The sequence below is a fragment of the Lutra lutra genome, chromosome 3 (assembly GCF_902655055.1).
Source record: "Lutra lutra chromosome 3, mLutLut1.2, whole genome shotgun sequence".
Taxonomy (NCBI): domain Eukaryota; kingdom Metazoa; phylum Chordata; class Mammalia; order Carnivora; family Mustelidae; genus Lutra; species Lutra lutra.
Window position 1 is genome coordinate 82,397,866 of NC_062280.1, and position 144,179 is coordinate 82,542,044.

Genomic DNA, 144,179 nt, shown 5'->3' on the forward strand with positions numbered 1-144,179 from the left:
CTCAATTTTGGTGGGCACATAGGTGTTGCCATTGCTTTGGATTCTTCCTTTTCCTGATGTTTTTCCTCCCTTCCCCTGATCTGTTGGATCTCTGTCCTGGATCAGAAGTTGGGGAGTGGGAGGGCTTACCCGTTCCAGCCAAGTTTAAACCTCCACACTCTTCTGCCTTTCCAGTCTGGATGGATTTCCAAGAGGATTGGTTATCAGGCTTTTAGGGAATAAAAACCCCTTTGAGTTTATGCCTCTTTGGTGCATCTGGAACACAGGAGAAAGGTGCATTTGTATTTTTGTGTATTTGTGTAGGATCATCTGTCTGACATGGTAATTTCCTTTAGACAATTGTGCTGGGCCATGGTCTGTGAAACATGGCCAAGGTTTTGCTGCATATTTTTTAGACAAATTTAAGAATCAATATTTATAAACCAATTAAGTATTATAAATTCAAACTAGCCATTTCATTTCTCCTTACATACATATTCCTTCACAGGATTAATTAAAAGCTATGAGACTAATGTGCATTGTGATTGAGTTTTTTTTTTTTTAAAGATTTTATTTATTTATTTGTTAGAGAGAGAGCATGAGCACAGGCAGACAGAGTGGGAGGCAGAGGCAGAGGGAGAAGCAGGCTCCCCGCTGAGCAAGGAGCCCGATGCCGGGACTCAATCCCAGGACGCTGGGATCATGACCTGAGCCGAAGGCAGCTGCTTAACCAACTGAGCCACCCAGGCGTCCCGTGATTGAGTTTTAATAGCTACTTTTGGAAAATGATCCAAAATTACTGTTGTAGTACTTGTAAGTTTTTAAAGTCTATACAATGCATTTATACTCTCTTGTGTTGTTCACCAAATTCTTCAGCACATGATACACAGTATAGGAGTCAGGTCCCTGGCCAAAGTTTACCCATCATTTCATGTCCATTCAAGTTTATTGATTGCTCACTCTCTGTTTGGCAAGGTGGTAGGACTACAGACTATAAAGACAGAGATCAGGGTTCCTGCCTTCGTCTCTCAATCCTACTGTCAGGAACCTGGACGCCGCGAAACACACCAAAAGCAACATGTCCAGAGAGGCCTTACTTCAAATGTGCACATTCCTTCCTCCAACTCTAAAATAGTATTTCTACTCAAATGTCTTAATTCAATGAGAGTTATTCTCACAACGTCAGCTAATAAACTTAGGGTTTCGACTAGTCCTACTTGATTTAAAACTGTTACTGCCAATTCTTTGCCTTGCCAATCCTTCCAGTTCAGCTTTAACACAATTCGCCTGAAGAGGCTGTGCTAGCATTCTGGAAGTTTATAATTAAGTTCAGTGTGTATGGGAGAGTGGGGGGAGGAAAACGACCGTTAATTATAGAGTTTCGTTTGTGAGAGCCTGCCAGGGTTTTAAGAAGCAGAAACAGAGAGGCGAATAAAGCTTTCCTCGTCTCTAAACAAAAGTCGCACGGAGTTCTCGGCGGGACCGGGGAGTGTGGGGTGCCCTTGGACGTGGGCGGGTTGGGATGCTCCGCCAGCCCTTCGTCCACCACTATCCCCTTTAAGCTGGGTCTGAGGCCCTCGTTCCACAGCGCTAGCGCCGCCGGGGACTCGGAGGGACCGGGGCTTCGGCGCAGGCACCTCACTCCCGGCACGGGAGGCGACAACGCGCACGGAAGTGCGCTCAGCTCTCCCCGGTCGCAGGACGACTCTCCTCCCCCACTTCCTCCAGCGCCGAGGCCCGTCCGGGGCCGGCCCCTCCCCCTTCCCCGCCTCCTCCCCCCGCCCGCCGCCGCGCTCCCCTTGGGGAGAGGCGCTCACCCGCGCAGTCCCCAGCGCGAACCGAGGCGCTGGGCGGCCGAGCTGAAGGGAGGCGAGGGGCCGCTGCCGCTGCTGTCCCCGCCCCGCGCGCCCTGCGCCCCACTTCCCGGGAGGCCGCTCGGCAGCTCGGCAGCTCAGCCCTCCTGCTTCCTCCAGCGGTGTCCGGGACTCGCCGCCGAGCGAGTGACGGGCAAGTTTCGGCGTGCGAAGGCGGCGGCGGGCCGCGGACACCGTGCGCTCCGGGAGGGGTGGCCGCGGCTCCGGCCTCGGCGCCCCGCGCGCACTTCGGCGATGCCTTCTCCGCCGCGGCAGCGACTGCGCCTTCGCCGCCTTCTGTTCTTTCTTCCCGGATTCCTGCTGCCTCTTTGCGGCGCCTTCAACCTCGACGTGGACAGTCCTGCCGAATACTCCGGCCCCGAGGGAAGTTACTTCGGCTTCGCGGTGGATTTCTTCGTGCCCAGCGCGTCTTCGTAAGTGGCCGCCCTGGGAAGGGGAATCAGCCCCCTCCCCCACCGCGCGCACCCACCCTGCGTTTCCCGAGGGAGAGTCTCCGGGAGGGATCCCGGCGTCTGTCTGTCTGTACCCCCCACCGGGGGGTTAGCTTCTGGGGGTATGAAATGTCCGGGGGACGTGAACCCCCGCGGCACCCACCCGTCTCCTCAGTTCCCCTCTCCTCTCCCCAGAGGAACAGCTTTGAGGTAGACTTGTGCTTAAAATTCGGGGGAGGTGGAAGGCAACAAAGGCTGGTCCCGCCGCACTCCGCGCCGCCTCTGCTGGTGTCCGGGGGACTCGGGACTCGGATGGTCCCATTTCCGAACTTCTTTTTCTCGGGTACCAGTTCGCCTTCCCCGTACTCTGTCCTCTTCACGGACTGGAACACCAGCCCCTTTCGCTCTCCCTGCGCAAGCCCTCCCCCACACTTTCCGCCTGTTTCTCATTTACTCCTTTTACAGACTTTCTGATGACTAAAATGACCAGACTGTCGAAGTAAATTCATTGTGTCTTATCTCCGGTACTGACAGACCTTTGCACATGTGAGACTGAACAGATGAATTGAATGTGTCCTGTGTTCTTTTTATAGTGATTCAGTATTTAGGTCATTGTTCAGAATGAACAAGGGTGTTTGCTGAGTTTTCATTCACTTGAGGTCATTTGAATACTGCAGTATTTAACAATTCAGTTATGTTTTCAAACTGCCAGTGTTTCGCGTTTCAGAGGCCCTCAGGATTTGTAACAAGAGTTAATGTCATTATTGGATTCAGAGTTGTCTCTGACTTTACCAAACGATGACCTCATTGTCACCACCTCACCCCCATATTAGTGTTAGAAGTACTTATTTAATAAACGTTCACTAGATGTCTTATGATGTTTAAATCTTGTTTTCAAGAAGCAAAACTATCCTTAGGACTCTTTGCAAGCTCTTAGCAATCGCAACATTTCCTTCCTTCTATAATGAAGATACTATTTTTGAGGTGGGGGGGGAGAGGGGATAATTTTGATGGTCAGTACTCGGATAGTACCATTTTTCCAACTCATTCATGCCTAATTTGAGTTTGTTCTAAATATTATTTCATGACTGTTATAACATTCAGTAGGACTTCTTCTTAATAGTGCGAGTGTTGATTATCATTCATTTTAGTGAAAACCTTTGCAGCAGTAAGTTGGTTGGAATCAGTTAGTGGAAACTAGACATTTTATGTCATGAACTCAGTTTTGTTTGTTGTCTCCAGTTTCAGTCCTTTTTGTTGAGCACAAATTTTCCAGAATGATAAAAAGTAATCGTTAACTTGGATAACGTTTTCTACCTTCTCATTTAATTTAATCATTTTGCCAGTCTTACCTGTTATTTAAAAGGTTTTTTGTTTTCCAGGTATTTTTAAGTGTGTGCCTTTATGGTACAGATTTTATTTTATTTTATTTTATTTAAGATTTTATTTATTTATTTGACAGAGAGATCACAAGTAGGCAGAGAGGCAGGCAGAGAGAAAGGAGGAAACAGGCTCCCTGCCAAGCAGAGAGCCCGATGCTGGACTCGATCCCAGAACCCTGAGATCATGACCTGAGCCAAAGGCAGAGGCTTAACCCACTCAGCCACCCAGGTGCCTTATGGTACAGATTTTAGTTCTTAGCGGTGCTCTTTTAGATTGAATTTGTGCAGAAATTCTAATAGTTTTGAAAAGACCTCTCAAGAGTTGATACTTTAAAATTAGCAAGAGTTAGCACTTAAATACTTCATAGTTGGAATGTTTTGCAGAAGGGAGTAATTTTCTGGCAACCCTCTGAGTTTAGTAGTGTAAAGAAAATGACAAGATGATAAACTTTAAGTGTTGTTGGAAGATGGAAAATGCAGTAATATTGAATGGTTGGCTTGAGTTGTGTACCATTTTTGATTACAAGGCTGGATGGCTAATCTTTGACTAATCATTATAGTCATTGAGTATATTATTAACCCACAAGTTACATGACTTCTCATGCCAGCCTACAATGAATGGTAAGGTAAAATTGCAGTCAAATGCTTTACCACTGAGCTATACCCCCTGGTAAGGTAAAATTGAACTTGGTTTGGTTTCATGTAATATTTTGAAGTGTTCATCAGTGACTTTATAACTGATAGACAGGTGAGGTCTAGATGTAGCCTACCTTAAAAAATAGACATCAAGGGACGCCTGGGTGGCTCAGTTGGTTAAGCGGCTGCCTTCGGCTCAGGTCATGATCCCAGCGTTCTGGGATCGAGTCCCGCATCGGGCTCCTTGCTCAGCGGGGAGCCTGCTTCTCCCTCTGCCTCTGCCTACCACTCTGTCTGCCTGTGCTCATGCTCTCTCTCTCTCTCTAACAAATAAATAAAATAAAAAAATCTTAAAAAAAAAATAGACATCAAGGGGCTCCTGGGTGGCTCAGTGGGTTAAGCCGCTGCCTTCAGCTCGGGTCTTGATCTCAGAGTCTTGGGATCAAGCCCTGCGTTGGGCTCTCTGCTCAGCGGGGAGCCTGCTTCCTCCTCTCTCTCTGCCTACCTCTCTGCCTGCTTGTGATCTCTTTCTGTCAAATAAATAAATAAAATCTTAAAAAAAAAAATAGACATCAATGGGGCGCCTGGGTGGCTCAGTGGGTTAAAGCCTCTGCCTTCGGCTCAGGTCATGATCCCAGGGTCCTGGGATCAAGCCCCGCATGGGGCTCTCTGCTCAGCGGGGGGCCTGCTTCCTCCTCTCTCTGCCTGCCTCTCTGCCTACTTGTGATTTCTGTCTGTCAAATAAATAAATAAAATCTTTAAAAAAAAATAGACATCAATCTTGAGATTAAAAAAAAAAAAAACAAAACCCAAAATACATAGAAACAGATTTCTAGTTACTGAGCTTTTCAGATTTAACAAAGATTAATGTAAAATTATGCTTAATTTTGTAAAAGATGCCTTTAAATTTAACAAGCATTTGAATCCAAGGTATATGAGGATGCCATTTGCATTAGCAGCTGCATTTATTGTTGTTGTTATTTGGTATGATTATAAACTTCTAAAAGAAAAAATATCCACATAATAAAAAAAATGTTTGCTAATTAAAGATTCCTTTCTTCTGAAGGAAGAATGCCTGGATTAATGAGGAAGCAACAGTAATGAAGTCTTCTCCTGTCCCTTCTGGTTTCTTTCCGTGTCTAAATACCTACAGCGGTGGGGGGGGAGGGGCTCCTGGGTGGCTCAATCAGTTGAGCACCCAAACTGTAGCTTTCTACTCCTGTAGTGATCCTCAGGGTCCTGAGATTGAGTCCTGTATCAGACTCTGCGCTGTTCCTCAACACCAGAGTCTGCTTGGATTCAGACTCTCCCTCTTTCCCTGGCGCTACTCCCTGCCCTCTCGAGTGCTCCCTCTGTCTCTCTCTAACATAAATAAAAATAAAATAAAATCTTAAAAAAAATAAGTACCCACAGCAATTATCTTAGGTTTCACTTTGTTGTTATAAAAAATTGGTATTAAATATTTCCGTATTTATGTGAAAAGTAATGAATCACTATTTATTAAAGAAAAGGAAAAATAAATTACTAAGGAAAAATATTAAGGGGACACCTCAAGAAAATCCCCCCAGTAATGAGTCCTAGGTTTAAAGTGAAAAGTCACAAGAACTGTTTTAAAAATTCTGAAAAATGAAGAGTTAGCATTCTATAACTTTTTTTCTTGTATGCATTAATTTACAGTGACTATATTGCCAAACTTACATAAAATTTAAGGATCATGTATAGGCCATGGTGTAAAGTCACATTTATCCTATGGGGAATAATTGGAAAAATTAAAAATTATACCCCAGGTTTAATTATAATAATGATCTTATGTTGGTAAGTCTATTTTATAAATTATAAAGCACTTCACTTACGTACATTTGATCTCTCACTTCACTCTATATAGCATAAGCCACCAAGGGAAATAGGGAAGTGGATAAACTCATTCTTACGAATGAGGACACTGAGGCCAGAAGGGTTTTCAGTCATTTTTTTTTTTTTTTAAGATTTTAAAATTCATTTACTTTAGAGAGAGTGTGGCAGGGGAGAAGAAGAATGCTCCCTGCCTCAGCATGGGGGGCTTGATCCCAGGAGCCTATGATCCTTTGTGACCTGAGCTGAAGGCAGGTGCTTAACTGGCTGAGCCACACAGGTACCTCCACTTTTCAGTCTTTATTTGTTAGGGTGGATTGGTGTGGGGAAGAGGGCAAGGTGGGATCAAAAGACGTGTATGAAATTCAAATTCCATTTAATTTTCCTATTCAAATTTAAATTTTTGAGAAGAAAGTAATTGGATGATTTTCTTTCTTATTCTTCAAATAGAAGTTATACAATTCTCATTTTACATCAGTATTTATTTTTATTTTTTTTTATTATTTTTTTTTTTTTAAGATTTTATTTATTTATTTGACAGAGAGAAATCACAAGTAGGCAGAGAGGCAGGCAGAGAGAGAGAGAGGAGGAAGCAGGCTTCCCTCCGAGCAGAAAGCCCGATGTGGGGCTCGAACCCAGGACCTGGGATCATGACCTGAGCCGAAGGCAGCAGCTTAACCCACTGAGCCACCCAGGCGCCCAGTATTTATTTTTAAATAATGCTATAATGAGCAACACTGGATTAGAATTCTTGCCCTTTTCTCTGTTTAACACTAACGAATCCTGGGGCCCCTGGGTAGCTCAGTCAGTTAAGTATCAGCATCTTGATTTCAGGTCATGGTCTCAGGGTGGTGAGATCTGAGATCCAGGCCCCAGTCAGTCTCCTGGCTCAGAGGGGAGTCTGCTTCTCGCCTCTACCTCCCACTGCCCCTCCATGCACTTGCACTCTGTCTTGAATAAATAAATAGATTTTAAAGAAAAAAAAAAACACTAACGAAGCATATTTACTGTTACTTCATGTTCCTATGACCCCAAGGACAAGGTGAGGGTGAGTATGCCCTCAGCACAGGTCTTGCAGAACATTCTGTAGTTCTCCATCTAACTTCCTGTTTGTAGCACCTGGAGAGCTTTTAAAATAAAACTGCTACTCTGGCAGCATCTTGGACTTAAAAATAGAGCTCCACCTTCATATTCCAAAAGCTTGTGGATCATTTCTCCTTGACTAGCCCATCTTACCTCAACTAAAAATTATCCCTTTCACCAAATGGGGTCAGTTGCACCTTTGTTTCTATTAATGGTGCCATCATCTTCTCTTGTTGCCCTGGAAATAATTTCATATTCCTCCCTCTCTTTTTCTATTTTTCTTTGTCTCTCTTCTTGTACTCCCCTAATATTAGTCAGTGATTAGTCACCAGACGGAAGGTCCTAGAAATTCTTGGTTGTTAATGTTTCTTGCATTCATCTCTGCCTTCCATTTCGACTTCAGCCTCCTTATTTCAGCACAGTCCAAAGTGTGGTCTATGGCACTCAGATCCTTATCACTTTGCCCATCATTTGGCTCTTAGATCTTACTTTTTCCTAATAGTTTTACCTTTCTGAAGTGTCTTTTTGATCTGGTATTATTCTACTAAAATTTCCTCAGCAGTGGAAGTCCAGACTGCTTTACTTGGATGAAAACCCTTTCAGTCTGTCACAGTCCACATGTCCTTTTCAATGTTCATGCACCATTTCTCCCCCTCACCATTGTAACCATCTTCATAACCCTTTACAAGGTGATGCCTGCTCATTTTTGTGAACTTAGTATGGATCTGGCTATTTTGGTTCTTGATTCTTTTTTTTTCTTTAAGATTTTATTTATTTATTTGACAGAGATCACAAGTAGGCAGAGAGAGAGGGGGAAGCAGGCTCCCTGCCAAGCAGAGAGCCCGATGCGGGGCTCGATCCCAGGACCCTGGGATCATGACCCGAGCCCAAGGCAGAGGCTTTAACCCACTGAGCCACCCAGGCGCCCCCGTTCTTTATTCTTATCATAAATAATATATAGACTACAGCCTTGTTATTTAAAAACCAAACTCTGTGTTGATTTCTCTTGATTAAGACCCTGGATTTATAAGACCTTATAAGAGAAAATGGAAAGTGCATAGAATTTACAGTTACTGTGCTGTTTTACATCATATAAATGTTGACTCTGTAGCATTTTTTTAATGAAAAGTGAATCTGAGACAAATTACAGCTCTGAAAAAATATTCATGCTATTTTATACATATTTTTCTATATATGCAGATGATAATTTTTATAAAGTTGCTTTTGTTGAAGCGTCATTCATTGGTCAGCCCAGAGTCAGCCAACTATATTAAACATGCTTTATCTTGGAGAAGTCAGTGCTGAAAGCAGCCAAATAACTTAGTGCATTTGGAGGGTTTAAAAAAATGTACTTGTCATTGTTTGGCTGGTTGCCTCTCACTGGTACTGAAGGTCACATTCCCTGAAGCAGCTGCCCTTAAAGTACATTTTGGATAGGAAGTGCATCCCAAGGGCATCCTCCTGGCTGGTTTCTCTCACCCTCTTGTTTCTCTCACTTCCTCTTCCTTCTCCCTCCCCATCTCCCCTTTTTTTCTTCTCCCCACCTCTTCTCTACCTTTCTTACCTCTTTTTCTTTTCCATCCTCTGCCCCGCCACCTCTCCCTCACTTTCTCCCCACTCCCTCTACCTCTTTCTTCTACTCCTCCTCCTTCCTTCCCCAGCACACACTCTGCCCTTTATCTTTTAGAATTCATTGGCATGATTTTAATTAATAGTGTGCTCAGGTATGTAAACTGTAATGTATAAATCATATAATGGAAATGTCTCAAGTCATTTGAGAAGAATGGTGAGGATGAGGATCCTGATATTGTTCTTGGGTAAACTTTTTGGAGGGAATGAAGTCCAGGAGAAGGCTGCAGGCATATGAAACTAAGTTGTTTAGCTTCAGATTTTTGCTGCTAAGCAGTGAAATCTCTTGTTAGCCTCAACTAACCCCTGGTATCTTCCCCAACTCATCACCATTGTGAGGAAATGTTGCAAGTACCCTCTTTGGTACTCTACTTCCTTTTCTTCTATTGAGATCTTACATTTAAGTTAATTACTGGTTCTTTGAGGAAATGGGGAAAAAAAGTCCTTTTGAAAACAGATTTTAACTATTATATTTCTTATTTTATTAGAGAGTGTTTTATTAATTGTTTTTAATGCCAGTGCCATCATTTTGTACTTTTATGATGCTTTCACATTTTTCTGTTGTCTACTATCCACATTCAGAAATTTTTTGAAAGTACTTATAGTGGGCATTGTTACATAGAAGAAGAAACTGAGGCTCAGAGATTTAGAAGTGACTTTCTAATTTATATTGGGTGATATAACCTATAGTATCAAACTATCAAACAGTGTTGCTTATATTGCAAAATTTTCTCAGTGCTGTCGCTTCCCTTATCCTAACTAAGCTGTTGTAGACATTAATTCTTAGATACACTTAAAGTGATGATTACTTATTTTTAGAAAGCATTTCATTAACAGGCTATTCCACTATTGTGGCAGAAAAATACGTATGACATAAAATTTACCCTCCAAATACACATCAACAGGCTTTTGTTTTCTGTAATATGTGTTGCTTTTATATTCCTTAATTTTCTCAAATATCCTTTTTTGAAAAATTATCCTATACCCTATTCTCTACAAATATTTAATTTTTCTTCTATACAACCCCCTCTTAGGACTTAACATTTGTCTAAGGTGGTTTACTTTTTCCATCTTTTCATTTTCCATTTATTACAGAAAGTTTGTGAACTTTCTGTAATACTCTTTAAAAGTAACTTAAATATCATGTTGACACTTTGGACAAAGCACTTTTATTCCTCAGCTTTTTCCCCCCATTAACACAGCATTTGTAAATTGACAGTGCTCACACATTCCTTTTATATTATCCTACCATTTCTGTGGCATTTCACCAATGCGCAAGACTGCACATGAAGGTAAGCTTAGGAAAACCTGGTGAACCGCCATTTAGTACATCTAATTACTATCATTTCATGCTTTCAATGTGCAAATGGTCTGATGAAAAGCAGCAACCTTGTTCCTCATCTTATTCAAGGAAGCTGAGCTTTGTGCTGCCAATGGAGAGCAGTTTTCATTCAGAACTCTCCTACTGTTTCCCTTTTCTGTCTTTGCTGAAGTCCACGTCCACTAGTAACTTCTCAGCCCTCTTTCTGTCTTACAGTGCCCAAGTAAAGAAAGTATCTGAAATCCAAGATGAAGAAGAGATATGTTATATAAATTATTTTAAGGGTAATTTAAATAATTGGATGTTTAATAGAGGATGATTTCTGCATTCTAAAGGGGTTGGTGAGAGTGGAAATGGCCTGTTTATACGTGGCTATTTTAAGATTGAGACCTGTAACTCTCCAATTTACTTGCTACTTACCTGTCAATTTAAAAAAACTTTTCTTGGGGCACCTGGGTGACTCATTTGGTTAAGCATCTACCTTCACCTCAGATCATGATCTCAGGGTCCTGGCATTGAGCCCTGTATCAGTCTCGCTGCTCAGCGGGGAGCCTGGTTCTCCCTCTCCCTCAGTGCCTCCCCCCCCCATCATGCTCTCTGTCTCAAATAAATAAAATCTTCCAAAAAATTTTAAAAAGTCAAAAACTTTTCTTAAGTGCTGGTTATGTGGCAGATGCATAGATAAATTAGAGCCTCCTACTTTCAAGGAAGTGATTTATTATAAAGTAGGAAGAATAGCTTTGAAAAAAAATTACAGAAGATTCTGTAACATGCACTATGATGGTGGTCCAGAAATGAGTTTTGCTTGTAGATTGCTGGGCGGATTCTGAGAGCAACTTTTCTGTCCTCTTCTGGAACCTGGCTATTATCCGCAGCACTGAAATCATGTGCATACCTGTGCTTGTACTATGCTTATTAGAACTCTTGCAGGAGTTGATCCTATGTCTTTTCAAGTATAGATCTTGAAAAGTACACTTGTATGAGATATTCTTTTTCCCTGTCATGCACTCAAAAATCATTTCATCCAGATGAATGGGGGAAGTTTTATGATTTTTGTGGCCAAATTTTTGACCTGTTGAAATAGAAAATTTCATAAGTATATATGTAATTTATCTGTTAACCAGCTCTGCTGCAGTAAAGGAGGGTATGGCGATGCTTAGTGCTCTCTTATTCATGGGGGGTAAGGGCTCTCTTACGCATAGCCTTATTTTTTTTTTTTTTCCTGTTGAATGAAAACTCAGTTGGCTCTGATGAGAAGGAGCCAACATTGATGTTTTACTGATGCCAAATATGACTGCATAAAGCTTTATTAAACAGGGTGTGGTACGGTTGGGAGTTTTGCCTTTATTTTGAGTATGGAGTTTTAAGATAAATATCAGAAAGCAGGATTTCTGTAACCCATCCATTCATGCAGCCAGCTCTTGACTAGTTTAAGTAAGATTTAGCAAATGCCACCCACAAGAAATGAAATTGAAATTTGTAAATAAAAGTTAAAATGAGTGCATTCCATATTAAAATGTAGGTTTGTTCATAACTTTACAAAAAAGTGAAAGGCATTTAAATATTTTCTTCGCTAGAAGTTAAGTGTTTAATAAGGAAATGAAATAATGGTGATAGCATTTATTTAGGGCCTTCTGTGTATAACTATATCCTGTTTTCTTTTCTATTTCAATCAATTTCTTTTCATTCTCTTTTACTTTTTGCTCTTTTTCTACCTGACTCCTAAATGCCCATGCTCCTCAGAGCTTGCTCTTTGGTCCGCTTCTCTCTAAATCTCCTCTCTTCGTGAACCTGTCTATTCTAAGTTGACATTCTTAGTACATTAACTCTAAGGCAAAACTCCATTCAGAGCTTCTGACTAGCAGTTAGGTGCCTCACAGATGTTTCAGACTAACATTGACAACTGAATTCTTGGTTTTCCTGTGAATACTTAATCTGCCTTTTGCTTCCCTAATCTTGAAGCTTTTTTTGTGTGCAGTAAATGGTTCTCCCGTTCATGCAGTCCTGAAGGAAACCTAAGTGACTTTTTAAAAATTTCTCTTTCCCCATATTCAAGCCACCAGCCATCCCTGTTCATTCTGCCCTCAGATATTTCCCAAGTCTGCCCACCCATCTCTTTCTCTACCAGCCCTTCCAATCTAGGTCACTATCATCTCTCAGCTGCTAAAAGTCTCTTGCTTTCCTTGTTCCATTTTGCTCCCCTCCCTTCTTACTCCTATCCCCAGAAGGTGCCAGATTTAGTTTTCTTTATTAGATTGTGTCATTCTTTTGCTTAAAAAAAAATTCCAAGTCTTCACATGGACCGTATGATAAAATCCAAAGTTTTACCCTGGCTGAATAGGGCTGCTTGGTTTAGCTCGGGCTCCCTGCCTTTATCTTCTGTCACTCTTAGCTTGCTATCTTGCCTCAGCCATACCTCTTTTTTTGAAACTCTTGGAGACTAAGCTCTTTCTAGCCTATGGTCTTTGTCCCCTGCGGGGTGGGGAGGTGGAGGGGGTTGCTGCCATCTACCACTTCACTTCCTTAATTCTACTTCATTCACCACTTCAATTTACCACTCCATTCCCTAATTCTCCCTTTCTCCCCCTGCCCCCCCCCCAACAAACACTACTTGGTGACCTTCTAATCTCGATTTATTTAGAAATAAGTTTCCTTGCTAAGTGAGGTTCTTGCATATCTAAATGAGGTCTCTCTTCATTCTTTACAGAAACTTCCTTAGACTTCATTATCTAAAGGAAGTCTTTCTCTCTCATTCCTCAAAGATAATCACTTTCCTTTATCTAAAGAAGGTTTCCTCTCCTTGTTTCCAAATAATCTGTCTCAGCCAACTGTTGGTTTCCTTCACAGCACTTGTAACCATGACTAATTTTTTTGGTTAAGTTCTCTGTGTCTCTGAAAAGGGAATGTAAACCACACCGAGAGCAGGAACCAAGGTTGTGTTTTTCATCTTGGTGCCTCCAGTGCCCAGCACTGTGCTTTGTGTAGAACAGACACCCAGGCCATTTCTTTTTCTGAATGAAACTGAAAAAAAACTGAAGAAAAAGTCTCTTTTGCTTAAAAACTTAACTCCTGATTATTTTGTCTTCTGCTCATTTTATCCAGATGACTACTGATCCTATTCTTTGGCCAGGGATTGATTAGATCAGTCCTCTGAAAAGAGGAATCTGTTTGGCACTTAAAATACAACAGTTCTGAAACAAGTTTTCCATAAAGGAAAATATTAATAATATTCAGAATTGCCATACTTTTTAAAAGATTTTATGTATTTATTTGACAGAAAGAGAGAGCCCAAGCAGGGGGAGTTGTAGACAGAGGGAGAGGGAGAAACAGGCTTCCGCTGAGCAGAGGGCCCAATGAATGTGGGGCTCATTCCAGGACCCTGGGATCATGATGTGAGCCGAAGGCAGAGGCTTAACTGACTGACCCACCCAGGCGCCCCATAGAACTACCATACTTTAGAATAATTTATATATATATATATTTTTGTTTGGCATTCAGTATACAGAAAGTCTGTAGCTGACCACGAGCACAGACAAACAAAACCCTCCCAAAAGACAAAATATAATACCAAAAAATCAAGATGAAACATCCAGACTCTAGCTAGCATACATTTTTCACAGTGTTTTTGACATGTAATTGACATATGATAAATTTTCTATATTTAAAGGTAAAGTTTGAGCAACACACATTTTTAAATGAGATGTAACCCTGAAACTGCCTTATAATGTGTTATTAGGATGAGTAAGCTATGTTAAATAATATATGTATATAAGAACACCAAATGAATCTAGAAGATTGATTATGTTCTCAGTGAATGCTTTTTAAAAAATTGGGATAATAGCAAGAGAATGATTTTTCTTCCTAAATTATAAGTTATTGTTTATGCTTTGTTCCATTTAAATCCTATCTTCCCTTTTGTATTTTTGCAGGATGTTTCTTCTGGTGGGAGCACCCAAAGCAAACACTACCCAGCCTGGGATTGTGGAAGGAGGACAAGTCCTGAAGTGTGACTGGTCTTCTCACCGAGGGTGCCAACCAATTGAATTTGATGCAACAGGTAAAGGTTGAAGCGGTCCCTTTTCTTATTATTTGATATTTTTCCCCCTCTTCCCTTCCCTCCTGTTGGGGAACAAGAATGCTTGTTTCCTCTAAAGGCCCTTTTAGCTGGACTAAGAATCGAATTGATATGAGACAGATTAACAGGAGAGAATGAGAAGTACCAGGAAACCATGGAGACATGGAAATTCCAAAGATAGGCAAAATGAGGTATATATGTCATTCTGAACTAAGGAGAGAGGGAGTAGGGGGCTAGGATTTCAGAGGAAAGGAATGCATTCATGGAGTGGTAAGAAAAGCAGATGTTTGGGGCACCTGGGTGGCTCAGTCAGTTAAGCTCTGCCTTTGGCTCAGGTCATGATCTCAGGGTCCTGGGATCTAGCCCTGTTTGGGCTCCCTGCTGAGTGGGGAGTCTGCTTTCCCCTCTCCTTCATCCCTTCCCCCCTGCTTATGCTCATGCTCTCTCCTTCTCTCAAATAAATAAATAAAATCTAAAAAAAAAAAAGAGCAGATGTTTGATAATTAGATGTTTGCCCTACCATACAGATGGGTCACTGAGCTAAAATTTATCTCTGTTAGTAACTACTCTGGGAAAGACCCTCAATTTAGCTTCTTCTCTGTGGTAAAGGGGACAAAAGTAGTCTTTTGAGCGGGCAGGATCTCAATTGTCTTCAGCTCAAAATAATCCATATGCCAAAGTGGTGCATTCGGGAATAGGGGGACAGCAGTCCTGAATCCCTTCATTCCACCTATTTGGTATGTTTTAATATTATTTAATTTTTGAAAGAATTTACTTTAAGTGTAACTACTTAATAAAACAATGTATATAAGCAACTCAACATCCCCAGAGAAAGTTACATGAACACTAAAGACGTATTATTTTTTCTTATAATTTTGTGGTATATAAAAGCCTTAACAATACATGGTATTTTCAGTATTTTGGATGTCTTCAATTTCAAACTGATAGTCTGTAGAAATCTGGGGAAAATCTATTAAAATGTTTTTGTACCTCTTCTAAGAAGAGGGAGCAAAGCTTTCTGTCCTTTTTTCTGTCAGCAGAATTGAAGAATGCCTCACTGACAATTGTAGATCAACTCCCTAATCTTGAAATAATTTAAGCCTTGAGTTGTACTACCAAAACCAGTTGTGAAATCTTTTATATTCAAGTAGATTTGGTTGACTTAAAAAAAATTCTTACCCCAAATTTACTGGGGGAATTATACATTATGGTTTGGATAACATTAAAATCTTATCTACAGGGATAAATTTCTGTATCAGTCAGGATTGTGGTGGAGAGGAGAAAAATCACATAAGGAAGATGAGAAGAAATAAGTTGAGTTTTAATTTATATCTATGAAAGAAAATATATATAATCCTGTACACATATGTATTAGTATATTTATCTACATTTGTGAAAACTTAGAGAATCTTCAAAGAAGTAATATGACATCATTCTGGTAAAATAGTTTTATAGAATTTTTTTAGCACTTTGGACTTGCTGGGGTTTGATAGAGTATTTTAAGGTAAGCCTGAAGATAAATGATTTTTTTCTTTTCCATATCGTTGTTTCCTGCTAGTTCTAAAATATAGTAGTTCTGGGAATTATATTAGTGAAACAGGAGTCATGATGTAGATTGTTCCATTTGACATCCTGATCAGTGCCAAAATGAGTGTCAGTCATTAAACTAGCTTTTAATGGAAATCAGGTCACGTTTGTTTTTTTCCACTTGAAATCATCTACATTAAACCCTGTTGTTTTTTCCGTATATGGCTGACATTGGAAAAACCCCAAGAGTATGTAAATAGGCTCAATTTTACCACAAATGGAGAAATACCAGTGATTCAAAATATTAATGGTCAGGGCATTTATATTTTCTAACAAAACAGAAATGATAATAGAATGAAACTGGTTCAGTTTTGATAGGTGGTACTGTTGATATATTTCTGTATTCAGCACTATTTTTATGCAGTATAAGATAATTTATTATTTTTTTGAAATTTGGCTTTATATACTATTTTGTTTATTCAAAAAATAATATATGTACTTGGTCAAAAATTTCAAACAGTCTACAGAGGGTATACGATGAAAAATAGGAGTCTCTAACATCAGCCTGCTTAAAGGCAATTGCGCTAAACAATTTCTTTGATCTTTCTAGAATTTTCTTACTCCTACGTATGTGTATATCCTTCAGAAAAAAAAAAAAACTCACAAATAAGAATATACTAAATATTTCTGTTAGGTGCCTGACTCCTCCACGCCCCCTCCAGCAATATAAATCCTTTGTAGATCTTTCTTTTCCATAATTTATATATATTGATATATGTATGGATTTACTTCATTCTTTGCAAATCACTGATAGTATTTTATTCTTTAGTATATATAACCTAATTTATTTAACTCGTATTTCCTGTTGCTGGACATTTAGGTTGTTTCTAGTCTTTTGTAATTATAAACACTCCTGTAGTCAAAAAAATCTTGTACTCATGATTTGTGCAAATATGTGAGTATGTTTATAGGATAAAGTCCTAGTAGGGGATTTTAAAATATATATATTTTAAGTTTTGGTAGATATTTCAGATTACTCTTCACAGAGGTTTAGGCTCCTTCCATTATGTTTTCTGACATCCATGACAGTACCACTTATCACTGTATATTTATCTCTGTCAATTTTATATGGGATATTATTTCATATATTATGTATTATATATTATATATGTTTTTTTTTTTTAAAGATTTTATTTATTTATTTGACAGAGAGAAATCACAAGTAGGCAGAGAGGCAGGCAGAGAGAGAGGAGGAAGCAGGCTCCCTGCTGAGCAGTAAGCCCGATGTGGGGCTCGAACCCAGGACCTGGGATCATGACCTGAGCCGAAGGCAGCGGCTTAACCCACTGAGCCACCCAGGCACCCCTATTATATATGTTTTATTGTTTTATATGGTTATATTAATTTGCATTCCTTTAAGGGTAAGAGAAGCATCTTTTCATTTGTTTGTAAGCCATAGTATTCCTTTTTCTGTATGCCAGTTTTAATATATTTGCACATATTTTCTGTTGATTTGTGATTTTAAGAAATGAATCTCAGTTGATGGCATTCCATTCTTTTGGTTGCTTAGGCCCAAATCTGGAGTTACGCTTGACATTGTATCTGTCAGCAAATCAAGATCTAACTGCTTCTTGACATTCTGCTGCTAACATCCTGGTCCAAGCTACCATTGTCTTCCACCCGGACTGTTGCCCTGGGCTGCTGAATTAGTCAGGGTGCTGCCAGGAAGGAGATGCTACATTAAATTGGGACGGTTTGAGGAGCTTTTAGTAAAAAGACTGTTTACAAAAAGTACTGTGCAAGGTCTCATTAAAATTGGGCCTCTAGGCCTGAAGGGAGGTAGGAAAGACCAGTTAAGGGAAGGGAGCAGTTACCAGAATCCAGAGGATTCGGTGGAGAGAGCCCCAAGACAGGGGCTGCTGCATTTGTCAGAGGGTGTAGCCAGCCCAGAGTAACTGGAAGGGAGGAGCCAGGGAATAAAACCTGACCTCACCCTTCTTCCTCCCTGTAATCCTGTGTGTGCTCCCCACTGCTGGAATCCTTCTGGCAGCCAGCAGGCGGGGCATCCGGGGCAAAGATCAGGGTGCATAGGAAACCTGGAGGGGCAGTTGGAAGAGAGCTAGCACATCTCACTGTTCTCTCTACTTCTGCCTTGGTCGCCTCTGGACTGTTCTCTACAGCAACCAGAGTGATTCTTTTAAAACATTCAGATGATAGTACTCCTGCTTGTATTCCACTAATATCTTCCCATCTGTCTCACAGTAGCTGAGAGGTCCCTGAGTATTCCAGTCCACTATTTGTATCTTTACCTCCATCTTCTGTTCTTCCCTCCATTTTCTTTCAGCCTCACTTGGCAGGGGCTCATAAACAAAGGACACAGTCCCACCTCATCCTTGCATGGGCTTTTTCCTCTGCCTGGAACATTGTTTGCTCAAATATCAGGTGCCCCCTCCACCTCTAGCTTCAAGAATTGCTCAAATACCATCTTCTCAGTAATTCTCTGACCATCTTATTTAAAACTGCAGTTACCTTTTCCCACTTTGTACTCGGTCCTCTTTTTGCTTTATTTTCCCCCGGAATATTCACATTGCTACATAAGGTATTTAACGTCTCCTTCTCTGGATTAGTTTATATGTTCCATGAGGATAGGGTTTTTTTGTTTGTTTTTGTTTGTTTTCTTTGTTTTTATCTGTTTTATTCACTGCTGAAACCCTAAAGCCTACTAGAATAATATGTGTTGCCTAGCACAAGTTGGGACTTCTGAGACTTCCCTCTTGAAAAGAATATACAAATTAAGATTTCATTTTTTTACATTGGAATACATTCATTTTTTATGTTAGAATTTTTGTCCACATCGTGTTCATTTGAATTTAAGAAAGAGGACAATATAGACTGCAAAAATCTATTCAAGATAATATGTATCTGGAAAATAGACTGTGTCTTGACTGTGGAAGAACTGCTTATAATTTAAGCATCCCCTCAACTTGCCTTACACTTCTCTCCTGAGGAGCTCTCACTCTATCCAAGCCCAAACACATAAAGCTTCTCCACACCGCAGATGCCTTTTATCTTTTCCAGCATCTCAAGGGAGATAGTGGCTTTTCTGTCTTTCTGTCATCTCAGTCACATTTCAAGGGAGAGAGTAGCTAAGGGGATGAGTGTGGTTTCTGGAGGCTACCGGCCTGGGCTCAAACGCTGGTCCTGCCATTTATAGTGGTTTAACTTGCACAGTAACTGTCTTTTTCCTCCTGCTGTGTCCTCCTCAAACCTGCTCCTGGGTATGCATTAAACTGAATGAGTTAAAAATGTGTGAGTTCAGCCAGGTAAGGTGCTTGGGAGTGGCACATCACAGTGGCTCAGTCAATACAGGCTGCTTTGTATTGTTATCACCTGCTCCCTCAGCCTTCTCATGGACCCTGCCTGTTCCTTCATTTATCTCTCTGTCTCTGTTCTGCATTTGCCCTTTTTTTTCCCCTTTTAACTTGCAAATATGTTTAAATTGTTTCTACCTGAAAAACTAATCAAAACAGCGTCCCTGTGAACATCATTATTTCCTTTTAGTCATTTTCCTTTCTCCTTTTATCACATTCAGGAAATTGAATCCTCTTCATCACTTCCCATGTCCAGCCACTTCAGTCCGGCAACCCAACAGTGGCTCTGACTGAAATCATTATTGGCTGCCTACTCAGTGGTCCCTTGGGGTCCCTCATCTTGTTGGACCTCTCACAGTTTGCCTCGCTGGCCATTCCTTCCTTGTTTTAAAGTCTTTGCTCTTTGTCTGGAACTATCGTGTCTCCTTATTATTCCTTACCTTCTTGATTCTGTAGTTGAGTTTGCCCTGTGACTCTTCTTTCTTCACTTAGTCTATATTTGTTGTACGTTGTAGTGTCTTGAAAAGAGAATAGGCCTTTCTGGTGCTGGTTGGAAAAATTACCTCCCTTTCTATATTCTGTAGTTCATTTGCGGGGTGATCCTGAAGAATTTAAATTAGGTAGTTATCTGCTACTTTATTGTGTTTCTGGGTGCAGAAGAGACTTAAAAGGGCTCCATCTTCATGTTTTTAATATTTTGAAAATAAAATTCCCAGAATCATTTAAATAAGCTCTGGTTTATATGATGTGGTAGACAATACAACTGTTCCTCAGTATCATGTTTCTAAAACTCTGGAGAAAACCTTTGAGTTTAGGTACACTCATATGACTTCTTCTAGCCAATAAAACATGAGTAGAAGTGTATCATTTGTGGGTAGAAGGGTTTAGGAGTTGGGGTGTTATTCTGCCTCTCCTCTTACCAAATGCTGTAATGAGTAGTGATAGTTTAATGATAGAGCCTCCATCAGCCTGGGTCCCCCGAGCGAGGAAGACATGAAGCTTAGATGCTCACTAACCTACAGTGTACATGTACAGAATAATTCTTGGTTGTTTTCAACTAAGATTTTAGTGATGCTTGTTATTATAGCATAATGCAGCCTAACTGAATAATACATGGAGGTACAGTAAAATTGAATATTCTGTTGAAAAATGGTTGTTGAAACCCTTCCTGTTCTACATGCTGACTTGATATTATTAAGTTTTTTGCTCTGTTTTACTGGATCCTGAGTGGTTAAGTGACTAGGTATCATTGCTTATCCTGAAAATGGTCCCTGGTTGGTAAATTGCATTTAGACTGGTTGCAATTATAAACAGACTGAAATTCATGATGGGGATGCTGTACCTAGCTTTGGGGTTCCCTGAGTACAGTTAACAATAGATGGCATGTCCTCTGTGGGCACTCTGGAACCTCTGGCTGTGGACTCATTACGAGAGAGGCTTTGAAGCGAGGGTAGCTCCTATACCCACATGTCTGGTTTCTTCCTGTGTGAGCTGTCACTTGGTGAGGCCAAGAGAAGAGCTCTGGACAGCTGTATGTAGATACTGCTGCACAGGCAAGTTCACGTAAGCACTCTGATTTGGGAGGTATGCCTGATTCTGTCCAGTGTCCTCTAAAGAGACTGCTGGTATGTGTGGCAGTAGTTTTTTGAGTCTGAAAGTTCACTCGAACCTTGAGAAGTCTCCCTCGTGCTTTTTGCTGCAACATTTGATGTTTGTAACTGCGTGAAGTACTTTAGGCTCCTTTGTTTCCTATGCTGTTTGTCCTTAAAAAAAACAGAATAATGACTTTATCCCTTCCTATAAAAAGAACAAACCTCAGCTAGCTCCAGAATCACTATAAAAATTTTTATAGTAAGGTGCTTTTTGGAGATATATAAATGCTTGCTGTTAAATCGTATATTTTGAACAGCCTTTGCCAAGTTTCCCTCCTCTTCCTTTCTGTCAAGTTCTGCTATACAGGCAGTCTTAGTGCACTAAACACAGCTCTTTTTCTTTATTAAGGTAAAATTTACATTGATTTTCTTTTCTTTTTCCATTTTTTTTTTTTCCTTTTCCTAGTTACGTTATGATGTATTTGTTTTCCTGGCTAGACTAAGCTCTCCAAACCAGGGAACAAACTTATTTCTACTTACTGTTGTATGCTAGTGTATGGAGAGGTATCTAGCATTAGGATAGAATGCATAGGTGTGTATTATGCATATAGGTGTTGGGTTCTTTGTGAAAAGCAATAAAAATTGACTTTAGCTACATTTAACTGAACAGAAATTTATTAGAAGGATATTGGTAACTCACTAGTTTTCTGAAAAATGGGCAAGAGAAGCTAGCAGAGGAACTATTGATACCATGTTTTATTACTGCTGGAATTGCTGTCGTTGGCCAGGGACACCATGAGAATGATTTCTGATCTCCCTCTGCCTCTTTGCATCACTTGCTAGAGATTTAGAGCTTTTGTGGTAGTGTTTGATGGTCTGAGTCTAAGTCTCATGCCTGTGAAAGTCAGGAAAAGCCTGGCTTATCTAGCACAACTAAGAAATGATAGGTTATCAGCTTGTAGAAATAAAAGTGTCCTTCAAAAGAAGAAAAAGTATAGAAACAAGAGGGTGCATTTTTCTCTTTTTTGGCTGGAAAAAAAGGTAATGGAAAGAAAACATTCTATACAAATACAAGGTGTATATATTACTGATCAAAAACAATTCAGGGGCTTATTTTACTTTTAGTGTTTACGAAAGATGTCCCTGGATATTTAGGGAGTGTGTAATTTATTAGAAGTCAGTTTCACTGTAGCTGGTCATCTGCATTAAGACCTGTAGTAGCTAAAGGAAGGAAGTCTAGATTTTGATTTTAAGATGGCGTAATGCTTAGTTAAAGAAACTAAGGAAGCTCTTACAGAAGAAAGATATGCTTACTGTACTTTTTTTTCTACCCAAGTGCATGATTTTGGGTAGTGGGGGCAGAGGAAGGCCAGTCTACATTTATTTCACTTTAATTTTGAGTAGTAGACAAATACATTTATACTGAAATAAAGAAAGCATAAGTGGGAAGTCAAACTCTGCTGGCATCTTTGAAGAAGGCTTTAAAGCAGTTGGTGACATTTGAGCTAGCTAATGGAAAAGGAGATGGAATTCACCAGACGTAGAAGAGGGTTCCATGTAGAGCAAACAGTATGTGCATAGATTGGTAAAAAGATGTTTATAATGAAATGTCATTCTGTGTGACCCACGTACGTGGAATCTATGTGAGTATCAAGTTTCTATGTATAGTGTGAGAGCAGTAAGTCCTCATTAAGGACATGAGAGAAATGAAGTTGAAAGTAATTTGAAGAAACATCTAAATGAATTTAAAAAGTTCTCTAAACCGGCAGCCTAACGAAATCCAGCGACCATAAAACCTAACACATGCAGAGCACGGTATTAAAAATAAGAGGATCTAGGGGCGCCTGGGTGGCTCAGTGGGTTAAGCCGCTGCCTTCGGCTCAGGTCGTGATCTCGGAGTCCTGGGATTGAGCCCCACATCGGGCTCTCTGCTCAGCGGGGAGCTGCTTCCTCCTCTCTCTCTGCCTGCCTCTGATCTCTGTCAAATAAATAAAATCTTTAAAAAAAAAAAAATAAGAGGATCTAGAGCTCAGCGGATAGATCTTGGCTCTTTGTCCTACTATGTCGATTTGATGTGAACATTACAGAGAAAATAACACTTTCAGTACCCAAATTATTAATTTTATTAGTCATTATTTTTGTAGAATTATATATAGGTTATATGAAGTGATGGATATTATCATGGATATCCTCAAAATATTGTACATAATGCCTTTTAAACAGTAAGGGAAAATATAAGGTTCCATGACTGAAAGTTTCAGTAGAAAATTCAGTGCAAGATGTCACACGTAATTGCTGCTTTGATTTTTGAATGATATTTATGTATGACCGAGCCTGCAGGAGCAAAAGGAAACCTCAGCCTAAAATTTCTTATCTCTTGGATTTGTGAAATTTAGCTCTCAAACACGTTGTGTTATTTTTCTTTCAATCTACTGACTTTTTTTTTTTTTTTTTAGACTTGGAGGAGTCTTTTTTTTTTTTAAAGATTTTATTTATTTATTTGACAGAGAGAAATCACAAGTAGGCAGAGAGGCAGACAGAGAGAGAGGAGGAAGCAGGCTCCCCGCTGAGCAGAAAGCCCAATGCGGGGCTCGAACCCAGGACCTGGGATCATGACTTGAGCTGAAGGCAGCGGCTTAACCCACTGAGCCACCCAGGCGGCCCTCAATCTACTGACTTTTGCTTGCCATTTTTTATTGTTGTTAACTTCTAAACATAACCTTTATTGCATTCCTAGTTGTGTCCTTTTGTGTGACTTCTTTGTTCTTCTTTTCCTGCTGATTTTCTTGATACTATATGTAAACAGTCACGACTAGGATGTAAAAAGGAGAATCTAATGTCTTATTTTACAAATATTTGGATAGTGATTAAAATAGTACAACTTGGGATGCCTGGGTGGCTCAGTCGGTTGAGCTGCTGCCTTCGGCTCAGGTCATGATTCCAGGGTCCTGGGATCAAGTCCCCAATCGGATTCCTTGCTCGGCAGGGAGCCTGCTTCTCTCTCAGTCTCTGCCTGCCACTCAGCCTGCTTGTGTGGGCACCTGCTCTCTCTCGTTCTCTCTCTCTCAAAATAAATAAATAAATAGATAAATAAATAAATAAAATCTTAAAAAAGAAAGGAAGAAATAGTACAACTTGCTTTAAAATAGTAGCCCTCTTGGATTTTTAAACCCATTGATCTAATGACTGCACACCATTTGTAGGTGTTTTTTTTGTTTGTTTATTTTTTAAGATTTTATTTATTTATTTGACAGAGAGAGCTCACAAGTAGACAGAAAGGGAGGCAGAGAGAAAGGGGGAAAAGCAGGCTCCCCACTGAGCAGAGAGCCTGATGTGGGGGCTCGATCCCAGGATCCTGGGATCATGACCTGAGCCAAAGGCAGAGAGGCTTAACCCACTGAGCCACCCAGGTGCCCCCCATTTGTAGGTTTTAACCAAGATCTGCATAATGGCTGAAATGGGTTTTTCCCTAAATTGACAGAATAATATGAACTTTGAACCATTGTAGAATTAGTAAAAATGAAAACAACATTTTGGTGACTTGTCTTACGTGAAGATGATTAATAGTAGAAAACACAGTTAATCTATCTGAATGTGGATGTGAAAAAGTAGGACTTAAGGAAAGCTTAACATATGCTTTAAGATTAATGTGTTTTAGGAAATAAAAATATTCTAAAATATATTATATTGGGTTGTAAAACAATATTAAGAGTATTCTTGTAGTCCACTAGATCTAATCCATTTCCTCAATTTTGTCTTAATGCCCAAATTAGTTTCTTATTGTTGTTGTAACAAGTTACTTTAAACTTGGTGGCTTTTAAAAAAAAAATTACTTATTTGAGAGAGAGAGCATGAGAGGGAGAGAGCACAAGCAAAGGGGAAGAGGAGAGGGAGAGGGAGAAGCAGGCTTCCAGCTGAGCAGGTTGCCAGATGTGGGACCTGATCCCAGGACCCTAGGATCATTACCTGAGCTGAAGGCAGATGCTTAATGACTGAGCCACCCAGGGGCCCCTAAACTTGGTGGCTTAAAAATAGAACAAATTTATTATCTTCAGTTTTGGAGGTCAGATGTCCAAAATGCCAATTGGACTAAAGTTAGGGTTTTGGCAATACTGCCTTCCTCCTAGAGGCTCGAGGGAAGAATCTGTTTTCATACCTTTTCCAGCTTCTAGAAATCACCCACATCCCAGCAAGGGCTAATCTGGTCTTTTTCAGGCTACATCATCTGACACTAACTCTTCTGCCCCCTCTTGTGATTACATTGGGCCTGCTCGAATACAGAGAAAAGTCTTCCACTTCAAGATTCATAATTTAATCACATCTGGAAAGTTTCTTTTGCCATTTGAAGACACATTGACATGTAAAGTTCTGGAGATTAGGACGGGGAGCTCTTTGGGCATAGGGGCATTTTTCTATTACCCTTTTTTATATTTTGTTGTTGGATACTGGTTATACTGTAAGCTACTTCAGGGCAAGAGCCTTGCTTGTCAAAGTCAGCATTATTCCCTCTCTAGTTCTTTTTGCTTTGAGTCTGGGAGTATGAAGAGTGCAAATTTGGCTTAGAAGAGGTAGGCTCACACTCTTTAGATGTGACCTTGGGCAAGTGACTTGTTTGCCAGCCTTCGTTTTTCCCATTTGTTAAATAAACATAATATCTTCCCCCAAGTGTCATGGGGCAGGGGGTATCAAATGAGATGATGTCTGAAGGAAGGTGTTTTGTAAACAATGAAGAGGTATACAAGTGAAGAAAGGGTTGTTTATGTCATGCCCATAAAACAGCTGTGGGGAAGTGAGTAATCATTGAAAATGGAAGAAATAAAGATAATTATAGATATTCTTAAATGGATTATATTTGGGTTCACATTTGACCCATTACAGTGACATTTGGGAAAAATCCTCTCCCTGAAACATGATTTCCTCTTCTATAAAGCAGATGTTGTGAACAGACTGACTACTGCCTAGTTTTCTCTGTGGTGAGTCTTTTCCAAAAAGATTAGACTGGTGATCTTCACTGAGGGAGGAGAACATATAGTACCTGGCCAAAGTCTCCATTTAGAAATACGGGCTTTCATTAAGGAGGGCACGTATTGCATGGAGCCCTGGGTGTGGTGCATAAACAATGAATCTTGGAACACTGAAAAAAATAAATATGTTAAAAAAAATATGGGCCTGGGGTGCCTGGGTGGCTCAGTGGGTTAAAGCCTCTGCCTTGGGCTCAGGTCATGATCTCAGGGTCCTGGGATCAAGCCCCGCATAAGGGTCTCTGCTCAGCAGGGAGCCTGCTTCCTCCTCTCTGTCTGCCTGCTTCTCTGCCTACTTGGGATCTCTGTCTGTTAAATAAATAAATAAAATCTTTAAAAAAAAAATTTGTTAAAAAAAAAAAAAAATGGGCCTTCCCTCATGATTTTTAAATATGTCCTTTAAGGGGTGCCTGGGTGGCTCAGTTGGTTAAGTGGCTGCCTTCGGCTCAGGTCATGATCCCAGAGTCCTGGGATCAAGCCCTGCATCAGGCTCCCTGCTCATTGGGAAGCCTGCTTCTCCCTCTGTCCCTCTCCCTGCTTGTTTTCACTCTCTTGTTGTGTGTCTCTCTTTCAGATAAATACATAAAATCTTTTTAAAAAAGTCCCTTAAAAGAAGGAGAAGCTCCTATGTTTGTATTCCAAATTCAGTGAATGAATGTCACCTCTCACTAACCATATCTGTCTTAGAGAAGGTCAGAAGTCAGTTCACTCCCTTGCCTGCCCATAACAGCTTGTTGGAGGAACACTTAAACCACTTATTCCCAGAAGGGCTTGGCTGTAGGCTGTGGGCAAACCCACAAACTGGCTCTGCCAGTTCTCTGGTCAAGAAAAACACTGTGGAGTATTTTCTGGATATTACTACACTTTGTATTTAATAGAAAATAGAAAACTTTTAGCTGCTCTCTGACCTTTGTGCCATGCAATTTGTAATTCATTGCACTTAAAATAATCAGGAACAGCCTAAGTTTGTTTTTGTTGTCTTTGTGCATTTTCTTTCAGAGTTCTGTCTCAGTGTCTCTACAGCTGTGACAGGACTGAGAATTAGAAAGTCAAGACACACAAAAAATAGTTTCCCTTCCTTGTTTAATACAAAACACATACATTAAAAAAAATTTTTTTTAAAGTAAGCTCACGGCCTAAGGTGGGGATTGAACTCATGACCCTGAGATCAAGAGTTGCATGCTCTGCCTATCGAGCTAGCCAGATTGCTCCCCAGGAATTTTTTAAAAATTGATTATTATTATTATTATTATTATTATTATTATTATTCTTGAGAGAAAGAGAGAGTGTGTGCGTGCCTGTGAGGCAGAGGGAGAGAGAATCTTAAGCAGGTTCCATGCCTAGTACAGACCCCAAGGCAGGGCTTTATCTCAGGACCCTGAGCTATGACCTGAGCTGAAAGCAAGAGTCCATTGTTGGGGGCTTAAATGACTGAGCTACCCAGGTGCCCCAGTAATTTTGTTTTATTCAAATGAAATTGTTTCTTCTGATATAACCTGTCATTCCTTGGTACATTCCTTTCCACTGTAGGACAGCTGGGAGGCAACCTAGAAATCAGTTAATCCAATTAATCCATTTCCTTTCTTACTAGTCAAATAATACACATGTAGTTAGTTATTTTAACACTTTAAATGTTTCACCAAAACTAAACTTAAATGAACCTTTAAAATCCACCTTTTTCCTGCTCCACTTTGACCAGACTCATACCCATTATTTTAAGACTTAACATCGACTTAGTTTTTTGTTTTTTGTTTTTTTTTTAAATCTTCAGTAAAGAGTTTTTGTTTTAAACTGTTAGATGCTTTCAGGATCATTTCCTTCTCATTGCTAGGAGGAAACAAACCAGCATTGATAAAGCAATAGAGGTTTTCAAAGGGCCTGTATTCTTTGTGCTGGCTCCCACAGAACCATCAGACTTGCTCATGGAAGGAGAAGGAGATCTGGATTCTCTGTTCCCGGTGGTAGTCATAATTCAGTAAATAAATAAATACAAATCCCAGTGAAACGAGCTTCATCATGTTTTCTTCTGGCTCTGCTTTTGACTTTCCTTTTGGAAAACAATCTAATTTTATATAAAATGTTTCTCAACACCTCTGTGTGAATTAGTAACACTTTCTTGTCTTTGTAGATTGTGATTTCAGAACTTCCTTTTATATTCACAAATAATTAGTTTTTCAGTTATCTGCAAATCCAAACACTTTGAGTGTAGGGATTTTTATCTCATGTCATTTTAAGTCAATACTGTTATGCTTCTGAAGACTTTTACAGGCATTTTGAAGTTAAGGAAAATCACTCTTTAATACTGATATATAACTGCTACCTATTTATCAGAGTTTCTTAAATTAAGAAACTGTTTTGCTACTAAGTCAAAGAAATCATTAACTTCTATTTTGGTTTTCCATAATATCTAGAATTTTTATTTTTTTAATGGATTATTTTTTGCAACATTCTGCTCAATAATTTGACTCTAAAACAGAATTTAAACAAAGAATAGAGGAATAGGAATAGTAATGCATACTCAGTTTACTAGATGTTCTTGAATTTTATGAACTAAAGCTGCTTTATGTGTGGGGGATGAAAATGTAAACATAAAATTGATTAGGAGAGGATGTAGGGGGCACCTGGGTGGCTCAGTTACTTAAGCATCCAGCTCTTGATTTTAGCACAGGTCATGATCTCAGGGTGGTAAGATCAAGCCCTGTGTCAGGCTCTGTGCTGGGTGTGGAGGCTGCTTGGGATTCTCTCGCTCCCTCTCTCTCTGTCCGTGTTCTCTCTCTTTCTCAAAAAAAGTTGGGGAGGAGGATGTAGAAGTTCCTGACTAAAGCTTTTATATGTGAAGATTTTATATGTGAAGATTGATACATATCCACACTACCCCCCCACACTTTTAAAAATTATATAAATAATTCATATTCATTGGTTGAACAAATGAGAAAACACCAAGAGGTAAAAAGAAAAGAAAATCTCCCAAATCCCAACCACCGGGGAAACTAGTAGCCATAGGATATATTTGTATGTGTGTGTATAGTGTGTTTTTGTATGTACCCTGTGGCCTGTGTAGATATTTGTGTGTGTGTCTGTACACATAAAATTATAGTTCAGTCTATCTCCTGTGGGGCATTTTGTTGCTTTTTTAAAGCTATTATACCAAAGCTTTGAACATGTTTATTAAGTCTTTGTTCATATTTTTATTTACTTAGAATTTCTAAAAATGAAATTTAGAAGCCAGTGAGATATATTTTTTTTTTTTAACATACGTCTGATACAAATTTGCTAAATAGGAAAAAGTGATGCAGCCTATCCCTGAACCAAGCTTTCTTAGGCTTGCTTAGTCCCACAGGTGAAACATTTATGTTTTAATTTCTATTTCTGATTTCTAGGGAGGTTTAAGTCTTTTCTCATACGTTTATTAGCTCTTTCTATTTTTTTTTTGTATTTTCTATTCTTATTCTTTATCTGTTACCCTACTAAAGCATCTGTTTATTTCTATTAATTTTGAAAAGCAGTCTTTGTTATATACATACATTTTTGTTCAGTATTGCAGTTACCTTTGCACTTGACAGGTTTGTTATTTGTTTTTTTACAACAGCTTTATTGAGATGTAATTTACCATACAGCTCTCTGGTGTGCAGTTCTTAAGTGTACACTGAATTGTACATGTTTATAGAGTTTTACAGTATTATAATCTAATTCCAGAGCATTTCCCTCACCATGTTCATGGTCAGCCACTCTCCCATTTGCACCCCTAACCCTGAGCAATCACAAGTCTACTTTCTAGGCCTGTGTGTTTTCCTTCTCTGGATATTTAGTAGAAATAGAGTTATATACTATGTGGTCTTTTGTGTCTGGAAGTTCATCCATGTGGCCACATGTGTCAGTACTCCATTCCTCTTTTATTGTCTGGTAGCATTCTTGAACCCCTGGTTATTCATTCACCAGTAAATGTACATTTGGGCTGTTTCTTTTTGGTTACTGTAAATAATGTTGCTGTGAACAATCATGTGCAAGTCTTTAGACATATGTTTTCATTTCTCTTGGATGGATACTAGGAGTGGAATTACTGGGTCATAAAGTAACTCTGTGTTTAGCTTTTTAAAGAAACTGCCAAACTATCTTAAAAATTGGCCACACCACACCATTTTACATTCCTACTAGCAATATGTGAGGATTCCAGTTTTTCCACATCCTTATGGACATATGTTGTTTTATCTCATTATAGTCATCCTCGTGAATGTGAAGTGATATTTCATTGTGGTTTTGATTTGGTAGACCTGATGGCTAGTGATGTTGAGCATCTTTTCATGTACTTATTGGCTATATGTGTATCCCTTTGGGAGAAACATCTATTCAGTACTTTGCCTATTTTTAATTGGGCTAGGTGTGTGTGTGTGTTCATGATGTATACAGGTCTCCTATTGAATATAAGCTTTGCAAATATTTTCTCCTATGCTATGGGTTGCCTTTTCACTTTTTTTAATGATGTTTCTTGAAGCTCAAAAGTTCTGAATTTTGATTAAGTCCAATTTGCCAACTTTTTATCTCTTGGACTTTGGTTTCCTAAATCTTGTCTAATCTAAGATTTTAAGGTTTATTCTTGTTTTCTTTTAAACATTTTATACTTTTAGCTCTTACGTTTAAGTCTGTGATCTGTTTTGGTGTTGTTGTTGTTGTTTTGTATGGTTTGAGATAGGGTTTCTCATTAATCTTTCTGCCTGTGTAAGGATATCCAGTTGTCCCATTACCATTTGTTGAAAATAGTATTTCTTTCCCATTGAATTTTCTTGGCACCTTTTTAAAAAAAATCATTTGACTGTAAATGTAATAGTGCCATTGATGTCAAAATGTATTATATGTATTTCTAAAACATGCTAATTTTAAGTCACTACTGACTATAATACTCAGATTTCAAAGATGTTAATAGTATCTTAATATTTGCAGCTCCGAATCAGTGAAATACATTATTTCACAATAGCATTAGATTGCAAATACCAGTCCTGTCTGACTACCTCTTTATTGTTTTCTCCCAAACATCTTTGACAGCATTTGTGACTCCCTGAAGACATCTTACATAATTATTTGCTTATCATTTCTCTCTTTTGAAAGCCAGGGACCTTATCTTTCTCATTTACTGCTATATACGCCTTGCATTTAGAGATAGGAGGTACCTGTGGTTTATTTATTTAACTGAATGATCAAAGAGATTCTTCCTCTGGCCTGTTAATTTTCAAAATAAGCAATATTGGGAGATTTTTCTTTGAGGCAAATTTATATGAAGTGCAACTGAGCAAAAGTTATGTTTGAGGCAAAAAGCTGCTTAAAGAAACTTGTAAATTGTTTATTAAAAGATGACTGTGGGGTAAAGCATTGTTTTTGTTTGTTTGTTTTGTTTTTAATTGAGGTACAGTTGATATATGATACTTGTTTCAGATAGCATAATTATTAGATATTTGTATATACTACAAAATGATCACCACAGTTAGTTACCATCTGTCACCATACATAGTTACAGAAATTTTTTTCTTGTTATGAGAACTTTTAAGACCCACTGCCTTAGCAACTTTAAAATACACAATACAATATTATTAACTATAGTCACCATGATGCTGTATATCACATTGTTTTAGTAGCCACTTGTTTGAGCAAAGAATAAGCTCTCTGAGCACCTAAATAATTTCTTGACCCATAGAGTCATATAATTTTGAATAGGAACCAAATGAGTAAAAACACAGGTAACTTCCAAACAGAAGTTTATTGCCTTGGTTCATTCTTTTTTACTTTGGTTTCAAAAAAGAAGACATAATCTTGTTGCTCCAAAGGATATTCTTTAGGTATGAAAAGAAAAAACAACAACAAAACAAAGATTAACTTTAGGGTGATAAGGTAACTTTGTCTTAAAAAAACATCCCCTGTAGAGCAAGTTCAGTGTTCGACAGTGTCTTTTGAAACACTCCGAGGAAAGTGCTGGCTCCTAATTGGGGCAGAGTCTAAAGTGTGACAGTTTGCTCTGCTCAATATGCTTCTGTCCTGAAATATTCAGTCATAGGAGTCTGATAAATTGCAATTGACAGTTTAAAAGCAGACAAAAAAAGACATTAAATTTTCAACCCTCTAGTGACTAACTTGCTAATTAACATCAAGTTTCTCTAGCAACATTTTTCTCTATGTATTTTTGAAAGTGACAGTACAGAGTTTTATGTTATGTAACACATGTCAGTTTCTTTTCATTTTTACCATTGTGAGATACTCTTTTCCCCTTTAATTTATTTGGAAGATCAGAGCTGGTCTTCCAAGGTGTTTTATAGAACTATGGGTAGAAATCTTTGTTCATGGGGTACTTGGGTGGCTCACTTGGTTAAACATTGGACTTTTGGTTTTGGCTCAGGTCATAACCTCAGTTAGGGTCCTGGGATAGAGCCCTGTGTTGGGGCCCTGCGCCCAGTGGGTAGTCTGCTTCAGGATTTTCTCTCTCCCACAGCCCCTCCCCCTCCCCTAAAATAAATCAACCTTAAAAAAGGAAAAATTTTTGTTCTTTCTTGACTGTTGCCTGAGGAAGCATTTCATATGGCTTTGCAGTTTCTACAGTTGTCTGTGTCTAATTTCCCTTTCAAGGTTGGTGGTGTGGTCCAGGCAGTCTGTGGAGTCCCAGTGTCACTTGAAATGGTGATTTCAGGGCTGTGACTCCAAATATTTACTTCACTCAGGCCCCAGAATTGCTGCCAGTTTCAGCCAGGTTATGAATGAACCTCTTATCAGTTTAATTCAGAGAGCACACTTTCCTATTTTTTTCCCCACCCACCCCTCTGTTCACACTTCCTCTGAATGAAACTTACACCGGAATCAAGTATTTTATTTTAAGATAATTATTTTAACTTTCTGGGAAGAAAGTTCTGATTGGTAAAGGAAAACTTCCTGTTGAGGAAACTTCTTGAAAATTTGGTAATCTGAGGTTGTGACCTTATTAAAACTGAAAGCATTCAAAGCAATGGATAATATGTATTTTCTTGAAGACTCCTGCCTAAGTTTTTTTTTTTTTTTTTAATTTTATTCATTTATTTGAGAGAGGGAGAGAGAGAGCAGGGGGGGAGGGGCAAAAGAAGAGGGAGAAGCATACTCACCACTGAACAGGGAGCCTGACTCAGGGCTCAATTCCAGGACCCTGGGATCATGACCTGAGCTGAAGGCAGCCTCCTAATCGACTGTGCCACCCAGGCTTCCCAGCTCCAGGTTTTTTAAATGTACTTTTTTGTATCAAAAAGAACCATATAGGGGCTCCTGGGTGGTTCAGTGGGTTAAGCCTCTGCCTGCTGCTCAAGTCATGATCAGTTTCTGCTCAGCAGGGAGACTGTTTCCCTCTCTCTCTGCCTGCCTCTCTTCCTGCTTGTGATCTCTCTCTCTGTTAAATACATAAATAATTTTTTTTTTTAAAGAACCTTAGAGCTTGATGGGTTTTCGCACTTGACTGGTAGTCCTTCATTCTTATAAAAAACTATTGGTAATAGCTTGCCAGATGGAAAGAACTTTGGATTTTTGTGTTCCACAATACTTGGTGATGAAAATAAAACAAAAATTTATAAAATTTTTAATTCTTTTCCAGGACATTTTCTAGCTTAAGCTAAACCTGTTATCCACAAAGGCAGATATCATAATCATTGTAGCAGCGAATGTTTTTGATGCTTGTTTAAAAAGGAAATAGAACATGGTAGCAGTTGAGAAGCTTATGCTACATGACAGTGTGGAGTCATATCCTGTTGCTACTGCTGCAAATTTAGAGAAAAGTCTGTTTCTTCAGGAAAAAAGAAGTTCACAGAGATAGTTTATAAAGAGGAAACTTCTCTTCCACTTTTCAGGAATATAATTAAAGAAAAATTGCTTAGCATAGAGGGCAATTAAAAAACTCCATGGAACCCATTCTTTTTTTTTTTTTTTTTTTTTTTTTTTTTTAAAGATTTTATTTATTTATTTGACAGAGAGAGATCACAAGTAGACAGAGAGGCAGGCAGAGAGAGAGAGAGAGAGGGAAGCAGGCTCCCCGCTGAGCAGAGAGCCCGATGCGGGACTCGATCCCAGGACCCTGAGATCACGACCCGAGCCGAAGGCAGCGGCTTAACCCACTGAGCCACCCAGGCGCCCCATGGAACCCATTCTTAACATGGCAGTAAATAAAGCTCTTGACAACCATGCCCCTCCTGACCCTTCCCTCTAGTCATAGCCAAGAGCTCACAGTTTTCTGAAAAATTCAGTCATATCCACTCTTCCATTTCTTGCCACACATTGTCCCTTGGCCTAGAAAGCATTCTCTTCCTTGTTCTCTGCCACCCTCTTCCGGTAACACCTCACACATTCCTCTGCCAGAGCTCCACCGTCATTGCTTGTTCCTGTGCTTGTGTCTTTGTTAGGTATTTCCCAGGGTCAAACTCCTCTATTTGATCTTGTGTTTGGGTCATGACAGGACAACTACAATTTAAGGGTTTTAATCAAGAATGGGAAGGAATAAGGTTTTCCAGGTTAGAAGCCCATGGTTGCAAAAGCAGGTGGGAATTGAACAGGGAATTGCAGGTAAGAATGTACATGACTTGTTTCTGGAGCTGGGGGCTGAGGGTAAGGCAACTCTTACATGTAAAAATAAGTGTATCCTGGAGCCTTGAAAAAAATTTCTCCATTATAATAATATTATATATTACACACCATTTTCTGAAGGGTTTATTCTGATTTAGTCCATCTCAAACCCCAACAATGGTTATTATGCTGTGCTTCTTACGTATATTGGAAGAGAAAGTAGATAAGAATTTGAGGAAATGTGTATGTTTCTTTTTTTTTTTTAAAGATTTTATTTATTCATACGAGAGAGAGCAGAGAGCATAAGTGGGGGGAGGGCAGAGGGAGAGGGTGAAGCGGACTCCCTGCTGAGCAGGGAACCTGACATGGGACTTGATCCTAGGACCCTGGGATCATGACCTCAGCCAAAGTCAGATGCTTAACCGACTGAGCCACATAGGTGCCCAAGGGAATGTGTATGTCTCTTAAATCAAAATAGAAATATTTTTTTTTAAAGATTTTATTTATTTATCTGACAGAGAGAAATCACAAGTAGGCAGAGAGGCAGGCAGAGAGAGAGGAGGAAGCAGGCTCCCTGCTGAGCAGAGAGCCCGACGCGGGGCTCGATCCCAGGACCCTGAGATCATGACCTGAGCTGAAGGCAGCGGCTTAACCCACTGAGCCACCCAGGCGCCCCAAAATAGAAATATTCTTAAATGAAACTAAGGGAGGTAAGAATTGGTTAAATAAACTACTTTATGGCTATATAGCGATGTACTACATGGCAATGAAAATAGTGCTGTAGGTCAACCTTTTTAATGTATTGTTAAGGGGGGAAAGGTATTGTACATTTATATATAATAATAACTTTAATTTTTGTAAATATTGGCTTAAAAATATGTATTCTACAGATAAAAGGATATGCATGTATTCATGAAACAAGTCATTAGGATAGACACTAAAATATTAGCAGAGGTCATTTCTTTACGGGGGATTGTCAATTTAGATGCGTTCGTACATGTGGCTTTATGTCTTAATTTGTTTTGTAATGTTTTATAATCAGAGTAAATACAATAAAGAGTTCAAATAAAAAGAAATAGAAGATATCCTATTGGGGCCTTATAATAAATATAGTGTGTACTTTTTGGTTGCTATGCTTTAACATTCTTAAACTTACATAAAATTTGAAACTGTAATACAGTGAACAATATATACTTCATCTGCATTCAACCATTCCTGCAGATATGGTAACATTTTTTCCCTAAGCATCAGAGCATGTATCTTCTAAAAACTAGGATCTTCCCTTACATAATCAGAACACTATTATCACAGCCTGGTAATGTGTTGTTATTATAGTATGGTTATGTACTGTATATTCCATATTTAAATTTCCACAATTATCCTAAAAAGTTCTTTGTAACTTTTAAAAGAATTTTAGACACAAGATTCAAAGATCATATCTTCCATTGGGTTACTGTATTTCATTCTTCTTTCTTGAATCTCCCTTACTATTTTGTTTTTCTTGACATTGACATTTTTGAAGAATCTGGATCAGGTCTTGTAGGCAGGAATCATTGTATTGCCAAGAATATAGTGATTTTGGATAGTCCAAGATGACAGAGGAATAGGAGACCTTAGTTTTGTCTGGTCCCAGGAATTCAGCTGGATAGTTGTCAGATCAGCTGGATAGTTGTCAGATCATTCTGAATACCTGTGAACTCAACCAGAGGTCTAACAAAGAATAGGTGCAATTCTACAAACAGAACAGCAACCACTTTCTGCAAGGTAAGAGGTGCAGAGAACTGAATCCGAGGTGATATATGGGAAGATAAACTGCAGGGGGATGGAGACTTCTTACGCCAGCACCAGAAAGTAATATAGCAGCGGAGGGCAAAATCAGTAAAAGTCTGCTCCATTGAGGTGGCAAAATGGGGCAGAATCCTAGGTGGAACAGTGTGGTCTCAGGATCCCTGGGATCACAGGAAGATCATGGGTGCCTGAATGTGGCAGAGTTTCCAGGCATCAGAGTAGGGAGGCTGGCTGTGATTAGTGACCCCAGGATGGGCTCTCAGCTCCAGGTTGCCATGACCTGGAACCACGGCTCATTTGGGGTCCAGCAAGGGGCAGAACCTCAATGAGACCTCCGTCCCTCCCCTCAGAGGAGCTGTGCAAGTGCACGCTGCAGGAATTTGCAGGGTTTGGAGACTTGAAATGGGGTCACAGGCGGGTTGAGCACCATGCAGTTGGAGACTGGGGAGACCAGAGTGATTGCCAGCTTTTCCCTGAGGGTGCACTGAAGAGTGGGACTTTCAGCTCTGGGACCAGAGATTGGGAGGCCCCCATTCTCATGGTCATCCTCATCCTCTAAAGGAACAAAAGTCACATAGAGCAATCAGGAGCAACATACTTAGCCTGGACCCCTGGCAAAGACAGTACAGTTCTGCCTAGGGCAAAGACACTTGAGAATTCAGTGCAACAGGCCCCTCCCCCAGAAGATCAGATAGAACATCCAGCTAAAACCAAGTTTCTGATCAGAGAGAACTGCTAAACTCCATCCAACACTAGAGGAAAATAGTATATAGAATTTATGCTTTTTTTTTTTCTTTCAAAATTCTGTAGTTTTTCAGTTACTTTTTCCCACTATCCTTTTTATACCAATTTCTTATATTATCAACTCTTTTTTAAAAATTTTTTAAATTTTCATTTTTACACTTACATTCTATCCATTCATTGTATTTAATTTTATTTTTGTATTTATATAAGTTTCTCTTTCTTTGCATTTTTGAGACGTACTTTCTTTTAATAAACAGACCAAAATACACACAGGATCCAGTGTGTTCCTCTGTTTTGTTCACCAATTGGATTATACTCTCTCTTTTTAATTAAAAATATATTTTTGTTTGTTTTTTGGGTCTCTTCTGATTTGTCTAGTGTATATTTTTCTGGGGGCTGATGTTGCCATTTTAGTATTTTGTTCTTCTGTTCACCTATTCTCCTCTGGACAGAATGACAAGAAGGAAAACCCACCTCAAAAAAAGAGAACGAGAGAGTACTGACTGCCAGGGACCTAATCGGTGTGGGTATAAGTAAGATGTCAGACCTAGAGTTCAGAATACCAATTATAAAGATATTAGCTGGGCTTGAAAAAAAGCATAGAAAACACTAGAGAATCCCTTTCTGGAGAAATAACTAAAATCTCAAGTTGAAATAAAAAGGCTACTGAGATGCAATAAAAAGTGGAGGTTCTAACCCTACTAGGATAAATGAGGCAGAAGAGAGAATTAGTGACATAGAAGACAAAATGATGGAGAGTAAAGAAGCTGAGAAAAAGAGATAAACAGTTATTGGGTCATGAGGAGAAAATTCGAGAGGTAAGTAATACCATAAGGTGAAACAATATTAGAATAATGGGGATCCCAGAAGAAGAGGGATAGAGAGGGGCAGAAGGTATTTGGGAGCAAATTCTAGCTGAGAACCTGTCTAATCTGGGGAAGGAAACAGGCATTCAAGTCCAGGAGGCACAGAGAGTCACCCTCAAAAATCAATAAAAATAGTTCAACACCTTGACATATAATAGTGAAGCTTGTAAATCTCAGAGACAAAGAGAAAATCCTGAAAGCAGCTCAGGACAACCTTTACCTTAACCTAAAATGGTAGAAACATTAGATTGGCAACTGACCTATGCACAGAGACCTGGCAGGCTAGAAAGGACTGGCATGATATATTCAGGGTGCTTAGAGAAAAACATGCAGCCAAGAATACTTTATCCAGTCAGGATGTCATTCAAAATAGGAGGAGAGAGAAAAAGCTTCCAGGACAAATAGCAGTTAAAAGAATTTGTGATGGGTGCCTGGGTGGCTCATCGGGTTAAGCCTCTGCTTTCAGCTCAGGTCATGATCTCAGAGCCTGGGATTGAGTCCTGCATTGGGCTCTCTGCTCAGCAGGGAGCCTGCTTCCCCCTCCACCCCGCCCCCCGACCCCACCCCACCTGCCTCTCTGCCTACTTGTGATCTCTCTCTCTCTGTCAAATAAATAAATAAATAAATAAAATCTTAAGAAAAGAATTTGTGATCACTAAACCACGCCTGCAAGAAATATTAAAGGGGATCCTCTAAGTGAAGAGAGAGCCCAAAGTAACATAGACCAGAAACAGTGACTTTACAGGGAATACAGTGGCACTAAATTTATATTTGTCACTAGTTACTCTGAATGTAGATGGGCTAAATGCCCCAATCAAAAGACACAGGGTATCAGATTGGATAAATAAGCAAGACCCATCCATATGCTGTCTGCAGGAGATGCATTTTAGACCCAGAGCACCTCCAGAATGATAGTGAGGGGGTGGAGAACATTTATCATGCTAATAGACATCAAGAGAAAGCTAGGGTGGCAATCCTTATATCAGACAAATTAGATTTTAAACCAAGATTGTAATAAGAGATGAGGAAAAAACCACTATATTATAATTAAAGGGTCTATCCAACAAGAGGATCTAAGAATTATAAATACTAATGCTCCTAACATGGGAGCAGCCAATTATATAAACCAATTAATAACAAAATTAAGGAAACACATTGATATTATTACAATAATAGTAGGGGACTTTTTAAAAAAATATATTTTTAAAATTTTTTAAAAACATTTTATTTATTTGACAGACAGAGATCACAAGTTGGCAGAGAGGCAGGCAGAGAGAGAGAGGGAAGCAGGCTCCCTGCTGAGCAGAGAGCCCAATGCGGGGCTCGATCCCAGGACTCTGGGATCATGACTTGAGCTGAAGGCAGAGGCTTTAACCCACTGAGCCACCCAGGTGCCCCAATAGTAGGGGACTTTAATACCCCACTCACTGCAGTGGACAAATCATCTAAACAGAAGATCAAAAAGGAAATGGGCTTTGAATGGCTCACTGGACCTGGTGGACTTCACAGATATATTCAGAGCATTCCATCCTAAAGCAACAGAATACACATTCTCCTTGAGTGCACGTAGAACATTGTCCAGAATATGGGTCACAACTGGTACCAAAAGATTGGGGTCATTCCTTGTGTATTTTCAAACACAGTGCTTTGAAACTTGAACTCATTCACAAGAGGGAATTTGGAAAGAACTCAAATACATAGAGGCTAAAGAGCATCCTATTAAAAATGAATTGGTCAACCAGGAAATTAAAGAAGAATTTTAAACATTTATGGAATTATAAAAAAATGGAAACAAATGAAAATGAAAACACAACTGTTCAAAATGAAACACAACAGTTCAAAATCTTTGGGATGCCACAAAAGCAGTCCTAAGAGGCAAGAATATGTAGTACAAGCCTTTCTCAAGAAACAAGAAAGGTCTCAAATACACAACCTAACCTTAACACCTAAAAGAGCTGGAGAAAGAGCAGCACATTAAGCCTAAACCCAGCAGAAGAAGAGAATTAATAAAGGCTAGAGAAAAAAATCAATGAAATAGAAATCAAAGAATAGTACAACAGATCAACAAAACTAGGAGCTGGTTCTTTGAAAGAATAAATAAGACTGATAAACCCCTGGCCAGACTTAACAAAATGAAAAGATAAAGGACCCTGATAAAATCATGAATGAAGGAGGAGAGATCACAACCAACACAAAGAAATAAAACAATTATAAGAACATATCATGAGCAGCTATATGCCAACAAATTAAGCAATCTGGAAGACATGGATGCATTTCCAGAAACATATAAAACTACCAAAACTGAAACAGGAATAAATAGAAAACCTGAATAAACACATAATTGGGAAGGAATTGAAGCAGTAATAAAAAAAATCTCCTGACAAACAAGAGTCCAGGACCAGATGGCTTCCTAGGGGGATTCTACCAAACATTTAAAGAATTAATACCTATTCTTCTGAAGCTGTTTCAAAAAATAGAAATGGAAGGAAAACTTCCAAACTCTTTCTGTGAGGCCAGCATTACCTTGATCCTTAAACCAGACCCCAGCAAAAAAGAGAATTACAGACCAATATCTTTAATGAACGTGGATGCCAAAGTTCTCACCAAGATACTAGCCAGTAGGATCCAACTGTACATTAAAAGGATTATTCACCACAACCAAGTGGGGTTTATTTCTGGGCTGCAGTGTTGGTTCAGCATCCTCAAATCAGTCAATGTGATACACTACGTTAATAAAAGAAAGAACAAGAACCATATGACATGCTCAGTAGATGCAGAAAAAGCATTTGACAAAGTATCCTTTCTTTATTTAAAATTTTTTTAAAGATTTTATTTATTTATTTGACAGAGATCACAAGTAGTCAGAGAGGCAGGCAGAGAGAGAGAGGAGGAACCAGGCTCCCCGCTGAGCAGAGAGCCCCATGCAGGGCTTGATCCCAGGACCCTGAGATCATGACCTGAGCTGAAGGCAGCGGCTTAACCCACTGAGCCACCCAGGCGCCCCTCTTTATTTAAATTTTTTAAAAAGATTTTATTTATTTGACAGAGAGCACAAATAGGCAGATCAGCAGGCAGAGGGAGAGGGAGAAGCAGACTCCCTGCCAAGCATGGAGCCTGATTCGGGACTTGATCCCCAGACCCTGGGATCATGACCTGAGCTGAAGGCAGCTGCTTAACTGACTGAGCCACCCTGGCACCCCTAAAGCATCCTTTCTTGATTAAAACTTAAGTGTAGGGATAGAGGTAACATACTGCAGTATCATAAAGCCATATATGGAAAGCCCATAGTGAATATCATTCTCAGTGGGAAAAATCTGACAGTTTTTCCCCTAAGGACTGGAACATGGAAGGGATGTCCGCTCTCACCACTGTTGTTCAGCATAATACCAGAAGTCTTAGCCTCAACAATTAGACTCCCGAAAGAAAGGGCATTCGAATTGGCAAAGACGAAGTCAAACTCTTACTCCTTGCAGATGACTTGATACTTTATGTGGAAAATTTGAAAGACTCCACCCTAAAACTACTAGAACTCATTCAGGAATTCAGCAAAGTGGCAGGATATAAAATTATTATACAGAAGTCAGTTGCATTTCTATATGCTAACAATGAGCCAGAAGAAAGAGAATTTAAGGAGTTGATCCCATTTACAGTTGCACCAAAAAGCAAAAGATATCTAGGAATAAACCTACCCAAAGAGGCTAAGGATAGTAACTGAAAATTATAAAACATTGATGAAAGAAATTGAGGGTGACACAAAGAACTGGAAAAATGTTCTATGCTCATGGATTGGAAAAATAAATATTGTTAAAATGTCTGTGCTACCTAGTGCAATGTATACATTCAATCCAATCCCTGTTAAAGTACCATCAATTTTTTTCATGGATCTTGAACAAATAATCCTAAAATTTGTTTGGAACCGGAAGAGACCCCAAATAGGGAAAGGAATGTTGAAAGGAATGTTGAAAAAGAAAACCAAAGCTGGTGACATCATAATTCTGCACTTCAAGCTCTATTACAAAGGTGTAATCATCAAGATGGGAAGGTACTGGCACAAAAACAGACACCTAGATCAGTGGAACAGAATAGAGAACCAGAAATGGACCCTCAACTCTATGGTCAACTAATCTTTGACAAAGAGGGGAAAAATATCCAACAGAAAAAAGACTGTCTCTTCAATAAATGGTGTTGGGAAGATTGGACAGCCACACACAGAAGAATGAAACTGGACCATTTCCTTACAACATACACAAAAATAGACTCAGTATTGATGAATAACCTCAATGTGAGATAGGAATCCATCAAAATCCTGGAGGAGATCACCAGCAGCAACCTGTGTTACCTCAGCGGTAGCAACTTCTTGCCAGAAACTTCTTGCCAGACATGACTCCAGTGGCAAGGGAAACAAAGGCAAAAACAACTATTGGGACTTTATCAAGATAAAAAGCTTTTGCACAGCAAAGGAAACAGTTGACAAAACCAAAAGACAACTGACAGATGGGAGATGGTATTTGCAAATGTCTTATCAGATAAAGGGCTGGTATCCAAAATGTATAAAGAACTTAACCAAACTCAAGACATGAACAGACATTTCTCCAAAGAAGATATCCTAATGGCCAACTGACACATGAAAAAGTGCTCCACATCACTCAGCATCAGGGAAATACAAATCAAAAACCGCAATGAGAGATCACCTCACACCAGTCAGAATGGCTAAAATTAACAAGTCAAGAAATGACAGATGCTGGCGAGGATGCGGAGAGAGGGGAACCCTCCTGCACTGTTGGTGGGAATGCAAGCCACTCTGGAAAATAGCATAGAGGTTCCTTAAAAAGTTGAAAATAGAGCTACCTTATGACCCAGCAATTGTACTACCAGGTATCTACCCCAAAGATACAAATGTAATGATCTGAAGGGGCACCTGCACCCCAATGTTCATAGCAGCAGCGTCCACAATAACCAGACTATGGAAAGAGCCCCGATGCCAGGGGGACAGATGCATGGATAAAGAAGATATGGTATATGTATACAGTGGAATATTACTTAGCCATCAAAAAACCGAAATCTTGCCATTTGCAATGATGTGGGTGGAACTAGATGGTATTATGAAAGCGAAATAAGTCAATCAGAGGAAGACATTATATTATCTTACTCATATGTGGAATTTAAGAAAACAGAAGATCACGGGGGAAGAGAGGAAAAAATAAAACAATGAAATCAGAGAGGGAGATAAACCCTAAGAGACTTTAAATCATAGGAAATAAACTAAGGGTTGCTGGAGCGGAGACGGTGGAGGGATAGGGTAACTGGGTGATGGACATTAAGGAGGGCGTGTGATGTGATGAACCCTGGGTATTATCTAAGACTCTTGATAGGGCCCCTGGGTGGCTCAGTTGGTTAAGCCTCTGCCTTTTGCTCAGGTCATGATCCCAGAGTCCTGGGATCGGGCCGTGCATGGGGCTCCTTGTTCAGCGGGGAGCCTGCTTCCCTCCCTCTACCTCTGCCTGCTGCTCCGCCTCATTGTGCTCTGTCAGATAAATAAAATCTTCAAAAAAAAAAAAAAAAAAGACTGATGACCTCTACTGAACTCTACTTTGAAACTAATAATACATTATATGTTAATTACATTTCAATTAAAAAACATAAAAAGATAGACATCCTCCTTCCCCAACAAAGAATATAGCGATACTGGTTCTGCATCATTTTGTTTTTGGAATTGGCAGTTATAGAGCTTATGAGGAAATATATGGAGCCTTAATTTGAGCCTTTCTGATGTGGTACAGGCAAAGTTTTCTTCTAGTAAAAAAAAAGCTTTGTTTCTTCTTGGACGTCTTTAGGGTCTTGCTGAAAAGGCTTTGTTTTAAATGAAAGCAGAAGGGAGAAGTAGCAATTCTGAGAATGTTGCACTTTTTGTTCACATGCATTCTTAGCTCATTAGCTCAGTTCCCTTGGGCTATGACTACCTGAGTTTATTTGTGGTCTCAGGGGACAATGAGTGGCACCAGCACCAGCTGTTTCACAGTCCTGCTGTATTTCTCCTCCTTCATTAATGTGAGAGGTAAATGCCTTCATCTCCTTTGTAGTTAGGAATAGAATAGAAAATCTGTAGCACAGTAAGAGAACAGCTAGCTTGCAGTGGAATAAAAAAATCCTGCTAAGTAAATAGTAACCATAAATTTTATGGTTTAAATCATTGAAAATTATCAGTTAAATCCCATTTCGTCCAGAGGCTAAACTTCTTTGTAATTGTTGGTCAGGCCCTTTTGGAATCAGTCATGCTTTATTTCCAAACAAAACCCCAAATTTCACTTAAAAAATAAAAAAGACTCTTTCTTGCTCATATCATCCTCTAGTGTGGGTCATTTGGCTGCTCTTACCGTTTCAGAGCTTGGGCCAAAGCTGCTTTCATCATGTGATTTTACCATCTATTCTAGCCTAATGGATGAGAAAGAGAAAACATGAAGATTTCGTATCTACTTTTTTTGGTTTTATTTGCTTTTTAGTGAGTTGATTATTTTAGATTCCACTTATAAGTGATATGATGAAGTATTTGTCTGTGTCTGACGTATTTCACTTAGCATAATATTCTCTAGATCCGTCAGTGTTGTCTCAACTTGCAGGATATTCTTTTTTGTGGCTAAATAACATTCTATTGTATCCTGTCTTGTTCACCTATTGGTAGGTATTTAGGTTGCTTTCATCTCTTGGCTGTTACAAGTAATGCTGCAGTGAACATGGGAATACAGACACCCCTTTGAGGATAGTGATTTCATTACTTTATACCCAGAAGTTGGATTCCTGGATCATATAACAGTTCCATATTTAATTTCTTGAGTAGCTTCCATACTGTTTTCCATAATGGCTGTATCAGTTTACATTTCCACTTGTAATGTATAGGGGTTCCCTCTTCTCCACGTCCTCACGAACACTTGTTAGCTTTTGGTTTTTGTTTTGTTTTGTTGTTTTTGGATCATTTCCATCCTAGCTGATGTGAGATGATATCTTACTGTGGTTTTTATTTGCATTTCTTTGAGGATTAGTGAGCTCATACCCACTTTTAACTTACTTGAACTGGAAGTGACATCTGCCACTTCTACTCTTATCTTACTGGCAACCACTAGCTATGTGGCTTTAACCTAACTGTAGAAGGATGGGAAATATAAGGGAGTCAGTGGACAGATGGATTAGTGATCTATGGGTCATTGGTATGTGTTGTTCCCAGTGGTGATGGCAAGGTGAACATAGGCTTCAGAGTCAAGCCAACCACTGCTGGGAAACCTTGGTTTTCATGGTGAAAGGCATATACTAAGTACGTTCCATTTCTACTTCCTTCTACTTCTAAAAATGTATATTTGTGACCACTGACAAAGAACAGCTATATTTAGACTACAGATAGAGGCCTTTGGAGGTTGACATATTAAAGAAATTTTTTTGAAAGTAATGGAAAAGGGGGGTACCTGGGTGGTTCAGTCAGTTAAGCATCTGCCTTTGGCCCAGGTCACGATCCCTTGGTTCTGGGATCGAGTCCCACATTGGGCTCCCTGCTCAGCAGAGAGTCTGCTTCTCCTTGTGCCTGCCTCTCTGCCTACTTGTGCTCTCTATCAAATAAATAAATAAAATCTTTTAAAAAAAGAAATTTATATATATATATATATTTTTAAAAGATTTATTTATTTATTTTAGATTGAGAGAGTTCTCATGTGAGTGGGGGTGGGGACAGAGGGGAGAGTGAGAGAATCTCAAGCCGACTCCAGGCAGAGCTCGGAACCTGATGCAGGGCTCCATTTCAGGACCCTGAGGTCATGACCTGAGCCGAAACCAAGAGTCAGACACTCAAACCACTGTGCCACCCAGGTGCCCCTTGGAATGAATGCTTATAAAGAATTATTAATATAAATAGATTTTAAGAAGAACAGACTAGGGGCGCCTGGGTGGCTCAGTGTGTTAAGCCGCTGCCTTCGGCTCAGGTCATGATCTCAGGGTCCTGGGATCGAGCCCCGCATCGGGCTCTCTGCTCAGCAGGGAGCCTGCTTCCTCCTCTCTCTCTGCCTGCCTCTCTGCCTGCTTGTGATCTCTCTCTGTCAAATAAATGAAAAAAAAAAAAAAAAGTTTAAAAAAAAAAAAAGAACAGACTAGACTTTAAAAATAATTACTCTCTCTCTCTCTCTTTCAAAAAAAAAAATAGTCTCTCTTTCCCTAAATACTTTATGGATGTTTCCATAATTTTTTTCTTGAACAATTTAACAGCTTTTCAGTGGAAAGGATCCTCTCCTTGCTTCTCCTCCTCTCCTCTCCTTTCCTCTCCTCTCCTCTCTTCTCTGTCAAGCTAACCGATTTTGTGTTCTGTGCCCAGATCACCCCAGAGCAGAGCAAACTGAGTACCATGGTGGGAACTCCATACCAGATGGCACCAGAGGTTGTGACGCGGAAGGCCTGTGGACCCAAGGTTGACATCTGGTCCCTGGGAATCATGGCCATCGAAATGATAGAAGGGGAGCCCCCATACCTCAGTGAAAATCCTCTGAGAGTCTTGTACCTCATTGTCACCAATGGGACCCCAGGGCTTCAGAACCCAGAGAAGCTGTCAGCTTTCTTCTGGGAGGTTCTGAACCGCTGTCTTGAGATGGATGCGGAGAAGAGAGGTTCAGCCCAAGAGCAGCTGCAGCATCAGTTCCTGAAGATTGCCAAGCCCCTCTCCAGCCTCACTCCACTCACTGATTGCTGCAGCAAAGGGGGCAATAAATAGGGGGTAAATAAATGCTCATTTTAGAAATTCAAAAAAACCCCAAAAAACAGAAAGCCTCTCCTTTCCTCTCCCCTCCCCTCCCCTCACCTTTCTTCTCTTCCATTCTCTTCTCTCTTCTCTTCTCTTCTCTTTTTTCTGTTTCTTTTTTCTTTTCTTTCTTTTTTATAAGTGCTTGACATGAGTGGCTGGTACATTGGGAATAATTTTCTCAATAATGTAAACTGAAAGTAAATATTTGCATGTGTCAAATCTAATTCCTTTTTCACCAGCCGAGTCATGTCTTCCTAGTTCTAACTCCTGTGTTATAATGTCATTTGCACTGTCTCAGTCTTTTACTTTAGTCTTTTGCTACTGGTGTTTTATAAAGGAGCGTTTTCTTTCTTAAAGATTTTATCTGTCACAGAGAGAGAGAGAGAGAGAGAGAGCACCAGCGAGCGCGCACACACAAGCAGGGGGAGCAGCAGGCAAAGGGTGAAGCAGGCTCACCATTGAGCAAGGAGCCATATGTGGGATTAGATACCAGGACCTGGGATCATGACTTGACCTGAAGGCAGTCATTTAACTGACTGAGCCACCCAGGCATCCCGGCAGTAGACTTTTGTTTTTATAAATATCTTTATATCGCAGAATTTGTGGGAGTACAGTAGGTGACTATAAGTATTTGTTTAATAGTTAATTATCTGATAATTTAGCAGTTGGGAAACTTTACTATTACTTTTTCACATCTACATTGTAATAGTTAATATGGGTTAATAGCAACCCTGAGACACTTACAGTCATCCTGTGTTTCGTTTTTTGATTAGTTGAAAGTTTTAGACATTCATAAAGTGCGTGAGATAAAAGCTGATGTGGAACTTGATTAATGAAAGACGCACTGTTTGTACACCTGGCTGGATTGAAATAAACTGTTTTACTAAGAATATATATTTTGTTTCTCACCCCTCACAATATTTTTCTTAGGCAATAGAGATTTTGCTAAGGATGATCCTTTGGAGTTTAAGTCTCACCAGTGGTTTGGAGCATCTGTGAGATCAAAACAGGATAAAATTTTGGTAAGTCTTTTGGTTATTTCCTCATAGGTGGGTTTGTCAATTTATGTGGAAACACAGAAGATTTTATGTTTGAAAGCTAATAGTAAAACTCAGTGTGTTCTGGAGCACAGTGCAAGATCAGATAAGATAGCTCTGATCAAAGGTCATCCTGTCTGCGGATCCCATCCATCTCACCCTTCACAGACTTGGGTTCTGCTACTTTCTAACTTCATTCCTACCTTGTTCCTTTCTCCTGGCCCTGTTGATACTTCCCGTCAGTATGTTTCTATCCAGTCAGGTTTAGGACTAGTAGGTCTGTGATTAATCAAACACACTAGTACCTCCTCTCTTTAAAAATACAGCAACGTTCCCTTTGCCTCTTCTCCACTGCTATGCCTCATTACTTTGCTCCTCTTTTCAGAAACTTTTTGAAAGTCTTTTCTACAGTCACCATCTCTACCTTCTTCACGTTTTCTTCCCAACCACTGTAGTCAGGCTCAGGCAGGCATGGCCAAAACCACCTTGGCTCTTAGGTCACGAAATCAGTGTTTCTTGTCTTCTCAGCACAATTCAGCAAGGTCAGTTAGCCCGTTCTTTTTGAAATACTTTTCTTCCCTTGGCTTCTGGAACACTGTATTTTCCTGGTTTTCTCTCAATTCAGTTGCCTGCTCCTTGCCGCCTCCTTTTGGCTCAGTCTCTAGTTGTTGGGTTATTCCCAGGCTGTGTTCTGGACCCCTGTCTTCTCTAACTACCCTTTTAGCTATCTGTTCCTATCCTGTCTCATGGCTATTCATAAAACCCATAAAACCCATAAAACCCTAAATCTATCATTCTAGCTCTTAATTCTTCTTGGATTTTCAGAGTCATATTTCCAAACTAGCTGTGTGGCATTTCCATTTGGAGATCTCGTGTATTACTGAAAATGAACATGGCCAAAATAGAACTCTTTTAAACTACTATCAAAAATTAAAAAACACAGGGATACCTGGGTGGCTCAGTCAGTTGGGTGTCTGCCTTTGACTCAAGTTGTGGTCTTAGGGTCCTGGGATCAGGCCTGTTGCCCGGCTTCCTGCTCAGTGGGGAGCCTGCTTCTCTCTCTCCCTCTGCAGCCTGCCCTGCTTGTGTTCTCTCTCTTTCTCTCTCTCTGAAATAAAATAAATACATAAATACATAAATAAATAATAATTAAAAAAGGGAAAAACACAAAGATAACTGTTTCCATATAAAACCTTCCCACCTTATTTAGAGACATAACTCTCCACCTCATCCACCAGCAAGCCCTATCAATTTGGCTTTGGGAATATATTCCACATCCATCAATAAATCCTCACCTGCACTATTTCCACCCTGTATCCAGCCACCGTCATTGCCTGCCTGGGTTACGGCAGAGCTCTCCTCCTCTTTCTGCTTCCTCTCCTGCCTCAACTACAATCCATTCTCCATGGGAGGACCAGAGGGAATCAGAGCATTTCATCTTCTTGATTAAAACAGTTAAGTAATTTTCTATCACTCTCAGAGGACAAATCCTTGCTGCTTCTGGTTTAGGAGCACCTCCATAATCTGGTCAGTGGCTCTTGTCTCTGGCCTCATCTCATGCCACCTCACATGCTTTAGCTAGACTGGTCTTTATTACTTCCACATGACAGGTCACTGCAGTTAGTATCTCAGTGTTTTTGTTCCCTCTGCCTATCTTATGCTCATCTTGTTGATTTTCACTTGGCCAATTCCTTTGTCATTCTGATTTCAGCTTTCATTTCACTTCCTCAGAAAGCCTTTCCTTGTTTTAATTATCTGCATTGTGTTCATTTCTGTTTTTTAAAATCCAGTTGTGGGGCATTAGGAAAGAATTTGTTTAGGAGCTGCAATTTCAAAGGAGTTTTAATGGATGTGTCCAGTTGGAAATGAAGGATGGGGTTGAGAGTGGGGTACTCTAGGCAGAAAGCGCAGAAGCAGACGTAAGCAGGAGGAGCAAATAATCCGTGTACATGAAACATCAAGTTCATGTAGAGAAGTAGCAATAATCGTCTCCTTTCACCTTTTTCAGGGTAGATATAAAATAACCTGCTATTAATTTCTGCAGTGTTTGTGTTAATGTTTTGCTTCAAAAAAGTATTACAAAAAGTTAATTGAACCTTTTTCCAGCAAGTTAAATGTTCATTTTGGTAAATTACTATGTTATTAAAATATGCATCATTCCACTGCTTGTACATGATGTTAAAATCTGTAACACCGGAAACAAAATTGTCATTATTTGGAAAGTAGGTAAAATAAGCACTCTGCCGTCTTTCTTCTTTTTCTTTTTCTTTCTTTCTTTTTTTTTTCAAAGATTTTATTTATTCATTTGCCAGAGAAAGAGAGAGTGCACACAAGCAGGGGGAGCAGCAGGCAGAGTGAGAGGGAGAAGTACACTCCCCACTGAGCAGGGAGCCCAATGTGGGACTTGATCCCAGGACCCTGAGATCGTGACCTGAGCCAAAGGCAGATGTTTAACGACTGAGCCACGCAGGCATCTCTATTTTTTCTTTTTTTTTTTAAAGATTTTATTTATTTATTTGTCAGAGAGAGAGAGGGAGAGAGAGCGAGCACAGGCAGACAGAATGGCAGGCAGAGGCAGAGGGAGAAGCAGGCTCCCTGATGAGCAAGGAGCCCGATGTGGGACTCGATCCCAGGACGCTGGGATCATGACCTGAGCTGAAGGCAGCTGCTCAACCAACTGAGCCACCCAGGCGTCCCCTCTATTTTTTCTTAATAACAAATTATTTGCTTTATAATTTCAGGGTATATTCTACATGCATGAGAATGTTATTTAGTTAAAACATTAATTTGATCTGTGACCATCAGCCTAGTGCATAATAGCAAGAAAAATGCTATATGAAATAGTTTTGGTAACTATTTTGAAAAAGAATATGTGAGGAAAGTACTTTTTAAATCTATATCCACTGTGGTAATAAGGAATTGTTGGTATAAGACAGGTTTGATTAATTTTTATTAGTGTTTAGAAAGTGTGTTTTTGAATTCTAGAGTAATACAGATTGTCTGAAACGCTCAGTTTTTCAGGGAATTTTTATGCTGTGGACTATCCCCTTTGATTTTAGGCCTGTGCCCCACTCTACCACTGGAGGACTGAAATGAAACAGGAGAGAGAGCCTGTTGGAACATGTTTTCTTCAGGATGGAACAAAGACTGTGGAGTATGCCCCATGTAGATCAAGTATGTGTAGGAAGTTGTACCAGCTTTTAAAAGAGGGTTGGGAAGCCTACTTTGTTACGTGTGTGTGTGTGTGTGTGTGTGTGTGTGTGTGTGTGTATTAAAAATTGTAGACATAGTGTGTGTGAGTCAAAAAGATGCACCATTGAGCTTCTCTAACACAGGTGTGGGACTCCTATATAAAAGATTCTGATGCAGTAGATCTCTGTCAGGCCTGGGTACCTTCCTTTTTAGGAAAACTCCACAAGGTAATTTCATAGATACCAAAGTTTAAGAACTAGAGTTTTATATGAATAACGGTGTTAAATGTAAAAAAAAAAAAGTCTTTAAAAAGAACCAGAGTTTTGAGCGCCTGGGTGGCTCAGTGGGTTAAGCCGCTACCTTCGGCTCAGGTCATGATCTCAGGGTCCTGGGATCGAGTCCCGCATCGGGCTCTCTGCTCAGCAGGGAGCCTGCTTCCCTCTCTCTCTCTCTCTCTCTCTCTCTGCCTGCCTCTCTGTCTACTTGTGATCTCTCTCTGTCAAATAAATAAATAAAATCTTTAAAAAAAAAAAAAAAAGAGCCAGAGTTTATATAGGAAGGTGAAGCATTGAGCTCAGGACTCCTGAGTTGGAGTTTTCCTCCTTTAATTTTTTTTTTAATTAAAAATTTTTTTTGAAAGATTTTCTTTTAAATAATCTTTACACCCAGCCTGGGGCTCAAACTCATAACACCAAGATCAGTAGTCATACGCTCTACCGACTGAATCAGCCAAGCCTTCCTGAATTTTCCTTCTTTTAAATCAGAGTTTCTCTATTTATCTTTTAGCAAGCTTACTCCTCTTTTGATGGTTGAAAAGATCTCACTTTGTCGTCTAATACTATTTGAAATTTCATATGAAATTCATATTGTGATTAAAGGTGACTTTGAGCACTTATAGTTTTGATAATGCTTTTCCAAAAGAGATTCCAGTTCTTTTTTTTTTTTTTTTAAGATTTTATTTATTTATTAGAGACAAAAGAGAGAGAAAGAGCACAAGCAAAGGAGAGAGGCAGAGGGAGAAGCAGACTCCCCACTAAGCTACAGAGCTGGATGTGGGGCTTGATCCCAGGACCCTGAGATTGAGACCTGAGCTGACGCCAGATGCTTAGCCTACTGAGCCACCTTAGACTGATACTTTTCTTTGTTCCATTGGTCACCAGATAGTTTGGTAGAGGGAATTAGTAATAGAAGTACAACATGTAAGACTGTTACTGCCAAAATTCTTTTTTTCCCATGTTAGGTGACTTAGGACACCAGGCCAAAGGAATTTTTCAGTCTTCAAAGTTCTCAGCACTTGAACCTCCAGGAAATTGCAAATGATTTTTATTAACACTTACTTCTTAATCCACCAACTTTACCCTATTTGTTGTGAGAGGTACACATCAAAAGAATGATACCTCCAGAACTGCATTATTTATGAGGATAGGCCAGAAAGCATACAGACCAGAGGAGGTTGGCAGCCCTACACTCAGTGCTTGATGCCATCTGTATCATCACGTTTATGTTGCTGTCTTGGTCACAGTACTCCTGTCTTTGTGGTGTGTGGAACATGAGAGAACTAAATTTGTGTTTTGCTGTATTGCAAAGATGTTCCTGTTGTGAAAAGATAATCTTATAGCTATGAGGAATGAGCTAACTCTTGCATGCCAGGTTTGTAACTTACCACTTACATGACTGACATATAAAAATCACCCTTATTCACACATGGTAGATGTGGGAACTGAGATTCAGATGATTAAAAGTAATTGTTTTCCCAGATCTTATAGTAGTGAGCAGTCTAATGAGGATTTGAACCCAGGTCTTACTCCAAATGAATCCTTATTTTGTAATACTAACAATGGGAAATATTTTCCATTTCACTTGCCTCAGTGTTAACCACAGCTTATCCATGAGAAGTACATCCTGCTTTTACAAATACAGGTTTGGATTTTTCTGGATGTGGAAGAGTACTCAGTACCCGTCTGAAAACAAGCATTCTAATGATGGTGCATTGGGAATATACTGCCGGGTTAGGCTAATAGTTTCTGTCATTTTGCCTCTTCAGTAATGACCAGTTTTTTTTCTCAGCATGTATTTAAAGGATGAAGGCCATATTTGCATGATGTTTCTGTTACATAATGCTTCTGTTTGTTTGGTTTAGACACAGAAATTTTACATATCGGCACAAAAATTGTAAAATTGTTTTAAACCTTATTTTCTGAAGTATTTAACATCCAAATCAGGTCACGAAACTGGCTTGTGAGCCTCTTTTTGTAAATAAAATTTTATTGGAATACTGCCCCCCTCCCCCTGCCGCCCCAATTTGTTTACATGCTGTGTATAAAGGGAGAGCTGAGTGGTTGCCACAGTGACCATATAGCCCCTAAGTCTAAAATAGTATCTGGTCCTTTACAGAAAAAGTTTGTTGAACCCTGATCAAATAATAATACCTCAAATCTTAGAAAAAAACAAAAGAATGACTTCAAAAATCAAAGTGAATGCCCTTCTTCCTAATAAATCTGGCTTTCAGTTTCCCCTGATCATTGTACATGCACGCTTTTTGGTGTAACCTTTGTGATATGAAGCTACCTATAAGCCCAGATTACAAGGGGTGACATGACCGCAGGAAAAAAAATGCTCAGGGAAGGGAATGCTCAGGAGAGGGAATCTGAGAACCTGGGTTATATTCTCACCTTTTGTCAACAACCTCCTGTAGCTATGCATGATTTACTTAATCACTCTGGGCCTTTGTTTTACCCTTGTTAAAACACCGATTTGGATAACAGACTTTAGAGGTACAGTTTTTGTATTTTGTATTTTCTTCATGCTTCATTAAATTATGCAGCCAATGACTGATTTTACATGCCAAGTTTGAACGGCTGCATTGTTAATTGATAACTTGGCTTGTTTTGGTAGTTTGTGGGGCTTTTTGTTTGTTTGTTTGCTTTTGTTTTCACATGACTTGTGTGGACACCCTGGGCATGAAACTTCACTGTCTGTAAAAAATTTCTTTATTCCTAATTATGTTTGCTTTTGGCTTTTCATAACTATCTATGGCCTAATGGCTTTACACAATAGGCCAGGTGTCTCTCTAAAAGTTCCAGAGCCACAAATCCTGTAACTTAAATACTTTCAATTCCATGGTCAGTCTGTGTCCTTTGTTCCTTCCGCTTTCTGATGACATTATTTGTACGTAGATTTTTCTGTTTTGAAAGCTAGTTGCCTTTTCTTCCCCCTTGATTGTTACTCAGGAAATTCTAAGTACATTGTTGATTTGAGATAGTGCAGGTTAATGGTGTGGACACACTGGGCTCAGATCCCTGCTCTCTAATTTACTAGCTGGCTGACTCTGGTCAAGTTCCTTAATTTCAGTAAGCCTTCATTTCCTTATCTATAAATCGTGAATAATAATAGTATCTCTCATAGGATTGTATAAGATTTTAAAAGATAATGCCTTGGAAAATACTTTAGTACAGTATGTGGCTTGGGGAATGGGCTTAATAAACATTAGCTGCTCTTACTATCATAATCAGTAATATTATTTATCATGCTGTCAGGCGTGACGAATGGGAGAAATATTATTCATCTGTCGGAATGAAAACAAAAGCCTTCACTGAAATAGCTTGTGGTTAGCATAAAATTCTTTACATTGCCTTAAACACTCAGTTTAATACGTCCCTGTTAAGAAAATTTTAAAGGACGATCATGTTTTCTAGCTGGACATTCTGGGAAACCAAATAAAGCAGATAAATATACGGTATGATAATCAAAAAGGGATGTCTTTATAAATGGCCTGAAATAGTTCCCCTGAATACAACTTGAATAAAGGAAATAAATGGCTGACTTGAGGTCAGAGCAGGATTCCTCAGTATGATTCACTAGATACTGGAAACCCCAGCCCACATTTTCCCATTCCCTCTTGGTTAGAAAAATTTACATTGGGGTAGCATTACACTCTGGAGGCTATTTTCTAAAACAAATCTAAATTTAGTTATTAAGTGTGTAATCTTGGGGCAGTTCCCAGGTTTTTAAAATGTGTTCAAAATTTTTGATGGGAGTATTTGACAAAAATTTTTGGAAGTTGTCCTTTCAGTTGTACTGAAAATAGATATTTTTGGTTCCTGTGTTTGGGTGGGAAATTTAGTAAATACTATATAGCATAATGATTTACGTATTGTAACATTGACTAGAAGAATTCCTTGATAACTAAAGAGTAGTGTTTTCATTATTCCTTGTTATCCTCAAAATAAAACAAGGGAGAGTCTTCAGGTTCATCCTAACCTGTATTCTAGGTACAGTATTACTCATGATTAGAGTTAATTTGAATGAATTGGCTAATTGTCCAGAAATCGTTTCCTTTTGTGAAAACTACCAGATAAAAGGTAACTACAAAAGAGTCTAACTAGTGAGTCTGTTATCATCTGGAAAATAATTGAAAGTGTCATGTTTAAAGGTGTTCACGTTCATTAGACTGCAGTTCTAAATAGGTTGTGAAGATAGTTTCATATTTTGTTCTTTGCTGTACATTAAGTTAGGGCCTGGCTTTCTCCCAAAATTCCAAGCTACATTTTTAATAGTTTTTTATTGTTGTTGGCTACAAAATGTATGTGTGGTAAGTATGTATTAGGAATGTATGTATCTCTTTACCAGTATTCGTAATAGATTTGTGAAGACCGTAGGCTAGCCACTGTAGGGTAATAATAGGAATTTAGGATTGTAGTTTTTAACTCATAGAACACAACTCATCTTTGTTTTATGAATTCAAAACAGTGGTTCATAGCCAGTAATTTTTTAAAAAATGGAATGAAATAAAATAGAAAATGTCAGAATATATTGTACATGGTAATACTGATACTGTTTTGTGAAATTTTGTCTTATTGATGAATCTTTATATACACATATAACATGTAAATATTGGGTTTTATGGGTTATGATATATAATCTTGCTGTGGGTTGTGGTTAAAAATAAGTTTTAAATCTCCCATTTTAGGTGATGTTTCTGTTTCTTGGTGACTATTCCAGGTATTTTGATCTCTCTTGCCATATCTGAGAAAATGGTGCTGATAAAAATGGACACTAACTTTTTCAGAATGTGATAATAGCTCATTAAGTGCTTGAGTGAATGAACATTCCCAATTCATGGTACATTGTCTTGTGGTTACAGTGATAGAGATTTTTCTCATGTTTTGTTTTATGTTATTTGTTTTTGGGTTTGTATATATTTCTAATCTTTTTATTTTAGAAAATATTGATGCTGATGGACAGGGATTTTGTCAAGGAGGATTCAGCATTGATTTTACCAAAGTAAGTTCTTACTTTAAGACTGAATGAGATTCAGATCTATCTCATTATCTAAACCATTGTTAAAAATTGCTCAATACTTCAGCTTCTCTATAACGCTTACAAGTTTTATGAAAATAGCTAATAAAAATGACCTATGTATTTTGATATTCTTTGCCTTATATTATTCTCTCCCTAACAGATGTTGCTCATTTGAAATAGACATCAGAATGGGAATGGAGGACAGTAGAAAATCTCCTCAGAAATGCAGATAACCATTATGACTTAATGTTAAAATTTCCAGTTAGATAAATTTATATAATATTAAAGTTTTTCCTGTTTGACTGAAATTGGGTTTTCACAAAATCTTGTCAGTAGGAGCTCTGTTACAGAATTGTAGTTTTGTTACATAAAAGCTGAGAAATGTGCATATTTACCATCTATTATGTGCCTACAGGCACCAAGTAAAGTTGGACAACTTAATTACTGTAAAAAATCTCATATGTGTGGGGCGCTTGGGTGGCTCAGTGGGTTAAAGCCTCTACCTTCAGCTCAGGTCATGATCCCAGGGTCCTGGGATTGAGCCCTGCATTGAGCCCTGCTGAGCAGGGAACCTGCTTCCTCCTCTCTCTCTGCCTGCCTCTCTGTCTCCTTGTGATTTCTGTCTGTCAAATAAATAAATAAATATTAAAAAAAAAAAATCTCATATGTGTGGCTCTATGTATTTTTCACTAAGCTAGTATACTCTCCAGAGTTGATAGTTTTTATCTGTTTTCCTAAAATAACAGTTCAGTGTATGTTTTCAAAGGAAAATTTTCTGTAGTATTTTTCTTTCTTTCATTTTCTTTTGTGTAATGTGGGTTTTTTGGGCAGGGGGGTGTTGGGATATATGAACATTTTGAATATCAGACTGAGAATATTAATTACACCGAGTGAAATCTTCCATATATTGATTTAATTTAGAGCATCCTTAGAAAGCTCAATATGGCTTTCTTAGAAAATGCCTTAAATTTATTAAAACAAAAGAAACTACACAATTATGTAATTCAGAAAATTTATAAAGCTTTTCTTATTTTTTAAAATTTGTATTTTATCTTTACTAAAAAATTTTTTTCTAGACTAGGACTATAATTATATATAGTTAACTTTCTTTACTACCTAATTGATTTAAATCACTCAGTTTGAGATTCATAATTCAAAATCTACTTGTAATTACTAAAAATTCAAAATTTGAGGAAGCAAAACAAGAAGTATATTAATAAATACTAGCTTTAAACTTTCATGAAATCTTTTCAAATAGACGTTGATTAAAAAAAAGTCCATGTTTTCTGTACCTATGCCCGTGCAACTGTAACCCCAGAAATAGTCTCATACCGTGAATATTCGTTGCTAAATTAACTGTTTGCTTTCTTCAACACATTTCTGAAAAGTATCTTTTTTTTTTTTTAAGATTTTTCTTTATTTATTTGACAGAGAGAGATCACAAATAGGCAGAGAGGCAGGCAAAGAGAAGCGGGGGGGGGGGGGGGGGGGGGAGGGGAAGCAGGCTCCCTGCTGAGCAGAGAGCCCAATGCGGGGCTCGATCCCAGGATCCTGAGATCATGACCTGAGCCAAAGGCAGAGGCTTAACCCATTGAGCCACCCAGGGGCCCCTGAAAAGTATCTTTTTTTAAAGTAGACAATTTAGAAGTATCTTTTTCATAGCCAGGGCAGGAAATTGTCTGTTGAAATCTTAGGACTATATGTATGTTTGGAGGGGAAAATTATTTTCTCTCCAGCTGGAAGAAATATCAAAATATGCTCAAACACTAAACACAGTTTCCTTGAAATAGGTACTTACAGTTTGTTACGGATACAAGAAATGCTAGTCAAGTGTAATTTGTATATATAATATACCCTGAAAAATTTACCTTCTAACTTCATTTCTGTGTAGAACTGCAGGATGAAAAATAATTTTTTCTTAGCCAAAGAATTTTTTTTTAAAGATTTTTATTTATTTGTTGGACAGAGATCACAGGTAGGCAGAGAGGCAGGCAGAGAGAGGGGAAGGGAAGCAGGTTCCCTGCTTAGCAGAGAGCCTGATAGAGGGCTCAATCCGCGGACCCTGGGATCATGACCTGAGCTGAAGGCAGAGGGTTTTTTTTGTTTTTGTTTTTGTTTTTTTAAGATTTTATTTATTTATTTGACAGACGGAGATCACAAGTAGGCAGAGAGGCAGACAGAGAGAGACGGAGAAGCAGGCTCCCTGTCGAGCAGAGAGCCGGATGCGGGACTCGATCCTAAGACCCTGGTATCATGACCTGAGCCCAAGGCAGAGGCTTAACCCACTGAGCCACCCAGGCGCCCGAAGGCAGAGGTTTTAATCCACTGAGCAACCTAGGCACCCCTAGCCAAAGAATTTTTAATGATTTTTTAGGAAGGAAATTTGCCTGTGTAGTCATAAATGTAATAGAATCAAAATAGACAGAATCAAAAAAGACTTTTTGTCTTTATTGTAACTCAGAAATATTTTGCAGTAGTACTTCATAACAAGTATAGGAAGCAGCCAGATCTATAGAATCAGTGTGTGTATTTGTGTATTTTCATATATTGAGTCATTATAACTATTTTTTTATTTGTATTATATTTTAATGTATTTTAGCAAAGGGGCAATGAAAATGAAAATTTACTGAGAATGAGTTAGAGGAGTTTGAGATTTATGATTTTGTTATATGTATATATATGTATATAGCTTTTATATATTAAATGTTAGATGTGTATGCATATATAGCTCTAATGTGTATTACATTGCTTTCAACTTTCAAACTGCCTGTTTGATTTAATCTAGGCTGATAGAGTACTTCTTGGTGGTCCTGGTAGCTTTTATTGGCAAGGTAGGTTAATATTTTTTTAAATTACTCAGCAATGATTGTGAATGCTTTCCTGGCTTATATGCCTGAGATTTTTCAAATTATTTTAAAGGAAGAAATTGAAAAATACAATTTAAATGTATAATCACTACCTGTTGTATAGTATTTTTTTAAAAGGACTGTAGTATCCTATATATAGTATGATATATAGAAAATAAAATATATGGCATATTGAATATATTTATGTATATTCCTAGGAGAAAATAAACAATGTTAATAAAGCAAATCTATAAAGTAATTTAAAACAATTTATTTTTGTTTGTGGCATATGCTTCTTCATCTCTGTACTCCAGAGGCTATGATATAAGCATTAGGAAGTGTGGAACTGAGCTATGACAGGCAAATTTTGGCATTCTGAAAGCTCATGGTTTTAAAGTATTTTGAATTTGCTCATTAGAATTTTTAAGTGGTTATTTTCTCATTAATTACTGACATCAAGAGTGATTTCTTTGTGTGGGGGGAGTTTTTGAAATAGAGGATCTTAATAAGTTTCAAAAGAGTGTAATTAAACTGGCATCAGTATAAATATAAAACACTTGCTTCAGTCATTTTGAGGCGCCTAGTAAAATTACCATTTGTACAAATGCGTAACAGATCATTATTTGTTGACAATTTCAAAACAGGTAACTAAATTTGCTTACTTGCTTTACTAGTTTCATTTATCATTAGGTACACATGGATATTAATTTAGTTCATATATTCACATGTTTGTTTTCTGCTAAGAAGTGCTGTTTACAAGGTCAGAACTTTTGTTTTTTTGGCATTCTGATATTTAAGCATTACCAATATTTGGAAGAAATCTATGACTACATTAATGTGCAAATACTTTCTAATTCCGAATTTTACTTCTGTATTCGACACTATAGTTTCCTTACTTGCTTTTTTGTAGGAAAATCAATGCTTGCTTTTGCTTCATAGAAAAGGAAACTAAAGGAAGAGATTTACTGAAGAAAAATAGTAAAGAAAGAAAATAAGAAGGGATGAGAAATGGGAATAAGTAAAAAGTTGAAAGGGATGGCAAAGGAGAAAATGGAGAGAAAAATCAGGGAAAGATGGATCAACATACTGAAACAGAAGAATTTGAATTTCAGTGAATTTATACACCTATTAGAAAATGAAATGATGTAGGAAAACAGTTTTGGGTTTTACAGTTTAAAAATGAAAACAAAAATAGCTTAATTGCATAGAAGATTAAAATAGGAGATATTAGTGCTTTCTAGTAAGATAAAAAACATGGATTTTTTTTCCTTCAGTGCTAGTTATGTCATTCAGTGGAGGGGAGAGAGGTGTCTGCTGGGAATGCCTGGGAACCAATGATGATTCTGTGATTATCAGTCAGGACCACTTGTTACCACTGCCTTTTTAGGAAACATAGCTGTGAACATGTTTTTGTGACTAGTTTTTTTATTTTATTTTATTTTATTTATTTATTTGAAAGAGAGAGTGAGAGCGCAAAAACAGGGGAAATGGCAGAGGGAGAGGGAGAAGCAGGTTCCCTGCTGAGCAGGGAGCCCAAGGCAAGGAGGCTGAGGCAGGGAGGCAGGATTTGATCCTAGGACCTTGGGATCTTGACCTGAGCCGAAGGTAAACACTTAACTGACTGAACTAGATGACTCGTTCTTGTAATACCTTTGAGTATTATATAGTGCCTATTTATTCCTATTTAAAAATTAGGACTGATATAGATAATTGACACTGTGTTGATTGGTATTTTATTATAAATGGTCTAGGATATGTCATTGAAAGATTCAGGGGCTGGACAGAAAATATTTTGTTCTAATAAGATTAAAATCAGCAAGTTTTACTCTGAATTAATAAGTATGTCAGAATGAATTTTTCCATAGATCTCAGAATTACCGCTGTACAAATAGATAAAATTACAGTGTTTTATTCAAAAGAGATGATGGCATTTTCCTGTGTTGTTTTTTTTTTTAAAGATTTTACTTATTTATTTATTTGACAGAGAGAGAGAGAAAGATCACAAGTAGGCAGAGCAGCAGGCAGAGAGAAGGGGAATCAGGCTCCCCACTGAGCAGAGGGCCTGACGCCGGGCTCAATCCCAGGACCCTGAGATCATGACACGACCGAAAGCAGAGGCTTGACCCACTGAGCTACCCAGGCGCCCCAAATGTGTTCTTTGATTCAAGGAATAGTTATTGAGTTCTTGCTACGTGTTAGGTACTGTTCAGGCACAGAGCATAAAGTAGTGACTCAAACAGGAAGTGTTCTTACCCTATAGACGACTCAACTTCTGTGACTGGACAGATTGGAACAGACTGATAAACATTAACTATGAATTTTTTTCTAAAACAGAAATGAAGAGATTATTTTCTTTATGTATGGAGATGACATTTGATAAATTTGTCAACCTTTCTTAGGGTAGGGAACAATCTGATTTTTGTATAGTGCTCTGGATTTCTTACTGACCTGGTGATTTAAGGTTGTGAAGAAAAGTGAGCTTACCCATTCAGGCTTCTTAAAGGTATCCAGATAATTTGTGGGGGGAGAAAAAAAAACCAGTTGAACCAATTATTCTTACTATAAAAGAAAAAGTAATTATTTAAATGGGTTTTCAAATTCTAATATTTGTTTGGGAAACAGCCCTTGATTTTATTATTCCAGTTCTTTAACATCGATTTTCTTTGTGAATTAAGATAAATCCTGTATTCATAACTTTGTTTACTAGCAGTGGCTAATTTTAAGAGCTATCTTGAATAGAAGTAATTGTGACTTTAGAAATATTAGATTTCAGATCTAGTATTATGGAGAGTTATTTAAGGCTAAGAATTAGAAATACTCATCTCTAATGCTATGTGTGCAGGTGCCTTCTATCATCTGGATCATAAATTCCCATTAGAAACTTATTTTATATATATTTTTCAGGTCAGCTCATTTCAGATCAGGTGGCAGAAATCGTATCTAAATATGATCCCAAAGTTTATAGCATCAAATATAATAACCAGTTAGCAACTCGGACTGCTCAAGCTATTTTTGATGACAGTTATTTGGGTGAGTAAAACTAAAATATGTTTTCATTTTCTGGAGTTGCAGTGTTCCTTTTCCTGTATTCACATATGCTACTTTAAGCTGGAAAATCTTTTATGTTGAAATAGATTAAGATTTTTTTTTTAAATATAAAGAACAGGAACATAACAGTTTCAGATTGTTATTGAGTACTTAGGTTATATTTCAGTAGTTGAAATTTAAGAGTGGTTATTTATACAATGATGAATAATAATAAATAACTTATTTATTTTTATTTTTTAATTAATTTTTTTTTTTGAGAGAAAGAGTGCATGAATGGGGAGTGGGGCAAAGCAGAAAGAGAGAGAGAGAGAGAGAGGCTCCAAGCCCAGCACAGAGCCTAACTTGGGGCTCATTCTGAAGACGTTGAGATCATGACCTGAGCCAAAACCCAGAGTCAGCTGCTCAGCCAACTGAGCCACCCAGGCACCCCAGTAATAATAAATAAGATTTAAAGTGTGCTTGCATATTCTAGGCATTGTTCTAAATGCTTCATCTGTATTAATTGACTTAATCTTTACAACAAGTCTGTAAAAGTATAGTGCTATTATTCCCATTTTGTAGGTAAAGAAACTAAGGCACAGAGGCAAAATAACTTGCCTAAAGTCACTCATGTAATAAATTGCTATTCTAAGATTCAAACCCAGACAGTCTGACTCCTAGGCTTCTGTTTACTGTATTATTCATGATGTTAAACTATGGTTTTTAAGACTTACTAAGTTTTGTTACCTCCCTTTAAACTTCTCTTATTAAACCAAGTACATATGACAGAAGCTATACTTTGCTGATTGAGGAAATCTATTATTTGTTTCTTCTTTAAGATGAATTACAGATTTACCATTTTAAAAAAATTGAGATATAATTGACTTGTTATATTACTCTTAGGTATACAACATAATGACTTGGTATTTTTATATATTGTGAAATAATCACAGTCAGTCTAATTAACATCACCGCACACAGTTACGAATTTTTTTTTCTTGTAATGAGAACTTTTAAATTCTACTCTGTTACAACTTCCAATATACAATGCAGTATTATTAATTAAGTCACCATGTTCTCATTACATCTCATGACTTATTTATAAGCGACTGTTTGTACCTTTTGACCACTTTTATGCATTTTGCCCATCTGTGGCCCCTTGCCTCTGGCAATCTTAATCTTCTATCTCTTCTCCATATCTATAAGAAATTTACTGTTCTTAACAGATTCCTTTGTAAAATTGGTAAAAGTCTTATTTTTCTAATAGAGCTATACTATTTGAATGTTTAGCTATTTCCTTTAGATTCACTTACCATATGCATATGAATCTTTTACCCCTAGAGAACAAAATAATTACATTACTAAGGGAATTATTTTCACCCTTGACCAATGCAGGGCTTAGGTGCGTCAACCCCTGTGCAGTTCACAAATCTGCGTGTAACTTTTGACTCCTCCAAAACCTAATTAATTGCCTGTTGTTGACCGCAAGCCTTAGCAATAACACAGTCAATTAACATTATAGGAATATTGCATATTGTAGGAATATTGTATATTCCTACAATAAAGTAAGCTAGAAGAAAAGAAGATGTTAAGAAAACCATAAGGAAAAGAACACACATTTACAGTACTGTCTATATTTATTGAAAAAAACCCGTGTCTAAGTAGGTCTGTGCACGTTAAACTGCTTGTTCAGGAGTCTGTCCTACTTGAAAATATTTTCAAGGAAAGCGTACTCAGCAAGTATGCTATAGGTAACTGTGTGTGCCCTGATGGTGTTTCTCATTTTGTTCCTCCTTCAGGTTATTCTGTGGCTGTCGGAGATTTTAATGGCGATGGCATAGATGGTATGATGCACTTAAGCTATATTTAATTCTTTTCTAAAGACATAGACTAAGCATCTGAAACAGGTGCCATTGAAAAACCTCAGCAGTTAAAGAGTTTGAAAACATTGCTATATAATGTAAGAAGAGAAATGAGGGAGATGTTAGTACATGACTTGAGCAGGTCTCTATTAAACTTTCTCTAGCAGCTGCTGAATGTTGAGCAAGCATGTTGCTGGGGGCCACTCTGTCTTTCCCACCTGCTCCTTTCCAGCCCCTAACATTGTAGTTTATCTTCAGCTTCTTCCTTCTTACTTTCAGTAGTTTGAGTCCTCTTGGAAAGGCTTAGTTTCTCCCTTCTGTAGATGTAATTTGTAACTTTCTGGGTTCTGCCTGTAAGATTGTTATCCCATCCTCTGTCCATCCATCTTTCTTCTGAGCTCAGTTTAGGAATCAGAGACTGCCTGGTTTTGACCATATTCCTGTGTCACTGCCACCTCTACCCTATTTCACTTTGTTCTGTATTATTTGTCATTACTATAGATACAGCCTTCTTTTGTTCTTAGGTCACTTTATCTTAGCCATTCTTTTTAATAAGATTACAAATGCCTGAGGGCACACATGCATTTATTTGAGGGTTCTCAAGAATCTTTCTGTATTTTGTAAAGATTTGATTTTTGTAGTTAAAAAGTACTATGGTCATTTATTCTGGAGTACCAGTTTTTAAGATTTTAAAATTTGTTTTCTACTGAAATAATAAAACAGAACTTAAAGTTTTCTGATATGTCCATTTCCTCCTGCTGTTTTCAATATTGGTCTTGAAAGTGAGTAATCGTGTTTTTCTTTTCAGACTTTGTTTCAGGTGTTCCAAGAGCAGCGAGGACTTTGGGAATGGTAGGAAAATTAAAAGGAATCTAAAAAAAAACTCTGGGTTGTCTTATATTTTACTATATTTCATATGCTTTTGTTTTTCCTCCACAGGTTTATATTTATGATGGGAAAAACATGTCCTCCTTATACAATTTTACTGGTGAGCAGGTATGATTTTAAAATGTTTTGTTTATTTAACATTTTAACATCAGCATTCCTAATGTTTTGAAATTTTTCTTCATAACATCATAATGTTTTACATTGACTATATAATAAATATTGGTTTAATATTCAGTATTGTAAATATAAAATAGGCTTTAAAGAATTCACCTTTAACCAAAGTAATTTGTGTAAGCAGAGCCTTTTGTAATTGCACATTATGGCTTGCTTTTTAAGGAAACACAGAAATTGCACACATACATGTTGTATACATAAAACCACAAAAACTTCCTTATTCTTTGCTGATGTCATCAAATTCTCCCTTAAGAAGGGATCTATGCCTTTTAATTTCATTTGATGCAAAACAAAACCTGGCACAGATATGTACATTATAGATATTATAAGTAAACTTCATATGTAGTACATGAAATAAAACATTCTTCAGTTAAGGGCGCCTGGGTGGCTCAGTGGGTTAAGCCTCTGCTTTTGGCTCAGGTCATGATCTCAGGGTCCTGGGATTGAGCCCCGCATTGAGCCCTGCTGAGCAGGGAGCCTGCTTCCCCCTCTCTCTCTGCCTGCCTCTGCCTACTTGTGATCTCTCTCTCTGTCAAATAAATAAATAAAATCTTAAAAAAAAAATTCTTCGGTTAAAAAGTAGTACTTTTAATTTTATAAGACTGATGAATCACTGACCTCTAACTCTGGAACTAATAATACATTATATGTTAATTAATTGAATTAAAAATATTTTAAAAATAAGGTACTAGACATTTTCTGCAGGTATGGGCATCTTATAACATTTTGATTGTATATCTCAGAGGATTAAATGACAAGTTAGGAATGACAAAGGGAAAATTAGTAGGTACAGGAAAAATATGTATCTTCAAGCTCACTTCTTGTTCAGTAGAGATTGTTGGTCTGTGTGAGAGGATTGATAGAATAAGGAAGTAGACTCATGATCTCCAGAAACCTCATGTGTGGCAGTCAGGGTTGGCGCACAGCACAGAGTGGCCTGCAGCTGACGGCTGTTAGAGTTGGGACAACGGTGGTTATCCTTTTGTGTGGCTGTGACTTCATGACCTCCAGCAGCTTCTCCTGTTGGACGCCCATGTGTGTCTCTGGATCATGTTGTACACAGTCCATGAAGCTTTCTTTATTCCTCCTCAGCTGTTTTGTGGTAGGGGGAAAATACAGGTTTTGCTTTAGGACAGAATTAGGCTCTAAATTCTCAGTCTTATTGCACTGGACAAGGGATATGCCACTGTAAATCTGGTGGATCATTTGTAAAAAGGGGGATACTCGTAACTTCCTTATGGGGTTGTAGTAATAATCAAATGAAAACGTTTCAGTCCTGGTGCTTAGGATAACACTGTCTCAGTAAATGCTCTGGTTTCTTTACACTTTCAAGCAGAGCACCCTGCAAGACTAGGACCCAAAAATAGTATTCTGTTAAAGTGCACTGCAGATACAATATACTTCATACACATGCTCTGATCTTGTAATTGAATACAGACTGCCCCTTCCATTGTCTTCAGTTGTACTGAATCAACCCAAAATAGATAATGTAGGAATCTCCTGTATCATTCCCTCCTGATAGCTCCATTAATCAAATTTTGGAAGCTTTGCTGACTTTACTTCTTTTGGTTTGTTGGCTCATTCCTCACTTTAGCTCATCTTTAAACTGTCATCTCTCTTAGTTTTGCTTTGCATGTTGGGCTATCTCTAGAACTTTTCTTTTCACATTTATTTCCAGCCAGGCTGTTCTGTCTGTGATGGTCCAGTCTCCTGTAGTGGGGGAAAGGACATTCCTTCACTCTATGCATAATCCTGTAATAAATCCAAAAACATTTCTACTGTGTGTAATTCAAAAGCAAATCCACTGGCAAGTCATCAGTTGAGACGTGAGACAAGAACAAAGCCATTCCAGTATCTCTCTAACCAGTGAATTCTGAGAGTAGCAGTGATTTCACATAGGGAGAACCAATTATGATCTATTAATAATTATTATCTATTATCTTTATTGCATAAACTCCCACTGATAACTTCTTGGGCTCATTTTAAACTTCTCTCTGTGACTGTATGGCTTTCTGATAGTGTGTCTGTATCTGGCACCTGTTGGGTAGTGGAGAGGAAGGGAGATAGGAGATTAGCCCTGGGAAGGAGCATTGATTATACTTGGACTTAAGTAGGATGTGTTGAAGACACTGAAATAATATACACAGGCTATGTTTCGCCCATACATCTAGGAACATAAAAAAGCCTCATTACCTGATTGTGTTGGTAGTATAAACAAAAGAAAAGAAATTAAGATTGAAACACTATGTGCAGAGAGAAAAAAATAACCCAGATATTAACTGTCCAAACTAGTTGGAGGAAATGTAAACATTTCATTTTCTTTTTGTTATCCAGATGGCTGCATATTTTGGATTTTCTGTTGCTGCCACTGACATTAATGGTGATGAGTAAGTTTAAAAAGATGTTTCCAGGAACAGTTTTCCTCTCATGTTTATGAGTGCTTTACTAAAACTAAACATTTTTTCTTGCTTCTTTGTCCCCTTCCTGCTAATCTTTCTATTTAAGGAAATAGTTTGAAGCAACCTTATCATGAATATGGGAAAACCTTTATGTTGTTCATAATTACTTTCAGTAGCTTTTTTGCTATGAAGGAATAAAGTAATTTTTATGAATTACTCATGGTTCCTTATAGGAGTTGGAGGAAGGTTTGAATTTGAAATGATTCTATGCTTCAGTTTGGTTATTAGAGATACAGAAGAGGGAAACTGGGTTTTATAAGAAAAGATATTGCTAATAGATGGAATTTGAACTTGCGTTGGTGACGAAGATTCTGTTCTTCTAGTTATGCAGATGTGTTTATTGGAGCACCTCTGTTCATGGATCGTGGTTCTGATGGCAAACTCCAAGAGGTGGGGCAGGTGTCCGTGTCTCTGCAAAGAGCCTCAGGAGACTTCCAGACAACCAAGCTGAATGGGTTTGAGGTCTTTGCAAGGTTCGGCAGTGCCATAGCACCTTTGGGAGATCTGGACCAGGATGGCTTCAATGGTAAGATCAAATTCAGCAACGGTGGGTTCCTAATTTTGTGTCTTCCCTCAACTAACAAAGTTTGTACCAGTAAATCTTCCTAGAAAGAAGCGTTTAATTGACAGTGACATACTAGGTTAAATAACAGGGGCTCTTTTTTGTTCAAAAGCAGAGAAAATTAAAAAAAAAAAAAGGATTCTCATGAGTTATTATTCATATAGCCTCAAGTTAGAATTTTGCAGTAGTAAATATCTGAAAGGAGATCTGCCTTCTTAGGGAGCCCAGTGGAAGGTGGGGATTTTCTCTGTTCTGCTTAGCAGCAGTGCCCTCTACTGTTCCATTTGGATACAAATGTAAAAAATGCACCCGGGTACATTGTCAAGGCCCTGTTTACTATAATTGAATCTCTCAAAGGTTTGATTGGGCATTCATATTTTTAAAGCCATAACTTTGTTGTGGCTGTCTAAGAAATTCTAAAGGTGGTTATAACTCCCCTCGTGCAGGCAAGTAAAGAATATAAGCTCATTGTTTTATGATATTCCCATTTAATACTGTAATTAATAGCCATAGGTATCTTTAAAAATCAAAGTTGGCTTTTATTTTAGAATAAAAGCTAGATTACAAATTATCAAAACTTTAAAAAAAAACACATTACAAAACTGTGGAGATCACAGAATAGAGTTGAGTGGTTGGTTTTTTGAATAATCGATAATATTTAGGAATATGCCCCTTAAAATTTAAAGAAAGTTATAAATGAAAGAGAAGAATTAAAAAATACAGTTGACTTGTGTCTTTCAAGTAGTAGTGGAAAAGAAAACATTTCCTAGGCTTCAAGACCACTCCACTCCTGCGTCTCGGATAGTTTGGAAGTGTCATTTCTGAGATTAACCCTAGATGTTTTCAGTGTTAGTGAGAACTACTCATGGAGACATCTTGCTTCCTAAAATAGAGTCGTAAAGATCTTTACTACCAAGAGGACATAAATCAAATGGAACTCTGATGTAAAGTTTAAAATAGATCTTGAAAAGAACAGCATAGAACAGATGAAGCTATCACTTACTGATAATAAAACTACTGAGAAAACAGGGCCAGATTTGAGGTTCTTTGTATCTTGAATAAATGTAATGAGTTCTTTGCTATAGCAGGACCTTCGTCTCTGGGTTTTCTGGGAGATCTTGGGCACGTTTGCTGTCTTTGGGTACTTTGTCTTAAGGGTACTTCAGCCACTTTAAATAAAGTTTTCTCAGTATCATGATCCAGCAAGCATCTCATTCTGCTTTCTGTACTTTTATCAAAATGCATTACCTGTGAATATAACAATTATAAACAACAGATAAAAAATACTAAAGTTTTACAAAGATTTAACAGATTTTACTTCTAGAGATGGATACTGTAGAGGATGATTTTGTTCTTCCCAAGTTTCTCCTGGAGTCTTATTGTCCCAAGTAGTAGATTGTGAATGATATGAGCTGTGTTTATGTAACTCTTTACATATACTTAAGATTATTGATTATATGTCTATATAGTTCATATATATAAAATGAGCTATTAGTTATAACCTGGATTTCTTTGTTCAAACCTGATGACATTAACCCTTTGTTATGCCATTCATCTTCTGTTCCTCCCTTTCTACTGACACCCCCTAGAAAACCCTCAGTATCATCAAGAGGGATACTGAAAACAAAACAGTAAAGTTGTGTTCTATAATAATGTGCAGTTTTTGTCCGTACTCCTCCAGAAAGAGGGAAAAAACACAGAGAATAAAAAATGAAATGATCAAAGGAAGAAATCAGTTGAGTAAAAAAGAAGGGCTTTCCAGATTGAATAGATATCAGCCAAGAGAGAAGATGATTAGAATATATAAAATAATGAGAACTATAGAAAGTTAAAGGTAATTTTTTTTTAAAGATTTTATTTTTATTTATTTGACAGACAGAAATCATAAGTAGGCAGAGGCAGGCAGAGAGAGAGGGGGGAAGCAGGCTCCCCGCTGAGCAGAGAGCCCGATGTGGGGCTCGATCTCAGGACCCTGAGATCATGACCTGAGCCGAAGGCAGAGGCATTAACCAACTGAGCCACCCAGGCGCCCCTAAAGGTAATTTTTATTAAATGATTTCTCAACACTGGAGTTGTCTTTTGGGAAATTGTATTTTGATGAATACGTTCTTAATGCATATGTCAAGTTAGAAGTTATGCTTCCCTTTGAAACTTAAGAAAAGTAAAAAGAATCTTACATAATTTAAATGCTACTTTAAAAAAAAAAGAATAGGGGCGCCTGGGTGGCTCAGTGGGTTAAAGCCTCTGCCTTCAGCTCAGGTCATGATCCCAGGGTCCTGGGATCGAGCCCCACATCGGGCTCTCTGCGCAGCAGGGAGCCCGCTTCCTCCTCTCTCTCTCTCTGCCTGCCTCGCTGCCTACCTGTGATCTCTGTCAAATTAAAAAAAAAAAAAAAAAAATCTTAAAAAAAAAAGAATAAATTCTTAGTTGGTGTTTACTGTAGGCCATGCACTGTTCTAAGGTCTGAAAATGAGAGGATAAATCAGAGCTCATTCATGCTCTTAAGGAATTTAGCATCACTAGGGGCAACTCTTATGTAAACAAGTAAACATTAGAATGCAGTCATCACAGCCTTTGAGATGTTCCTGGGCATAATGGTCTTACGTAAAAGATGAGAGATCAAGGTGTCTTTGGTGTGTCAGAGGATGCAGCATTGAGGAGGCTGAAAGCAGTTTGTGTATGTTAAGATATAATTAAGGCAGTTTGGAATGGCTGTCACCTAGGGGCTGTCACAGGCAAGATGGACACATCCTTGCTCTTATGAAAGCTATGTTTTGTGGGGAAACCATAGAATAATCACATAATGGGGAAATTCAATGATAAAGGCTGTGGGTTAAAACAAACAACAACAAAAAAGCAGGTTAGTGTGATAGTGCCTAGATAGTCTGAGAGGGGAGAGTGCATGGGTTCATTGTCAGGGAAAAAAACTTTCTGATAAGATGACGTTTCATCTGTGATTTGGATAAACAAAAGGAGCAAAGCTTGAAAAGCCTTGGAGCAAGAGCTGTTAAGGCAGAGGGAACAGCAAGTATAAATCCAAAGATGGGAACTAGCTTGATGTGTTTAGGAACAGAGGAAATCGCCAGGATTGATAGGAAGGGTGAGGGAGGGATAGAGCTAGGGTGTGGGGAGGTGGGGTGCAGGGGTAGAACGAACAGACAAATCAGGTAGTGTTTAAATGCTTTGGGAAATAATTTAAGGATTTTCAGAAAGAAGGTGACATGATACTAACCTTTGGCAGCTTTGAGGAGAGTGGATTTTAGGGTCAAGAACAGAAGTGGGAGCCAGTAGGTTGCTTTAGGGATCCAGGGAAAGGATAGGAATGGCTTGTCTAGGATGGTACCAGCAGAGACAGGGGAGTGGAAATATTTATAATACATCTCAGAGTTAGAAAAGGTCATAGTGGGACGCCTGGGTGGCTCAGTTGGTTAAGCAGCTGCCTTCGGCTCAGGTCATGATCCCAGCGTCCTGGGATCGAGTCCCACATCGGGCTCCTTGCTTGGCAGGGAGCCTGCTTCTCCCTCTGCCTCTGCCTGCCATTCTGTCTGCCTATGTTCGCTTGCTCTCCTCTCTCTCTGACAAATAAATAAAATCTTTAAAAAAAAAAAAAAAAAAAAGAAAAGAAAAAAGGTCATAGTGACCATTTGCTTTGTTTTGTTTTTAGTAAATTTCAAGCTTGCAATTTGTTTGTGTTATCTTAATACAAGTTGAGCAAGATTGAGATGAAATCATAACTTCCAAATTTCCAAGCCAGACTGCTTCTGCTTCAAAAAACAAAAACCATGTACATCTAAATTAAGTAGAATTTTGAGAGCTGGAATGAACCTTAGATGAACATTTTGACATGCCCACCTTTTTTCCATTTTAAGGCTGAGGTATTTTAAGGTCCAGAAAAGTTAAGTGATTTATCCAAGGTCAGACCCAGAATATCTGACTCCAAGTTAGTGTCATCTCCACAAAGTTTTGCTTGAATCTCCTTAAATTAAGTTGTTGCTTTTGAATAAATAATATGCTACGGAACTTTGAATCTGTATTTATTGTGATAGATGGGTTGTGTGAATATAGGTTTCTCCCCACTGTCCAGAAGTGTAGAGAACTTTTATAAGCAGAGGGGCGCCTGGGTGGCTCAGTTGGTTAGGTGTCTGTCTTTAGCTCAGGTTATGATCCCAGGGTTATGGGATTGAGTGCTGATCATGGCTCCCTGCACAGCGGGTCTGCTTCACCTTTCTCTCTTCCTCTGCCTTGTTCATGCGTGTTCTCTCTCTCTCTCAAATACATAAATAAAAATCTTAAAAAAACGTTAATAAACAGAAGTGGTGTAAAGAAACAACTATCATTAATATATGGAATCTTGTCCAGACCTAGAAAATTTCCCAGACCCAAAAGTAACCTCTCTCAGGCTTTTGTGATACCTTAGGACACATCTTGCTAATGGATGCAAAAAAAAGTTGAGATAAAGTACAGATGTTCACACAGTTCCATGCTGTAGTGGTTTGATGCTGAGATGCTGGATGTAATTTCCCGGGAAAGAGTTTAGGGGTGCCACTGTTGGAGCTCAGAGTGAGCACAGCCTCCAGAAGGTTTCATTGCAAAACAAACGCTGAAGGCTATTTTGGCTTTTCTTTGTAAAAGCGAATCCTCTTCAGATTTCTTTTCAGTTAGCAAAACAGGTACTAATGTAGGTCTTACCTAAAAGCAAATGGTGGTATGTTTGGAAAGCAGAAGCTATCTGTATTAAGATCTTCACCGTGTAAATAATAAGTACTGAGACTTCTCTCTGTCCTTGCCCTCCCTGTCCATCTTCTTTCCTTCTCCTTCCCCTTCTCCTTCTCCTTCCTTCTCTCCAAACCCCCCCCCTCTTTTTTGTCCTACAGATATTGCAATTGCTGCACCATATGGGGGTGAAGATAAAAAAGGAATCGTTTATATTTTCAATGGAAGATTAACAGGCTTGAATGCGGCACCATCTCAAATCCTTGAAGGGAAGTGGGCTGCCCGGAGCATGCCACCAAGCTTTGGCTATTCCATGAAAGGAGCCACGGATATAGACAGAAATGGATATCCAGGTGCTTTCCTAGAAATACATAGAGTTTCTTAGGTTTTTCCGTCCTAATAGAAATAGTTTTAGTTACTGCTCTCTTGATTTATATTATGAGTCCTTTCCATTACGTATTTCAAGTATTGTTCGTACCCCTGCTAGACTGAAGGCACTGTTCTCATCACTGAAGGGGGAATGAAGCAAAGACAGCTCTATGTCCTGGGAGCTTCCAATAAAACACATACTCTAAGTTTCATCTTTTGTTGTTGTCCTGAAGTCTGTAATGAAATGTCAGAGAAAAATGTTGTAGAAGCTAGAAACAAAAGCTGAATGTTCATTCTGACTTTTTAAATGTCTTTTTTGTTTGTTTGTTTTTAATAGTCTAGCATTTTTATGACTTGACTAATCATTGATTTTAAAAAAATACATTATCTCATTTAATTTTCCCAATAAGGCTGGTAAGGAATATAAACTAGCTCATCTCTTTATTATACCATTTTATGGATGAGAAAAGAGACTGAAAAAAGTGATTCGCCTGAGATTTGCCTGTTGGTTTGCACCTGAGCAGGAAGGAAGGCCTTTTTCTGGAATATTATAATGGATCTGGATCATAATGGGTCCATTCTTTAAATGAAATCATAAAGCAGAAAAATTGGTTACATTTATTGTTGAAACAGTTCCTTTGAGCCCAATATACAGGTGTGTTGACATGTTTTTAGAAGTAGGATAGGAAGTTGATTTTTACCTCTTAGTGTTATTTCGGGAGATTTTTTGCAATTATATTAATGCAATATATTTATTGTAGAACTTATAGAAAATACAGCAAAGCATATCTTTCAGTCATTTTTTTCAATGCATTCATACAGTTTTTTAACAAAATGGAAGTATGCCTTAGGCACTGTTAATAGCCTATTTTATTCACTTAAAATCAGGAATGTTTCCCTGTATTATTAATTACTCTTCTAAACATGAATTTTATGTTTCCCATTCTGTCAAATGTCAGCATCATATCTTATTTAACTTTATGTTTGGGCATTTATATCCTTCCATGTAATTCCAGGGCATTACTTCCTTAGGACAAAATTCTAGAATTGCTGTGTCAAATAGGCACTTTTTTTTTTTAATTTTTAAATTTTTTTATAAACATGTAATGTATTATTAGCCCCAGGGGTACAGGTCTGTGATCGCCAGGTTTACACACTTCACAGCACTCATTATAGCACATACTCTCCCCAATGTCCATAACCCCACCACCCTCTACCGACCACCCTCCCCCCCCCAGCAACCCTCAGTTTGTTTTGTGAGATTAAAAGTCTCTTATGGTTTGTCTCCCTCCCAATCCCATCTTGTTTCATTTATTCTTTTCCTACCCCCCAAGCCCCCCACATTGCAAAAGATAGGCACTTTTTAAAAAGTCTATTGAAACATATTGTCAGGGACGCCTGGGTGGCTCAGTTGGTTGGACGACTGCCTTCGGCTCAGGTCATGATCCCGGAATCCCAGGATCGAGTCCCACATTGGGCTCCCAGCTCCATGGGGAGTCTGCTTCTCCCTCTGACCTTCTCCTAGCTCATGCTCTCTCTCACTGTCTCTCTCTCAAATAAATAAATAAAATCTTTAAAAAAAAAAAAAAAAAGAAACATATTGTCAAATTACAATCCCACTCCTTCCAAAAGAAGGTTTTACAACTTCTTTAAGCACTCACCAGAGTGAGTGATCATTTCCCCACATTTGTGCCTATACTGAGGGTCATCTGTTGTTTTTTTAAAAATAACTTTAAACTATTTGATAGATGGAAAATGTTACTTTGTTCTACTTTATCATTTTTAATTATTAGGGAGGGTAAACATTTTTATTTATTTTGTGTATATTTGCTTTCATGAATTTCTTTTTACTTTTTTTTGCTTTGTTTTTGTTGAGATGTTGTTTTTTTCTTTTCTTTTCCTTTTTTTTTTTTTTAAATTTGTGACAGGGCCTTCAATATTGAAGATTCTAACTCCTTAACATATATTTATTTTTTAGTTTGCCACATTTGGTTTTTGCACATAAAAAAGTTCTTCATTTTTATGTGATCCAACCTACCGATCTTTATGGTTCCTCATGTATTTTTTTGCTTAGAAAGGGTTTCCCCAGGTTTACGTTGGATATACTATCAGGGCTCTTACTTCATTTTTTTATAATTGTGAACCTGTTGTTACTAGCTGCATTTAGAAATTAATGCATTTTATTCTTGTTAATTTGAATGCTATCTGCTACTATTCTAAGTATTCTACATATATGTAATATGCTTTTTTGGTTTTGTTTTTAAACAGTGAAAAAATTTAAAATGAAATTTATATTTATAATGAATTTTATAGTGAAATTGTAAAATCCACAGGCACATATAAAACTTTTTCCTCTGAGAGGTATACATATTTGGGTGATATGCATTTCCTTATTGTAGAAGTATCCATCTACCCAGATGAAAGATTAGTTTTATGATGAGTGTTTGCCATTTGATAATATCCTATTTAGAGTTTTGATATGTTTTCGCCTTTTAGATACTATCTGACAACCACTTAATGAAGAATAGTTTTGAAACTATGTGTAAATCTTTATTGTATGCACTGAAAGTTTTATAGAATGGTATGTGAATAAAAAACCAATATTGTTATTTACATGTTTTTCTACTCTCTTTTAAGACTTAATTGTAGGAGCTTTTGGTGTAGATAGAGCTGTATTATACAGGTGAGCATGTTTCCATATCCTGTAATATAGGAATAATCTCAACTATTTGACAATTTTATAGTTAAGTCCAGTGTTTGAATTTCAGTTTGATTTTCTTCAAGTAATGATAAAATTTGTTTGTTCTTTTTAGTTGTATTGCTGCAGGCAGGTAGCATTTATATAAGGAAATCCCAAAGTAGAGAAAGGTGTAGATTTTTTAATTTAGGAAAGCATTCAGATTTTTCCCTTTTTATTCTTTAAATTGTATTAAAGAATATTCTCCTGCATTTTAAATCTCTTTAAAATTTATATGAGCTTACATTTTCTTCTAAAGAGGCAAGAAATTAACTTATGTTTATGCTACAGCATTCTGTGACCACAAGGGCAGTATGTAATGACTCCCCAAATCAGAATTTTTATTATTAGAGCAATACTTATAAATCCATATAACCTCTATTTCTCAGCTTCATCCATGTTATATGGATGGTTATTCTCTATATTTAATCAATTCCCCATGCTTTTATATTCTCTATATTTAATCAATTTCCCATGCTTTAGGCTACCATGTGGCATCCCAAGTAGATTAAGGTGTTTACACTTCCATGGGATGTGTTTATATATGCCAGGATAATGAACATTAATTCTACATAATGGAATTTATGTTGGCTAACTTGGCGCCACTTGTGTATTCATATAGATTCCAGGATTTATCATGATTGAGACTGGCACTCTGACATGAGCCTACCCGATTTTTATGCAGGGTTTAAGTCTGTGCATCTGAACTTTGGAAAACTATTTATTTTATCATTTCAGGTTTTTAAATTGTTATCAAAGAATTAATAATGCATGTAGTAAAAGCTCACATAGTACAGAAAGGGTATAGACAAAAAAACATACTTTATCTCATGTCAGTTACTAGTTTATAAGTATACCCTACCAGAAATATTCTGTGCATTAAAAAATTGTGGGTGTGTGTCTGTGTGTGTGTGTTTGCATGCATCTTTTGTACATCGTGGGGTTTTTTCTCTCTCTCATATAAAAATTGTATCTTGGATATATCTTAGAGATCATCTCATATCCACACAGATGGATTTATGTCGCTCATTTCCTCTGCTGTATTGCGTTGCATTAGATAGATGCCCCATGACGTTTTAACCATTCTGCTGTGGTGGACTCAGTTCAGATAGGTTGGCCAGTTGTCCCTCCTTGCCTGAGAACTGAGGGATTTATCAGGTCATGGGACTTCCAGTGCTAAAATCAGCACTGTCCCTGGCAAACTGGAATAGTTTGTTGTTCTGTGTTTAGGTTCTTTTATTCTCTTTGCTATTATAAACAGTGCTTTAATAAACGTTGCACTTATATATACTGTGAATGTAAACCTAAAATGCTTAGACCAGGCTAACATCTCAAATAACTTTCTTTTTCTTTTCTTTTTTTTTTTTAACCAGGGCCAGACCAGTTATAACTGTAAATGCTGGCCTTGAAGTATACCCTAGCATTTTAAATCAAGATAATAAAACCTGCCCGCTGCCTGGGACAGATCTCAAAGTTTCATGGTAAGGGCATTAGTTTCATAATAGTTATTATTGTGATTATTTGTGTAGTCATTGTGAAAACAATTGAAAATAAGCTAAAATATTGCTTAAACAGTTTCTGTGAGTATACTCTCTTTTCATAGATTGAATTATGGAAATATTATTTCAAAGGAGATACGTAGAAGGCTCTAGAAATACGGTACAAACCAGTATGAACTTAATTTTAAATAAATGATGCATGCTCAATCAATATATTCAAAAAGCAGAAAAAGCTAGTAAGATTGCAGAACTGATTTATATATACTTTTAAACAGGCCCATGAACATTTTAATTTTCAAAAGATAGATCTTTTCCAGATGTAATATCTGCAAATAGTTGTATGAAAAATATTATACATATTAAATCTTTATTATAAGTAATATATTACTAGTATAATGTTCTTCTACTTGTTCCCTTACTAGTTTCTAAAGAAAACTAATTTTTTTGGTAAGTTTAACGTCTGAATTCTTCTCTAGCCCAGTGTTTCTCAAGTCTCCTTTACTTGTATGCTGTTTTTTTTGCTACGTTATATGATTTTTGCTATATTTTCATTCTACCTGTATTTATAACTTTTTTAAGCTTTTTTTTTTTTTTTTTTTTAAAGTAACCTCCATGCTCTGTGTGGAGCCCAATGTGGGGCTTATACTCATGACCCTGATATCAAGACCTGAGCTGAGATCAAGGGTTGGACACTTAACTAAATCACCCAGTCATCCCTAAAGTTTTTTTTTTCTTTAAATTGATCATGTTTTACTTAAAAATGTTCGAAAATAAGATCGAAAAACCCAGTACCTTTCTCATACATGTCAAAATAAGTATTAAATTAAGAAAATCTTGACCCATTTATTACTAAAATTACCATGAGTACCCTGCTTTGGAGGACACTGTTCTTTATGTTCCTTGGTTACACAGAAAAATCAGAGAACTTCTCACAAATGCAGGGTAGAATGATTGGAAGCTGAAAAAATTTTACTTCAGAAGAGCTAATGAAAAAAATATTTTTCCTGATTTTGTTTTCGAATTATTACACTCATTAAAAACATTTTTCAAAATTTTATTTCTTTCATTGGATTGCATTAAAAATTTGGTAACATTTTGTCTTAATTTACATTGATTAGCAGTGAAGTTGTTTTCAGATTTTGGCTTTTTAAGTTTTACTGTCTTTCTTCCCTTTACTTACCCTGCATGCCCCTGTGAAGTTGCTAATAATAAATTTTAAACTATGCAAATAATCCAAAGGCTTTGAATACACTAAGCAGTAGCTTTCATATGTTTTTGATTATGGCACATAGTATGAAATATATTTTGTATCGTAATCCACCAAAGACATGTATGTAATTAAAACAAAGTTCCATGAAATCTTACCCTTCAATTTTATTTATTTGACTTATTTTTTTAAGATGGTGGCTAACCCATCCTATTAAACTAATTTCATGACCCATTAATAAACCTATTCATGATCCATTAGTAAATCATGAAAGGCACTGTTCTATAGGAGCTTTCTAATTAAAGGAAGCTTTGGTAGGATTTTTTAGTAAGTGAGATGTTATTTTAAATCTGGTCAGTCATTTCCCTCATTGGGGTTTATCAGTATGTTCTCTAAATATGAGAGAAAGTTAGGAGATTCATTTCTTTTTCTTTTTTTTCCCATCAAGGTACCATGAAAGTAAATGTGCTTAAATTACTGAAGCATGAGTTAGGTTATTCTGTGTAGTTTCATGTTTCGGGAATAATATTAAAACATGAGGCAAGATATAAAAGGCTTTACTATATATATATAAACTGTGTATTAGAAATGTGATATTTGGGGATGATACTCAAAAATATGTCTAAACTGGATTATAGGATTTGTATATATTTTTATTTTTCTACAGTTTTAATGTCAAGTTCTGCTTAAAGGCAGATGGCAAAGGAGCACTTCCCACGAAACTTAGTAAGTGTTTTATGGAAAAATTATATAATGATTCTACATCTATAGCACTCAGAAAATATTTTAAGATATTTGAATAGTTAGCACAAATACCTGTTATTGTTGTTCTTTGTTTGACTTTCTATGGTTAAAGACACTTAACATTGCATCATAATTACCTTGTTGACTTTTAAGTTAGTTCAGATAGAATACATATTTATTTATTGACATTGTGAACAAAGTAGCCACTGAATGGTAAATAGGGACTTAAGAGAGTTAAACAATTACCAACAAGAGATAAATGAACTCTAGGGGAAATGGGTATCATTGTTTATAAATAGATGATATACAGAAGAGTTGCTATTTTATGTCTTAGAGAAGCCACCAGCAATCTCAGGAGTAAGGGTGCTTTAGAAATGCTGGAAGAAGACGTCTGTGCCACTAAATTTAACTCACATGGCAAACTCCTAACCTGCCTTTTCCTTTCCATAAAATGGTTTATGTGGTCCAGAAAGCAAGGTAGGAGAACTAAGTGATTGTTGCCAAGATTTGTCATTATGTTTCTGACAGTGCTGAGAAGTAACAATAAAGCAGGTAAAGAGGACTGAATCTTTGGGATATGTGGTTGTGCATGAAAATTCACATATAGGAGCAAGGCAAAGCATCTCTGGAAGATGGCTTTTCAGTAGAGACCTGAAGGAAATGAAGGAGCTAGGGGATGACTGGAGGAGTATTTTGCACAGGGGAAATGGCAGTTTCAAGAGGCCTGAGGTAAGAGTATGCTTAGTGTGTTTGAGAAACACAAGGAAGGCAGTGTGCGTGGGTGGAACAGAACTGGAAGCAAGGTACCTGTGTTCTCACCCAATTTAACCTGAAGTTCAACATTTAGAGAAACCTAGAAAGTTGGTTTTCAAGGTCTGCACTCTCTACTTTGAAGAAACTATTTAAAGAAGAACTAAATCTTAGCGGGAAGTCACCCTAATAACAGCTGTGCTTCAGACTATTAGTTGTACATTCGTTTTAAGATTGTCCTTGATCCAGTCAATTTTGACTACCTGCTTCGTGAGGGACATATTTGTCTGACAATCTGATATGGCAGCTTCATTAGAAGTAGTAGTTGCAGGTGATGAAAACTGTGTATTCATCATAGTGTCTAATGAAATAGTACCAGTACATATTATTAAATACTTCTTAATTGCAGTCAGCAAGAAATTGCTGCTACTCGCATTAATGGTGGAAGTCTCAGTTCACATACGTTTCATGCTCTGAACTTCTTCCTCTCAGCGTAAATTAAAAGAAAAAAATTTCTTTTTCATCTAATAGTTATTTTACTACTATCATTATCTGTTATCTGGATTAATATATGGCATTACTTTGGGGGTCATTGGATTGATTACTCTTAAATATTTGTTCAGAATTAATGTGTTGTAGTCTCACTACATTGTATGACATTTTTAGTGAATTACAGGGAAATTACTTCTTAAGAAATAAATAATCTCTGTTTACATGACAACTCTAGGTATCTAGGACAGATAAGTGTCCATAAAGATTATGTTAGTTATAAATCCTTTGGTTTGTATAGACTTCCAGGTGGAGCTTCTTTTGGATAAGCTCAAGCAAAAAGGAGCAATCCGACGAGCTCTATTTCTCCATAACCGGTCGCCAGGTCACTCTAAGAACATGACCATTTCAAGGGGGGGACAGATGCAGTGTGAGGAACTAATAGCATACCTGCGGGTAAGAGATACTTTTCTGCTTCATTATCTTTTACTTTTTACTATTTTTTTTTAATCTAAATGATTTTCACTTTGTATAAAGTTTTTGGTATTAAATCAAAAAGGAAACACCGAAAAATACACTTGAGAAAATTTGGCTTTTTAAAGTATCAAGCCTGAATAATGGATTTTGGTTGCTGGCAAACTGGATATTCCAAATGACTGTTCTATAGTAATGCTGCTGAATAAATTATAACAAACATATTTCTTAAGTATCACTAGATTCTCAAAACATAAAAGAAATCTCCAGGGTCCAAAAAAATAAACTCTCAGTTAAAAAACTACATTGGCAAAATTTGACCTGTTGTATCTGAATATGTGAGCCAGAGTGGCTGGGGAAGGGATGAGCAGTAATTGCCCCAGATGAAACAAATTTTAATCCTGCAAAGGCTTGAGGTGTTGGAATTATCAGTTGCAAAATACGAATTTTTATAAAATGTTTAAAGAAAGAATAAAACTTTTAAAAAGAATATAAAAACATCAGTGAAGAGATTTGGAAGACAACATAATTAACAACCTCAATTTAACAGACCTATATAGAATACAAAAATTGACCATATATAGGTCACAAAGGAAGTCTAAACAAATTTCAAAAAGTTGGAATCATAGAAATACACTGTTTGATCATGGTACAGTTTTTAGAAAGCAATAACAAAAGATAAATGGGAATTGGGAATTGTGATTTTAAATAACTTATGGATCAAAAAGATCATTATGGAAATTTACTTAGAAATGAATCATTATGAGGTGCTTAGGTGGCTCAGTGGGTTAAGCTTTGCCTTCGGCTGAGGTCGTGATCTCAGGGTCCTGGGATTGAGTCCCGCATTGGGTTCTCTGGTCAGCAGGGGTCTGCTTCCTCCCTCTGCCTCTGCCTACCTCTCAGTCTACTTGTGATCTCTTTCTCTCTGTCAAATAAATAAATAAAATCTTAAAAAAAGAAAAGAAATGAATCATAATGAAAATTCTGCTTATCAAAATGTGTGGGATGTCACAGAAGCAGAAAATAAAGTAAATGTATAGCCTTAAATTCTATTTAACTTAAATGAAATATTGATCAAGAAAAAATTGAGGGAAAACAAACCAAAAAAATTTAACTCCACAGAATAAGGAATTAAAAAGGGACATAGCTACTGGTAAAGAAGAGTTTACAGTAATAGAATATTATAATAACCTTGTGCTAAGACATAGAAAAACTTAGACAAAACAAGGATATTCTTAGAAAATCATAACACACACACACACACAAAAAAAAGAAAAGAAAATCATAACACAATTGCCAGAAGAAGAAATAGAAAACCTGAGTAATCCATTAACTTTATAAATCATTTTAAAAACTGAGTTGACAGTTAAAAATCTTTACACAAAGGAAACACAAATCCCAAATGGTTTTATAGGTGATATCTACGAAACCAAGAACAAGAAGACCTTCCAATATTAAGCTCTTTGAAGGAATAGAAGAATAGAAAGTACATCCAACTTAATTCTATGAAGTTAGTATAATTGATATCCAGAATGTAGGTATCATTGTGGAGGATAGTCCCAGCAAGAATTTCATGCCAGTGTTTCAGACAGACATAGATATAAAATTACTAAATTAAATATAAGCAAACTAAGTCCTCGCTGTTTCTAAGAAAAGATAAAATAAGTAGACCTATTTTGATTTGTTCTAGGGTGGGTTAGCTTAAAAATATAGAAATATAACTTAACACATGAATAGACTGAAGAAAAACATGAATGTCTTAAATATAGGAAAAGCTTTTGATTAAATTGAATAACTCTTCATGAGTTAAACAAGCTTCAAGGTAGAGGTTTTCGAAGATGGTGGAGGAGTAGGAGACCTGAATTTTGTCTGGTCCCAGGAATTCAGTTAGCTAGCTATCAAATCATTCTGAATACCTGTGAACTCAACCAGAGATCTAACAAGAATAGTTGCAACTCTATAAGTAGAAAAGCAATCACTTTCTGCAAAGTAGGAAGTGCAGAGAAGTGATTCCAAGGTGCTATATGGGAAGATGAAATGCGTGGGGGGATGGTGGGGGGGAGCCTCTGTAAACCAGCACTGGTAAGTGACACAGCCCTGGAGCCCCAAATTAGAACTTTTAAAAGTTGCTCCAATGAGGGACGTCACTACCTTAAAGGAGCTCATGTGGCGAAGCAGGGTGGAATCCTAGGTGGGACATCCTAGGTGGAATCCTCTGGATCCCTGGAGTCACAGGAAGACCACAGGTGCCTGAGTGCAGCAGACTTCCCAGGCCTCAGAGGAAGGCAGCTGGCTGCAATCATCATGCCCAGAAGTGGGGTTATGGGGATACCAAACCGTGAACCACAGCATGGTTAGGCAACCACTCTGAGCAGGGGCCCAGCAAGCAGCAGAACCCCAGCAAAACCCCCCTCCCTCCTTTGGGAGGAGTGGGAGGAGTGGTACAGGTGGGTGCCACAGGAGTCTGCAGGGTCTGGAGACTCCAAACAGTCACATACCTGAGATAGAAATGCTCAGTCACAGGCTAGGTAAGCACGGAGTGTGGACAGAGACCAGGGAGATAGGAGTGATTGCCTACTTTTCCCAGAGGGCACACTGAGTAGTTGGGAGTACAAGCTTTCAGCTCTGGGACAGAGATTGGGAAGCTGCACTTTCATTTTCATCCTCTAAAGTGATGTGGAAAACCTTTAGGGTACTAAAGCCACATAGAGCAACCTAGAGCCATTTACTTAGCCTGGTCCCCTGGCAAGGGCAGTGCAGTTCTGTTCCAGGCAAAGACACCTTGAGAATCAGAGTAACCAGTCCCTCCCCTAGAAGATCAGCAAAACATCCAGCAAAACTCCAGTGCTAGGGGAAAAGAGTATATAGAATTCATGTTTTTTTCCTCATGATGTAGTCTTTTCATTTCAGCTTTTTTTCCTTTTTCCTTTTCAACCAGTTTCTTACTTTATCAACTTTTTTTTTTAACATATATATTATTTGTTTCACAGGTACAGGTCTGTGATTCAGCAGTCTTACACAATTTATAGTACTCGCCATACCACATACCTTCCCCAGTGTCCATCACCCAAGCCATCTCATCCCTCCCACCTACCTCCCTTCCAGCAACTCTCAGATTGTTTCCTGAGATTAAGTCTCTTATGGTTTGTCTCTGTCTCTGGTTTCATCTTGTTTCATTTTTCCCTCCCTTCCCCTATGATCCTCTGTCTTGTTTCTCAAAATTCCTCTTATCAGTGAGATCATATAATTGTCTTTCTCTGATTGACTTATTTTGCTTAACGTAACACCCTCTAGTTCCATCTTTGTCATTGCAAATGGCAAGATTTTCATTTTTTAATTTTCATTTTTACATTTACATTCTAGCCACTGTATTTAATTTTACTTTTGTATATATACAAGTTTTTCTGTCTTTACAGTTTTGGGATCTAGTTTTCTAACAAACAGACCAAAATACATATAGGATCCAGTGTTTTGCTCTGTTCTGTTCACCTGTTTATATTTTCTCTTTCTCAATTTTTTTTATTTTTATTTTTTCCAGTTTTGGGTCTCTTCTTATTTAGTGTATTTTTCTCTGGGATTGTTGTTGCCATTTTAGTATATTGTTCTTCTGTTCATCTGTTCTTCTCTGGACAGAATGACAAGAAGGAAAACCCACCTCAAGAAAAGAGAACAAGAGAGTACTGACTGCCAGAGACCTAATCAGTGTGGATATAAGTAAGATGTCAGATCTAGAGTTCAGAATACCAATTATAAAGATATTAGCTGGGCTTGAAAAAAGCATAGAAAATACTAGAGAATCCCTTTCTGGAGAAGTACTATAACTAAAATGTAATCAAGTTGAAATAAAAAGGCCACTGAGATGCAATAAAAAATGGAGGCTCTAACTATTAGGATAAATGAGGCAGAAGAGAGACTTAGTGACATAGAAGACAAAATGGATGGAGAGTAAAGAAGCTGAGAAAAAGAGATAAACAGTTATTGGATCATGAGGAGAAAATTTGAGAGATAAGTAATACCATAAAGTGAAACAATATTAGAATAATTGGGATCCCAGAAGAAGAGCGATAGAGAGGGGCAGAAGGTATTTGGGAGCAAATTCTAGCTGAGAACCTGTCTAATCTGGGGAAGGAAACAGGCATTCAAGTCCAGGAGACACAGAGAGTCACCCTCAAAAATCAATAAAAATAGATCAACATCTTGACATATAATAGTGAAGCTTGCAAATCTCAGAGACAAAGAGAAAAAGTCCTGAAAGCAGTTCAGGACAACCTTTACCTTAACCTACAATGGTAGAAACATTAGATTGGCAGCCAAGCTATCCATAGAAACCTGGTAGGCTAGAACGGACTGGCATGGTATATTCAGGGTCCTAAATGAGAAAAAGATGCAGCCAAGAATACTTTATCCAGCCAGGATGTCATTCAAAATAGAAGAGAGAAAAAGCTTCCAGGACAAACAGCAGTTAAAAGAATTTGTGATCACAAAACCACGCCTGCAAGAAATATTAAAGGGGATCCTCTAAGTGAAGAGAGAGCCCAAAGTAACATAGACCAGAAAGGAACAGAGACAATATACAGAAACAGTGACTTTACAGGGAATACAGTGACACTAAATTTGTGTCTGTCAGTAGTTACTCTGAATGTAGATGGGCTAAATGCCCCAACCAAAAGACACAGGGTATCAGATTAGATAAATAAGCAAGACCCATCCATATGCTGTCTGCAGGAGATGCATTTTAGACCCAAAGCACCTCCAGAATGATAGTGAGGGGGTGGAGAACATTTATCATGCTAATGGACATCAAGAGAAAGCGAGGGTAGCAATCCTTATATCAGACAAATTGGATTTTAAACCAAGATTGTAATAAGAGATGAGGAAAAACCATTATATTATAATTAAAGGGTCTGTCCAACAAGAAGATAAATATTGATGCCCCTAACATAGGAGCAGCCAATTATATAAACCAATTAATAACAAAACTAAAGAAATACTTTGATACTATTACAATAACAATAGGGGACTTTAATACCCCACTCACTGCAATGGACAAATCATCTAAGCAGAAAATCAGTAAGGAAACAGGGGCTTTGAATGGCACACTGGACCAGGTGGACTTCACAGATATATTCAGAGCATTCCATCCTAAAGCAACAGAATACACATTCTCCTTGAGTGCACGTAGAACATTCTGCAGAATATGGGTCACAACTGGTACCAAAAGATTGGGGTCATTCCCTGTGTATTTTCTTTTTTCTTTTTTTTTTTTTTTAAAGATTTTTATTTATTTATTTGACAGAGAGGCAGGCAGAGAGAGAGGAGGAAGCAGGCTCCCTGCTGAGCAGAGAGCCCGATGTGGGGCTCGATCCCAGGACTCTGAGATCATGACCTGAGCCGAAGGCAGCAGCTTAACCCACTGAGCCACCCAGGCGCCCCCCCCTGTGTATTTTCAAACCACAGTGCTTTGAAACTTGAACTCACTCACAAGAGGGAATTTGGAAAGAACTCAAATACATAGAGGCTAAAGAGCATCCTATTAAAAATGAATGGGTCAACCAGGAAATTAAAGAAGAATTTAAAAAATTATGGAATTATAAAAAAGTGGAAACAAATGAAAACACAACTGTTCAAAATGAAACACAACAGTTCAAAATCTTTGGGATGCCACAAAAGCAGTCCTAAGAGGCAAGTATATAGAAATACAAGCCTTTCTCAAGAAATAAGAAAGGTCTCAAATATACAACCTAACCTTACACCTAAAGGAGCTGGAGAAAGAGCAGCACATTAAGCCTAAACCCAGTAGAAGAAGAGAATTAATAAAGGTTAGAGAAAAAAAAATATCAGTGAATTAGAAATTAGAAACCAAAGAGTAGTAGAACAGATCAACAAAATTAGGAGCTGGTTCTTTGAAAGAATAAGTAAGATTGATACTCCCCTGGCCAGACTTACCAAAATGAAAAGATAAAGGACCCAAATAAAATCATGAATGAAGGAGGAGAGATCACAACCAACACCAAAGAAATAAAACAATTATAAGAACATATCATGAGCAACCATATGCCAACAAATTGGGCAATCTGGAAGACATGGATGCATTTCCAGAAATAAATAAACTACCAAAACTGAAGCAGGAAGAAATAGAAAACCTGAACAGATGCACAGTCAGGAAGGAAATTGAAGCAATAATCAAAAATCTCCTCTAACAAGAGTCCAGGACCAGATGGCTTCCTAAGGGAATTCTACCAAACATTTAAAGAGGAATTAATACCTATTCTTCTGAAGCTGTTTCAGAAAATAGCAATGGAAGGAAAACTTCCAGACTCTGTGAGGCCAGCATTACCTTGATCCTTAAACCAGACCCCAGCAAATATAGAATTACAGACCAATATCCCTGATGAACATGGATGAAAAATTCTCACCAAGATACTAGCCAGTAGGATCCAGCAGTACATTAAAAGGATTATTCACCACAACCAAGTGGGATTTTCTGCTGGGCTGCAAGGGTGGCTTAGCATCCACAAATCAGTAAATGTGATACATCACATAAATATAAGAAAGGACAAGAACCATATGATCTTCTAGATACACCTGATCAAAACTCTTCACAGTGTAGGGATAGAAGGAACATATGTCAATATCATAAAAGCCATATACAAAAAGCACACAGAGAATATCATTCTCAATGGAGAAAAACTGACAGCTTTTCCCCTAAGGTCAGGAACATGGCAGGGATGTCCACTTTCACCACTGTTGATCAACACAGTACTAGAAGTCCTAGCCTCAACAATCAGACAATAAAAAGACATAAAAGGCATTCAGATTGGCAGAGAAGTCATCAAACTCAGTTTTCGCAGATGACATGATACTCTGTGTGGAATACTCAAAAGACTCCACCCCAAAATTGCTAGAACTCGTTCAGGAATTCAGCAAAATGGCAGGATATAAAATCAGTGCACAGAAATCGGTTGCATTTCTATATTCTAACAATGAGCCAGAAAAAAGAGAATTTAAGGAGTCGATCCCGTTTACAGATGGACCAGAAACTTGAAGATACCTGGAAATAAACCTACCCAAAGAGGCAAAGGATCTGTACTCAGAAGAATATAGAACACTCATGAGAGAAATTGAGGAAGACACAAAGAAATGGAAAAACATTCAATGCTCATGGAGTAGAAGAACATATATTGTTAAAACGTCTATGCTACCTAGAGCAATCTATACATTCAATGAAATTGCTATCAAAATACTATCAACTTTTTTCACAGAGCTGGAATAAATAATCCTAAAATTTGTATGGAACCAGAAAAGACCCTGAATAGCCAAAGGAATTGTTGAAAAAAGAAAACCAAAGCTGGTGGCATCATAATCCTGGAGTTAAGCTCTATTACAAAGGTATAATTATTAAGACAGTATGATACTGGCACAAAAATGGACACCTAGATCAGTGGAACAGAATAGAGAACCCAGAAAAGGACCCTCAACTCTATGGTCAACTGATCTTTGACAAAGCAAGAAAGAACATCCAGTGGAAAAAAGACAGTCTCCTCAACAAATGGTGTTGGGAAAATTGGACAGCCACATGCCAGAGGAATGAAACTGGACCATTTCCTTATAGCATACACAAAAATAGACTTAAAATGGATGAACAATCTCGATGTGAGACAGGAATCCATCAAAATCCTAGAGGAGAACATAGGCAGCAACCTCTGTGACCTTGGTCCAGCAATTTCTTGCTAGATATAAGTCCAAAGGAAAGGGAAACAAAGGCAAAAATTGACTATTGGGACTTCATTAAGATAAAAAGCTTTCACACAGCAAAGGAAACAGTTGACAAAACCAAAAGATAGCCCTCTGAATGGGTGGAGATATTTGCAAATGTCTTATCAGATAAAGGACTAGTGTCCAGAATCTATAAAGAACTTAGTCAGACTCAGCACCCAAAGAACAGATAATCTGATCAATAAATGGGCAGAAGACATGAACAGACACTTCTGTAAAGAAGACATCCATATGGCCAACCGACACATGAAAAAGTGCTCCACGTCACTCGGCATCAGGGAAATAAAAATCAAAACCACAGTTAGATACCACCTCACACAGGTCAGAATGGTTAAAATGAACAAGTCAGGAAATGAGAGATGTTGGTGAGGATGTGGAGAAAAGGGAACCCTCTTATACTGTTGGTGGGAATGCAAGCTGGTGCAGCCACTCTGGAAAATAGAATGGAGGTTCCTTAAAAAATTGAAAATAGAGCTATCCTGTGACCCAGCAATAGCACTAGTAGGTATCTACCCCAAGGATCCAAATGTAGTGATCTGAAGGGGCACCTGAACTCCAGTGTATTATAGCAGCAGTGTTCTCAATAGCTAAACTGTGGAAAGAGCTCCAGTGCCAATCGACAGATGCATGGATAAAGATGTGGTATATAAATACATCAGAATACTACTCAGGCATCAAAAAATGAAGTCTTGCCATTTGCAATGACATGGATGGATCTAAATGGTATGCTAAGTGAAATAAGTCAGTTGGAGAAAGACAATTATATGATCTCACTGATATGCAGAATTTAAGAAACAAAACACAGGATCATAGGAGAAGGGAGGGAAAAATAAGATGAAATCAGAGAGGGAGACAAACCATAAGAGAGCTTTAATCATAGGTTTTCTGATGGGGGAGGGTAACTGGGTGGTAGACATTAAGAAGGGAATGTGAAGTAATGGGCACTGGGTATTATAGAAGACTGATGAATCACCTAACTCTACCTTTGAGACTAATAATATACTCTTTGTTAATTAATTTAAATTTTAAAAATGTAAAGCAAAAAAAAATTTATATGAACAAATACCATCATCTTACATTCAAAGTCTGCAAGTACTTGTTTGTTGGTCATGATGTGAATTAATGGAATTCTTACACACTGCTGATGGCAGTGTAAGTTGTAAAGACTTAGGAAAATAATATGGTATGATTTTCTAGAGCTCAAAAATCTACTTGCCACTATGTAGAATTGGTTTTTTTTGTTTTTGTTTTTGTAATAGCAAAAACAAAACGCCCAAAACAATTCAAATAACTTTTGACAGGAGAATGAGTAATTATATTATGAGTTTAATATTTGATGAGATACTACTCAATAGTGAAAACTAACTTCAGCTGTTTCCAACAGCATGGATGAATCTTAACAAGGGTCTTGAAGAGAAAGCAAATCACAAAAGAATACATATGACCTTTGTTTGAAATAATATGGAAAAAAGGAAAAGCAAACTGAAAAATATAATTTTTAAGGACAAATATACAATATAGTGAAATACTGAAAACAGGGAAAGGATTGTACTTAAAATGTAGGATGGTGGTAACCTCTGAGAAGAAACGATAAGGAACTCCTGGTTACCTTAAGCATTATTGGTAATATTCTAGTTATTTTGGTTGTGGAGCACGTGTTTTTTTAACATGCCTTAAATATTTTTGTATGAATCCAGTATTCTATTATAAACAAAAACTAAGGGTTCTCACTGAATAATAAATCTTTTTGGATACTCTTATTCTACATAAGTGTAGTTTTTCAGAATTCTGGTAGAATTGGATCAGGGTTGAATATGGCTGGCTTTGTGTTTACACTTAGAAATTTCTCTAGATTGTTTGATGTCATAGATTGGTATTATCATTAATTAGGAGCTTTTCTGTTTCTAGGATGAATCTGAATTTAGAGACAAACTCACTCCAATTACCGTTTTTATGGAGTACCGGTTGGATTACAGAACAGCTGCTGATGCGACAGGCTTGCAACCCATTCTTAACCAGTTCACTCCCGCCAACGTTAGTCGACAGGTACTGTACTATCTCCACTTGTCACTAATTTTATACTTTAATTTTTTTAAAGTCTTACACTTCATCTTTTTAAATATCATATGGGATTGCTTTTAAAATGTTGGGTTTCTAGTCAAAGAAGTCAGAGGAAAGAATCTGAATTTTTGGGTCAGATATATTTGAAGCCACTCAGAATTTAGTTATATGCGGAGAAAGCAGGGTCATGTTTCATACACATTAAATAGTAAAATAGTTCAAGGAAAACAAAGTGCCAGTCTGTTTACAAACTATTTTACTGTTTTTGATAAACAAATTTTATATCTATGTTTTCTTAGCTTTACATTTTAATTATAAAAAATAGTATATGTGTACACATATGCAACCTCTTACATCTCTGTCATTTAATTAATTCATGTATATTGTTTCATTCCAGTTAAATTGATAGTTAAGATCTGTGTCATGCAATTTTATTCTCTTCTGCATATCCCCTGTGACTTAGAAGAGGAATCCTTTCATTATTTTCCCCTTTAAATCATTTTCTCTCTTCTTTTTGTCTGTCCCTGGGCTTGAAGCTTTTTGAATATTAACAATAGATGAGGAATGGCTTCTTCTTTTTCTTCTTTCTTCTTTTAAAAATTTGAGATTCCTTCTTTCCATATTCTGCCCAACCTCTTCTGCTACTTCCCACTATTTCTTTCTTTTGGATTTTCCATACTGCTCTAGCCTCCAGATCTAAATGGAGAAAATTCAGGGTTTTTTGTTTATTTCATCCATCCTGGATTGGTTAATTTCAGTGCTTCTAGTCCCCTTTCCTTCATCTCCTTCCAAATGGCCACGAATATGCTGGACTCATTTTGTCCAGTTTCCGTTCCTTTTGGTGTGCCCATCAGAATTGCTTCCATGTGCCCATAGCTCCTGATTCTTTTACACTCTGCAGCCATATTTCCATGATGTTGACAGAGGCATAGTCTGCAACAAGAAATTCTGAAAGGGAAATTTGTTTTTCCCAAGATCATGCAACTTAGCTAGCAGCAGCAGGTTCATGCTGAATCCTCATTTCTTTTCTTCTTTTTTTTTCAAATCTTCATTTCTTGACTGTACTTTCTCTTCTGTATAACAATTCATTCCAAAATCATAACAACTTAATTTGAGATAGAACTAAAATGTTCCAGCTAATTGTATTATATGCTATGAGTGTTTTTCTTCTTTTTCATTCTTGACTAGCTACACTGACCTATTTAAAAATAAGCAGCCATGGGGCTCCTGGGCAGCTGTCGTTTGAGCATCCGACTCTTGATTTCAGCTCAAGTCATGATCTCAGGGTCCCGGGATCGAGCTCTGTATTGGGCTCTGCGCTCAGTGGGAAGTCTGCTTGAGGATTCTTTGTCTCTCTCTCTCTGTCCCTAAAATAAATACATCTTTTTAAAAAAGCAGCCATGATATTTTTTACATTTAGGTATGCAAACAGGTTGATGAGTGCATATAAATATATGTGTGTTTATGTATATTCACATATACCTACATATACATTGATTTATATTGATTTACACTGCTTATGTGTCCTACTTTGGTATTTTTTCATGCAGAAACAATAAAATGCTTTTTTCTAGGCCCATATTCTGCTTGACTGTGGTGAAGACAATGTCTGCAAACCCAAATTGGAAGTTTCTGTAGATAGGTAAGTTTTGCTCCAAACATTAAACAGTATAACAAGAAATTTAAATGGAAGAACACACTTTTCTGTTCAAAGCAATAGTATATTTTAATGTGAACTAGTTATAAAGGAGGATAATTCATGATTTTCTGTAGTAGTAAAACTATCAGTATTGAACTTTGAAAAAATAAGCACTGTTTTTGCTACTTGCCTAGGTTGACAAATCTATTTCCATGCAGGATGAGCAGTGTTACAAAGTAATATCTCTTAAAGATATATTTCATTGTAGATACCCTGTTAACTACAGGAATCTGTTTAGTATTTTATGGTATATAAATTTTAAAGAATATTTTGAGAATCATGACAGTGATTAATTCAGCTTTTAGAAAAAAATTAAGGGAATTAAGTACCTACAAAGAGATACAAAATTACTTCAATAGATATGACTGGTAGTGATATATTAGTGGCATTAATTCTTTTTTTCCTGAAAGAAGCATTGGATTTGCATCCAGTGTGCTATTTCCAGTTTTCTGTTGAGCCGTGAAATAGGCTTAAAATATCTTGAAACACTGTTGAACATGTCAGTGCTATATATTTCTTTTGTTTCTTTGAACAACTATGCTCTCCCCGTGCAGTTTTTTTTCATTGTCTAGATTTGTATTAACTTGTAGTGATCAAAAGAAGATTTATATTGGGGACGACAATCCTCTGACATTAATTGTTAAGGCTCAGAATCAAGGAGAAGGTGCCTATGAAGCTGAGCTCATCGTTTCCATCCCCCCGCAGGCTGATTTCATCGGAGTTGTCCGCAATAGTGAAGTAAGCACACTGCCTCTTTAAAAATTAAAACGCACTCATAGATCTCATTAACATTAATGAGTTACTCCCCTATTTAGTGTAGTACAAGCTTAGCCATTCTACTTAAGGCTAAATTGCTAGGCAGTAGAGTGCCTGTCTTATATAATTCCTTTCAAGCCTAATACTTTGCATAATGCATTGATGGGATGTTTTTAGAATTGCTAGCTAAGTGCCTGAAACAAGGTCAGATAGATAAAGTGTCCTAGCCTGTCCATCAAATAATTTGTTAGGGGTAATAAGGTTATGTGTCTAAATCCTCTAGGGATCTTTTAGAAATACCTTTACATTCATATGTGGCAGTTGTACACAATTCTGGCTTCTCCCATACCCACTCCCCATTTGCTCAAATGGATGGATATATTTTTAAAATAAGAAGCTTAACTATGCAACTGCATGATGTTGTCTAGGAATTTTATAGTGTGTTTTTGGGGGGTCATTAATTTATTTTCCTTTCAATCTCCCCCCCCCCCTTTTTTGGCTGTCAAAGGCCTTAGCAAGACTTTCCTGTGCATTTAAGACAGAAAACCAAACCCGCCAGGTGGTATGTGATCTTGGAAACCCAATGAAGGCTGGAACTCAAGTAAGATATTTTAACTAAATGGATTTTTTTTCTTTTAAAGAAAAAAGCATATTTTTCTGTGGGTTTTTCCACAGAAATTTTTTTTATAAATATTTCAGAATGTCTCTGTAAATTGGTTTCAATTTAGAATGTAACGATTATCAGAGTTTGATTATAACTGAGAAAATATAATAATGGATTGCGCTATTACACTGTATTCAATAAGCAGTGTTTACACTGCCTTCATTTTACTAAATGAATTGAGAACATGGGTTAAACTAAGGACTAAAATTGTAACTCTGATATTTTTACCAAATGATTTAATGAATCCTTAAAGCCAATCTGACAGATACCAAGACTCTCATTATTAAGTGTGATAGAATTATCTCATGAATTTGAAACTTTATCATCGTCCCAAATAGAATCATAGAGCATCTTAGTTGGATCAGGCTCCCCTTGAGGTGGAGAAGGGAGCCCAAGAGTTTGAGAAAATGCAGTCAATGGGTCTGCTTCTGAAATGCTCTAAAAAGTGAACAAACATATAGCTAGAGAACTCTTAGTATCAAGGAAAAATGGGAGTATATTTCATCTTTTTTTCTTGCTACTTTTTCTATAAAATTTAATTATAGTACAAAGACTTTGGTAATCTGAAGATCTGTTTATCTTTCCTGTTAGATTATTATTTAAAGGTACAGACTTGGAAGCTAATAGTAAATAAGCCTTAGAGGTATAATGCACAGCATAGTGAATATAAATAATCAACCTTGTGGTGGTGCCTGGGTGGCTCAGTCAGTTAAGTGTTTGACTATTGGTTTCAGCTCAGGTCATGATTTCAGAGTCATGAGATCGAGCCCTGCATCCAGTGTAGATAATTTCAAGTTATTTCAAGTGGCCCGCTCCAGGCTTTATAAAGTGAGAGGTGGTTTGATGAAGTCCCCCCCAGAAGTTCCATTTTTGTGTATCATAAATAATCCCCAAGAAGCCTGCTTTCTCTTACCCTGTTAGCTCAGGTTTTTTAAAAAAGATTTTATTTATTTATTTATTTGACAGAGACAGTGAGAGAGGGAATACAAGCAAAGGGAGTGGGAGAGGGAGAAGCAGGCTTCCTGCTGAGCAGGGAGCCTGACATGGGGCTCGATCCCAGGACCCTGGGATCATGACTTGAGTGGAAGGCAGACTCTTAACAACTGAGCCACTCAGGAGTCCCAGTTGTTTTCTTTAAGAACAATGTTCCCCTGCAGGAATTAGGATGATTATTGTTAGTGGAGTTGTGATAGGCATAGAGAAGTTCTGGCTCTAACCCTACCTCTCAAGCCTTGTGTAAGCGAGGTTCTCTCACTTTTTAAATTTGTTCATTCTTCCTTTCTGCTCCATTAACACAAGTTCAGTTGTTAATTTCCTGTCACCAAATCAGTGTGCAGAATTGTTGTCCTGTCACTGAATCAACAGATACTCACTTTTGCATTGTTTATAATATATTATATATATAATATATATAAATATAATATATAAATATATATAAATATAAATATAATATATTTATAATATATTATTATGAGTACATAAAATTATGTTAATAATTATTAAGTAGGTTTCTTTATGATCTCTTAAAGAGATTCAATAGAAGATCAGATTTAATTATCTCTGTTAGAGTGTTTTCAGTTTTATTATAAGCTCAGAAAAACCCTATTTTGGAACAACTCTTTATATTTGGACATTGGAATTTAAATTTCACTGATTAGACATTGTTTTAATTAATACAGTGCTATCTCTTCCTCCCTCTTCAGCTCCTAGCTGGTCTTCGTTTCAGTGTCCACCAGCAATCAGAGATGGATACTTCTGTGAAATTCGATTTACAGATCCAAAGGTATGGAAACAACTTTTTTAGTTTGTAATAACTACTGAGGAAATGTTACTTGTCATAAACATATTATGTAATATATTCTCAATGTTATGGAATAGAGTAGGCTGAAATTTCAGTACTTGACTATATCATTTTTATTATTATTTTTATTTTTTAATTTTATTTTAAAAATTTCACTCATAATGTTTTCAGTGTTCACTTTTCAAGGTTGATTATCATTTTTAAAAATAAAATAGTATTCATTGTTTTGTATAAATATATTAATGTCGTAAATACTAAAAATATGGAAAATCTAGAAACAAATAGAAAGAAAACAATAATTACTCATAGATACCCCTGTGAACATTTTGTTATATATCATATTATATCAGTTTCTTTTACAGAATAAGATTCTTATTTTACTTGAACACGTCTCTATATGTTTAACCATTTTCCTTATTGGTGGACATTTAAGTTGCCTCCAGTTTTTTTTTTTTAAGATTTTATTGATTTTGAGAGAGAGAGACCAAGCAAGCGGGCAGAAGGGCAAAGGGAGAGAAAGAATCTCAAGCAGGGGGTGCCTGGGTGGCTCAGTGAGTTAAAGCCTCTGCCTTTGGCTCAGGTCATGATCCCAGGGTCCTGGAATAGAGTCCCATATCGGGCTCTGCTCAACAGAGAGCCTGCTTCCCTTCCTCTCTCTCTGCCTGCCTCTCTGCTTACTTGTGATCTCTGTCTGTCAAATAAATAAATAAAATCTTAAAAAAAAAAAAGAAGTATCTCAAGCAGACTCTGTGCTGAGCATGGAGCCAAACGCGGGCTCCATCTCATGACCGTGAGATCATGACCTGAGCCGAAATTGAGAGTTGGACACTTAAGCCACCCAGGCACCCCTGCCTCTAATTTTTTTTTTCCAACTGTGATGAACATCTTTGTAGAAAATATGTTTTTCATTTTTTATTATGCCATTTAAAAAATCAATATTTCTATCCTAAGAATAATTTGAGATTTGAGCTTGTAAAACAAAAGTAAAAGAAGTAAAATTTGGTCATTTTGGAATTAAATGCCAATGAAAATCATTTTAGTAGTTTTTTCCTTTCTTTGTTGCTTTTAATTTGTTCATTTTTCGTTTCACTGCATTTCCCTCTGTATGTCTTTGATGATGATCATGCTTAGTTCAAGCCTAAACGTGTATTTTTTCTTTTTCAGCTCCAATCTCTTTGACAAAGTAAGCCCAGTTGTTTCTTACAGAGCTGACCTCGCTGTCTTAGCTGCTGTTGAGATAAGAGGGTCAGTATGATGACTGAGTTGAGTGTCTCATTCTTGTGAGATTTAAACTGCTTTAAAACGCAATTACTTTTTAAAAGCAACTATGAGGCTCAGTAGCTTCTTGCGGGAAATAGCCCTCCAAGTTTCATGGTAGTTTTACTAGCGCTATAGCTTCTGTAGAAATAAGGTCCTAGGTGTATTCCAAAGCCCCAAATATTTATTTGGTAACCTCTGGAAATAAACCGGATGTGGCAACAGCAGGCACAAAATAAGTGTGTTGAACTTTTATGTGACTTCATTTGCCAATTCACCTATTACATTAGATTCAGTAATGAGTAGTTTGTGTGTAGGTATGTGTGGATGTTCACATATACATACAGCTTTTTTTCTTTTAAATATGTATATTTTTAATTGGTAATGATTTGATTCATTTGGATACAGGGTACTTTTGAAAATGAACTGACCATATCAGTTTGGTATTCATGGTAGGTTTTCTTTGGTCATTGTTTAGAGTTTCAAGTCCTGATCATATCTTTCTTCCAATTCCAAACTGGGAGCATAAGGAGAACCCTGAGACTGAAGAAGATGTTGGGCCAGTTGTTCAGCACATCTATGAGGTTTGCCGTTGTTAGCTTTAACTGATACGTGGTAGAGAGCCTTTAAAGAGAAGAACAGATAGGCTACTTATAAAAAACCAAATCTGCATAATGATTATATAAACTGCATTGTTTTTTTAAGGATGTATCAGAACTTTCTTTGAATTGCTTCCCTATTCAGAAGTTCCTTTTTTAAAGACAAGTAGCTTCAAGTGGTTAAAGAATGCAGTTTATACAAATTGTTATCTAAAACCAGTTAATTCTACTTGAATAAAAGCAATAGATCATCGTTGAGTATTTTCATATGGATGTTTTGAGGTTCTAACTAAAAATTGAAAGTGCCTGTAGCAGATCATCAGAATTTTCTTCCTACAGAAAGAAAATTTTCTGTCATCTTTCATTTGAAAACTTTCTCCTATTTTCCTCTTGTTATATATTTTTATCCTGACATATACCGCCCTATAGTAGAGACAAGTGCTGAGTTTGATCTCCTTTGGCCAGTAATGATCATGTTGTAATGTCAGAGTAACTATGGAACCTCTGCTGTAATTCAGCTAAAATTGGTGTAGGGGGAGGATTAAGGAATAGATTTTTGCCCAAAGTATTTACATTTTCTTTTCCCCATTAGTTGAGAAACAATGGTCCAAGTTCATTCAGCAAGGCAATGCTAAATCTTCAGTGGCCTTACAAATATAACAATAATACTTTGTTATACATCCTTCAATATGAAATTGACGGGCCAATGAACTGCACTTCAGATATGGAGATCAACCCTTTGAGAATTAAGGTAATGTGCTTAATAGCAATTTTTATTATGATGATATTTAATGCTTTTTCTTTCTAGATCTATGAGAGAAATGTATGAAATAAAACATTTATTTATTTTTAAAGATTTTATTTATTTATTCGAGAATGAGAGAGAGATGAGCAAGGGGGAGGGGTAGAGGGAGAAGCAGTCTCCCTGCAAAGCAGGGATCCCGATGCAGGACTTCCAGCCCAGGACCCCTGGGATCATGGCTAGAGCAGAGGGTAGACACTTAACCGACTGAGCCACCCAGGTGCCCAAAATAAAACAATTATTTTAATAACACAAACCCATTCTACAAAAATATTTTACTTCATAACCAGTACACTAAGGACTAAATTGTTTATTTGTATAACAAGCAAGGATTAATTCCTTACTCTGAGAAATCCTATTGAATCATTTATTTATTTAATAAATAAATAAGAGACCCAGTTCGACTTTGGTTCCATTGCATTGTGGTTTATCCACATATGATATTGCTACAGGGGTGTTTTGTTGTTCAAATTTTTGTCTGTGGAAAAAGAGCTAACATTTTACTTAACCAGGCTCTTTTGACTTCCGTGACTTAGAAAAATGTCATTTTGTGGAATTCTGTACTTTTGCACGTCCTCTCCATCCTAGCACATGTATTTGGATAAGAAGCTCTTGCCCAATTTGGACTAAGGAAAGTCAAGAAAACAGAACAAAAGGCTCTTTTGAAATGATATATATTCATGATTGACATTTATCACAATTGTGCACCATGAAATCTCAGGCTGTTCCCTTGTGTTTTATCCGTGTCTCCCCTAGCTGTGCAAGGGAAGAAGAAAATCATAGGTAGGCAGAGGTAACTTTCCATATATTAAGGACTCTCTCTGCTTACTTTCTACCATATACTAAGTGGTAAATTTGTCCTAACACGTTTTCAGCCATGGTGTTTTAATCACATATAACGGTTTATGCCAAAACATCAATGCAAAAATGTTTTCCACTGTTATATATCACCAGTTTCTCTGTAATCCTAGATCTCAAATTCACAAGCTGAAAAGAATGACACAGTTCCTGGGCAAGGGGACCGGAACCATCTCATCACCAAGCGCGATCTCACCCTCAGTGAAGGAGATGTTCACACTTTGGTAAGCGCCACTTCAACAACAAGCACTTTAAACATTTAAAAATATGTGATTATAGAACCGATGCCAAAGAACGCTTCAAAAATAACGACAGCTGTGCTTGGAAGAACCACATATATTTTTATACTATTCATTCCTCTTATTTTCCTTGTTCCTAGTCAAATTAATGCCAGATTTTCTTCAAATGATCTATCTTTATAGATGGTAATAAAGTATTTTATATTCCAATTTATTTTTCTAGCTGTACTCCAACTGATCTCTTTCCTGACCTCATCCTAATCTTGGAGGCTTTAGTGCAGTATTGGGAGAAAAACCCAGGAGGCCTCAACAAAAATGAATTACAAGAATAATTAGCATTATGATCAACTTTTGTTGAGTTAGTCTGTGTAAGGAATACAATGTTATAATATGGCTTATCATTTACGTTTTTGAAATTTAACAGATCTGCAAACCATCAGCTAGTGGGGAATCCAGTATAGTGTTTATATTCATTAGCAAACACCAATTACATTCACGTCACCACATTCCATAGGTCTTCTTAGTTTTCATCTGCCTCAACTCTCAGTGACTTTTAGCCCTGTTCGTCACTTCCTCTCTTGTGCCATCACTCCTCATTCACTTCCGAGACACGGCTCTCTTGGCTCTTTGCCTGTCACAACTAGCTACTTATTCTTCACTTCCAGACCTTTAATTCTATAGTGTTCCAGGGCTCACATCTCAGATTTCTTACCTACTCCATGTACATTCATTCATTAGATCTCTGCCTTCCAATACTATAGACACCAGGGACATTTCAGGTAGCCACATGTGGCTCTTGCTTTGGGAGGCAGAGATATCTCCATACTGATGATTTCCATGATTGTAGGAAGCTCTGATCAGACAGTGCTAAACTAGAGGATGTTACTCACTCTCATGGCTATAAGTACTGTCTCTGTGTGGATGACTTCAATTTATATTCCTAATCTGATCCCAGGCATTGAACTCCAGACTCCATTATCCAACTGCCTACTGGAACTCCTCTTAAATATTTATTAGCAATCTTAAATTTAATCCCAAGAATGTACCCCTGAGTTTTCCCGACTCTGCTCTTCCTACAGTGTTCCACGTCTTAGTAATTCATTGTCCAGAACCTGGGAATTGTGATTGACTCCTGTTTTTCTTTCGAATCTCACATCCTGTATATTAGCAAATGCTATCAGTACCTACTTTCAGATTACCCTGAATCTGGCCCCTTCTCAGCAGCTATACCACTGTTACAGCCTTACCCAGGCTACCTTCCTCTCTCACTTGGATTATTGCCAGACTTCTAGTTGGACTCCATATTTGTCTTTTCCCCCCATTACAATTTATTTGTCAAATAGGAGCCATAGTGATTTTTTTAAATGGTGAAGAGGTCATGTCAATCCAGTGCCTTCCCATATAAGTCAGAGAGGAAGCCAGAGCATGTAAAGCCTTTAAGCCCAACAAGATCTAGGCCCTTAGAACTTGCTGGCTGCGTTTTCTCTCCTTACTCTGCTCCTCATATTTTGGCCACCTTAGTTTTTCATTAAATAGACATACCCAAACATGTTTCTGCATCCAGGCTTTGAAAATATTTCTCCCATCTGCCTGGAATGCTCTTTAGGGGGAATGCTCTTTGTCCAGATAAACCCGTGGCTTATTTTCCCATCTCTTTCCAGTGTCCTTAAATGGCAGATTATGACAGGACTTCCCTCACCAACCCATGTGAAATAGAAATTACTTTTAACCCCTACCCCACTTTTCATTCTGTACGTTATCCTCCTATAGAACTACGTTCTAAAAAAATTGAGATAAAACTTACATGATATAAAATTCACCATTTTGACCAATTTACAGTATGCAATTTTCTAAATTTTATACTTCTGAGTCTTATTTTGATCTATACATGTATCTTTATGCAAGTACCAAATTGTTGTGATTATTATAGCTCTGTAGTTAGTTTTGAAATTGAGAAGTGTGAGTCCTTGAACATTTTCTTCTTTTACAAGATTGTTTTAGCTATGTGGGGTTCTTTGCAATTCCATATGAATTTTAGGATCAGCTTGATCATTTCTACAGAAAAGGTAGTTGGAATTTTGGTAGCAGTTTTGTTGGATCTGTAACAATTTAGGAGTGTTTTCATCTTAATAATAGTAAGTCTAACAGTTCTTGAACTTGAGGTATCTTTCCATTTATTTAGGTCTTCTTTAATTTCTTTTAAAAATATTTTGCACTAGTAAGTGTATGCAAGCCTTGCACTTTCTTGGTTAAAATACTTCTATGTATTTTATTCTTTTGGGATGCTCTTTTTTAAATAGAACTGTTTTCTTAATTTCATCTTCAGAATTTTCATTATTGGTATATAGAAATACAAGTTATTTATATATCAGTCTTGCATTCTGTACCTTTTCTGTACTTGTTTATTAGCTCTAATAGTTTTACTGTGGATCTTTGGTGTTTTTGTATATAAGATCCTGTCATCTGTGAACAGATAGCTTTACTTCTTCCTTTCCAATTTGGGTACCTTTTATTTAATTTTTTTCTTGCTTAATTGTACTGGCTAGGGCCCTCTGGACAATTTGAATAAAAGTGTCATGAGTGGGCACTGTTGTCTTGTTTCTGATCTTAGGGGGAAAGCATTTTTCTTTCACCATTAAGTGTGGTGTTAGTTACCAGCTTCTCACAGATGCCCTTCCCTGGGTCATGGAAACTTGGTTATTCCTTGTCATCGACTAGTGGTACTACTTACTGGATAGCATTGTTGTGTAACTATGCATGTGACAGGTCTAATGCAGTTTGACCAGCACATGCAAGGTGGTCATTATTTCCTATCTTTGACTGCCTGCCTTCCAGTTATTGATAAAAACACTGAATGTAGCAAAGACCATCAGCATGCCACTTGATTTCTACGGGTCTGACATGGCATAGCTGTTAAGATTCATTCTGGTTCTTTTCTTTTCCATAGGCATAGAAGATTGGATTTTTATGTCTTAATATAATCATCATGCTCTGGGTTTACCTAAGAATATTAATTTCTAGAAGAATGTTGACTTCTGGTCATAAAATACATCTTTTAATATTATAGATCTTATCTTTATATAACAAATCACATTAAAACCAACCCTTTTATTTTTATTTTATTATTTTTTTTAAGTAGGCTCCATGCCCAGTTTGGAGCCCAACATGGGGCTTGACCTCACAACCCTGAGATGAAGACCTGAGCTGAGACTGAGTCAGACACCTAACCAACTAAGCTACCCAGGCTCCCCTAAAACTGACCCCTTTTAACAAAAAGCATTCATAGACTCCACTATTAGCCTATCATTTTAAATATTATTCTTATAAGGCAAAAGAATCTGGATCATCTCTTTATTCCTCACATAAAACAACATTACTTTTCTTGTAAGTGAAGAATTCGTTTTGGCAGGGTTGTGGAGTTGCTGAGTGCCTGAAGATTGTCTGCCAGGTTGGACGACTAGACAGAGGAAAGAGTGCCATCCTGTATGTAAAGTCCCTGCTGTGGACTGAGACCTTTATGAATGTAAGTAGACAGATAACAGCATTCAGCAGTCTATCCATTTTCTCCAAGACATGAAAAAGGCCTCACATCTTGGAAATCATTTCATTATCATTTCCATACAGAAAGAAAACCAGAATCATTCATACTCTCTGAAGTCATCTGCTTCTTTTAACGTCATTGAATTTCCTTATAAGAACCTTCCAATTGAGGATATCTTCAACTCCACATTAGTAAGTCATTGATTTGGGGAAATGGAATAAATGTACTCATTCAATGCCATAGATTTTTATTTTATTTTATTTTAAATAATGACACCCTAACTATTGTAAAAGTTACCTGGTAGGCTTGTAACCTAGTTAAATATTATTTAACTCCCTCACCTTAGAATTATTAAAGGTAGATTTTTTTACTTTAGCATCCCTATGTAAGAGATTTCATGGGGAATTTTTCCCCATGAAGTTAGAAAGTTGGAAATTAACTATAAAAGGTGAAGGTGAAAGATTTTAAAGATCTATAATTTGAGGATTAAAAATGGGACCAATACATCAAAGCTGGATATTCAATTATTTAAAATTATTTAAAAGTCACTTCAGAGGTACCTTGAAGTTAACCTGCTGTTGGGAATTTTATGTGCGTATGTGCATGCTTCAGTACCAAATACATAATCACAGATTATCATATACAAGAAAAGAAAATGTGAATACCATTAAAACAAAATGTAATAGGCATTCAGACATTTGTTGAGTGATTTAGTGAACTATTTTTAAAACTCAAAACCTTTTCCCCCCCAACAGGTTACCACTAATGTCACCTGGGGCATTCAGCCCGCACCCATGCCTGTGCCTGTGTGGGTGATCATTTTAGCAGTGCTGGCAGGATTGCTGTTACTGGCTGTTTTGGTATTTGTAATGTACAGAGTAAGTAATAGACTTGCGAAGAGCAGCAGGAAGGGGAAGCAGAAGAAAAAGGTATGGGAGGGAGGGAAAGGAGGAAGAATAGAAAAGAAGGGAAGGAAGAAAGGGAACTTTAATGATGCATGATAAGCACAATATATTTGAAGGGAGAAAAGTTGTCTGAGGTGCTGCTCAAATTTTCTTGGTGATAATACAGTCACTTAGTGCTTTTAATTTTCTTCACTGATGTGGTAGTAATGTTCATTTTTCTTCACCTAACAGATGGGCTTTTTTAAACGTGTTCGGCCACCTCAAGAAGAACAAGAAAGGGAACAGCTTCAACCTCATGAAAATGGTGAAGGAAACTCAGAAACTTAACTGTGATTTTTAAGTTACGCTACATCCTGACCCATTAGAATCACTGACTTCATTATAAGTTTCAGTTTCTTTTGCAAAGAATAAAATTCCAAGACTGTACTGCTGATGGTGCCCATTGGTATTAATCACAAAACAAGAGCAATATTTGTCAACCTTTTTGAAATAATTAAGTTCAGATGTACGTGTAATACACACCCACTGACTTGTGTTTTTAGGTATTTAAATAATAAAATTTCAAGTGATAGTTCTTCAATGTACATAAGACATGTAGTGCCTGAGTTACCACTTTATATAAAATAGTACCTCCTACAATTATTGTTTCTGATTTTGTATGTTGATTTTGTTTGTTGTTGCTTTTGTTGTTTTAAAGCAATCCGTATTTGGACCTTAGGATCCACATCTTTTGTACAGGAATTTATTGTTAATATACATTACACTACAGTTGAGTTTTTAAGCTACTAACTTTATAACTGCATGAACTTGGATTTTAATATTACCTATGTTGTAGAACTTAAAAAAAAAGAAAAAAGCATGGTCCATCCAAATTCTTTGCTGTAATAGTAAAGATACAGTATTTTTAATATAAAAATTGGGCACATGCTATTATATTTTAATTTTTGTTTAATCCATAGTCCATTTCCTTACATTTTAATTTGTATGTTTAGGTTCTATTTCAAATCCTTTAACCTAACCTGTACTAAAAATTCTATGATCAGAAATGCCTCTTTTGTGTGATAGTTTAATAGTTTAATCATCATGCTTAAAGCCATATGCAGTTGGGAATCGTTTCCAAAGTACATGTATTCCATTGTATTAGTCCAGCTATTTACAATACAAAAAAAAAAAGCATTTAAATTAAAAGACGTAGTTCTTTGATAAAGTTGCTTATTTGTAGTATGCTCTTAGAGCAAGGATTTTTAGTTGAGATTAATTTATTTTCTTCCTATATATGTATTCTTCCTTATATTTCCAAAACTTTACTGAGAATGGGCTAAGATCAATGAGGAATCTTTACAAATTACAGGAACCTGCATCCAACCTCCCAACCCCACAAGAAATGCTTGGAATTGAAATTCTTAACGTGGCTTGCTGGTTTCCTTGTAGAAATAGCATGATGCTACTTATATGGGTATTACCTTAGTTTCGACAAAGTATCATGTGGAAAACCAGTCTCATCTATCAAAATAACTATAAAAGTTACTTTTATAAGTAATTCAGGTTACTGGGAGCCTTTTAAAACTTTTATAGTTTTATTAACATAAATTACTTTTTTAGGATTTTTTTATATAAAAATTGCACAGGTGGCACGTTGTTGTTTTATATGCCTGTAGGGTGATGATTCTTCTGGAGGAATATGTGATTTATTCACAGTTCCTCAAGGTCTGGGAATGACTCCTAATTGTACCTATTTTTGTGCAATTACATCATGTTATTCTTTAGAAATTGAGAGTTTAATAGGTTTTTAACTGCTGTCCTCATTAGGCAATGATAAATATTTCCCTCAAATAATTGAATATTTTTCTGTTTTAAAAATAATTGAAATTTATCTTGCCATATCTTGTGTTCTAATTCCTTACACAAGTGGCTAAGCTAGAATGTATTCATAAAACAGGAACACGTGTTATATATGTTAGAACATGACAAGACCCTGTATTTATTTCACTTTAATGAATCTCAAAATTAATAGGTTTGTAGTATAGATTTTGTTAGTAGCTTAAAAGATCTTAGTCATATGCAATAAGTATTTTTACTACCAATGAGTCTAAAGTTTTTTAAGAAAAAATAGTTTTATCCTAGGGTCTGCCACCAAACAGTCACTAAGTTGACAACTTTCACTACCTGTTTTCGCATCTAATAGTAGTCATCCCTGAAAGTATATGTTGGATAAAATTCACTCTTTTAAAAAAACTTAACTGTTCACTTTTGCACGTTCTGTTCCTTTTATGGCCTCTATCTCAAGGTATAATCTTGTATGGGAGACTGAAGGATGTTATTATTGGAAGCATGATGTTTTAAGTTCCCTTTTATGAAATGTAGTTTTAAGCAGTAGTATTTTCTTTTAAAAAATGAAAATGCATATCTCTACAAAAATATGGTAGAAGAATGATTTGGAAGCTTACTCTCTGAGGAAAATATTTGGGAAATTATTGGGATTCTTTTTACCCTGAAGCAGCATGTGAATATATTTGGTTAAAATGTCAGACAATAGTTCTATGAAAACTTAATTTTCAAACATTTTAACTGCTACTGTTTATGATTTATTGAGAATTAAAATCCATTTTGAGTGTAAAATTTTAATAATCTGATCACTTTTAAAAAACATGAGTGAGATAGAGAGTATTTAAAGCATTTAATATTGGTAAGAACTATTGATTCTGTTGTCAATTTCTTATGTAAGCATTTATTTCAGAATTGATATTTTGAGAAACATTTGTGCGAGGGATATTCTTTTTTTCCCCTTTACCTTTCTCTTGGGATGAATTATTATTTTATTATGATGATGACTGTTATTATGATATAGGTCTTCATAATTCTGAAAGATAAAACAATTAAAACTTTAGTGCCACAATTTTACCTGTGTTTTGAAACTACTACTTCATAGTAAATTCTCATCAATACTTCATATAACAAGAAAATTGAAGTATTAGTAAAAGAGATTGTACTTAGTACAGTAAAAGAGACTTCCTTAAGAGGGCTCTGAAAGACTTGTGATAGTTAATGATGACCCCAAGAGAGATTTCAGTGGCAAAAGTACGGTATATACTAGATCAGCTGCTTTATATAAGGCAAACAAACTGTAAGTTGATAGACACTTTTTTTTGTTGCAAAACACAGTGCCAAGCTTGGAGAAGAAGAATAATTGGAATTTTTTTAAATACATGTGTATAACCATTGCCTATCTTAATGTCACTTTGTATGTTCTCTTGGATAGTTTGTATATGTGGTAGTTCGGCAAATAAAAAAATGTGGAATTCAGAAATTGAATATAGGATCAAAAATGGCAAATAAAATAACTTACTCAGTGTTTTGGAGACTAGCCCTTTTAATTTGTTGATATGCTAGTTTGGACATTGAACCCCAGGCATATATGCTTATATTTCTTTGTAATTTCTGATATGTAATGAGCTTCTTGGGAGAGGTACCAAATCCTTGATATTCGTTGTCATTGTTCTCAAGTGCAATATAACAATGTAACCAAACCTAGATAATTTTCAAAGTCATTGTTAATTTAGTAAACCTAATCTAAACAGATTTAAATTTATTAGAATTTTGGTTAGTAGGAAGGAGGGATTCTGCTATGGATATACAAACAAAGTTATTTACTCCTAAAAGATACATTCTACATTTTATTTCAGGTTGGACATGATCTATTCCCTACTAGTTTTGAAACACTTTGAAATATCTTAAACTAACTTGGAACTGTATATCAAATTAATTTGCTACCTAATAACATAGTAATTTTCTTTGTTTAGCTTCTCTTATGATCACCCACATTGGGTGAGACATAAAACGCGTGTCTTCTAAAACTTGTCATTTGCTGACTTGATTTAGTAAAAACCAGTACAGTGTTTTACTTAGTTTCCAATGTGTAACTTGTGTCTGTTCAATAAACTTGAGCATATGGTGCCACTTTTGTGTATATTTTCCTTTGTGATGACAGTTTTGTTTTTTAATCACATGAGCCAGCAATAATGGACTAAGGGGATGATGACCTTAAAGAGGTGTCTCTCTGAAAGTCTGAATTCCTTATGAGTGTTATTTCTTTGAAAAAAGGTAACACAAAAAGAGCAAAATGAACCTAAGTTTAAAATACACCAATTACAAATCACAGAATCATAGACATTTTTAAATTTAAAAGGGGTTTCCATTTCCAATAATGGCAAGGTAGCTTTTATCAGATAAAAATGATAAGTGATGAACAAAAGAACAAAAGAACAGTTTGAAAACACTGAAGTTAGTAAAAGCAGCTTGACAGAAACTGGAATGGATTTGATTATTAAAGAGGGGAACCACCTTTTTCCTGGAAGTTACTTTCTGCTGTTGGATAGAATACAAGCAGAAAAGGGCCCTTATTTTCCTGGAATGATGGGACTGCCATCATAGATAAAAGCTAAGGAAAGAAAGGAGCCGCATTGTGGAAGGGAGGAATGTTTTCCCCTCAAATCCTTTTCTGACCCTTTCCATGACCCTGCTCTAGTGAGACTCCAAGGGGCCCAAAAGGAAAACAGCCAGTGGAAGTTTGGAAGAGCTGAACAGTTAATTCAGCTACTGTCTACTGTAGGAGAAATGAGATTGGCGAAATTGGAGACTGGAGTGAGAAGAGCTTGGAAACACCCAGTCTTTCCATTGAAACCTTGGAGGATCTATGCCTAGAGATAAATACTACACACCAAGATTGACTGATGAGGCTTAGGATGAATAGCAATGCCATTGGCCCCCTCTAACAAAGCGTAAAACCAATATTTCACAAATTTAAGGTGATCCACATGTAATTCATTTGCTCCTTTAGGCAGTTAATTTGAGTGGAAGACCAAGTATAAAGACTACAATGTTTCATCCACAATTTCGTGTGTGTGTGAGACAGAGAGAGAGAGAGAGAAAAGAAAATGTTACCCATAGTTTGAAGGGGAAAAAAGGAGAAAAAAAGTCAATAGGAACAGACCCACAAACAATTTAGCAGGTGTGACTTTAAGTAACAATTATAAATATGTTAAAAATTCAAGAAAAACAAGGAAAATTATGGGCATTTCAGAAGAGACTGGAAATTAGTAAAAGACAAGTGGAAATTCCATTACTAAAAAATGCAGTATCTGAAGTCAGAAACTCACTGGAGGGGGGGTAAAAATTAGATCAAGAAAAGGAAGAATTTGTGAATTTAGAGAGCAATAGAATGCATCTAAACTGAAGCACCACACGGGGGTGGGGCAGGGGGCTAGTGGTATGGATTACAAAATAAATGGCCTCAGTGACTCTGGGTCAATCTAGGTGTAAAAGAAAAGGAGTCAGAGGAGAGAGAAAATGGAGACAGACTAACTTGAAATTAAAAAGTTGTCAAATTTGGTAAAATGTAGCAACCACACAGTTGTGGAAGCTCAGTGAACCCTAAACATGACAATCACAAAAACGCTATCTATGTGCATCATGGTCCAACAGCTAAAAACTGCAAGTTAGAAAGGGTTCACCTGGGGCACCTGGGTGGCTCAGTTGGTTAAGCAACTGCCTTCAGCTCAGGTCATGATCCTGGAGTCCCGGGACCGAGTCCTGCGTCAGGCTCCCTGCTTGGTGGGGAGTCTGCTTTTCCCTCTGACACTCCCCCTTCTCATGCTCTCTCTCTCTCTCTCAAATAAATAAATAAAATCAGGAAGAAAGAAAGAGAAAGAAAGAAAAAGAAAGAAAGAAAGAAAGAAGAAGGGGTTTGGTAACCTCACCCCTACATACTGGTAATGATGCCCAGAGTTCATTTCTTGTCCAAATTCGTACTGGCAGGATTGTAACTGAAGCTTATATATTCGAATTCTTAGTCCCATGTGCTTTCTGCTGTGCAAGACCGCCTACATTCCTAGTAACCCTTTATATAAAATAGTTTTGTTACTATCTAGTGGATAGGCTGGGGTGCCTGAATATTAGTTGGTACAATACTGGTATGTTTCCAAGTGATATTTTTATTCACTTTCTGAACTGTTCTGAACTGCCTAGAGTTACGTGGTTTAATTTCCTTTTGCACCCTGGTTCACTTCCCTTGTCAGCTTTATTTCTTGAAAAGTAACAAATACATTAATAGGTGGTGTTTTAGTAAAAGGAGCATTTAGATTTTGAACTTGAACTTTATACAGTAATTTGCCTTCATGGTATTAAAAAAATTGTTCAAAGTAACTAATTTTAACTGCTATACCATTTTTCAGATATTAGAGTATCAAAATGGAATCTTTAGGGATTACTTTTTAGCCAATTTTGTATTCAGAATATTAATTAATGACCACAGGGTTATTCACAAAAACTACTAGATGATATATACTAGTAGTACTTTATTTGGAGAATTATGCTCTCCACCTGAATAATAGAAATTATTCTTGATCTTGTGTAAGATACATGGTAAGTTTCCCATGGGAGACAAGAAAGTTGGTATCATAAATTTTCTCATCTTTGAACAGTGCAGTTAAAATTCTTCTTGAGATTATAAGTGACATAGGCACTTTCAAAATTCAGAGATATTATCACCTGACAGACAAGTGAATCATTTTGAATTTGTCAGCATACTTTCGTGAGGAAATGAAAGGGAAGACTTTATTAAAGAATAATGAATTTCCAACTTCTTAGTAATACCAGTGTTGACTTTGACTAATACCTTTAATACTAAACCAAAGCCAAGCATTTCACCACCGTGTGGAATTAAACTACTGGCACAAATTGAAACTCAAGGGTCTTTCCTCAATCATCCCACAGGTACTCAGTGATTCCCAAGTAACAGAGATGACATAGTGGTAACCAAGTTCACCTTATTCCCACTGGAAATCTCTAGCCTCCCAAAGGAACCCTAAAGCAGCTTCAGTAGAGCAGTGGTTCAGTAACAGCCCCGAGAATGTGGTTTGCCCACCATACAGAGATGGGCTCTTCTTCTCACCTCTAATATTCCAAATTCAGTTTTTCACCTTACCCACTCCACATCCTCTCCTAGGTCCATTCAATCTTGGTCATCGGATGAGCCTCATTATTTTATCACACAATCTAGATATGTTGAGAATTTTGCAAATCATCAAGTCCTGGTTTCCTGAGTTCTCTTTTTATAAATTTATACTTGCTTAATGAATTTATATAATTAAGGACAAGAAACACAAGAGTGGGGTTGGAGGGCTTGTATATGGATGGTTACCTGAAATGCCACAGATGAAATTGCCCACTCTTTGACATACGGCATGTAACCCAGGTATTCTTACTGTAATCTTAATGACTTAGAATGCCTGTCACCTGAGAAGGCTCTAAACCTGAGTGTTAGTAACTGTTTGAATCACATGATCCACTTTGGCTAATAATCCTAAACTGTCTTTATCTCCAGGAGTGTGGGTAGCCCTATCTGGGTAAATAATTCTTGTTCCAAAAAATACAGATATCAACCTTGCTCAGTCCTCTTCAATAGTGGGCGGTTCTTTGGCTTTCAAACTCAAATGAAATGGTTCATTATCAAATGAAAACAGCAGTATTGCAGGAATAGTCATAATTTAAGGAATAATTGATCGCTGACTATTCAAAAATCGTATTTCTAATAAAGGTAAAATTTCTCACAACAATTTATTTGAAAAGGATTCTGTCTTCTCCCTCACATCGTTCATTCTAGCTAGTCTTTTGTCGTGGCTATGTCATGGTGGGGTCTCTGAAGACACACTGTACAGAGACTACCAGTGAACATACAGCTCCTTACTCTGTTCCATGAACTCCTTGTTGGCCTCAGCCACACTGAGTTCTGGCCTGGGGTCACTGGGGGCATTACATCCAACTTCTTCCTATGTCCTTGTCCAGCTTTGGGAATAGCCATTTGGGGAGTAACTCTAGCTGTTGTTGCCTGTGTTCTAGTCATAACTCCACTAGGCATGGTATTCTGGTACTGCTGGAAACACTGGTTGTAGCTACAAATGGACAACTGATTATATTCCACTGGCTTCACATAGCTCCCTTTAGTGACTGCCGCACTCAGAAGCACTGGTTTGGACCCCAGTCCCACTGTTCCCTGGCATCCTGTTGGGGTTTGCTTCTGTACAAGTTCATCCATGAATTCCATAAAACCGGGGCACCTGGGTGGCTCAGTTGGTTAAAGCCTCTGCCTTCGGCTCAGGTCATGATCCCAGGGTTCTGGGATCGAGCCCCACATCGGGCTCTCTGCTCAGTGGGGAGCCTGCTTCCACCTCTCTCTCTCTGCCTGCCTCTCAGCCTACTTGTGATCTCTACCTGTCAGATTAAAAAAAAAATCTCCAATCCATTTTTTAGATTTTGCTATTAATCTCTACACCCAATATGGGGCTCTACATCACAACCCTGAGATCAAGAGTCACATATTCCACCAACTGAGCCAGCCAGTTACCCCTCATGTCTATAATCTGTTTTGAGCTAATTTTTGTATATGGTGTCAAATAGTAGTCATTTCATTCTTCTGCATGCGGCTCCTCAGTTTTTCCAACACCATTTACTACCGAGACTGTTCTTTCCCTAGTGTATATTCCTGTCTCTGTGTCATAAGTTAATTGTCAATTTTTGTGTGGTCTATTTCTGGGCTCTCTATTTTATTTGCCCATTTTAAAGTTGGATTATTTGTTTTCTTGCTATTAAGTTGTTTAAATTCCTTATGTATTTTGGATATTAACCCTTTATAAGATGTGTGGTTTGCAAATATTTTCTCCTATTCGATGGGTTGTCTCTGCACTCTGGTAATTGTTTCCTTTGTTGTGCAGGTTTTTGGTTTGGTGTAATCTCGTTTGTTTTTTGCTTCTAATGCTGGTGCTTTGGTGTCATGTCCAAAAAAATCACTAAGAAGAGGGATATCAAGAAGTTTCCCCCCATGTTTCCTTCCAGTAGTTTTATAGTTTTGGGTAGTGCAGTTAAGTCTTTAACACATTTTGGATTTTATTTATTTGTTTGAAAGAGAGGAAGAGAGAGAGCATGAATGGTGGGAAGGGACAGAGGGAGAAGAAGTAGATTCCCACTGAGAAGGAGGCCTAACTCAGGGCTGGATTCCAGGACCTGGAGATCATGACCTGAGCTGAAGGCAGCCTCTTAATTGACCAAGTCACCCATGTGCCCGTCTTTAACCCATTTTGAGTTGATTTTTTGTTTAGAGAGCTCTCAATAGGGTCTGATTTCATTATTCTGTATGTGGCTAACTGGTTTTCCCAATAGCATTTATTGAAGAAACTCTCCTTCTCATTGTGTGTTCTTGGCAACTTGCTAAAGATCAATTGACCATAAATGTTTGGATTTATTTCTGGGCTCTTCATTCTGTTCCATTTGCCCTATGTCTGTTTTTACACCAGTGCCATGCTGTTCTGACTTCTACGGCTTTAGAGTGTATTTTGAAATCGGGTAGTATAATGTCTCCAGGACTTTTTTTCCCCCCTCAAGATTGTTTTGGTTAATTCACATTCCTTTGGGGTTCCATATGAATTATAGGATTTTTTAAATTTCTATGAAAAATGCCACTAGAATTTTGATAGATATTTTATTGAATCTATAGATGGCTCTAGGGGAGTATGGACATTAAAACAATATTAATTTTTTTCATCCATGAACAATGGATATCTATCCATCATTTTTGTGTCCCCAATCCAGGGGTTCCCAATCTTGAGGGGGTGGGGGCCAGGCCTCTGGGGATGGAAGCCTGAAAACCCAACCTTGGGTTAAGGTTAAGGACTCGGGGTATGGCAGGCCTGATCTGCTGGTGGTGAGGTGGGATCCCCGGGGGGCTAAGTGGAGGGCAGGGTAAGATGGGGAGTCAGGATCCGGGTTTGTGGTCAAGGTCGCTGCTGAACTTATGGGTGTCCTTGGGGGGCATGAAATTTCTCCTGCTCTGAGGGTTTTTTGCATCTCTAAATGTCACAGTTTCCTCCCGGGTGGAAGGCCAACTCCTGGGGTGTGGCTTAAAGGTCCCCAACCTGGAGGGCCTGGAGGTCAGGTCTCAGAGGGTGGAAGCCTGAAAACCCAACCTAGGGTTAGGGTTAGGGCCTAGGGCCATGGCAGGCGTGAACTGCCAGCGCTGAGGCAGCTGCCCAGGGGGCTGAATAGAGGGCGGTGTTGGCCGGCATTCTAAGGCAACTCAGTCCACCCCTGCACCTGGCCTTTAGAGCACTTTCTTACAGGGTTCAGACCTCCACCACTCCAGAACTTGGGCCACGCCCAGGCGGCTCTCCTGAAAGCCCCTGACACCAGAAGCGAGCTCAGCGGGGGTCTCAGGCCAATTCTCATGAGGTTTCTGCCAAAATCGATATCATTTGGGCAAACTCCTGAGAATTGGCCAGCGTTGTGTGGCGATTCTGATAGGTGTTTGGCGCTCTTTCTTTCTAGGTGTGTGTTGCAACCCTCTGTGACCACGGGCTGGCCCACGCAGCTCCCCTGAGGACCCTGTTGAGGCAAGTTCCCAGGTGGCAAGAGTTGAGGAAGGAGGTCAGGCTGAGCGTCAGGCTGTGTTTGTGGCCCCAGGGGGTGCCCAAGGTGGGGGTGGCCTCAGGATGGCATGCAGATTTCTCCCGCGCTGAGGGCTGTGCACAGCTCCAAAGGGCACGGCTTCCTCCTGGGTGGCAGGCGGACTCCTGAGATATGGTTCAGGGGCCCTCAATTTGGAGGGCTTGGGGACCAGGTCTCTGGGGACAGAAGCCTGTAAATTCAACCTAGGGTTAGGGTTAGGGCTTAGGGCCATGGCAGGCCCATTCTGTCAGTGCTGAAGCAGGATCCCAGGGGTGCTGAGTGGAAGGCGTTTTTCAGATGGAGAGTCAGGCCTGGGTTTATAGCTGGGGGGCTACAAAAGGTAGGGTGGCCTCAAGGGGTAAGCAGGTTTCTGCTGCGCTGAGGGATCTGCGTAGTTCTAAACAGTGCAGTTTCTTCCTGGGTGGCAGGCAGACTCTTGGGTGTGACTCAGGGGTACTCAACCTGGAGGGCTTGGGGACCAGGCCTTGGGGATGGAAGCCTGAAAACCAAACCTAGGGTTAGGGATAGGACCTAGGGGGATAGGAGGCCTGATTTGGAGTACTGAGGCAGAATCCTCAGGAGGCACAATGTAGGGCGTGGGACAGAAAGGGTGTCAGGCTATGGGTTTGTAGCCAGTGTGTCCACTGAAGTAGGGGGTGTCGTCAGGGGGCATGCAGGTTTCTCTTGTACTGAGGTTGAGCGCAGCTCCAGATGGCCCGGTTTCCTCCTGGGTGGCAGGCAGATTCCTGGAGTGTAGTTCAGAGGTCCCTAACCTGGAGGGCTTGTGGGTCAGGATTCTGGGAACGGTCGCCTGAAACCCAACCAAGGGTTAGGGTTATCGCCTAGAGGCATGGCAGGCCTGATATGCCGATACTGTGGCGGTATCCCTGGGGGTGCTGAGTGGAGGGCAGCGGTCAGACGGAGTGTCAGGGTCCGGATTTAGAGCCAGGGTGTTCACCAAAGTTGGGGTTGTCCTCTGGGGGCATGCAGGTTTCTCCCTCGCTGAAGGTTTTGTGCAGCTCCAAATGGCATGGTTTCCTCCTGGGTACCAGGCAGAGTCCGGAGGTGTGGTTCAGAGGTCCCCACACTCGAGGGTCTGGGTGTCAGGTATCAGGGGGTGGAAGCCTTAAAACCCAAACTAGGTTTAGGATTAGTGACTAGGGCATGTCAGGCCCATTCTGTTGTTGCTGATGTGGGATCCCAGGAGTACTGAGTGGAGGGAGGGTTTCGAATGGGGTGTCAGGCCTGGGTTTATAGCCGGGGGGCAGCCGAAGGTGTGGGTGGCCTCAGGGGTGCATGCAGGTTTCTTCTGCACTGAGGGATCTGCGCAGCTCTGAATGGCACAGTTTCTTCCTGTGTGGCAGGCAAACTCCAGGGGTGTGACTCAGGGGCCCTCAATTTGGAGGGCTTGGGGAATAAGCCTCGGGGGATGGAAACCTGAAAACCCAATCTAGGGTTAGGGTTAGGGCCTAGGGGCATAGCAGGTCTGATCTGCCAGTGCTGAGGCAGGATCCCCAAGGGGCTGATTGGAGGGTGTAGTTCAGACAGGGCATCAGGCGCTGGGTTTGTAGCCAGTGTGTCTGCTGAAGGTGGGGGTGTTCTCATAGGGCATGCAGATTTCTCCCCCGATGAGGGTTCTGCACAGCTCCAAATGGCATGGTTTCTTCTTGTTTGGCAGGTGAACTCCTGGGTGTGCCTCAGGGGTCCTCAATGTAGAGGGCTTGGGGAAGCATCTGAGGACAGGAGCCAGAAACCCCAACCCAGGGTTAGGGTTAGGGCCTAAGGGCATAGCAGGCCCAATCTACCAGTGCTGAGGTGGAATTCCAGGGGGGCTGAGTGGAGAGAGTGGTTCAGACAGGGCGTCAGGCTCTGGCATTGTAGCCAGTGTGTCCACCGAGTTTGGGGTGTCCTCAAGGGCGCGGGCTGGTTTCTCCCGTGCTGAGGGTTATGCGCATCTTCAAAGGGCACGGTTTCCTCCTGGGTGGCATGCGGAGCCTTTGGCTTGCTCAGAGGTCCCCAGTCTGGAGGGCTTGGGGCCAGGCTTCTGGGACTAAAGCCTGAACCAACCTAGGGTTATGGTTAAGGCCTAGGGGCATGGGAGGCCCAATCTGCTGGTGCTGAGATGGGATCCTGGGGTTGCTGAGTGGAGGCCGCTGGTCTCACGGGACGTCAGGCTCTGGATTTAGAGCCAGGGTGTCACTGAAGTTGGGGGTCTCCTCGGGGGTCATGCAGGTTTCCCCCTCGCTATGGGTTTTGTGCAGCTCTAGGAGGCACGGTTTCTTCCTGGGTGACAGGTGGAGTCCTGGGATGTGGCTCAGAGGTCCCCAAACTAGAGGGCCTGGGGTCAGGTCTCAACGGATGGAAGTCTGAAAACCCAGGGTTAGCGTTAGGGCCTAGGGGCATGGCAGTCTAGATCTGCCAGCCCTGAGGTGGGCTCCCCTGGGGGCTAGTCGGAGGGCAGTGTTGGTCGGCATTTGAGGTGATCTGGGCCCTGTGTGTGCCTGGCGTTTAGGTCGCTTTCTCACAGGGCTTTGGCCTGCAACCACTCGGGACCACGGGCCAGGTCCAGTCGGCAACCCTGAAGGACCTAGCACTGGAAGTGAGATTGCCTCTGGTTCTGGCCCATTCTCACAAGCTTTCTGTCAAATCAATATCCATCTGGGCAGAAATCTCATGAGACTTGGCTGGCATTTGGCAGTGGTTCTGGCCAGGAGCACACCAAGTGTTGGGAGCGCTTTCTCAGTACGTGTGTTTTGCGATTGTCCTGGACCAAGGGCCAGCCCATGCGGCTGCCCTATGGGCTCCCACTGAGGCTAGCTCTCAGAGACAGAGTTCAGAGAGGGGGTCAGGCTGATCTTCAGGCTTGGGGTTACTGGTCCAGGGGGTAGCACCCATGGTGGGGGTGGCTTCAGGAGGGCATGCAGGTTTCTCCTGCGCTGAGGGTTCCGTGCAGCTCCAAATGACATGGTTTCCTCCTGGGTGGCAGGTGGAGTTCTGGAGTGTGGCTCAGAGGTGCCCAATCTGGATGGCGTCACGGTCAGGCCTCTGGGGTTAGAAGCCTGAAATACAAATTAGGGTAAGGTTAGGGACTGGGGGCACGGCAGGCCCGATCTTCTGGTAATGAGGTGGGATCCCCAGGGCGTTGAGTGGAGGGCGGGGTCAGAAGGGGCATCAAATATAGAGCCAGGGTTTCTCCCGAAGGTGAGGGGTGTTCTCAGGGGGATGAGGGGTGTTCTCAGGGGGACATGCAGGTTTCTCCCTCGCTGCGTGTTTTGTGCCGCTCTACAGGGCATGGTTTCTTCCTGGGTGGCAGGCAGAGTCCTGGGGTATTGCTCAGAGGTCCCCAAACTGGAGGGCCTGGGGGTCAGGTCTCAGGGGATGGAAGCCTGAAAACCCAACCTAGGGCTAGGGTTCGTGCCTGGGGCATGGGAAGCCCATTCTGCTGGTGCTGAAGCAGCATCCCAGGGGCGGTGAGTGGAAGTCGGGGTTAGATGGGGCATCAGGATCCGGGTTTATGATCAGGGTCATCGCTGATCGTGGGGGTGTCCTCAGGGGGCATACAGATAGATGATAGATGATTCCCATTCTGAGGTTTTTTTTGTTTTTTGTTTTTTGCTTTTTTTTGTAGCTCCAAAGGGCACCGTTTTATCCTGGGTGGCAGCCTGACTTCAGGGTTGTGACTCAGGGATGCCTAATGTGGAGGACTTGGGGACCAGGTCTCTGGGGATGGAATTTGAAAACCCAACGTAGGGATAGGGTTAGGGCATAGAAGCATGGCAGGCCCGATATGACCATGCTGAGGCGGGATCCCCCTGTGGCTGAGTGGAGGGCGGTGGTCAGTTGGGGAGTCAGGCTCTGGATTTAGAGCCAGGGTGTCCGCCGAAGGTGGGGGTGTCCTCAGGGAGGCATGCAGGTTTCTCCCTTACAGCTCCAAACAGCACGGTTTCCTCCTTGGTGACAGGTGGAATCCTGGAATGTGGCTCAGAGATCCCAAAATGGAGGGCCTGGGGGTCAGGTCTCAGGGGATGGAAGCCTAAAAACCCAACCTAGGATTAGGGTTAGTGACTAGGGACATGGCAGGCCTGTTCTGTTGGTGCTGAAACGGGATCCCAAGAGTGCTAAGTGGAGGGAGGGTTTCAGTCGGGGTGTCAGGCCTGGGTTTATAGCCAGGAGGGCTGCTGAAGGTGGAGGTGGCCTCAGGGGTGCATGCAGGTTTCTCCTGACCTGAGGGATCTGTGCAGCTCCAAATGGCACATTTTCTTCCTGGGTGGCAGGAAGACTCCTGGGGTGTGACTCAGGGGTCCTCAATCTGGAAGGCTTGGGGGCCAGGCCTCTGGGGACAGAGACTGAAAACCCAACCTAGGGTTAAGTTTAGGGCCTAAGGCCATAGCAGGCCAGATCTGCCATTGCTGAGGTGGGATTCCCCGGGGGCTGAGTGAAGAGTGTGGTTCAGACAGGGTATCAGGCTCTGGGTTTGTAGCCAGTGTGTCCATCAATTTTGGGGTGTCTTCATGTCTCATGCAGGTTTCTCCTCTGCTGAGGGTTCTGCTCAACTCCAAACAGCATGGTTTCTTCTTGAGTGGCAGGTGGACTCCTGTGCTGTGACTCAGCGGTCCTCAATCTAGGGGCTTGGGAACCAGGCCTCTTGGGATGGAAGCCTGAAAACCCAACCTAGGGTTAGTGTTAGGGTCTAGGGGCATAGCTGGCGGATCTGCTGGTGCCAAGCTGGGATCCCGGGAGGCTGAATGGAAGGCATGGTTCAGATAGAGTGTCAGAGTCTGGGTTTGTAGCCAGTGTGTCCGCTGAGGCTGGGGGTGTCCTCATGGCACATGCTGGTTTCTCCCGCACTGAGGGTTCTGTGCACCTCCAAATGAAATGGTTTTGCCCTGGGTGGCAGGCAGAGTTCTCGAGTGTGGCTCAGAGGTGTCCAATTTGGAGGGCTTGGGGGCCAACCTTCTGGGGACAGAAACCTAAAACTCAAGCTAGGGTAAGGTTAGGGCCTAGGGACATGGCAGGCCTGATCTGCTAGTGCTGAGGCGGGATCCCAGGGTAGCTGAGAGGAGGGTGGTGGTCAGACTGGGTGTCAGGCTCCGGATTTAGAGCCAGGGTGTTCACCAAAGTGTGGGTGTCATCAGGGGGTCATGCAGGTTTCTCCCCTGCCGCGGGTTCTGTGAAGCTTGAAATGGCACGGTTTCCTCCTGGGTGACAAGTGGAGTCATGGGGTGTGGCTCAGTGTTCCCCAATCTGGAGGGACAGTGCCAATGTGGCTTTCGACCTGTGGAGGGGTTGGGAGCTGCATTAGGAAGGAGTCTTTGGAAGGCCCAGCAGTGCCGGTTCACGCCACTGGAGGGAGTGGTGAGCTGTGGTGCAAGAGTCCCTGGAAGGCATGGCAATGCTGCTTGCTACCACTGGAGGCAGTGTCGAGCTGCAGTGGGAAACACGCGGTAAGAGCAGTCAGTGCAGCCTGTTGGCTCTGAAGATGGTGGTGGTGAGAGACCCTGAAAGGTGAGGCACTGCAGCCTGTTTTTACAGGAGGGAGTGGTGAGCTATACAGTCTCTGTTTCTCCAGGCTGAGGAGTGGTGGTAACAACCCCTGGAGCCAGGCCCCCACTCAGCGTTGTGCCGTTTCCCCAGGTTTGGTAGTAATGTGCAGTCAAGATGGTTCAGGAGGGTCCTCCCGGTGGGGCTCTGGAGCCGGGGGGAAATCGAACCCGACTCATGCTGCATTTGGAACCGAGGAGTTGAGTGTTTGTTTGGAAGAGTATTTTTGCTTCTCCAAAAAGGACAAGGGCATTGGTCAGCTTATAAGTAAGTTAATGACCACTTAAGAAACAAGCATGTGTCTCTCCTCCTCCCAGGAATTGGAGCAGGTGTGCAGGCTTCAGGTAGGAGGTGCCTGCTTATCCCCACCTGACAACCCTTCTTCACTCTGGCTCCACAAGACCTGAAGTTTTGAAATCAGCATCTGAGTCAGTCGTGCAGCTTGTCCCAGGACGTCACATGTACCTGCCTCATAAGGCGCTTTGTGGTGGGGTTTGGGCTGCAACTGTTCAGGACCCTGGGCCAGGGCCAGGCGGCAACCATGTGGGTCTGTGCTGCCAGAAGCGAGTTCGCCGGGGGCTTTCCAGCCAATTCTCAAGAGCTTTCTGCCTAAATTGCTATCTATTTGGGCAGAAAGCTTGTGAGAATCGGCCGGCACGGGGTGTCGATTTGGGCTGAGCTGGCGCCCACAGTCTAGAGCACTCTCTTGCTAGGTACCTGTTGCAGCCATGCAGGAACACGGGTTGGGCCCATGCGACTCCCGCGTGGGACCCTGAGAGTGTAGCTTTCCAGGTACAGATTTGAGGGAGGGGGTCCAGTGGAGTGTCAGCCTCTGTGTTTGCGGCGCCATTGGACACTGAAAGTGGGGATGGCCTCAGGGGGAGATGCAGCCTCCTCCTGCTCTGAGGGTTTTGTGCAGCTCCAAAGGGCTTGGTTTCTTCCTGGGTGGCAGGCGGAGCCTGGAGTGTGGCTCAGGGGTCCCCAATCTGGAGGACTCCAGGGACAGGCCCCTGGGGATGGACCCTGAAAAACCCAACGGAGGGTTAGAGCCAGAGACTAGGGGCATGGCAGGTCTGATCCACGAACACTAGTGCGGGTGACCCAGTGGGCTTAGTAACGGAAGGCATTGGCCTGGTGTGTGCCTGGCTCGTCGAGGGCTTTCTTGCGGGGATCAGACCGTGACCACTCGGGACCCCAGGCCAGGCCCAGGTGTTAGCCCTGTGGGCCCAAGCTCAGGAAGCAAATTCGAAGGGGGTTTTCCAGCCAATTCTCATGAGCTTTCTGCCCAAATTGATATCGATTTGGGCAGAAAGCTCATGAGAATAGGCCGGCGTTAGATGGCGATTTGGGCCGCACTCGTGCCCTTGGTCTAGAGTGCTTTCTCGCCAGGTGTGTGTCATGGCCATCTGGGAACATGGGCCGCGCCCATGTGTCTCCTGCGAGGACCCCCCCCCGCAGGGGAGCTTTCAAGGGGTAGAGTTGAGGGAGGGGTCCGGCTGAGCGTCAGCTTCCGTGTTTGCGGCTTAGTAGGGTGCCAAATGTGAGGGGTGGTCTCAGGGGGTGCCATGCAGGATTCTCCCGCTCTGAGGGTTTTGCACAGATCCGAACAGCACACTTTCCACCTGGGTCGCAGGCAGAGTCCTGGGTGTGGCTCAGGGTTCCCCAATCTGGAGGGCTCAAAGGACAGGCTCCCGGGGATGGAAACCTGAAAACCCAACCAAGGGTTAGGGCCAGGGCTTAGGCACATGGCAGGCCCAATCTGCTAGCGCGGGGGCGGGCACCCCAAGGGGCTGAGTAGCGGGAGTCATTGTCCTCCCATGTGGTTGCCTTGTAAATGGCTTTCTTGCATGGTTCGGGCCACTACCACTTGGGACTCCAGGCCAGGCACGCGCAGAGTCCTTGGGGGCCTTCGCCTCTGGAAGCGAGTTCGCTGGGGTTTTCTGGCCAATTCTCACGAGCTTTCTGCTCAAATGGATATGGATTAGGACAGAAAGCTCATGAAAATTCACCAGCGTTGGGCAGTGATTCGGACCATGCTGGCGCCTGTGGTCTAGAGTGCTTTCTCTCTCGGTGTGTGTCGCAGCCATCCGGGAACATGGGCTGGGCCCATGCCGCTCCCGCGAGGGCCCACGCACAGGGCACCTTTCCTGGGGCAGAGTTGAGGGAGGGGTTCCAGCTGAGTGTGAGCCTCCATGTTTGTAGCCTGGTGGGACACTGAAGGTGAGGGTGGCCTCAGAGTGGGCATGCAGATTTCTCCCACTCTGAGGGTTTTCGCACAGATCCGAATGGCACACTTTGCACCTGGGTGGCAGGTGGAGTTTAGGGTTCCCCAGTGTGGAGGGCTTGAGGAACAGGCCCCTGGGGATGCAATCCTGAAAACCCAACCAAGGGTTAGGGCCAGGCCTAGGGGCATGGCAGGCCCGATCTGCCAGCCCCAGGGTGGGCAACCGAGGGGGATGAGTCGTTGGAATGTTGTCCTCGCAAGCACCTGCCTCATAGAAGGCTTTCTCACAGGGTTCAGGCCGTGACCACTCGGAAGCCCGGGCCAGGCCTTAGCATCAGCCCAGTGGGGCCGAGCCGCTGGAAGCGAGTTCTCCAGGAGTTTTCCAGCCAATTCTCAAAAGCTTTCTGCCCAAATTGATACTGATTTGAGAATTGGCTGGCTTTGGGCGGCAATTGGGGTTGCTGGAGCCTGTGGTCTAGAGCGCTTTCTCGCTAGGTGCGTGTCGTGGTCATCCAGGAACAAGGGCTGAGCCCATGCGGCTCTCTCAAGGGCCCCCACGCAGGGCAGCTTTCTGGGGGCAGAGAAGATGGAGAGGTGCCGGCTGAACATCAGCCTCCGTGTTTGCAGCCCAGTGGGTCACTGAAGGTGTGGGTGGCCTCAGGCTGGGAATGCAGGCTTCTCCCGCTCTGCGAGGTTTGTGCAGAATCGTACGGCACACTTTCCACCTAGGTGGCAGGCAGAGTCCTGGGGTGTGTCTCAGTGGTCCACAATCTGGAGGGCTTGAGGGACAGGCCCTTGGGGACAGAAGCCTGAAAACCCAACTGAGGTTTAGGGACAGGGCTTAGGGGTATGGTAGGTCTGAACTGCCAGTGCCAGGGTGGGCACGCAGGGGGCTGAGTAGTGGGAGGCGTATCTTCGCATGCACCTTCCTCATAGAGGGCTTTCTTGCAAGGTTCAGGCCGTGACCACTCGGGACCCTAGGCTAGGCCCAGACGGCGGCCCTGAAGGCCTGCGCTGCCAGAAGCGAGTTTGCCAGGGGTTTCTGCCCAAGTCAATATCAGTTTGGGCAGAAAGCTCGTGAGAATTGGCTGGTGTTGGGCAGTGATTCAGGCCACATTGGGGCACACGGTCTCGCTAGGTGCGTGTTGTGACCATCCGGGAACACGGGCATGCCTGAGCAGCTCTGTGTGGGCCACTGTGTAGGGGAGCTTTCCTGGGGCAGAGTTGAGGGGGAGTTCAAGCTAAGCATCTGCCTCCATGTTTGGGGCCCAATGGGGTGCTGAAGGTTGTGGTGGCCTCAGGGTGGGCATGCAGCTTTCTCTTGCTCTGAGGGTTTTGTGCAGATCTGAACGGAACGTATGATCTACCTGGGTGTCATACGGAGTCCTGGGGTCTTGCTCAGGGGTCCCCTATCTGGAGGGCTTGAGGGACAGGCCCCTGGGAATGCAATCCTGAAAACCCAACCGAGGGTTAGAGCCAGGACCTAGGGGCATGGCAAGCCTGATGGGGCAGCACCGGTGCGGGCAACCCAGGGGGCTGAGTAACGGGAGGTGTTGTCCTCGTGTGCACCTGCCTAGTAGAGGGCTTTCTCACAGGGTTTGGGCCACGACCACTTGGGCCTTCGGGCCAGGCCCAAGTGGTGGTCCTGGGTGCCAGCACAGCCAGAAGCAAATTCTCCAGGGGTTTTCCAGCCAGTTCTCATGAGCTTTGTGCCCAAATCAACATCAATTTGGGCAGAAAGCTTGAGAGAATTGGCTGATGTTGGATTGTGATCCGGGCCACTCTGGCGCCGGTGATCTAGAACGCTTTCTCACTAGGTGGGAGTCGTGGCCATCCTGGAACACGGGCTGGGCCCACGCAGCTCCCACGAGGGACCTTGTACAGGGGAGATTTCTGGGTGCAGAGTTCAGGGAGGGGGTCCAGCTGAGCATCAGCCTCTGTGTTTGAGGCCCGGAGGGGTGCCAAATTTGGGGGTGGCATCAGGGAGGGCATGCAGCTTTCTCCTGCTCTGAGGGTTTTGCGCAGCTCTGAACAGCATAGTTTCTTCCTGGGTGGCAGGCGGAGTCCTGGGGTGTGGCTCAGGTTTCCCCGATTGGGGGGACTCCATGGATAGACCCCTGGGGATGGAAGCCTAAAAACCCAAAGGAGGGTTAGGGCCAGGGCCTAGGGGTATGGCAGGCCCGATCCACAAGCACTGGGGTGGGCACTGCAGGGGGCTGAGTAGTGGGAGACATTTGTCTTCATGTATGCCTGCCTTGTGGAAGGCTTTCTTGAAGGGTTAATGCTGTGACCACTCAGGACCCCGGGCTGGGCCCAGGAAGGCCTGCGCCGCAAGAGGTGAGTTTGCCGGGGCTTTTCTGGCCAATTCTCATGAGGTTTCAGCCCAAATCGATATCGATTTGGGCAGAAAGCTCATGAGAATTGGCCAGCTATGGGTGGCGATTCTGCTGGCGCTGGCGCCTGTGGTCTAGAGCACTTTCTTGGTAGGTGCGTGTCATGGCCATCTGGAAACACAGGCTGGGCCCACATGGGGCCCAGAGACTCCTCACAGGGGAGCTTTCAGGGGCAGAGTTGAGGGAGGAGGTCTGGCTGAGCATCAGCCTCTGTGTTTGTGGCCCAGTGGGTCACAGGGGCCCACCCCAGGAAGATGTGGGTGGCATTGGGGGAGGCATGCAGGTTTCTCCCTCTCTGAGGGTTTTAAGGAGCTCTGAAAAGCACAGTTTCCTTGTATTTGGCAGGCGGAGTCCTGGGGTGTGGCTTAGGGGTCCCCAATCTGGAGGACTCCAGGGACAAGTCCCTGGGGACGGAAGCCTGAAAACCCATCTGAGGGTTAGGGCCAGGGCCAGGGCCTGGGGGCATGACAGGGCCAATCCATCAGCGCTGGGGCGGACACCCTAGGGTGCTGATTAGCGGCGGAAGCCATTGGCCTCGTGTGCGCCTGGCTCATACAGGGCTTTCTCAACAGGGTTAGGTCCGTAACCTCTCCTGTCCTGGGCCAGATCCAGGGGGTGCCCTACACGCTGCCGGAAGCAAGTTCGCCAGGGGATTTCTGGCCAATTCTCATGAGATTTCTACAAACTGATACTGATTTGGGTAGAAATCTCATGAGAATTGGCTGGCATTGGGCGATGATTTGGGCTCTGCTGGTACCAGTTGTCTAGAGCGCTTTCTTGCTAGGTACATGTTGCAGCCATCTGGGAACAAAGGCTGGACCCATTTGACTCCCCTGAGGGCCACAGCTGAGGGGAATTTTCCAGAGCCAGAGTTGAGGGAGGGGCTTAGACCAAGCCCCAGGCTCCATGTTGGTGGCCTGGTGCGGCACTGAAGGAGGGGTGGCCTCTGGGAGCATGCTGGTTTCTCCCACTCTGAAGGTTTTGTGCAGCTCCAAACAGCATGGTATCCTCCTGGGTGGCAGGCAGAGTCCAGGTTGTGGCTCAGGGGTCCCTAATCTGGAGGGCTTGGGGGCCAGGCCTCTTGGGACGGAAGCCTGAAAACCCAACTTAGAATTAGCGTTAGGGGCTAGGGGCATGGAAGATCCAATCTGCCAGGGCTGAGGTGGGATACCTGGGGGCGGTTTTGAAGACAGGCATCTCGGGGTGCATCAGGCTCCAGGTTGGTGGCCAGGGGCGCCGCCGAAGTTTGGGGTGGCCTGAGGGAGCCATGCAGGTTTCTCCCTCTCTGGAGTTCTGAGCAACTCCGGATGGCAGTTTCCATCTGGGTGGCAGGCGGACACCTGAGGTGTGGGTCTGGGGTCCACAATCTGGAGAACTTGTGGACCAGGCCCCTGGGGACAGAAGCCTGAATACCATAGGGTTCTGATTAAGGCATAGGGGCATGTCAGGCCGGCTTAAGGCTGGGGAATGTCTCCCAGTGCTGAGACAGGCACTCCAGTGGGCTGAGTAGACGGAGTGTTTGGCCACGTGTGCGCATGGCTTTTAGAGCACCTTCTCGAAGGGTTTGGGCAACACCACACAGGACAATGATTTGGGCACCAATTTGGGCAGAAAGCTCGTGAGAATTGGCCGGCGCTGGGTGGTGATTCAGATGGTGCGCGGCCCCGTGCTGGGAGCGCTTTCTCGCTAGTTGCATGTAGTGGCCTTGCAAGACTGTGAGCGGGGCCACGATGTTCCCTGAGGGTCCCCGCAGAGGAAAGCTCCCCAGGGGCAGAGTTGAGGTAGGGTGTGAGCATTAGTGTCAGCCTCTGGGTTTTTCTGGCAGCAGGGGGTGCCAAAGGGCATTATGGCCTGAGGTGGGCATGCAGGTTTCTCTCACTCTGAGTTTCCTGCAGCACCTGCCGGTGCCGAGGCCTCAGGGGATGGAAGGCTGAGAACCCAGCCCTGGGTTAGAATTCAGACCTAGGGATATGACAGGCCCACCTGCCGGTCCTGAGGCGAGCTCACTGGGGGGGCTGAGTAGAAGGCGGGATGGGCCGGCATTTGGAGGCTAACCGGGCCGCTTGTGCACCCGGCATTTAGAGCACTTTCTCGCAGTCTTTGGGCAACACCACACAGGACCCTGGATCATGCCCAGGCCGTTCCCCAAAGGCACACGCTGTTGGAAGTGAGTTTGCCAGCGTTTTCCAGCCAATTGTCATGAGCTTTCTGCCCAAATCAACACCGATTTGGGCAGCAGGAAGTGAGAATTGGCCGGTGCTGGGCAGTGATTTGGGTTGCTCGCTGGCTCCGTGCTGGGATCGCTTTCTCACTAGGGGTGTGTTGGGGCCATGCGGGACTGCGAGCAGAGCCCACGTGGTTGGCCCTGGCTGAGGAAGGCTCCCCCAGGGCAGATTTGAGGGAGGTGGTGTGCATTAGCATAGGGCTCTGGCTTTTGTTGGCAGAAGGGGTCATGGAAGGTGAGGGTGGCCTGAGGTGGGCATGCAGTTTTCTCCTGCTCTGAGTGTTTCCTGAAGCTCCCAAGGGCACGGTTTCCTCCTGGTGGCAGCAGAGTCCTGCAATATGGCTCAGGGGTCCCCAATCTGGAGGGCTTGAGGGCCAGGCTTCTGGGGATGAAACCTGAGAACCCAGCCCTGGTTAGGGTTCAGGCCTAGGTACATGGCAGGCCCCACCTGCTGGTGCTGAGGCAGGATCCATGGGGGGCTGAGTAGAAGGCAGGTTGGGCAGGCATTCGGAGTGTCCTGGGCTATGCATGCACCCAGTGTTTAGAGCACTTCAGGGGAGCCGCCTGGGCCCGGTGCAGGGTCCTGCGTGGTGTCACCAGAAGCCTGCGAGAAGGCGCTCTAAAAACTATGTGTACACGTGGGCAAAGACCCCATCAATTCAGCCCCCTGAAGTGCCCATCTCAGTGCTGGGAGACCAGACCTGACATGCCCCATGCCTTAATCAGAACCCTATGTCGGGTATTCAGGCTTCCATCCCCAGGGGCCTGTCCCCCAAACTCTCCAGATTGTGGACCCCACACCCACACCTCAGATGTCCGCCTGCCACCCAGATGGAAACTGCCATCTGGAGTTGCACAGAACTCTCAGATGGGGAGAAACCTGAATGGCTCCCTCAGGCCACCCCAACATTCAGTGGCCCCCCTGGTCACCAACCTGGAGCCTGACGGTCCCCGTGATACCTGTCCTCAACATGGCCCACTGGGGATCCTACCTCAGTTCTGGCAGATTGGGCCTGCCATGCCCCAGACCCAAATTCTAAGTTGGGTTTTCAGGCTTCCATCCCAAGAGGTCTGGTCCCCACGCCCCCCAGACTGGGGACCCCTGAGCCATTTAACATTCCCTGCTAGCAATTTCCTAAGGAGGAAATGGACAACCTGTGGGATAACCTGACTTACCCAGCATCAGGCAAGAATTTCACCACAGGGTTCCTGACACCAAGCCTCTTGAAGCCACCAGCATGCCTCTATCCAGGAGAATTCCCAAAGACTCTCCTTCTGATTTCAACACCCACAAACCTGGGTGTTCCTGGCCTGATTCCTGGATGGCTGCAACACACACCTAGCCAGAAAGTGATCTCAACAGCTGGTGAGAGTGTGGCTTGAATCGCTGCACAATGCTGGCCTATTCTCACAAGGTTTCTGCCCAAATCAATATCGATTTGGGCAGAAACCTTGTGAGAATTGGCCAGAAACCCTCAGCGAACTCCTTTCTGGCTGCGTGGGCCTTCAGGAGAGCTGACCAGGCCTGGCACGAGGTCCCACGTGGTGGTGGCCCAAACGCTGCAAGAAAGTGCTCTACGTGCCTCATGCACATGCGGCCTGGGTTGCCTATGAATGTCTGCCAATACCCCCCTCTACTCAGCTCCCCGGGAGGCTGCCTCAGCAACAGCAGCTGGGGCATTCCATGCCCCTAGCCCCAACCCTAAGCCTGGGTTGGATTCTCAGGCTTCCGAGAGCCGGAAGGCTTTCAGTCCCTAGAGACCTGGCCCTCAAGCCCTCCAGTTGGGGGGAACCCTCAGCCACACCGCAGGACTCCGCCTGCCACTCAGGAGGAAGCTGTGCCCTTGGGAGCTGCGGGAAACACTCAGAGCTGGAGAAACCCACATGCCCACCTCAGGCCACCCATACCTTCGGTACCCCTTTCTGTCAACAAAAGTCGGAGCCCTACACTAATGCTCACCCACTTCCTCAAATCTGCCCCTGGGGAGCTTTCCTCTGTGGGGGCCAGCATGAAGCCCTGTGGGCCCAACTTGCAGTTCTGCACGGCCCCAACATGCATCTAGCAAGAAAGCACTCCCAACACCACGCCAGCCCGCAACCGAATCACTGCCCAGCGCCGGCCAATTCTCACGAGCTTTCCGTCCAAATTTGTGTTAATTTGGGCAGAAAGCTCGTGAGAATTGGCCGGAAAGCCCCAGCAAACTCGCTTCCAGCGGGGGGGGGGGGGTGGGGGCCTTCAGGGGAGCCGCCTGGGCATTGCCCGGGGTCCTGCGTGGTTGCACTCAAAGCCTGCAAGAGAGCGCTCTAAACCCCAGGTGTGTGGAAGCCCGGTACCCTCTGAATGCCTGCCCAGCCCACGGGGGATCCACATCAGCACTGGCAGGTGTGGCCTGCCCCTAGGCCAAACCATAACGCAGGGTTGGGTTCTCAGGCTTCCGTCCCCAGAGGCCTGGTCCTCAAGCCCTCCAGACTGGGGACCCCTGAGCCATACCACAGGACTCCTCCTGCCACCCAGGAGGAAAGATACCATTGGGAGCTTCAGGAAATACTCAGAGTGGGAGAAACCTGCACGCCCACCTCAGGCAGCCCTCACCTTTGGAGTCCCTTCTGCCAAAAGAAACTGGAGCCTGAGGGTCAGGCTCATAACCTAACTCAACTCTGCCCCTGGGGAACCTCGCCTCTGTGGGGGGCCTCCAGGAGCAGGTGGGCCCAGGTTGCAGTCTCGCATGGCCGCAACACGCCCCTAGCGAGAAAGCGCTCTCAGCACAGGAATGGTGTGTGGACCGAATTGCCACCCAATGCCAGCCAATTCTCAGGGGATTTCTGTCCAAATCAATGTCAATTTGGGCAGAAGCCTCCTGAGAATTGGCGGGAAAGCCCCGTCAAACTCGTTTCTGGCAGCGGGGGCCTTCGGTGCAGCTGCCTGGTCTGGCCCTGTGGTCCTGTGTGGTGTCGCTGGAAGCCTGTGGCAAGTGCTCTAAATGCCATTTGTAGGAGTGGCCCAGGTCTCCTTGAATGCCGGGGCAACCACCCTCTTCTTAAGCCCCCCAGGGAGCCTGTTTCAGCAGCAACAGGTGGGCCCTGCCAGGTCCCTAGGCCCGAACCCCAACCCTGGGGTTCCCCCCAATACTTCCATCCACAGAGTCTTGGCCCTGAACCCCTTCAGATCGGGGACACTTGAGCCACACCCCAAGAGAACATTTGCCCCCAAGGAGGAAACTGTGCCATTTGTAGCTGCACAGAACCCACAGAATGGGAGAAACAGCCTGACTCTGAGGCCACCGCCAACTTCCATGGCCCCTTACCACAAACCCAGAACCTGAAGCCCTGTCTGACAGCTGCCCTCCACTCAGCACCCCAGCGATCCTGCCTCAGCACCTGCAGATCTTTCCTGTACTCCCAGACTCTCATGGGACTCTTCATGGGGAATATTCTCACATCATCTTTTTTTCCTTTCATGGGCAGGGGCTGGGGTCAGGTAGGATAGATCCCAGTGTCTTCCTACTCTGCCACTGGAAAAGAAGAGCCCTCTCCCCCATTATCCATCATGTTGCAGATCTGGGGTGTGGAAAGCTACTGCCCATGGGCCAAATGGACCTCCCCCCATGTTCTTGCAATCAAGTGTCTCTGGAACATTAGTTATGGATAGTCTGTGGCTGCTTTTAAGCCACAATGCAAGAGTGGAGTCATTGCCAGAGACATCACATGGACTGCAACACCTCACAGAAAATCTTTACAGAAGAATTCCCAAAAAAGTCTGTGCTGATCCCTGGTCTCAAAGATCCTAGGATCATGTCCCTTCTTTGAGTAGAACGTAGCGCCTTCTGGGTCATATCTAATTTCTTCACCCCTAGAGGCAAGGACGTCCATCCTTTTAGCCAGAACACCATCTCCATCCTCCTCTATTGACACCTTGAATGGCATGTCTACAGGTCTGCAGCCCAACAGGAATTCACTATCGTTTCCATGGTACTGATGCTCAGAAACGGAGGCGTAAGTGTGAACTTGTGAGTGTGAGCATGTGTTTCCTCTTTGTTAGCCACAGTGTGCAAGGAGAATACAATATGGCAGTGTGCTTTCTGTCCCACAGGAACAGCCATGCAATGTGGTTCCATAATGATCTCGGAAGGAAGCCACCTTCAGAGAATAAACTTCATCTGGGAGGACTCCCAAGTCCCTTGTCCTGGACACTAGGTTCCATCGAGGCTGGGGGCACACAGAAGGACAGAGAGTCTCCATGCCCGTCAGGGTTTTGAGGGATGCCTGCTGTTCCAGGACAAAAGATCCTGAAACCATTCATCTGCCTGTCACCCAGCCAAGCATTTGTGACAGAGATCTATTCCAAGCAGAAAGGACAGAGCGAGAGACAGCAAATGACAGCCTTGGGTGGCAAGTGCTATGACAAGGGACACTCAGGAGGACTGGGGGTGTGGATGGTTGGCCAGACCTGGGAGTAGAAGAACAGGGAACACTGTAGGAGGGTGATCACAGCTGTGTCACGACGCAGGATGCTCGGGAGGACTGGAGCTGGGCAGGGTTGGCCAGACCAGGGGTGCAGGGGGACCAGGGGTGCTCCAGGAGGATGTCACAGCTGTGCCCTTGGGTGGCCATACATGTCAGTGTGACAGGGCATTGGCCAGATGGGAAATGACAGCACGGGCGAGGGGCGGTGTCCCTAAACTGTCTTCTGCAAGGCAAAAGTTCAGTAACGAGATTTCTTTCAGTAAGATTTCATGTCACATGCATCCATGAGTCCCTAAAGCTCATTGTGTAGAACATGAAGTACCCAGTTGGCCATGACTTTCAAACCTGACGTGCTGGGGGTAGAGCACACTTGATATTTCTTTTTGTTGCTTTCAGAGTAGCAACTTTTCAGACTTTTCCCACCTTCATCTCCAACCCTAAGGCAGGGAACAAAGGCAACACATATCTACACTACAAAATGTCAACAGAAATCTACAAACCCAAGTTCTCACAAGAGCTGAAGTTTCAGGACCTGGGTGACAGAAAGGGAGGCCAATAGCAAGGAACTAAAGGAACACGTCATGTGCATGTGAGCTGGCCCACTTCTCTACCTGTCGGAAGCAAGCCTGACAGGAGGGAGTCCCACCTGCACCTGGTCTGTCTGTTTGCTGTCCTTGAGCAGAGCAGAAGATGGGCTGAGCTGGGTGTGGCTGTAGGGGGAGATGGCCAGCTGGCCACAGATGCTACCTGCCAAGTACCTATAGGACCAGCTCCTGATCCTCAGTTAAGATGAAACAATCATTATGTGTAGTGACCTATTTCCGGGGACAGGCCATGTGCTCAGTACTTTGGTGAGTATATCCTCTCTCACTGTATTTTTAAAAAACACTTTAGGCAGGTAAGACTGACATACACAAAGCTGTCCATAGTTAATATATGTAACTTGACCCTGACCCTAACCCTAATATCTACTTAAGATATACTCGATTTAGAATATTGCTCATATGGGGATGCCTGGGTGGCTCAGTTGGTTGGACGACTGCCGTTGGCTCAGGTCATGATCCCAGAGTGCTAGGATCGAGTCCCGCATCGGGCTCCCAGCTCCACAGGGAGTCTGCTTCTCTCTCTGACCTTCTCCTCGCTCGTGCTCTCTCTCACTGTCTCTCTCTCTCAAATAAATAAATAAAATCTTAAAAAAAAAAAAAAGAATATTGCTCATATGGGGCACCTGGGTGTCTTAGTGGGTTGGAGCCTCTGCCTTCAGCTCGGGTCATGATCCCGGGGTCCTGGGATGGAGCCCCACATCAGGCTCTCTGCTCAGCAGGGAGCCTGCTTCCCTTCCTCTCTCTCTGCCTGCCTCTCTGCCTGCTTGTGATCTCTGTCAGATAAATAAATAAAATCTTTAAAAAAAGAATATTGCTCATAAATTAGAGGATGGTTTTTAGGAGATAAGGAATTCACGGACCAACAATCTTCTATCTTATTCTCCCTTGAATCTGGTGAATGGGAACACATTCGGCCACGTGCTATCTGGAGAGTGACCACACGGGGGCAACAGTGAGTAAGCATTGCCCCCAAATCGCACTGCAAGGCCAATTCTTCCTTCATCCTGTCAAACATTGTTCATTCAATGTTTACAGGTCATTGTATAGATGCTGAAAAGTGTGACTCTGCTAACATTTTTAAAAACCAAATGAATTCTTTCAACCTATTAAGAATAGAAGATGTCTTCTAAAATCTTGGACTTGGAGAGCAGGTGAAAGCCCAGGGGCCTCGGAAAGGGCTATTACTATGGAATCTATTCAGGTCTACTTAGGAAACAAGGATGGCTTCTATTCCACTTCTTTTCAGGAAGAATTTGTGTCAACTAACAGCACTGAATCCACACCAATAAAAGAATGCAAAAATGGTGCAGCTCAAAGGGACACAAAGGAGAATCAACAGCTTCCAGAAGCAGAGAAGTAGCCACACCCAGGAACAAAGAAGATGTACCATGAAGCTCTGCTCAGGCCAGTTGGCATTTCTGTAGATCCTCTGGAGCTAGAATGTCCCCAGTACCCCTGGGGGTCGTGGGTCAGGCAGAGTGCACACTCTGATGCTGCCCTGTGGGAACCTGTGACAAGCCTCCTGATCCCTTCCTCCACGAGACACCCCCTACCTCCTGATGACTCCAGCCTGCTTCTTGGAACTCCTGTTTCTCTTTCTGACCCCATCCTTCACTTTTCCCATCACTGCCATCATAGAGTGTACGTTGAACTACTTACTATTCTGTCGTTTACGTGTTTTTAGTCATGTTTGCTGTGAAACGATACCTTGCATCATCTACCCTGATGTAGAACCCCTTGTCGTATTGCCTGACTTCATTGTGCCCTCACAGTGTCATGAGGCTAGTGTTCTGGGCAAGGTCCTCACTAAGCCAGCTCAGCGGTTGCAGTGAAGGCCTAACCCAGGCACTGCTATTTGTGTGCAAGTAAGGCAGCAAAGTCAGAACCTTCATTTGGGTTCAGGATTGCTCATGGCCTCTCAGCCACATCAGATGGCCTGGGGGCACACTCTGAAGACACTTGCTAGTCCAGTGTTGCCCTGGGAATCTCCATGGAACAGCCATTGTGTGTAATGGGGGAACTCCATAGGAGCAGGGACGATGGGAGTCAGAACTCCTGAGATAGAATCCATCTTGGAGATACCCCAGAACTTAAAAACATTTAAAAATAGACTACCTTATGACCCAGCAATTGTATTACTTGGTATTTACCCCAAAGATACAGATTGAGTGAAAAGTAGTAGTACCTGCCCCCCAATGTTCATTGCAGCATTATCTGCTCTAGCCAAACTATGGAAAGAGCCCAGATGTTCATGGACAGATGAATGGATAAAGGAGATGTGGTTCATATCTACAATGGAATATTATTCAGCCATCAGAGAGGATGAAGACTTACCATCACATCCACCTGGATGGAACTAGAGGGTATTATGCTCAGTGAGATAAGTCTATCAGAGAAAGACAATCAGCACATGGGTTCACTCCTATGTGAAATAGGAGAAGCACCACAGAGGATCAGAGGGTAAGGGAGGGAAAACTGAATGGGAAGTCATCAGAGGGGAGAAAAACCATGAGAGACTTTTCATTAAAGAAACGGAGTTGCTAGAGGGGAGGTGGATAGGGATTAGGGTAACTGGCTGATGGGCATTAAGGAGGGCATGTGATGCATTGAGCACTGGGTGTTATTCACACCTGATCTATTATTGAACACTACATCTGAAACTAATGATGTACTATAGGTTGGCTCATTGACATTCAGTTAAACAAAAAGAACTCAAGCAAACACTTCTAAAAATCTATATGGAACCACCAAAGATACTTCTAAAAATCTATATGGAACCACCAAAGATACAACTGCCAATGCAATGTTGAGAAAGAAAAACAAAGCTGGATGAGTCTTGATGAAATCTGGATGAAACTGGATGAAATTCCAGATTTCAAGTTATATTTCAAAACTGTAGTCATCCTAACAGTATGGCACTGGCACAATAATACACATAGTGACCTAGAGAATAAGAGAGAAGCTCAGATATAAACCCACAATGGTGTGGCCAATTAGCATTCCCCAAAGCAGGCAAGAATATCGAAAAGGAAAAGGACAGTCTCTACAACAAATGGTGTTGGGAAAACTGGACCTCTACTCATAGAAAAATGCAATTACTTTGCTTCCTTACACCATACAGACACATAAACTCAAAACAGTTTCAAGACCTTAATGGAAGACCTGAAACCATAAAAATCCTACAAGAGGGCACAGACAGTAACTTCTTGACATGGACCAAAGCAACATTTTTCTAGACTGTCTCCTGAGGCAAAGGGAATAAAAGAAAAAATAAACAAATGGGACTATATTGAAATAAAAAGTTCCCGCACAGCAGAAGAACTAGGAAGAAGTAATAATAATAAGACAACCTACTAAAAGGGAGAAGATATTTGCAAATATCCTATGCAGTAAAGGGACAGCGTCCAAAATATGTGGAGTGGATACAACTCAACACCAAAAAACAAACAATCCAATTAAAAAATAGTCTGAAGACATGAACAGATATTTCTCCAAAGAAGAAATACAGATGGCCAATGGTCCCATGAAAAGATGTTCACCATCACCCAACCTCAGGAAAATGCAAATCAAAAGGGTAATGAGATATTGCCACATACTATCAGAATGGCTCCCATCAACAGCACAAGGAACAACAGGTGCTGGGAGGATGTGGAAAAAGAGGACCCTCATGCACTGTAGGTAGAAAGGCAACCTGCTGCAGCCACTGTGGAAAACAGTATGGAGGGTCCTCAAAACGTTAAAAATAGAGCTATCCCTAGGATCCAGCAACCACACTATTGGGCATTTACCCAAATCATATGAACAAGATAACACAAAAGGATACATGTACCCCTATGTTTCCTGCAGCATTATATACAAGATCACAATATGCAAGCAACTCAAGTGTCTGTTGTTAAATTGATAAATGAGATGAGAGATGTGTACACACACACACACACACACACACGGTGGAATATTACTCAGCCAGAAAAAGAATGAAATCTTGCCATTTGTAGCCACACAGATGGATATCTAGAGAGGATTACCCTAAGTGAAATCAGTCAGAGAAAGACAATACCATATGATGTCACTCTTGTGTAGAATTGAAGAAATAAATGTACATAAATAATGGAGAAAAAAGAAACTAACCAAAATACAGATTCTTAACAATAGAGAACAAACTGATGATTACCAAAGGGGAGGTGGATGGAAGGATGAGTGAAATAGATAAAGGGGACTAGGAGTACACTTTTCTTAATGAGCAGTGAGTAATATATAGAATTACTGACTCATGCTATTGTACACGTGAAACTAATATAACACTGTATGTTAACTTGACTGGAATTAAACAATAAAAAAGATTTTTCTTTCAGTTACCTATTTGAAAAAGCTTTGGTACACAATGTTCATATGCCCTTATTGGGAGGATTTCCTCATCAATATTTATTCATTCTATGCCTCAAATTCAATTTTCACTAAATTCTTATATCTTACCTGTTAATCCTAGCCCACAGGAGCCATGGTCCCCTTTCATCCTAGATCAGTACCTATGCATTCAAGAGAGTGTAAGTAGAGAGAGATGCCATGTCATAATCCAGAAAGCTATTATTGTTTCTGTTTTAGTAGGAGATGGTCACAGAGTGTGGGACAAGTTTCAGAGGAGGTTTGTTCTCTATCCTGGGTCACTAATTCAGTGGTCATTACTTGGATTCATTTGGCTAATACATTTTCTGTAGAAGAGTTTGCTTCCAAGCACATCCAGGGAAGACACAAAGGTGGGTGGGCTCAGTGTGGGATAAGAAGAGGGTCAAGTACAGACAAGGGTATGATCCCTCCCCTGATCCAGGTACTGCCATGGGTGTCACTATGGGAGACAAAAGCAATGGGAAGCCACCAAGCGCACTGGCTGAATGCAGGAGGCGCAGGTCAAGGGATCTCGTGATGTAGGGTATGGAGGCTGCTCTGAGCTACTTCTGGGAGGGAGAAGGGGGAAGGAATAGGAAAGAGAAACTGACTGCACCTGGCCCATGCCACCTGCCCACTGCTCCTAGCACACATAAGTCTACACTTTTGACACAGCTTGAGCTTAGGATGGGCTGGCTTGGGTCCCTCAGCACTCAGTGGGGCAGCTGGCTCCAGGACTCAGCGACATGCAGAGGTCCGTGGCAGAGAAGGTTGGCCCTCTGAGGTCATCCCCTCTTTGAGCAGACAGCCCTGCAGGACTGCTGAAAACCCACTGGGAGGTTCAAAAGACATGCCATGGATGAACTAAGGCATGGAGATACAGAAAACAATATTGGTTTTTAAGGTCAGAGCTGTCACCTGAGGAAGTGGGGACGGCTTCCCTGAAGAGGACTGACAAGGGAGGGCTGACAAGGCTGAAAAGGAAGACATGGCTCTCCTGATTCTGGACCTGCAGCCTCCTTCCAGGGCAGGGCATCATCCTCACCTCACAGGGGACCGATGGAAGTGTTCCATCAGGGGACTGACAGAGCTGCCTCTTGAGAAGGCTACCATGGCATCTGGTTGCAAAAGGCAAAGGATACAGGCCAGATTGAGGGAGGGCAATACCCTGGGGAGCCATGGGCAAGAGCATAGGCTCATGATCATGAAGATGATGAAAAGTAGGAGGTGGCAGCATGGGAGTCTCAGACATGAAAGTGCCATGGGGACAGTGCCCACAGCTATAGTGACCGGGTGCCTTTTGTGCCAGGCATGATTCACTTCACTGGAGTCCAGATTAGTGCTGACCATAACCCTAGGAATTGTGCATCACCACCGCCCTCCTCTCCCCATGATGCTGCTAGGAACAGTCACCAGATCCTGATTGGTTTTCATGGAAAGCAAACACTGGCTCCCACCACACACTGCCCCTCTGGTGGTGGTCTAGTGTGACCCTCGTGCCTGGCAAGAGACTGCTGTCTACCTGTCTCCACACAACTCAACAGACAAGAGGGTGTCCCTGAATTCCACAGGTTCTGATGAGACAGATCCACAGACTCCATGACCCTACCCACCACCAACAACCACTGGGTCACTTGGGACCTCGGCAATTGTCATGAAACTCACCATGCCCTGTTTCTGTCACTTTCAAGAGAAAGTCAGATTCTGATGCCCCAATTTACCATACATCCTGATTTATGACCTGGGGCCATGCCATGAACCCACATGGCACACTTTTTAGAGAAGGCCACCCTGCACCTCCTGGAAAATGTTTCTAAGGATGTACATGCCCGTCAGGGCTACAGTGTGAACAGTGGTACACAGCCTGCATGGTAGTAATCAATAATTTTAACAAGGGTTGAGCACCTCCCCCCAAGTCTCACAAAACCTTCCTCTGTACCCATGGAAGTCAGGGTCTGCCCTCAGAAAGTATTCCAGGAAACTAACCTCTAAACTGAATGCTCCCTTCATGTTCTGGTTCAAACTTGTCCAACCACAATAGTGTGAAAGTAGAAATCAGTCACAAGGAGAAAATGGGATAGTCACAAATATGTGGAAATTTAACAATATGCTAGTAAACAACCAAAAGTCAAGTAAGAAATCAAAAGAAAATTTAAAAGTACCTTGAGACAAATGGAAAAGAGGGATGCAGGATAAATAGCTCTAAGGGGGAAGTTCATAGAAATTCAGGTCCTCTTCCATCCATCTGAAAGCTCTCCAATAACCAACCTAATATACATGAGAAAAAAGTGGAAAAAAAAAGAAACAACAAAAAACAAGCAAAGCCCCAAATCAGTAGGTTGAAGGAAATAACAAAAAGGAAAGTTGAAATAAAACCAATGGAGACTAAAAAGACAAAAGATCAATGAAAATACGAGCTGCCTTTTTTGGAAAGATAAACAAAACAACCTTTTAACTAGACTCACCAAAAAAGAGAGAGGGCTCAAATACAATCAGGAAAGAAGGGTAATTGATTCCTGTCTCACATCAACATCCTCGAGAACACAGATAAGAACCACTTCAACCTTGGACACTGCAACTTCTTGCAAGACATGTCTCTAAAGGCCAGGGAAACAAAAGCAAAAATGAACTATTGGGACTTTATCAAGGTAAAAAGCTTCTGCACAGTAAAGGGAACAATTAACAAAATGAAAAGGCAATCTATAGAATGGGAGAAGATATTTGCAAATGGCATGGCAGATAAAGGTCTGGTATCCAAGATCAACAAAGAACTGCTCAACTCAACACCCAAGAAACAATGAAAACACTCAAGAAATGAGCAGAAGACAGGAAGAGACACTTCATAGAGGACACACAAATGGCCAACTGTCCATGAAAAAATGCTCCACATCAATTTTCATCAGGGAATTAAAAACCACAATGAGATACCACCTCCCAGCACTTAGGATGGCTAAAATTAACAGGAAAGGAAACAACAACCGTTGATGAGGATGTGGAGAAAGGGGAACCTTCTTACCCTGTTGGTGGGAATGCAAACTGGTGTAGTCACTCTGGAAAACAGCATGGAGATTCCTCAAAAAGTTAAAAGTAGAGCTGCCCTATGACCCAGCAATTGCACTCCTGGGTATTTACCCCAAAGATACAGATGCAGTGAAAAGAAGGGGCACACACTCCCCAATGTTCATAGCAGCAATGTCCATAAGAGCTAAACTGTGGAAGGAGTTCAGATATCCTTCAACAGAGGAATGGATAAAGACGATGTGGTACATACATACCATGGAATAATACTCAGCCATCAGAAGGGATGAATGCTTACTATTTGCATTGACATGGATGGAACTGGAGGGGGTTATGCTAAATGAAATCAGTCAAGCAGAGAATGACAATCATATGGTGTCACTCATATGTGGAACACAAGGAATAGTGTGGAGGACCACAGGGGAAGGGAGGGAAAACTTAGTGGGAAGAAATCAGAGAAGGTGACAAACCATGAGTCTCTTATTCATAGGAAACCAACTGGAGGAGAGGTAGGTTGGGGGGCAGGGTAATTCGATGATGGGTATTGAGGAGGGGACATGTGGTGATGAGCCCTGGGGGTTATATGGAACTAATGAGTCATTGACTAATACATCAAAAACTATACTTTGCCTAACTGAATTTAAATGAAAATTTGAAAAATGAACCCCCCCCCAAAAAGGAAAACCATGAACTATTACAATGGATATCACAAAAATACAAAGGATCATTAGAGAGTACTATGAGCAGGTAGAGGCCAACACTTTGAACAACCTAGAAGAAATGGATATGTTCCTAACAACAACCTAGAATGAACCTTGGTTGGAAAAAGAAAATCTGAACAGACTGATCACTAGTAAAAAGATTGATTCGATAATCAAATCCTCCCAAGAAACAAATGCCCAAGACCAGATAGTTTCACTGACGAGTTCAGATCCAGAGATAGAAGAAGAATTAATACCAACCCTTCATAAACTGTTTTTAAAAAAGGAGAGAAGGCATATGTCCAAACTCATTTTATGAAGGCAGCATTATCCTGCTACCAAAAAAGACAAGGATGCTATAAGAAAAGGAAAGGCCAATATCCCTCATGAACAGAGATGCAAAAATCCTCAACAAATTATTGGCAACATTTATTTAACAATACATCGGGAGAATCACACAACATGACCCAGTGGGATTTATTCCAGGGATGCAAGGATGATTCCACAGCTGCACATCCACCAATAGCATACACCACCTTGACAAAATAAAAGATAAAAACCCTAGGATTGTTACAATAAATGCATAAAGTACACTTGACAAGATTCAATATATGTATGGTAAGGACTCTAAGCCATCTGGGTACTGAGGGAACATACCTCAACCAAACAAAGGCCCTATATAAAAAGCCCACAGCTGACGTTATACTTGAGGGTGAAATGCCAAGAACTTTCCTACTACCAGCAAGAACAAGATAAAGATGCCCAGTCTTACCACTTTCATTCATCATTGTATTGAAAGCCCTCGCCAAACCATTTAGACAAAAAAAAGAAATAAAAATAAAAAACAAAAAAAAAAAGATCTGAAATCTAAATAGGAAAAGAAAATGGTCACTATTTGCAGATGACATGATACTATATGTAGAAATCTCTAAGGAGTCCACGCAAAAAAATTAAATTCTTTTATTAACAAATAAATGAATTTGAATAAATTAGAATAAATTCAGTAAAGCTACATGATACAAAGTCAATATACAGAAACATGTTGCATTTCTTTTTTTCTTTAAAGAATGTATTTATTTGACACACACACAGAGAGACACAGAGACAGAAAGACAGAGAGAAAAAGCAAGGGGAGCAGCAGAGAGTCAGAGAAATGCAGACTCTCTGCTGAGCAGGGAGCCCAATGGCAGACTCATTCCCAGAACCCCAGGATCATGACCTGACCTGAAGGCAAACACTTAACCGACAGAGCCACCCAAGAGCCCCAACTTGTATTTCTATACACTGATGACCAACGTTCACAAAGAGAAATTAAGAAAGTAATTCCATTATAATTGCATCAGGCAAAAAAAAATATCTAGGAATAAAAGTAACCAAGGAAGAGAAAGACCTGGTATACTGCACACATGGCAGTAAAGGAAAGAAAAAGATGTGCATGTTGGTGGGTGATTTATGGGCCAAAGATTTGGAAGATGAGGCAAGTAAATGGAAGCATATGCCATGCTCATTAAGTGGAAGAGTTAATGATGTTATCAGGTACACCGTACCCAAAGCAATCTGGAGAAAGAAGAAGGAGAGAGAGTCCAAGATGGCAGAGGAGCAGGACACCTTCATTTCATCTGGCACAAGGAATTTAGCTACATAGCTTACCAAACCATACTGAACACCTGCAAATTCAAGCACAGACCTGAGAAAAGAATAGCAGCAACTCTACAAACAGAAAGGTGACCACTTTCCACAAAGTGGGGTATAGAAAAATGAGTCTAAGTTGATAGGCGGGAAGATAAACCCTGGGGGGGAGGGAGCCTCTGTCAGCCAGTTGCTGCCAAGTGCTAGGAGCAGCAGAGCACAAAATCAGAATGTTTAGAAGTCTGCTCTGGTGAGGGATGTCACTCTGGCAGCTGGGCAAGGGGTGGAACCCTTGATGAGACAGTGTGGTCTCAGGATCCTTGGGGTCCCAGGAAGACCAGGGGCACTTGAGGGCAGCAGAGCTCCCAGGTATTGGAGCAGGGAAGCCAGCTGCAAAGAGTAAGCCCAGAAGTGAGCTCTAAGCTGGAGGTTGCCGTAAATTGTGATCCGCAGCACAGTCTGGCCACTGTTCTTTGAGAAGGGGCCCAAGAAGCAGCACAACTGTGGAGAGCCCCCTTCCTCCCCCAGGAGGAGTGGTACTTGAGTATGCTGCAGGAGCCTGCTGGGTTTGGAGACTCCAAACCGGGTTGTGTGCCAGACACAGAAATACTTGGTCACAGGTGCAGTGAGCATGGAGTGTGGACAGAGACTGGAGAGACACAAAGGATTGACCACTTTTCTGTGAGGGAGCATTGAGAAGTGGGGCCCCAAGCTCTCAACTCTAGGGCCAGAGATAGGGAGGCTGCCATGTTCATTCTCATCCCAAAAGACTGGGATCATTCCCTGCCTATTTTCAGACCACAATGTTTTGAAAAGGAAACTCAGTCACAAGAGGAAAGGTTGAAAGAACTCAAATAAATGGAGCCTAGAGAGCATCCTACTAAAGAATGTATGGATCAACCAGTCAATTCAAGGTGAATTTTGAAAATTGATGCAAACACATGAGAGTGAAGACACAACCATTCAATATCCTTGGGATGCAAGTAAAGGTGGTCCTAGGAGGGAAGAATATAGCAACACAAACCTTTCTCAGGAGCCAAGAAAGATGTCAAATACACAACCTAACCCTACACCTAAAGGAGCTGGAAAAAAAATAGCATAGTAAGCCTAAACCCAGAAGGAGAAGAGAAATAATAAAGATTGGAGCAGAAATCAATGAAGTAGAAACCAAAAGAATAGTAGAACAAAGCAACGAAACTAGGAGCTTCTTATTTGAAAGAATTAATTAGATTGAAACACCACTGGCCAGATTTCTCAAAAAGAAAACAGAAGGGACCTAAATCAATACAATCATGAATCAAGAAGGAGAGATCACACCCAACACCAAAGAAATATAAACAATTATAAGAACATAGGATGGCAACTCTATGTCCACAAATAAGGCAGTCTCAAAGAAATGGATGCATTCCCAGAAACATAGGAATGACCAAAACTGAACCAGGAAGAAAAGGGAACCTGAAGAGACTCATAATCAGCAACAAAGTTGAAGCAGGCATCAAAAATCCTCCAGGAAACAAGAGCCCAGCGCCAGATGGCTTCCCAGGGGAATTCTACCAAACATTTAAAGAAGTTTTAATACCTCTTCTTCTGAAACTTTTCCAAAAAATAGAACTGGAAGGAAAATTTCCAAACCCTTTTGATAAGGCCAGCAATACCTTGATCCAAAAACCAGGCAAAGACTCCATCCCAAAGGAGAATTACAGACCACTATCCCTAATGAATATGGATGCAAAAATTCTCACCAACATACTAGCCAATAAGTCCAACAGCCTATTAAAAGGATGATTCACCATGACCAAATCAAATTTATTCCTGGGCTGCAAGGGTGGTTTGACGACCACCAATCAATCAATGGAATCCACTACCTTAGTAGAAGAAAGAACAAGAACCATAAGATCCTCTCAATAGATGCAGGAAAAGCATTCGACAAATTAATGCATCCCTTCTTGATCAAAACTCTTCACCATGGAGGGATAGAGGATAGAGAGTACCTCCACATGATAAAGGCCATCTATGGGAAACCCACAGAGAATATCTTTCCCAATGGGGAAAAACTGAGAGTTTTTCCCTTCAGGTCAGGAAAATGACAAGGATGCCCATTCTCTTTAACAAAAAGAAATAAAAGGTATCTGAACCTCCCACCCTTTGCAGACAATAGGACACTTTCTGTGGGAAACCCAAAAGACTCCACCCCAGAACTGCTAGAATTCATCCAGGAATTCCATAAAGTGGCAGGATATAAAATCAATACACAGAAATCACTTGCATTTGTCTACAGCAACAATGAGACAGAAGAAAGAGAAATTAAGGAGTCTATCCCATATATAATTGAACCCAAAACCATAAGATACTTAGGAATCCATCTAAGCAAAGAGGCAAAGGACCTATACTCAGAAAACCATACCATAGTCATGAAAGAAATGGAGGAAGACACAAAGAAATGGAAAAACATTCCATGCTCATGGACTGGAAGAACAAACATTGTGAAAATGTCTATGCTACCCAGAACAGTCCACAGATTCAATGCGACCCCTATCAAAATACCATCCACATTTTTCACAGAACTGGAATAAAGAATCCCCAAATTTGTATGAAAGCAGAAAAGACCCCAAATAGCCAAAGGGGTGTTGAAAAAGAAAACCAAAGCTGATGGCAACACAGTTGCAGACTTCAAGCTCTATTACAAAGCTGTAATATCCAGACAGGATGGTCCTGG

General features: G+C 40.4%; 1 protein-coding gene and 1 long non-coding RNA gene across 2 annotated transcripts; both read left to right on the forward strand.

The window, feature by feature from the left end:
• The first annotated feature begins 1,775 nt into the window (after window positions 1-1,775).
• On the forward strand, window positions 1,776-107,744 carry LOC125095857 (integrin alpha-V). Its single transcript, XM_047722401.1, has 30 exons — window positions 1,776-2,266; window positions 14,116-14,243; window positions 47,430-47,521; window positions 50,596-50,710; window positions 55,950-56,011; window positions 58,815-58,860; window positions 61,780-61,905; window positions 63,702-63,746; window positions 64,573-64,616; window positions 64,704-64,760; window positions 67,161-67,213; window positions 67,609-67,811; window positions 72,722-72,913; window positions 75,567-75,612; window positions 77,040-77,147; window positions 79,040-79,098; window positions 80,657-80,811; window positions 90,514-90,651; window positions 92,241-92,308; window positions 92,956-93,103; window positions 93,630-93,722; window positions 95,489-95,568; window positions 96,751-96,831; window positions 97,322-97,427; window positions 98,035-98,193; window positions 99,216-99,326; window positions 102,751-102,864; window positions 102,966-103,073; window positions 103,638-103,760; window positions 104,019-107,744. The coding sequence occupies exons 1-30, from the start codon at window positions 2,088-2,090 to the stop codon at window positions 104,112-104,114; spliced, it is 3,135 nt and encodes a 1,044-aa protein (XP_047578357.1). The 5' UTR covers window positions 1,776-2,087; the 3' UTR covers window positions 104,115-107,744.
• On the forward strand, window positions 23,842-24,568 carry LOC125095858 (uncharacterized). Its single transcript, XR_007125972.1, has 2 exons — window positions 23,842-23,954; window positions 24,179-24,568. It is a non-coding gene; the product is annotated as an uncharacterized LOC125095858 (long non-coding RNA).
• Window positions 107,745-144,179: the final 36,435 nt, after the last annotated feature.

What these genes read in the sequence shown, in the direction of transcription:
- LOC125095857 (XM_047722401.1), top strand. Translation starts at nt 2,088, where the DNA reads ATGCCTTCTCCGCCGCGGCAGCGACTGCGCCTTCGCCGCCTTCTGTTC. An exon ending in TTGGAAGTTTCTGTAGATAG is followed by an intron (nt 92,309 to 92,955) that starts GTAAGTTTTGCT and finishes ATTAACTTGTAG; the next exon opens with TGATCAAAAGAAGATTTATA. An exon ending in TCAACCCTTTGAGAATTAAG is followed by an intron (nt 98,194 to 99,215) that starts GTAATGTGCTTA and finishes CTGTAATCCTAG; the next exon opens with ATCTCAAATTCACAAGCTGA.